Genomic DNA, 133674 nt, shown 5'->3' with positions numbered 1-133674 from the left:
CTCAAAGTTTGTGTGATGTTGGAATATAGGAAAGTGGGATTTATATATCTGTGGAATGTCCAGGGTGGGAGAAAGAACTTTTGTCTGTTGGAGGCAAGTGTGATAAGTTGGCCACTTTGATGAGCATTGAATAGCCTGGCAGTTTCAAAGCCTGGCTGTTTCCTGCCTGGGGGAATATTTTGTTGGGAGGTGTTAGCTGGCCCTGATTGTTTCATGTCTGAGATCACTTGTTTTCTGAGTGTTGTTTTTTATTTGTATTTATTTTTTAGTACTGGTAGCTAGATTTTGTTCATTTTCATGGTTTCCTCCTTTCTGTTGAAATTGTCCCTATGCTTGTGGATTTCAATAACTTCTCTGTGTAGTCTGACATCATGGTTGTTAGAGCGGTCCAGCATTTCTGTGTTCGCAAATAATATGCTGTGTCCAGGTTGGTTCATCAACAACACTCAGAAGACAAGAGGAATTCTAAACAAGAAACAATCAGGGCCAGTTAACACCTCGCAACAGAAGATTACCCCAGGCAGGAAACAGCCAGGCTTTGAAGCTGCCAGGCTATTCAATGCTAATTAAGGGGTCTAATTGCTACATTCACATCAGCCTCCAACAGACAAGAGTTCTTTCTCCCACCCTGGACATTCCACAGATATAAAAATCCCACTTGCCTAGTTTCCAACATTCTTCACAACCTCCGAGGATGCCTGCCATAGATGTGGGCAAAATATCAGGAGTGAATTCTTCTGGAACATACCCATACAGCCCGAAAACTCACAGGAATACAACGACTGGCGTATTTAGCATACCTGGAAGAGATAAGAGTGGGTACATTTACGGTTAAGACCATTACACACTGCCATATAACCCTCGGCACTTCCAGGGCCCTTCCACACAGCTGAATAAAATCATCTGCTTTGAACTGGGATGATGTGGAAGTGCCGAGGCTTATATGGCTGTGTGTAAGCAGACAATCAGGGATCAGATCTTGGGATATAGAACAGTGTAGATCCAGCCTCTAAGCAGGTATTATAATGGTTCTGCTATAGGCCCCTTCCACACAGCTTAATAAAATCCCACATTATCTGCTTTGAACTGGAATATATGGCAGTGTGGACTCAGATAACCCAGTTCAAAGCAGATATTGTGGGATTTTCTGCCTTGATATTCTGTGGGAAGGGCCCACAGACAAGCCCTATATCCCAGGATCTGATTCCAGGTTTTCTATTAATCCCAGATTATCTAGCAGTGCGGACTCATAATCCAGTTCAAAGCAGAAAACCTAGGATATAGGGCCTTTCTCTGGGCCCTTCCCGCAGAATATCAAAGTGGAAAATCCCACAATATCTGCTTTGAACTGGTTTATCTGAGTCCACACTGCCATATAATCCAGTTCAATGGGGATTTTATACAGCTGTGTGGAAGGGGCCCAAGGCCCTATCTACACTGCCATACAAAATCCAGATTATCTTTTTGAACTGGATTATATGGCATTGTAGACTCTGCCCTTGGAATAATAATACTAATAATAATAATAATAATAATAATAATAATAATAATAATAATAGCAGCTTTGGAAATCGTGAAAGAACAAATTACAGCAACAGCCAGAAAAATTGAAAGGTATGAAGCCAGAATCATCCAGTACAGACAAAATCAACTGTTTCAATCAGACCAAAGACGGTTCTATCAGAGTCTGAACCAAAGAACAGACACAGTAACCATAAAGCCAGAGAAAACTGCAACAACAAATTTCTGGAAAGAACTTTGGGAAAATAATCAAAACTACAACAAAAACGCTGGGTGGATAAAGGAGTTTGAAGGAAAATTCTCACAGAACAAAATGGAACTGATGGAAATAACAACTGAAATGATCAGCAAACGAGTGCAAAAAGTCAAGAACTGGACATCGCCTGGTAGTGATCAACTTCATGGATTTTGGCTCAAACATCTGATTAGTTTACATGGAAAAATGGCCCAACAATTCAATGAGATGCTGCAGAAAGGAAGTATCAGTGAATGGCTAACAACTGGAAGAACATACCTGATACAAAAGGATCCAGCAAAAGGAGCAGCACCAGGAAACTACAGGCCAATAACGTGTCTGCCCACTATGTTTAAACTACTGACTGGCATCATAGCTGACAGAATTCAAGACTATCTTGAAGAAAAAAACATCTTGCCAGATGAACAGAAAGGCAACAAACGGAAAAGCAGGGGCACAAAAGACCAGTTATTGATTGACAAAATGATTCTGGAGAACTGTAAGAGCCGAAAAGCTAATCTTCACATGACGTGGATTGACTACAAAAAGGCCTTTGACTCACTCCCACACAGCTGGATCATCAAGTGCCTGGACGCCATCGGGATTTGTAAAACAGTTGGCACCTTCATTGAAAACATGATGGAGCACTGGAAAACTGAACTGTTTGTTGGAAATGAAAGCTATGGACTTGTCAACATCAGGAGAGGAATTTTCCAGGGAGATTCATTGTCCCCTCTGCTTTTCATTATTGCCATGATCCCTCTGTCAACAATCTTACAAAAAACAAATCTCGGCTATCAAATATCTAAGAATTCTCACAAAATTTCACATTTGATGTACATGGATGACCTGAAGCTATATGGGAAAACGGAAACTGAAATCCAGTCTCTGACCAACACTGTCCGAATTTTTAGCACTGATATCAACATGGAGTTTGGTTTGGACAAATGTTCGACAGTGGCATTGAAGAAGGGAAAAATCATTGAAAGTGAGGGCATAAATATGCCCAATGGCCAAACAATAAAGTGTCACCAGCCAGAGGCCTATAAATATCTGGGCATACTACAGCTGGACAACATCAAGCATTAACATGTGAAAACTGTGGTCAGCAAAGAATACACACAAAGGGTCAGAAAAATTCTCAAAAGCAAGCTCAATGGAGGCAACACCATCAAGGTCATAAACACCTGGGGCATACCTGTCATAAGATATACTGCTGGCATTATAAATTGGACACAGGTGGAACTGGACAATTTGGACAGAAAAACAAGAAAACTCATGACCATTCATCATTCACTGCACCCTCGCAGTGATGTTGACCGGCTATATCTGCCTAGAAGATCAGGGGGCAGAGGACTCTTACAAGTAAAGCAAGCAGTCAAAGAAGAAGAACATGCCCTGGCAGAATATGTCAAGCAAAGTGAAGAACCTGCTTTGATTGAAGTCAAAAATCAGAAACTCCTCAAAACACAGCAGACAAAAAACCAGTACAAGAAAACCGCACTACAAACTAGAGCTGACAGCTGGCACAACAAAACACTGCATGGAAAGTTCCTTGACAAAATTGAAGGAAAAGCTGATAAGGAGAAGACCTGGCTCTGGCTCACGAATGGGACCCTGAAGAAGGAGGCAGAAGGCCTGATCCTTGCAGCCCAGGAGCAAGCCATCAGAACAAATGCAATTAAGGCCAAGATTGAAAAATCAGCTGATGACCCAAAATGCAGACTGTGCAAGGAAACCGACGAAACCATTGATCATATCCTCAGCTGCTGTAAGAAAATCGCACAGACAGACTACAAACAGAGGCACAACTATGTGGCCCAAATGATTCATTGGAACTTATGCCTCAAGTACCACCTCCCAGCAGCAAAGAACTGGTGGGATCACAAACCTGCAAAAGTATTGGAAAATGAGCACGCAAAGATACTGTGGGACTTCCAAATCCAGACTGACAAAGTTCTGGAACACAACACACCAGACATCACAGTTGTGGAAAAGAACAAGGTTTGGATCATTGATGTTGCCATCCCAGGTGACAGTCGCATAGATGAAAAACAACAGGAAAAACTCAGCCGCTATCAGGACCTCAAGACTGAACTTCAAAGACTCTGGTAGAAACCAGTACAGGTGGTCCCGGTGGTGATGGGCACACTGGGTGCTGTGCCAAAAGATCTCAGCCGGCATTTGGAAACAATAGACATTGACAAAATCACCATCTGCCAACTGCAAAAGGCCACCCTACTGGGATCTGCACACATCAGCAGAAAATACATCACACAGTCCTAGACACTTGGGAAGTGTTCGACTTGTGGTTTTGCGAAACGAAATCCAGCATATCTATCTTGTTTGCTGTGCCATACAACGTCGTTGTGTTGATAATAATAATAATAATAATAATTAAAAAACTTTATTTATACCCCGCCACCATCTCCCCGCGGGAACTCGGGGCGGCTTACATGGGGCAGAGGCCCAAACAATATAGGACAAAATATAGGCAACATAATACAAATCACACTATAAAAAGATAAAACAGTAATACAATATATCAATTAAAACAAAAATACAGGATAAAAAATTGCATTTAAAACACATAAATGGTAAAATTGTAATAAATACAGGATATATTATTAAAAACCCTCTGGGGCTGATTAATTAATGACTGTATCTCCAAAGGCCTGCCGAAACATCCAAGTCTTCAGTTGTTTCCTGAAGGAAGGTAGAGAGGGAGCCAACCTAATCTCCCGCCCCCACAACTAAAGCACTTTAGGAAAGAGTTTAAAGATATTTATTTTTGTCTCTTTGTGAACTGTAAACCCTTTGGGAGGTTTACTGTGGCTCAATAACAGAGCTATACGCGTAAATGGCACAGATTGGAGCAGTGGCCAAGTATATTCCTTCTGAGGCTTGCCTGGCCCTTGTGGGGAGATGAAAAGAAGCAGGTGGCAAAACCCAATACTCACCAGAGAACTGAAAGAGATTTTTAAATTAGATAGCAGATGTGTCGGCCCAATTCTCCTTGTTCAAAGGGAGACTAAGATAGACTAAGACTATTATTTTCAATATAATCTTTATTTGATTTATTTGAATTATTTGAAGACATAGATTACAGTGGGCCTGTTGTATTTGCTGGGATTTGATTCCAGGACCCATCTACCCCATGGATATCAATATCTATGGATTCTCAAGTCTCATTAAATATAACAGTGTCTCTTATATAAAATGGCAAACTCAACGTCTGCTTTGGGGATTTTAAACATATTTTCTAACTGTGGGTTACTGAATCTATCAAGACAAAATCTGTGGATACGGAGGGCCAACTGGAATATTGTTTCCACGCATATCATTTCTGTCCCACTGCCAGCTGTTATCAAATAAGAGCTAAAAACTTTTGAAACCAGCAGTTTCTCAAGTTGCTCCTGACACGAAAAAAAAATTGGTTGAGCCATGTCTGAAGACCTGGTTAAGCCTGGGAGCTTTTGATACTGTTTACATTTCTGTTCAGGCTTGAGCTGCTGGAAGAAATTCATCCATATGGACAAAGGAAAGACTATTTTAGATCTCTCATGAAAGGACATTATTTATGTGAGTTGGTGCAACTGATCACATTGTACATATGTTGTTCTGGATTTAAGAAGAATAAACTACTTGTTCCTTATTGTTCACCTGCATAACACATTATCTTCTTTCTCTGGCAAGGCAGTGCGTGGACTACACAATTTTGATTTTTTTTTTTCCCCATTACGTTACACAGGTCCCATTTAAATCTGAAAATCAGCCAAGGAATCAACTTCAATCTCGTGTAAAAAGGCAATATGTCTAGTTGTGCATTTTTATTCCATTCTCTAGTGATTTTATTGCACAGATTGTTTATGCCTACAGGATCTCCTGGAATAATAACTGTGTACGTGTGTGTGGGAGGGAAGGATTTTTACTAAGATAATAGGTTTAAACTATACATCTCTATCCCAATGCCTCATATTTAATTTAAAACCACTACTGACATGATTAGCATCACATGTGTTAAGGTTTGCTGAAAACTGAGTGAGTTTTGCAAGGTTGGAGTAGATATATGTGTTATGGAAAAAACCTCATTCTCGTGGTCATTATATGCAGGTGCTCATTAAGCCCAGTAAGTTTGGGCCACACCTGGTGGGCTATAACTAGGTAGGTTTTGGGATACATGGTGCATTCTTCCTTGCTCACTCTCTGGGGACAATGGAAGTTGGAGAAGCCATGTTCTCTACGTTTACGTGATGCATACAAGGAGTATAGTTTTGCTACTCTGAAGGATTTATTTTGATGCAATACCACAAGTTCATGTTTTTGAGTCTGCTAAATTTACAAGGGTTGAATGAAAAGTAATGCCTCCATCTTCGTAACTCCTCAACAGATGGCAGTACAGTAGAGTCTCACTTATCCAAGCTAAACGGGCTGGCAGAAGCTTGGATAAGCGAATATCTTGGATAATAAGGAGGGATTAAGGAAAAGCCTATTAAACATCAAATTAGGTTATGATTTTACAAATTAAGCACCAAAACTTCATGTTATACAACAAATTTGACAGAAAAAGTAGTTCAGTACGCAGTAATGTTATGTTGTAATTACTGTATTTACGAATTTAGCACCAAAATAGCATGATATATTGAAAACATTGACTACAAAAAAGGCTTGGATTATCCAGAGGCCTGGATAAGCGAGACTTGGATAAGTGAGACTCTACTGTACTGGTATGCAGCAGGTTGAGGTGGGAACATCTGACTTGCATGAAAAAGAGTTGGACGTCCTGTGACAGCAACCATGGAGTTTCACAAGCAAAAGGTTGACAGACTGATTCAGGACGATCGTCATATCAGAGAAATTTCAAGCATAATCAGCATTTCACAAGAACGTGTGGGTCACATTATTGCTTTGCTATTGGAAGATCTGTGCACGATGGGTACTGTGAGACACTGGTTGCTGAAACTTGTTCATCGTTCAGAAAACTTGTTCATCGTTGGCAAAAATGTATCCAATTGTCTGGTGATTATGTGCAAAAGTGAATAGTGGTAGTTAAAGAGCACATTCTAAGGATTATTTCTGTGTTTGATATATTAAAATATTCCCATCCAAACCCAAGTAACGAAGGTGGAGGCTTTACTTTTCATTCAACCCTCGTATGTTTCCTCTTTCATCTGTGTGAAGCTACTGTGTCTTCAATGGACTATAGTCCGTATAATCCGCAACAACATGTAGTTACCCCACTGAAAGACTGGCAAGGAACTGTAGAGTCCTGGGTATTTAATCAGTTTCTTAAAGTCTTGGAAGTCGATCAGGCCAAGTTTGCGATGAGATCTTCTTCCTCATGAAATCTACAGTCTCTTCCCACTTAGGTAAGGTTGAGATTCCCCTCACTGTGGTACCTTCTATACCAAGGGTCCCCAAACTAAGGCCCGTGGGTCAGATGTGGCCCTCCTAGGCCCCCGCCCTCAGTTTTAGACATAGGCTCACCCAAAGTCTGAAATGACTTGAAGGCACACAACAACAACAATCCTAATTACCTTGACTATCTCATTGGTCAGAAGCAGGCCCACACTTCCCATTGAAATCCTGATAGGTTTATGTTGGTTAAAATTATTCTTATTTTTAAATATAGTATTGTTCTTTCATTGTTGTTGTTGTTGTTTTTGCACTACAAATAAGACATGTGCAGTGTGCATAGGGATTTGTTCTCTTTTTTTTCAAATGCTAATTCATCCCCTCAACAGTCTGCAGGATTGTGGACTGGCCCTCTGCTGAAAAAGTTTGAGGACCCCTGTTCTACACAGGCAAATAAAATCCAGATTATCTGCTTTGAACTGAATTATATGGCAGTGTAGACTTGGGGCCCCTTCCACACAGCTGTATAAAATCCATATCAAACTAGATTATATGACAGTGTGGACTCAGATAGCCCAGTTCAAAGTAGATATTATGGATTATCTGCCTTGATATTCTGTGGGCCCTTCCAGGCAGGCCCTATATCCCAGGATCTGATCCTAGGTTTTCAGTTTATCCCAGATTATCTGGCAGTGCAGACTCATATAATCCAGTTTATAGCAGAAAACCTGGGATCAGATACTGGGATAGAGGGCCTGTCTGGAAGGGCCCTGGGTTATATGGTTGAGTGGAAGGGCCCTCATATAATCCAAAGCGGATAATGTGGATTATCTGCTTTGAAAATCTTGATTATATGGTAGTGTAGAAGGGGCTTGTGCTTTGTGCATCAGTATTTCTAGTTTTTCCTCAAAACATCTTGAATATATATATATATATATATATATATATATATATATATATTTGTTACCATACATATGCCAGCTTTGCTTCAATAATACATTTGTTTACATGTATTTATTAATCAAAGAACTGTGGGATACATATCTTGTGCAGCAGGTTATGAATTATACGGAAGTAACTACTGGGCAGAGTCACCTGTATATGAAATAATTGTCATGACAAGGTATGTGTATAATTGCTATTTCACTGTGCATGAATTACATTCTTACTGATTAGATCTTACCTGGATCATAGCACATGAGGAACTGAATCAGTTCCCAACACCTAAGGAGGTGTGAATAACAAAATGCAAAAATGTGTATATTGCATATTTTATACACACCAGAGTGGTGCTAGTCCTTAAAACTATGAACATTATGTCTCTTTAAAGTCCACCCTTCAAAAAAAGTAAGAAATATGATGACCTTTATGGAAAGGAATTTAAAGGACCCAATATACCCCAATTGGTGTGAAGGCTTCAAAAAAAAAACCCCAACAGTCAAGGAGAATGATACAAGTTGATAAACAGACCCTCAAAAACTTTGCTTTGGACTGAGTTCCAAACAATAGATGGCTCTGTCGAACAGAGAAAGGGGATTTTCAACAAGCAAGCATCCTTAATATAATGATAGAAACAGTGAGAAGTGAAAGCCAGTGATTTGAGAAGTCTACCTCTGAAGAAAGATCAAGTAAGAAAAACAAAGAGGCAGAAAATTTACTTGGGCCCATTGGATCTTATCATTTCTCAGAGACATATAATGTCTTGAGAAGCCAAATCCTGCTTCCAGAGGCCCTACCTGTGTGGTACTTATCCAATCTTTTGACCAATTCCCGTGATCCCTGGCCACTGGCTATGCTAATTGCTTTTCTAACATGTCTTTTAGCCCAGTGCCTCTGCCTGCAAACAAGTACAAGATCTTTTCAACCCTGTAATTCATTTTACCCCCAAGAGCTCTCTAAGGGCGCTTCCAGACAGCATCAAAATGCGGGACAAATAAATGGGGCAAAAAAATTGCAGGACCTGACAACAACTCCAAACAGACCTGTCAGTCCCAGTAAATAGTCCCCTGCCATCCTGACACCTTTGTTTGTGATGGGTTTTAGATATCTACGAGATGGATCTGGTATATCTGGTGGAAGTTTACTTTTTTTTAATTGACTCTCCAAGATGTGCTGGACATCATATGTGCTCATGCGGACATTTCAATTTGTTATTACCTCTCCTCAAGCTACTGTTAATGCAAGCTGTATTTAATTTCATAACAATCAGAACAAATAAAGGGTTGCAGAAAGTTCTCACTGTAATTGCTTTCCATTTGTGCTTCCATTTAGCCATCTGTATGGCCATGGCTCCATTTGCTTACAGCCCAGCTAAACTGTTTCAGGATTTTAAAATGTGTATGTATGCTGGAGCAGTCCACACCAGGGTATATGAACGAAATCACATTTTCCTTTACTGTAGGGATATAAGTCAAGTGAATATGTACAATTTTTGGCTAAAATTGGGTTTTAAACACATGCTTTTCAGCTGTTAATCTGAATCGGTGCACATTTTTGTGAAATATTATTTAGCCACCCCTTTTATCCCAGTTTCTTTTGTGTTTTAGGACCCTTCCACACAGCCATATAACTCAGAATATCAAGGCAGAAAATCTCACAATACCTGCTTTGAACAGGGTTATCTGGGTCCGCACTGCCATATATTCCAGTTCAAAGCAGATAATGTGGGATTTTATACAGCTATGTGGAGGGGGCCTAAAGCAGAATGATTATAATGGCTGATTAGAGGCTGGATCTATACTGTCCTATATCCCAAGATCTGATCCCAGATTGTCTGCTTATTCCAGACTATCTGGCAGTGTTTGTTGTTTATTCATTCAATTGCTTCCGATTCTTCGTGATCTCATGGACCAGTCCATGCCAGAACACCCTGTCAGCCATCGTCACCTTCAAGGTCAAAGCAGACACTTCAAGAATACTATCCATCCATCTTGCCCTTGGTCGGCTCCTTTTCCTTCCATTTTCCCCAGCATCATCTTCTCCAAGCTTTTCTGTCTTCTCATTATGTGGTCAAAGTACTTCATCTTTATCTCCAATATCCTTCCCACCAGCAAGCAGTTGGGCACTATCTCCAGGGGTATGAACTGGTTGGATCTTCTTGCGGTCCAAGGTACTCTCAGAATTTTCCTCCAACACCACAGTTCAAAAGTGGTGTAGACTCATATAATCCAACTCAAAGCAGATAATCTAGGATCAGATCCTGGGATATAGGGCAGTGTAGATCCAGCCTGAGGGTCCTTCCACACAGCCATATAACCCAGACTATCAAGGCAGAAAATCCCACAATATCTGTTTTGAACTTGTTATCTGAGTCCACACTGCCATATATTCCAGTTTAAAACAGATAATGTGGGATTTTATTCAGCTGTGTGGAAGGAGCCTGAGATTATCCTATTCAAGACAGAACAAAAGACATTTGATAGCTGCTAACATATTGGTGATATATTACAACAGAGGAGGCATAATACTAATAATGATAAACTTTATTTGTATTCCGCCCTATCTCCCCAAGGAGACTCAAGCCAGATTCCAACCAAAAGAAATGGCAAATATTCAATGCCATAGTAAATTCATAAATACAAGTACAAATAATAAACCAACCAGATCCCAAAATAAACCAACATCAAAGACAAAATTATAACCAAAAATTAAATAACATGACCTAGGAGATGGATGGACATAATTACTAAATCACCATACATTTCTTAGTGTTTTGAAGTGGAAGCGACATGTGAAAGTGTGCAGTTTTCTAAGTCCTACTGAATACACGCAAAGAACCAGGGGCAAAGAACCAGGAAACTCTCACGTGGCTGTGGACACACCAATCCATGGATGCCCAGGTCTCAAATGATGTTTCTTGTATGAAAATGGCAAAATCTAGGTTTGCTGTTTGGATTTTTTTATTTATATTTTCAACCGGTGGATGGTGGGATCCATGGATACAGAACTCATGGATATGGAGGGTAGCTGTATTTTTTAGTCATATTAAAATATGAAAGGGATGTATTAATATACAAATGATATGCTTTGTTATTGGCAGGTGTTTTCAAATTTGGAAAAAGTACTAAAACTAATTGTCTTAAAGCAATTTAATAAAAATTAAATATATTTAGATTATGCTTTTGCATTTGCTGGGAAAAAATAATTCTTACATTATAATGGAAATTTAAAAATTAAGTTTCTTATATTTGGATTTTGGTAAAAGCTGTATCCACATAGCATAGTAAGAATTGCTGACCCATTTACATGCTAATTGTATCTTTAAATTTAAATCTTGTTTTTCCATTACTGGGTATTACAAGTCACCACAGGACATTTAATTGTCTATGTCTGGCAGTTGCTTCAGCATAAACAAATGAACCAAAAGCAAAATAAGAACTAGAGACACAATGATTAAAAGATAATAATATAAAATTCAGCTTCCATTTCTCTTTACTTTGTTGTTTAAATAATTACTTGGTCCATCGAAGAGCATATTACAACATAAAAGACTTCAGAGGAAATAGGGGAGATGAAACAAAGTCCATTAGTAACCCTTTGTTTCAGGGCTTTTTCCCCAGGTACCATTACCTACGATATAAAGAAACACAAGCTATAAAATGCATAAAAGCAATGAGGAAAGTGTATTTAGTTGTCTTGATTTTGTTTTTAGGAGAGACTTCAGAGAGATTCAATGCTCATCCATTATAGGCTTAGGAGTCAAACTCATTTAGAGTCCTAACTTCTATGGTACAGATACTTTGGAGTCTGTCCTCCCACCCCTCTGTTATAGGGTCTAACTTGCAATGCCATGAAGCCAGAAAGATTGGCTATAGTCTAGCCTGCTACTAGGCAGCCTCATTGACAAGCCCAACATTCTGCTTAATATGTTTGAAGTTCTACATAAATTGATCTCTGAAGGCAAGTTTCCTCCATATTCACTGAGGTTCTGCAGTCCAAAACTCCCCATCTACTGAGGTTGACAGATGATATCATCTTCAGTCCCCTCCCTTTTTTAAGGTTGCTGTGTTTTCATTTATAGCGCCAACCCTGCTGAACTCTGTCCAGAGATGTCTATCTGCCTATAGCTTTGTGTTCTTCTCATTCTAAGAATTGTGCTGTTTGTGAGGGCTTTGCCTAGGATCCTGTATGTTAAACTATTTCTCTTCTTCTTGCATTTATCTATCATTCTTCAGCCCCCAAGGGCCCCCAAGGCAATGTACACCACATGTTTCCTTCACTGTTTTTTCCCTCAATGGTTTTCAATTTTTAATGCAAATCATCTGGAGATGGCTTCAAGTACAGTGCAGGACTGGTGGGGTATGGTGGGGCTTTTAACTGATTGACTTGCCAAGTAATTATAATCCTTTCTGGCTTTTCCACGTCTGAGGCAAAAAAAAAATACATGAAGACATCTCTATATTTTTCCTCCTGATGAGAGAAACAATTAAAAACAATATTCTGCAGCACATTTTGCTTTAGTTTTTCAATGAATATGTCATCAAGTCTCAATCAAAAACGTTTCTGGAGAAGAACAATTACTTTCAAAGAACGTACCACACAATGAAACAGGGACTAACACTTTCACATCAGGAACAGATCCCCCCCCCCAAATGTTGTTAAATAGTTTGACTAGTTCCAGTTTGGACAGGACAGAATAATGTACTTGTCATCCTATCCTATTTACATTTGAATCTCCTCCCTCAGTAAATCTACACTGGAATATATATCAGTAGGTGCCATATCACCTATATAGGCAGGTATTACTCAGATATTAGGCTTGCCACTCTAATTCATATTTGACCTATCATTTAACCTAAGTTATAAGCTTCTATTTGTTTAAAACGAAATACCTAAGTCTGGCCCTTTTAGAAACTGGAGGCCCTTCCAGACAGGCCCTATATACCAGGATCTGATCCCAGGTTTTCTGTTTATTCCAGATTATCTGGCAATGGGGTCTCAGATAATTCAGTTTAATGCAAAAAAAAAAAAACAACAACCCAAAAACAAAAACAAAAAAAACCCTGTGATCAGATCCTAGGATATAGAGCCTGTTTGGAAGAGCCCTGAGATATGGAGCAAAATGTGGAGGCATTCTTGTCATATTTGTCTGCACAGAACAAGAAAAAGCAAGCAAAAAGGCATAAGAATCCAATGCCTCTGTGTTTTAGGCCCTGTCCACACAACTGAATAAAATCCCACATTTTCTGCTTTGAACTGGAATGTATGGCAGTATGAACTCAGATAACCCAGTTCAAAGCAGATAGTGTGGGATTTTCTGCTTTGATATTCTAAGGGCCCTTCCACACAGTCCTATGTCCTCTGGGTTTCCTCTTGTTACATTTTGGTATGAGCCATATACACAGTATACACATATGGGGATATATATTATACAAAAAGATACAATGTAGGCAGAAAGTTGAAATAGAAGGATACATTTTATTAAAGGGTTGAAACAATATAGCCTTTGTGGAAGAGTTGCTGCCGCTGGTCTGTTCCTGATATATTTATTCTCTGTAATTGCAGAAGTCTGGAAAATAATTAAAAAAGAGTACAAAATTATATTTCGTAGTCCTGCACCCTTGGGAAAACTATAAATTGCTGAGGGGGGTATTGTGTTCAATAACAATGGTGCTATTCTGGTGAATGAAGAAGCTGGTGAAAGTCAAGACAAAAGGGCAGATAGAAGGTTATTAAAGTAGGTGCTTAGTGTGAATCTTCAGATTTTTGGGGAAAGTTTTGTTTGATGGACTAATTCTGCACTTATTTGTCTTGGGAATATGGTTGAATGGTTCACTCACAGATATGTCCTAGTAACCTAGCTTTGCCTAACTGGGGAATACGACTTACTTCTGCAATGGAAACTCTTATCAGGCAAACAAAACAACAGCTCAAGGGTGAGGATGTGGAAATAATTTATGATGAGGAGGGCTCCAAGGATGGTGTTAGGGAAGGAACATATCTGCCTCATTGGCTTGGCAATTATTTTGACTTTATTTGGAATACATTTTAGTTTTCAAAGGGATAATTTTATTAGTCTTTTACAGTGAAAGAAGAAGGAGGTTCTACCCTTATCTAACCAATAGTATCTAACATGCAATAAATTTATTGATTAGCCCTTAGGCCATATCACAGTACCAAACCAAACAAAAAGGCTTGATAAAACATGATTACACACCATATAGTAAGTTAAATAAAACACATAACAATACAGCAAATAAATATGATAAAACTGAATATATACACATCACGTTTCTGTATCACCCCTACAATTTACCCTACAATTTACCCCGATCAGCCTCACATATGTGATTCTTAGACGTATTGCTTTGCTTAAAAACAGAGCTGTTTTATATGTTATTTTTGGGTCTTGACCACACATAAAATATGTTCTGATGTGAGATTCCCAAAGAATTGTCCATTTGATATATGAATCAAAGTACAAGTCTCTCGCCTTCTGGTACAATTTACAATCAAATAATATGTGTACTATGTCCTCAATTTCAATCTGCTCCACAGATACAAATTATTTCATTATAAGGGCTACAGTTAAATCTCCCATACCATTGTCCCAAGCTGATCAAATCTAGCTCAAGTTAATACCTCCCTAAAATGTTTTGCCATTTGGATTTTTAGATAATTGGCAATTTGAAAAGGACTTTTATATTGACTCAGCCATTTTAGGATGGCAACCTTACTGAAGGTGCCTATATCATTTTGTGCTTCAATGTCCAAAATTATTTGTATAACACTCTTTTTTACTTGATCACTTAAGGCGCAGGAGACAGGGAGCCCACAACTTCTAATGTAATTTGTCAATTGCATAATCCAAGAAGTCTGGAGTTGAGAATTTATCTGTTCTAATAGGCACAATTTTAGGAGTCTACCAGGCTCCATTACATTGATTTTACACCAGTAATTATATGCTCTAAGTTTAGACGGTGCATGGATTGTGTAAATTTCTAGTTCAGCTCTCATTGCAGCAGCTGAGGTTCTTTTATCTACTCCCAGTATGCTTCTCAAGTGCTGAGATTGTGCTTGTTCTACTACTGAGACATAACTTAAACCATTGGTAACTGTTTTATTCTGAATTGCTAAATACACCTGTAAGGGGAGACACTTGTATGTTGCCTTTATTGACCTCTCTGCAGCATTTGATATGGTGAACAGAGAAGTGTTACGGAATAAGTTGTTTGCACTTAAAATTGAACCTAGACTGTGGCTACTGATCAAAGCCTTATATACAAACACCTGTTTGAGAGTACGGTTTGGGGTAAATGGACTATGACAAGCAGGCTCAATACAGGTGAAAGCTGCCAGGTTCGAATCCCACCCGGGGAGAGTGCAGATAAGCTCCCTCTAACAGCTCCAGCTCCTTGCAGGGACATGAGAGAAGCCTCCCACAAGGATGGTAAAAACACCAAAACATCCGGCCGTCCCCTGGGCAACGTCCTTGCAGACGGCCAATTCACTCACCCCAGAAGCGACTCAAGTTGCTCCTGACACAAAAAAATCACAAATTTGACAGGAAAGTAGTTCAATACGCAGTAATGCTAAGTAGTAATTACTGTATACGAGTTTAGTACCAAAACATCACAATGTATTGAAAACATTGACTACAAAAACATTGACTACTAAAAGGCAGACTGCATTGGATAATCCAGAATGCTGGATAAGCGAATGTTGGATAAGTGAGACTCTACTGTATATACAATGAAAACTTTGAAAAATATTTTCAAGCCATTCCTAGTTGAATCTGTGGATGCAGAATTCATGAATACCGACAGCTGCCTGCATATGTTTGGGGTGGAAGGATGAAATTATTGAGTTGTAAGGGAAAGGAAATGTAAACATTATAAGCATTTATCGTCACCCTAATTGGAATGAATATATAATAATTGGGTGGGAACACATAAGTCCTAGCATAGTTTTGCTGCTTTGCTAATACATTTGGAGGAAAATAATATAGGCAAAAATCAGTTAAAGTAGATTGTTTTCTACTTGTACTTAAATATTTAATTTAAATGGTACATTTGACTCTTTACAGTTTTTCTAAATTAATTGTAGCTGTAAAATTTTATTTAGTTTGAAACATTTATGATGTAAGAGCAACAACTATTTGTCCTATCTACATACTTATAATGCAAATTAGAGTTATTTGAATAATTAGGGTGATTTGCATAATATTAAAATGGAATGTCTAGATTTGTGAAAGTGGGATATGGCAACCTGATATTGGAACAACCATCATTTAATGATATCGTTTTACTATCAAACTAATAGTTATACAAATACCCCTTTCCATCTTGCTCTTGTTATTATAATCATCATCATTATGATTATGTTTTGATTGCAATGGAAGGGAAGTAACTTAAAACAGCTCAGTTTGGGGTGTATATTTTCCCATTCTGGGGGCAGAGAAGCGGATTCCTGATCTACCCATGCAAAGAACAGTGTTTTGGCACCTGCTGATGGAGTTATGATCTTTATGTAGGCAAGAGCAAAGAGAAATTTTATCCTGTGATTAAGGCCCTTTCTACACTGCCATATACGCCATATTATCATAGCAGATAATCCACATTATCTGCTTTGAACCGGATCATCTGTGTCTACACTGCCATATAATCCAGTTCAAAGCAAATAATCTGGATTTGATACAGCAGTGTAGAAGGTGTCTCAGGGTTGTCACAAGTTAGAAACAACCTGAAGGCACACAACAACATATGGGATCAATTTCTCCTGTATAATATACCCCATATACTCAGGTCCTCTGGGGTACATTTACTAGGCTGGCAATGTCATCCAAAGGACTTTCTCTTCAGCCACTTCTAGATTGTGGAATGACCGACTGGAAAAGATTTGACACTCTGAATTTAAAACATCATTAAAGATCAGTCTCTGCTAGCAGGCCTAACCAGATTAATTTCAAATTTTTATTTTTGAGTTATGTATTGGATGTTTGAATATGTATTGTGGTTGTATATGTTATTTTAAACTGACTTTTAAACTGGTTTATGTGTTTTAATTCATTGTATATGTTGTATTTTGATATGTTGTTGTTGATCCATGGATAGAGGCAAAGAAGAAACAACAATTATATTCATAACATTCGTCTACTTCAGAGCACAGAGTACACTTCAAAATTTTAGCTATAATTTACAAAGTTGTGTATAGTTCGGGAACAATCTGCTTGAAAGACTGCACTTTCCAAATATGTACCAGTTGCAAGAGACACTTCCCTCTGCCACCCCTCTCCACTGCTCCATCCAGTTTCTGTGCTATTAGTATTCAAGGGCTAAAATAGAGAAAATGTTCAAGGCAGCTACTCCCAAGCTTTGGAACTGTCAGCGGGGATGATGGGTAGCAGAGTGAAATCCAAAAAATTCACCATCCCGGTTCACCTCCTTCTCTCCAGACTGTTTCCCCGTGTGGAAAACAGCACTGGACAAACTCACTCCAGTAGATGTGGGTTCAGTTGGTAGTCCAACGGCAAACAACTTTATTTACATGATCTATTTACAAATAGAGTCAATTCAGTCCTTTCCTCCATGAGTGCTTGCCGAAAGCACCCATGCACACACACAGCACATTGCTCATCGCTGTTCTCCGCTCTACACAGGAAACTAACACTCCCTCGCATTCCACAGGAACCAAGATAGTAAGTCCCGGTCAAAACACACTTGACCCCATTGGTCCTGTGATACATCAATCATAGCAGACTCTCATTAACTCCATAATTGCTGTATCCAGATTGATTTTAACATTTCACAATACACAATACCCTGACAGGAACTCCCTGCTAGGGAATAGTTGATTAATGTCATCTGAACACACACACACACAATTAAAATAGGCTTTTGGCATTTAAGTTGATTTAGTTAAGTGAGTTTCTAATATGTTGGATGTTTTTCTTTTATCGTTTTTTTGTGGTCTGACACTGAGTTAGGTGTTTTAATACTTTAATTCTGTTAATTATGCAATATTAGTTAATTATCACATAGCACGTCCGCAGTAATGTGCCTGTTAATTATGTGCATATTTGTTAATTATCACATAATTTGCCCATAACAATTACAACATAACATGTAAAATATAGCATTATACATAACGTTGTTGTTGCTGTTGCTATTGTTGTTGTATGCCTTGTATGTGACTTAATCCAGGTCATCCAATGGATTTCCATAGCTAAGCAAGAAATCTTAGCTCAATACTCTGCTACGTCATGCTGGCTTTCCCATAACATGAATAGAATCAGAGAGCTGGAAGAGACCTTAAGGACTATCTAGTCCAACCCCCTGTCATGTACAAATACATAATGAAAGCACCCCCAGCAGATGGACAGACAGCCTCTGCATAAAAACCTCCAGAGGAGATGTTTCCATATTCTGAGGCAGTATATTCAACTTGCCATCAGGAAGTTCTTACTAATGTTTAGGTGGAATGTCTTATCCTGTAATTTGAATCAATTGCCTCATCTTCTGGACTCCAGAACAGAGAAACAAGCCCCCCGCCCTCAATGTGACACTCTTTCAAACATTTAAACTTAAGGGCCTTCCACACTGCCCTATATCCCAGGATCTGATCCCAGATTATCTGCTTTAAACTGGAATATATAAGTCTCCACTGTTAGATATTCTGGGATAAGCAGGTCCTGGGATATAGGAGCTATCATGTCCCCTTCTTTTCTTCTAGCTAAAACGTACTCAGCTCCCCAAGATGCTCCCTATAGGGCTTGGCTCCCAGACTTTTGACCATTTTGGTCACATATCTCTGGACACATTCCAGTTTGTCAATCTCATTCTTGAACTGTGGTGTCTGGAACTGGACATAGTACAGTACTCCAGGTGAGATCTGACGAAAGCAGACTAGAGTGGAACTATTACTTTCCCCAATCGAAAAAGTATACCTCTGCTATATATAAAAATTTGGTATAATATAAATTTTACTGTTTTAATTAAATTTAATAATGTAATTCTAAGTGTGTTCAAATGGCTAGCCTCTGGTGGAGATACATAATACTACACATTTTTTAAAAGTTTAGTAAGACTAATGCTCTTTGGTAGTAATCTTCCTGTGTTATTTGATAATAATAGCAGACCCATTTCCCTCTTGCTCTAGTAGTTCAGGTTATGTATCCCTTATTTTAAATCCTTGGAACCAGAAGTTTTTGGGATTATGGATTCCTCCCCCTCCAAAATTTTGAAATTTTTGCATATTCTCAGTCAGGTATTTGGAGATAAGACCCAAATTTTAACATAAAATTTATTTATGTTTCATACCCACTTTATACATACACTCTGCAGGCCATTGTTTTTCAATATTTTAAATAAAATTGTGCATTAAACAAGGTATGTGTACATTGGGTTGTTGTGTGTTTTCCAGGCTGTATGGCCATGTTCCAGAAGCATTCTCTCCTGATGTTTCACCCACATCTATGGCAAGAATATCTTACAACCTCTGAGGATGCCTGCCATAGATGTCGGTGAAACGTCAGGAGAGAATACTTCTGGAACATGGCCATATTGGCCAGAAAACACACAACAACCCTGTGATCCCGGCCATGAAAGCCTTCAACAACACTCTGTGTACATTGTCCCATCAGAAAGCAAAGATGTCACTGTCTCAGCCATCCATGTGGATAATTTTGGGAGAATTCTGAATTCTGGACAAAGAAAGTTCATCCTGAATAGTGGGCATGGACCACTTCTTCTCCTGTGCCCATGCATAGAGATCAAGTTTCCCTTATCAGAAATGACTGGGCCAGACAAGTTTTTAATTTCTGGTTTTGAATATCTGTATTTGCCTATGCATATGCATAATACGGTAAACAAAGTTTGTGTATATTGGACCATCAGAAAGGAAAGTGTAACTAACTCAGCGACCCTTACGGACAATTTTGGAGTTCTGGATAAGGGTGTTCAACCTGTACAGTATAATAGAGAACAAGACATAACGAAGGAATAACACCTCCTCATACTCTTTATAGCTGTGGAATGACCTGCTGGAGGAGATTCCACAGCTAAATGAGCTGTCAGCATTCAAGACAGAACTGAAGACCTATCTCTACTGGCAGGCTTACCCAGTCAATTTTAAATTGTAAATTTTAAATATGTATTCCATTTGTATTCTATATGTAATTGTATTGGTTTTTTAAGCTTTCCACTATTTTAATATATGTATTTTGTGGTGGTTTGTTTTAATGTATGTATTTTATGGTGATGTATTTCAAATGTGTTGTGCTGCTAGGAGAGGTGGGTAACAACATTTATTTCACTAATCAACATACATTTTGGTGCTTCAAATGTTAGCCCTGTTTCTGGGTATATTTGATCTGCTGATTCCAAAAATGGCACCAGTTTCCCCCATCAAATCTAGTTTTTCAGATATAGAACATATATCATCTACTAGTCATAATTTGCTTGCCCATAAGAAATCATGATAACCATATCTAAGAAACTTGAGCGGATGTGGCCTTTCCAATGCAACACTCCAAAATAACCCCAGGAAGAGACCCAAAACCCAAGAGACCAAGAAATGTTTGTCATTGTTGTGTTGTTGTTGTTGTTGTTGTTCTGTGTGAAACATTTAAATGACAGGTGAGTACTACAAGCCTACTGGGAACAGTAGTAGTAGTGAGCCTTGGATATCTGCTGGGGTTTGGTTCCAGGATCCCTATAAGTACATAATAGCATGGTAGAATAGTAATATTCCGTATATAAAATGGCAAAATCAAGATGGGGGAAGCTTCGAAAATTTCCAAACTATGGATGGTTGAATCTGTAGATATGGAGGACCAATTGTACTGCCAGGGCTTAGCCTATCTCAGAGCCTTTAGTTTGATGTACATCTACACTGTGGAAGGAATGAAGTTTGACACCACTTTAGCTGCCATGGCTCAATAATAATAATAATAATAATAATAATAATAATAATAATAATAATAATAATTTTATTCTTATACCCCACCCCATCTCCCCGAAGGGACTTGGGGCGGCTTACATGGGGCCAAGCCCGAACAGAACAATAAAAACAAGACAAGAAAACCAATGAAACCAATAATCAAACCATAAAAACAAGTCATAAAAACCACATACAAGATCAAATGTTAAAATCAATGGTGTGGGAGCCTGAGAACTGTAGTGTGGTGAGGCAGATCCACTGATGTTTCACCTACACCATTATACACGCAGCTTGAAGGTGGGTTTCTTAGGCAGAGAAGGCTGGATTACCTATAAAGCTCTAAACGGTTAGGGACCTACCTATCTTCGTGACCACCTCCTCCCCTATGAACCTACGCGATCTCTAAGATTTTCCGGGGAGGCCCTCCTCTCGCTTCCATCTTCCTCATAGTTACGTCTGGCGGGGACAAGAGAGACGACCTTCTTGGCTGTGGCCCCCCGGCTCTGGAACTCCCTCCCCAGGGAGATTAGGTTAGCTCCCTCCCTATCCTTCTTCAGGAAACAACTAAAGACCTGGATGTTCCAGTTGTTTTTTGGTGAGATAGTCATTAGATAACCAGCTCCAGATGGTATTAATATATCCTGTATTTTATTAGGTCCTTACCTTCTATGCACTTTAATCATCATTTTATTTTGCACTGCTGCCTTAGTTTCCCCACCCATGGAGATGATAGAACAGTGCCTGGTGGTTGACTGATATTAACTATTGTTATAATATCCTTGTTTTGTATTGTATTACTGTTTTTATCTTTTATACTGTAAATTGCGTTTATGTTGTTTTTTATTCTATTTAATTATGGTTTCAGGCTTTGCCCCATATAAGCTGCCCCAAGTCCCCGTGGGGAGATGGTGGCGGGATATAAGTTATTATTATTATTATTATTATTATTATTATTATTATTATTATTATTATTATTATTATTAAGCCATGGCACTTCAAGTGGTGCCAAACGGCATCCATTCCACAGTGTAGATTAGTGGTTCCCAACCTTTTTGTGACCTCTCTATGATCCTGATCCCGCCCTCCCTGTGAAATATAATTTTTATTATTCAAAAAGTTTAACTCCTATTCCCATCGAGGAATAGCAATGTTAGCATGTCATTTGCTGATGGTTAATGATGTGTTGATGCATGTTCTTTCTATGCTTCTTACACTACGTTTCTGGGTTATAAATGTCATTTCCTACTTAGTTCTATGATAAAAACAAGGAAAAAGCTTATTACACTGCAAAAACTTTGTTTTGGCAGGACATCCTCCAGCACATTTTGATATAGTTTTTAATGAATATCTCATTGAGTCTCAACCAATTTCATATAGTTTGTGGCAGCCACAAAAATGAAGTTTCTGGAGTGTAACAACTACTTTCAAACCAGAAACAGAACAATTTTCAAATTTTGTTAAATAATAGTATTATCTACCTTGTAAAACTACAACTCCTAGGATCCCATACCATTGAGCCGTGGCACTTCAAACGGTGTCAAATGGCATCCATGCCACAGTGTACCAAGTTACAAATAATATTTGATGTGTTTATAATTAGCTTGTTTCCATTAGAAATTCCATGTGCTTGTTATTAGAAGTAACAGGACACAAAGTGGAATGTAACGTAATAAATTACAATAGCGTTAAAATGTGAGCTTAGTAAGGACAGTGTTTAAAAGATGCATGAAGTTTAGTCACCTGGGCATGCTAGATGTATCATTGTTATGGTTAAACACAAGACAGGAAGGGCATCTCATGAAATGTGTCTGAGAGATTAAGCAGGAAAGATGCTAATGATATCCAAACTACTGTGTGGTGAAAACAAAATTAAGCATGGTTGGAAGAGAGAGCACAGAAACTGCACTCTGGGATAGGAGGAAACTGTGCAGATGCAAGGAAAAATGCATTACTTTTCTGAAAACGTTTTTTCCTATTTATTTATGATGCCACAACAAACATTGAGTGTAATCACATATCACAGGAGGCCAGAGATTCATGGAAATGCTGGCTTATTTCAGCAGAATGCTGCTGTATACAGGCAGTCCCCAAGTTAGGAACAAGATAGGTTCTGTAGGTTTGTCCTTGAGTTGAATTTGTACGTAAGTCGGAACAGGTACATTTTTTGAGTGTAAATCCAGACAAATATATATAGAGAGGGGTGTGTGCTTTGGATAGCATAGGGAAGGGTAAACACCCCGGTGGGGTTTGTTTTGCTGCCTGTGTCCCTGTTCAGAAGGTTTCCCCTCACTTTCTGTCCCTGTGATCATTGGATTTTGAACAAATTGACTTGTTGTGAAAAAACAGAATGGTGAGAAAGCTCAAGTGGAAACCCTTTTTCACTATGATAATAACTATTTCAGAAGTGAATTTCCCTTCCTAGGGGTAGATTTCTCTCACTTCCTGTTGTCTCACCCCCATCCTTAAGTAAGAGTTTTTTGTAAGTCTGATGTTTGTAACTCGGGAACTGCCAGTATCAGTCCTACTTTCACTGTTATGACGGAGTTGCCTAATGCATTTTGGCAGTTTGTAATTATCTATTGTTTCTTGTAAAGTGTTTCACCATTCAATCAGTGGAGATGGTTTCTAAGCCACATTAAGAAGATTTTGTTTGACAAAAAATAACATTAATTCTTGAGTATTGATTTTTCCCCTCATGCAACACTCTTGAGCTCTGAGCAAGAGGAAATGAAGTCCCCATTCAGCAGGGACATTGGCATTCTAATCCTTATAGTTCGAAAGCAGCTTTTCCACATTCTGATTTAACACGTGTCGTCTTAATTCATTACAGGTAATCCCCAAGTTACAAACAAGATAAATTCTGCAGGTTTTTTCTTAAATTGAATGTGTATGTAAGTCACAACAGGAGGTAATGGGCTGGATGAGTTAAAACAAACAAACTGAATCCAGACAAAACAGAGGTGCTTGCCATAAAGGGTCCTTATCTGGGGCTGTGAGTGTGTCCATCAGTTCTGGATGGGATTCCATTCCACCTGAAAGACTGTGTTTGTAGTTTGGGAGTGCTCCTGGATCCGTCCCTCCAAATGTCAGCCCAGGTAGATGTGACAATCAGGAGTGCTTACTTCCAGCTTTGGCTGATACACCAGCTGTGTCCTTTCCTGGATTTGGAGGATCTAAAGATGGTAGTGCACACACTGGTAACCTCAAGGTTCGACTTCTGCAAAGCGCTTTACATTGGGATACCCTTTTATCAAGTTTGAAAACTCCAGGTGGTTCAAAATACATCAGCCAGATTGGTTACGGGAACATCTAGTAGTGAGCATATTACAACTATCCTAAAGTCTGACTGCCAATTAGTTTCCAGGCAGAGTACATGGTGTTGGTTTTGACCTTTAAAGCCCTACATGGTGTGGGTCCATGTTACCTACATAATCACCTTCTCCCATACAAGCTACCCCAAACACTGAGGTCCTCTGGGGAGCAGTTACTCCAACCAGCCAGAACCTGACTGGTGACTGTCACCCAGAGGACTTTTTCATTGGCTGCCCCACGACTGTGAAATAAAATTATCATTACTCTCACTTTCTGTCCCTGTGATCAAATCCGTAGCCAAGGGGGTGGTTTAGGGGTTCGAACCATCCTCGAAATTTTTCAGGTAAAAAAAAAAGCCCTGGTTTACTCATTAATTTTAACTGGTTAACCAAATCCCCACGCCAAATATATGAGAAGCAAAAATTAGAGCCCCTCCAGAATGGCAAGCACTATCTTCAACCAAATTTTAATTATTCATACTATCATTACCTACCTTTCTGTGATGACTCATGGGCCATGTAGTCCCGTTCCTAGTACTATTGAGGCAGATGAAGAGGAAAACTTGGGTTTCCCACCGTTTCTGCCAGATTTGGAGCCCTTGCACCTGCAAGATGTTTGCCCACAAGAAGTCAGCCAAACAAGCCTTGAGCAGAAATCTCCCCCATTTTCTCGCCGGGATTATTATAATCAAGATAGGGGCGCTCGAGAGGAGACTCGCCGGAGCGCCAGGATAGCTGCCAGACAATTAGCTGATTAAGTCTGTTTCCCTTGGGAAACTTTAAGGAGTCATGCATCTGGACACAGTATAGGTTTCGTTTCTTGTTCCCCAGAGAAAGTGTTCCTTGGCGGGAAAACAAGATCCTATATAGGTCTTTGCCCGCACAGGAATCCTTGCGGAGTCAATTCGTCGGCTTGAGGAGTGAGATCGTGTGTAGACTTCGTACTCCAGTTCCCAGATCCCGGATCAAGTTTCCAGCCCAGCCTTGTACCATGGACTTCTATGGACTCAGTTCTTGATTCATGTTTGCCTTGCTTCAAGTTTGATCTTGCCAAGTTTCAAGTCTTGCCTTGCCTTGCGTTTTAAACCACGGACCTTGCTTCTCAGATTCAAGCCTTGTTTTCCAGTTTCCTTCGGATTTACCTTAAGCCTCAAAGACTATGGACAGTTCCCCACACTATTGCTTGCCAAATAGTGTGTGTTTCGGTGAAGTGGATTATAACTTTGGACTTTAATATCACATATTGGACATTGTTTTCCTGGACTATATTTGACCTTTCCTGAAAGGTCTACTCCTGAACTATATTCTACACTTGTTTTTACTGACTTTATATATTCCTTTAATAAAGATGTTAGATAGATTCTGGCCGCTGCGCATGGTTATTGGTGCTCTGCAGCCTGGGTCCTGACAGTTTGACTCCGCCACCTTAAGCACCAATTAACCTAGGCCAGAATGTCTACTGGAACCGGGGCGGAAGCCCAACCACTCAGCTACACCATCTCCAAGGATGAAGTGGACAGAATCCGAGATACACTCCATACGCAGGAGGGAGAAATACGGGGCTTGAAAGAACGCGGAGCCCGTCTCCCTGGCCTGGCGCTACCAACCAAGTTTTCTGGAGAAGCTTCCAAGGTTCATGTTTTCCGTCGCCAATGCCAGGCATACCTAGAAGCCCGTCATGCCGAGTTTCCCCAAGAAGACATCAAGGTGGCGTGGATTTACAGTCTCCTAGACGGGCCAGCGGCCAATTGGGCGACGGCGCTGTTTGATGAAGCCTCCCCACACCTAAGTTCCGCGCAAAACTTCCTGAATCACCTTAAGGCAACTTGGGGGATCGAGGACAATTTAGAGGCGGCCGGCCATAAACTCCGGCGCCTTTTCCAAGGGGACAGGCCCTTGTCCCAGTACATAGCCGAGTTCCGAGTGCTGGCCCAAAACACCGGTTGGAATGACGTAGCCCTCAGAGGACAGTTTCGGGAGGGTCTCAACATCGAGATGTTGGAAGAAATCTCCAAGGTGGATCCTCCAAACTCTCTTGAAAGACTTATTGACCAATGTTTACGAGCCGAAGTCATGCTTGCCAACAGAAAACAGTGGCTCCGAGGCCAGAGTGGAAGAGCAGGAGTAAAACCTCCCGCTCCCGCCGGCATCCAGCCACGTCCAATGTGGAGACCCCCGCCACCAGCCCCATACCCCAGAGAAAGCGAGGAGGTGCCGATGCAGTTGGGCAATGTGCGTCCCAGATTAGATGTTGCCGAGAAGGCCCGCCGCCAACGTTTAAATCTCTGTTGGTACTGCGGAAACGGGGGCCACTTTGCCAGAGAGTGTCCAGCCAAAAGAAAGCCCGCCGCTCGTTTGGCGGCGTCGTCGTCCTCCGTGGAGACGGAGACGGCCGAGGCGGCTGGCGCAAAGCCGGCGGGGGAAGCCAGCGACCGGGCGTAGAGAGGCTCACCAACCCGGTCAGAAACCCCACTCAAGAGCCGCCAACCGGGGTCCTATTTCTCCTAGTGGTCACGTTGTGGTCAGCGAAAAAAGGACCCGTCATGATCCATGCCATGATAGACTCAGGAGCAACAAACAATTTCATCGATAGAGAGTATGCCGACTCTCTGGGATTACAATATCACGATTTCAAGAACGCCCGGGTGGTGCAAGCCATAGATGGCCGCCCCCTAAAGACAGGTCCAGTAAGCCAATGGTCTGAACCCACCAGAATGTGGATAAGGGAACACATGGAAGAGATTTCCTTTTTTGTTACCGAGGTTCCTCACTTCCCTGTGATTTTGGGAATTCCATGGCTGACACTCCACGACCCCAGCATCTCTTGGACCAACAGAGAACTGCAGTTTGCTTCTAAATATTGCCAAAACCATTGTCTTGTAGCCAAGGTCTGCCATGCCACAGACGCTGAACCCATCATCACCTTGCCCAAGAAATACTCAGACTTTTGGGATGTTTTCAATGAAAAGGAAGCCGAGAAACTACCCCCGCATAGGCCCTATGATTGTGCCATTGACTTGGTGGAGGGGGCCCCGATCCCGCGAGGACACCTCTACTCCCTGACTGAACCAGAGCAAGAAGCTCTCAGGGAGTTCATAGAGTCAAACCTCCGCAAGGGGTTCATCAGACCCTCTCAATCCCCAGCCGCTTCCCCAGTGATGTTTGTGAAAAAGAAGTCAGGGGACGTACGCTTGGTTGTGGACTATAGAGCATTGAACAATATCACTAAACGGAACCGCTACCCCCTGCCTTTGATCTCGGACCTATTAGACCGGCTTCGAGGGGCCAAGGTTTACACCAAGCTGGATCTTCGGGGGGCTTACAATCTAGTTCGCATCAGAGAGGGGGACGAGTGGAAAACCGCCTTCCAGACTAAATTCGGATTATTCGAGTCCCTAGTCATGAATTACGGGTTATGTGGAGCTCCCGCAACATTCCAGCACTTTGTCAATGATATTTTTCAGGATTATCTAGATCGGTTCTTGATCATATACCTGGACGATTTTTTGGTGTTCTCTAGATCACAATCAGAACGTGAGAAACACGTCAGAATGGTGTTACAACGATTGCGGGATCATGGACTATATGCCAAGTTGGAAAAATGCGCTTTTTATCTACAAGAGGTAGATTTCCTGGGTTACCGTGTCTCGCCACTAGGGCTCTCCATGGACCCGGCAAAGGTTTCAGCAGTATTGGAATGGCGAGCGCCAACCAACAAGAAAGAGGTGCAGCGCTTCTTGGGGTTTGCGAACTACTACAGCAAGTTCATTCCAGACTTTGCCCGCTGGTCTGACCCAATCACCAGCTGCATCCGTGGAAAACAGCCTTTCCGCTGGACGGAGCAAGCAGAGAAAGGGTTCCAGCAACTAAAGAAGTTATTCACGTCCCAGCCAATTCTACAGCACCCTGATCCTAAAACCCCTTTTGTTGTGCAGGCTGACGCCTCCGATGTGGCAATTGGGGCTGTACTCATGCAACCAGTGGGAGAACATCTTCATCCTTGCGCCTTTTACTCCCGTCAACTAACAGCCCCAGAGAGAAATTACACTATTTGGGAGAAGGAACTTTTGGCCATAAAGGCAGCCTTTGAAAATTGGAGACATTGCTTAGAAGGGGCCAAATTTCCCATTGAGGTCCATACTGACCATCGTAATTTGGAACATCTAAGAACTGCCCGCAAGTTAAATCAGAGGCAGCAGCGCTGGGCTTTATTTTTTGAGCGCTTTGACTTCCAGATCCATTATGTAACCCCAGCTCAGACCAAGCAAGCAGATGCTCTATCACGGAAACCAGAGTATGCTGCAGGGCGCAAAGAGACTTTCGAATCCCAATTGCTGCAGCCCGAGAACTTTGCCACGCTCACAGTGGGAAACACCAAATCCACTGCAGTTGAACCAACTCCCTCTACTCCAGGACCCCTTTGTGCTCAAGAAATCAGAGCCAGTCAACAGGCGGATGCCTGGGCTCAGGACCAAATTCGCCAAGGACTACGTTTTCCTTTCTCACTTAAGGATGGGTTACTTTGCTACAGAAATCACGTCTACATCCCTCCAGGACCAGGCAGAGAAAAGGCACTTCGTCTGTGTCATGACTGCAAGCCAGCAGGGCATTTTGGACTATTTAAAACCATGCATTTGATCCTACGAGATTTTTGGTGGCCCAAGATCCGCAAGGATGTAGAAAAATATGTCAATACCTGCCCGGTATGCCAGCGTTCCAAGACAAGAAGGGAGAAGCCCTCAGGGCTACTGCATCCCCTTCCTACTCCATCTCGTCCATGGGAAATAATTTCTGCGGATTTTATCACTGACCTACCACCTTCCCTTGGATTCACCACGATCCTAGTGGTGGTGGACCTTTTTACCAAATTGGCCCATTTCATTCCCTGCGATGGCTTCCCCACGGCCAAAGAGACTGCAGATTTATTCCTTCAGCATGTTTTCAGACTACATGGATTGCCCAAGAGTTTAGTCACAGACCGTGGATCTCAATTCACCTCTCTTTTCTGGAAGGCACTAGAAAAACTATTGGGCATAGACTCTCGTTTATCTTCAGCTCACCATCCCCAAACGGATGGGCAAACTGAGCGCACCAATGCCACTTTGGAACAATACCTTCGCTGTTATGTAAACTACCAGCAGGACAATTGGGCTTCCCTGTTACCTCTGTCAGAGTTTGCCTACAACAGTGGTGTCCAGGCTTCAACTAAGGAAACCCCGTTCTTTGCAAACTACGGCTTCCATCCACGTTTCTTTCCTCCTGTCATTGAAACCTCAGAAGTCCCCGTAGCGGAGGACTGGCTGCAAGAACTCACAGCGGTGCAACAACTATTGCTCCAGCAACTGGACCAAGCCAAGGAGGACTATAAACGCCACGCTGACAGTCATCGCCAGCCGGGCCCCGAAATCAAGGTAGGAGATCGGGTTCTTCTGTCCACTCGCTTTTTGCCCTCCCACCGTCCCTGCCGGAAGCTAGATGCCCGTTTCATTGGTCCTTATCCAGTGGTGGCGCAACTTAACCCCGTGACTTTCAAACTTCAACTTCCGCGCTCTATGCGCATTCATCCAGTGTTTCATCGCTCCCTGCTCCTTCCGGCGGATGGTGTGCGCCCTGATGCAGACCGGCCGGCCCCCACTCCTGTTTTGGTGGATGGGGAGGAGGAATTCGAGGTTCAGGACATTTTGGATTCTCGCTTCCACCGCCGCCGCCTTCAGTATCTCATTGACTGGGTGGGTTTTGGCCCCGAAGAACGCTCTTGGGAAGACGCTTCCACAGTCCATGCCCCCGATTTAGTCCGCCGCTTCCATCAGGCCTACCCTGCCAAGCCGCGGCCCTGCACCTCGGGGAGAGGGCCCATTTTTGAGGGGGGCCTTGAGGAGGGGGATAGTGTGATGACTCATGGGCCATGTAGTCCCGTTCCTAGTACTATTGAGGCAGATGAAGAGGAAAACTTGGGTTTCCCACCGTTTCTGCCAGATTTGGAGCCCTTGCACCTGCAAGATGTTTGCCCACAAGAAGTCAGCCAAACAAGCCTTGAGCAGAAATCTCCCCCATTTTCTCGCCGGGATTATTATAATCAAGATAGGGGCGCTCGAGAGGCGACTCGCCAGAGCGCCAGGATAGCTGCCAGACAATTAGCTGATTAAGTCTGTTTCCCTTGGGAAACTTTAAGGAGTCATGCATCTGGACACAGTATAGGTTTCGTTTCTTGTTCCCCAGAGAAAGTGTTCCTTGGCGGGAAAACAAGATCCTATATAGGTCTTTGCCCGCACAGGAATCCTTGCGGAGTCAATTCGTCGGCTTGAGGAGTGAGATCGTGTGTAGACTTTGTACTCCAGTTCCCAGATCCCGGATCAAGTTTCCAGCCCAGCCTTGTACCATGGACTTCTATGGACTCAGTTCTTGATTCATGTTTGCCTTGCTTCAAGTTTGATCTTGCCAAGTTTCAAGTCTTGCCTTGCCTTGCGTTTTAAACCACGGACCTTGCTTCTCAGATTCAAGCCTTGTTTTCCAGTTTCCTTCGGATTTACCTTAAGCCTCAAAGACTATGGACAGTTCCCCACACTATTGCTTGCCAAATAGTGTGTGTTTCGGTGAAGTGGATTATAACTTTGGACTTTAATATTGTAGCGGAACCTTCGTGCTACGGTTCTTGTTGGCGCAGTGGAGGAATTTTGAAGACGGACAACTGAAGGAATTTCCAAGAAAACAGTTTTATTTCGCTAATGGCCACTAGGGGTCCCCCTAGCACAAAGTAAGTGCTTCTCCAGGGGAACCCTCAGTGGCATGCTGAGCAAACATTTATACACACTACAGGGTTCGGGTTATGCCCGCCCACAAGCAAATTCATTGGCTTAGAGTTGTGACGCTGCCCAATCAATGCTGACCAGCAGGCCGGCTGCACCCTTTTGTGCCGTGCTCACAAATCATTTCAGAGCGCCTGCGTACGCATGCTCTGTTTGTTTATCCTTAGCTTTCATTTCTTCAGAAACACATGATTTCCCAGAAGTCACATGTTTCTGTGAGTTTATGCACCCGGGTCGCTAGCTGTCGCCATCTCTGCCCATATATGGTATTTCCTGGGGTTCCTTAACCTCCCGCCTCACTCCCCCATTTTCTTTTTGCGAAGCGCATGTACAAAAGCTGAAGCAAAGCATTATGGTTCCATCCAATCCCGCTTGGCTTGGAGTATGGCTATCTTTTTTTCAGGTAAAGATTGTGTGACACACCTAGTACACATTTGCATCATTATTGGAGTGCAACACATAACTATGAGAACAATGAACAATCCTAAAATCCCTACCAACAATATGTTCTTCAACCATTCTATTGAGGGTAACCAGCTAGTCACCCAGGAGAAGGGAGACCAACCTTCTATCTCCTGGACATTATTGTAAATTAACTTTTGTAATGACTCGATGTCATCTTCAATAGTATTATTCAAGTTATGAAATTTCACTACACAACGTCCTCTAACCATGGCGCATAACCCCCCCCTGGCCGCCAATAGGTAGTCAAGGGCCAACTTATGCTGTAGGGCCATCTGGCTGATTTCTTCTACTTCAGACTGGATTTCCCGGAAAATTTTACCAGTGGCATTTATGGACTTTTCAAGGCGGCAAGTCAGGCCTAGAACACTTCTACGGTTTGCTTGAGCTACAATCCCTGGGTAAGCACCCAGTGTCAACAAGCCTGTGATCAGGCCTCCTCCTACACGGGAGGCTTCTGAACCTGACAGGGCCTTGTTGATAATGACCTCATCCGAGCATTCTGGTCCTAGAGGGCCTGTTTGCACAATGTCCCGTTTCAGGCGCTGATGCCTTTTGTGTAAGACCTGAACTGGGAATGTCAAATAACCCACACCGACACACTGGTAGTTGCCGGGGTGATAATTTGTGGCCCATTTATCAAAGAAAAACCATAGATTTGGATCCCTAATTTGCCATAACGGACAGAGGCTTTTACCTAGGCTCAGTTGGGTTAATTGTTGCAGTATGTTCATATAAGATTTTAGGCCCTCAATAGAATCATTCACACTAAATGTAGGATAATCTGGATACATGCTAGCCCACTCGGTTGCGGTTAGATTTAATCGTGAGACATAAGATGTATTAAATCGTCCATGTAGATAGAACCGGTCTCGACAATGGGAATAATTGCCTAATCGGGAAAAGAACGCCTGCCTAGTTCCCCAGTGTTTCCACTTAGAATTCCACATTCCCGATCCTCCACAACAGAAGCACAAACCCCTGGTGGAGGTATGGTATCTAAACCGTCGAAACCGAGTTTTATTTATCTTTTGCGGTATGCTAGAAAACACGGTAGGTGGACCCTCCTGAGCCTTGGACAATCCCTCCAACACAATCTGTGGTTCATCAATTAAATCGGGAAGAAATGAAAAATCTCCTACGGTGAGGGGGTGTTCATATATTAATGCTACCTCTTTCCCGTGCTGCTCAAACATATAATTGGCATGTTCTTTTATCCAATTCCCATGTGCTCTTTTTCCAAAAGAGAAAATAAAACTCAGCACAAATAATATACCAAACACAGTGCGCTTTCCTCCCCTCCTCATAACTTGTCTCCCACTTTTTCCTCTCAAAATGTCTAGCCACCATCTCCCGGAGAGCGCCTTTGTTGGGCCATGCTGCGACATACTTGACCACCGACGCTCCGTTGCACCCGAAGGGATCAGCTTCATGGCCTTGTTGACCCCTTAGGGAGTTGCCGGATGATCCTGAGTCTCAGGTCCTCACCAGGAACTTGCTCCGTCCGCCACTCCTCAGGTGCTAGTTTTACACGGGTGTAATGTATCCACGGCTTAATCTCCTTCACCTTCACTGCAGTGGGGGTAGACAGGAGCACAACATAGGGTCCTCGCCACTTGGGTCCCAATGGCTCAATCTTCCAATCCTTGACCAGAACCTCGTCACCTGGTGAAAAACAATGTAGAGGTGTGGTAGGGAATGGTGGGTTCAATTCAGAAATGTATTTTTCTAACTGCTGCATTTGTCTGCCCAAAGCCTGAACCTGGGCCAATGTCTGTTTCTCTCCTATGAGGTGCTGCTCAGCTCCTGTCTCTAAGGCTCCCTTCAAGTTCAAAGGGGGTCGTCCATAGAGTCTTTCAAAAGGGGAGAGTCCTGTCCGTTTGTGTGGTGTACATCTGATTCCTAATAATGCCATGGGCAAAACCACCGTCCACGGCAATCCTGTCTCTTGGCAAAGTTTCCCAAGCTGAGCCTTTAATGTCCTATTCATTCTTTCCACTTTTCCAGAAGATTGGGGTCTATATGCACAATGTAACTTCCATTTTATGCCCAAAATTCTACATAATCCTTGCACAGCCTGTTGAATATATGCGGGGCCATTATCTGATCCAATTTCTAAGGGTATGCCAAATCTGGGAATAACATCTTTCATTAGAGCTCTTGACACCTCTACAGCCTTCTCAGTTCTTGTAGGGTAAGCTTCCACCCATCCTGTGTATGTGTCCACGAACACCAGTAAATATTTGTATCCTTTGTATGGGGGCATTTCTGTAAAGTCAGTGACTAAAGCTTCAAAGGGTACCCCACCCACATGTTGGACTCCTGGTGGCTTGAGGGGTCCTTCTCTGGGGTTATTTTTGATACATGTCCAGCATCTTCGGGCTGCTGCTGCCGTTAGGCTATGTAATCCATCGATATACAACTGTCGTCCTAGCAGATTTGCCAATGCCATCTTTCCTAAATGTGTGTTTTGGTGCATGTGTTGGACTAAGTGCCATGCCAAGTCCTTAGGGACGTAGACACGGGCGTCTGGCATCACTATGAGTTCTCCTGACCACTGACCCTTCTCCTTTAAGGCCCATTCTTCTTCCTCTGGTGTATATGTAATGTTATGTTCAGTTAATTCTACCTGTAGGGCCATTACCTGATGTTCAATATAGGGCAGCCTAGCTGCCTCTTTGGCTGCCAGATCAGCCTGCCTATTTCCTTGCACTACGGGATCGTCTCCACGTTGGTGCCCTTTACAATGCATCACAGCCACCTGCCTTGGCTTCCAAACCGCCTCCAGGAGATCCACAATCTCTCCAGCATGTTTCACGCACTTTCCTCCAGACGTGAGGAGCCCGCGCTCCTTGTACAGTGCTCCATGTGCGTGGAGGGTGGTGAAGGCATATTTTGAGTCTGTGTAGACGTTAACCCGCTTTCCGCTTGACAATTCCAACGCTCGGGTCAGGGCAATCAATTCGGCCTTCTGGGCAGAAGTCCCCGGGGGCAGTGACTCTGCTTCCAGCGTCTCTCCCCCCCACCGAACAACCGCATAACCTGAGTGTCTTTGATTATTTTCCATAAAGGAGCTTCCATCTGTGAACAGAGTGTCGTCCACCTTAGTTAGTGGCACATCCTTCAAATCCGGTCGACTGGAGAATACCTCATCCATCACCTGGGCACACTGATGGATCGTGGTGTCTCCTGGAGTCGGGAGCAAGGTGGCCGGATTCAGAGTGGAGCAAGTCTCCAGGGTCACCAGTGGGTTGTCGCACAACAATCCCTCATATTTCATTAACCTCTCACTTGTGAGCCAGCGCGGTCCCTTAATGTCTAACAGTGCCTTAACGCTATGGGGCACCTTAACTGTCAGTGGCTGTCCTAGGGTCAATTTATTCGCTTCTTTGATTAAATCTACTGATGCTGCCACAGCCCTCAGGCAAGGTGGCAATCCACGAGCCACTGTGTCCAATTGCTTTGACAAGTAGGCAATCGGCCTTTGCCATGAACCTAGTGGTTGGGTCAATACTCCAACCGCTGTTCCTTCCCGCTCTGCAGCGAACAGAGTGAATGGTTTTTCCAAATCGGGCAGTCCTAATGCTGGAGATGACATCAATGCTTCTTTTAATGCCTTAAATGCCTGTTGACATTCTTCTGTCCACTCAAATGGATCTTCTCTTCCACCTCTCGTAGCCTGGTACAGTGGCTTAGCCAACACGGCGTAGTTGGGGATCCACTGTCTACAATATCCTGCTGATCCCAAAAATTCCCGCACCTGTCGCCGGGTGCTGGGAGTGGGGATGGCACAAACAACTTCCTTTCTTTCAGCCCCTAACATCTTCTTTCCTTTGGTCAGATGGAACCCCAAATATTTCACCGTGGGACAGCACAACTGGGCCTTTTTCTTTGACACTTTGTAACCCTTTTCTTCCAATGTCTTGAGAAATCTCAAAGTATGCTCTTTACAGCCCCCTAGTGTCCGGCAAGCGATAAGCAGGTCATCTGCATATTGAAGCCAAATTCCCTCTTCCTTAGGTATTACAAAATCCTGTAAGTCTTTGGCCAGGGCTTGACCAAAAATGGTCGGGCTGTCCCGGAACCCCTGAGGAAGGCGTGTCCAAACATACTGGGTCCTTTGCCCTGACTGCTGAGATTCCCACTGGAAAGCAAAGATCGGTTGGGATACAGGGGCCAATCGAATGCAAAAGAATGCATCCTTTAAATCCAATACAGTAAACCATTTGGCAAATGCTGGTACTAGACTCATCATGATGTATGGATTTGGCACTACCGGGGTTAGGGGAACGGTGACTTGATTTACAGCCCGCAAATCTTGAACTGGGCGATATTCTCCTTGTCCTCCTGGTTTCTTGACTGGGAGCAGGGGCGTGTTCCATGGGGAACTGCATGGTATCAATATCCCATGCTGCAGAAGTCGCTCTAGATGCTTTCTGATCCCCTGCACTGCCTCTCGACTGACGGGATACTGTGGCTTACATATGGGTCCCATTCCTCTTTTCACTTCCACCACCACCGGTGGAACATATTTAGCTAATCCTGGAGGATTATCTTCTGCCCACACTAAAGGAGTCTCATGCCATGGCCATTGTATTTCTTCAGTAAAAATCCTAACTTGAAACAGTCTCCATTCCTCTTCCATGGGAAATGATAGCTCCACTTGTCCATTCTTCATGAACTGGAGTTGTGCTTGTAATTTTGATAAAATGTCCCTTCCCAATAAAGGGACTGGGCAGTCTGGGAGATATAACATCTTATGCTTGACCTGATGTCCGGCCAGATTGCAGGTGCGTTCCTTAAGGAAGGGGCACTTCTGGGTCTTCCCAGACACCCCTATTACTTTCGTAGTTTCCCGAGTTGGTGGACTAATTTTTGTATTTACTACTGATTTTTCGGCACCTGTGTCCACTAAAAAGTCCAATTGTTGGTCCCCGATTTCAAGTGTGACCATCGGCTCCCCGGGGTCCAACAAAACAAGAGCCTGGCTTCCTCATTCCTCTCCTCCATCCATATCTTCCCATTCTTCTTCCATCACAGCTGCTGCAGCTATCACCTCTCTTGCAGGAAAAGGTACGTAGTTCCCACGCCCTCTTCCCCTTCCTGGGTTTCTTCCTCTCTCAGGCCTTCCTCTTTCTCTCGGTCCTTCCTGACTTCCTTCTCTTCCTTCTGGGCATTCACCTTTCCAGTGTCCAAACTTCTTACATTTAGCACATTGGTCTCGACCTAACCTCCGAGGGGGGCCCCTTCTTCCTCCTTGTCCCCCTCTGGCATATCCTCCTCTTCCTCTCTGTCCACTTGCACTTTGTTCCATCATGGTAACTAATGCTTGGTATTCCTGCTTCTTCTTCCTGTCCTTCTTCTCTTCTTCTACCTGGTCCCTCGCCATATAAACTTGATCTGCGAGTGCCAACAATTCATTCATAGTCTTTCCTAGAAATCCTGGTTGCTTTTGAATCTTTCTCCGGATGTCAGGAGCCGCTTGACTGATAAAAGACTGTTGAATCGCCCTCCTACCGTTTTCATCCTCCAAATTATACGGGCTATACTTTCTATATGCTGCCTCCAGCCTTTCCAAAAAGGCTGTTGGTGACTCAGATTTTTCCTGTACCACTCCCTGAATTTTTACAATGTTGACGGGTCGCGGCGGGCCCCTCTTTACCGCTTCTACCAATATACGCTGGAATCCTTTCAGTCTCTGCAAATGTCCTTCTTCTGCGGTGTCCCATTGGGGATCTATTTCCACAGGAAACCTCTGTGCTCCCCACTCGGCTGCATCACCATCTTGTGGGGCACCAACCTGGGCTATGGCTACCCCATTATTCAACACTGCTCTTCTCTCCTCTGATGTGAACAACATATTCAACAATTGTCTGCAATCTTGCCAGGTGGGATTATGGGTTGCCATAATCCCTTCCAATAGCCTAGCCATAGCTTGGGGTTCTTCACTATAAGGTGGAGTATTATTTTTCCAATTCAAAATGTCACTACTACTGAAAGGCACTACCTGGTATGCTTGAACTATCTCATTCCTGTTGTTTATCACAGGCACCGTTCTCAAGGGCATCTGGAGGGCCGGTCCGGTCGGTGAATCACCAGACCACACCGGAGCTCCATGTCTCCGAGTTTGTGCCGGAGAAGCATCACTGGGCATCCGTTGTGACTTCTTCTTTTCCTTTGTTTCCTCCTGATATTTTTCTAGGCTAGGATAGTGTTTCTTGGCCGCTTCGGTTGACTCCGAAGAGTAGGGTGGGGGTCTCGTTCCTAGTGTAGGTGCACCGGGGGCTGTTCCCTGGGGTGGGGGGGGCGGTGGCAAGGGTGGCGGCAATAATTCCTGTTGTCTAGCCTGTACACTCAACTGTAAATCTGGGTAGTCCTCCTCATTGGATTGGAAAACTTCCTTCTTTTTCCCCTCCTTCTTCACCACCATACATTTGCCATTCCTGCACTGTCGAACCCAACCTGGATCTTCTCTAACTACCCGTTCCCACGTAGCAATATAGACCCACTGGTTCGGATGATTCACAGCACAATATTCTTCCACTGTTCGGATCAGTTTCAGATCCCACGTTCCTTCTACTTGCCAACCTAAACCAAAATCTGGCCATTCTCCCTGACACAAATTTCTCAGCCTATAATCTCTTAGGTCCCTTGGATTCCCTGCTACGGCTCTGCTAGCAAAAGAGCCAAAATTATCTAAGATACATTGTAAGGGAGTGGAGCTCTTTGAATTTTTCCCTCCCATCCTGCCTAATAGAGGGGACTGTCCTGGCCTGGGCACCCGGCCACTCACGGCATGCGTCAGGAAACACAAGACAGAACCCCTTTCTACCTCCCTGGGAACTTTTTTTTTTTTTTTTCCTCCCAGCGCTGGTGTTCCCTTAATATCTCATGCAAACCCCTATACTTGCCAGATTTCTGTAGACGTCGGACCAACCTTCGCCCCTGGGCTTTTTCCCTGGATCCTAGCTGGTTTCTTATGGAACCTTGCTGGTGTTGCAGCTTCCACCGTCAGTCGGCGTTGGCATCAGAGGCAAGCACCGCAGCCGGTAATATTCAGGGGCCCCTTCTCGTCTCACGGTAGTTGCCTCAGGCCCCCACCGCTGAGTTGAGGCCGTCCCGCCAACGGGATCCGTCTCCAAATCTCCTGGCCCGTCTTATAGGAAAAAATCACGTCGGGGTCACCAGAAAATGTAGCGGAACCTTCGTGCTACGGTTCTTGTTGGCGCAGTGGAGGAATTTTGAAGACGGACAACTGAAGGAATTTCCAAGAAAACAGTTTTATTTCGCTAATGGCCACTAGGGGTCCCCCTAGCACAAAGTAAGTGCTTCTCCAGGGGAACCCTCAGTGGCATGCTGAGCAAACATTTATACACACTACAGGGTTCGGGTTATGCCCGCCCACAAGCAAATTCATTGGCTTAGAGTTGTGACGCTGCCCAATCAATGCTGACCAGCAGGCCGGCTGCACCCTTTTGTGCCGTGCTCACAAATCATTTCAGAGCGCCTGCGTACGCATGCTCTGTTTGTTTATCCTTAGCTTTCATTTCTTCAGAAACACATGATTTCCCAGAAGTCACATGTTTCTGTGAGTTTATGCACCCGGGTCGCTAGCTGTCGCCATCTCTGCCCATATATGGTATTTCCTGGGGTTCCTTAACCTCCCGCCTCAATATCACATATTGGACATTGTTTTCCTGGACTATATTTGACCTTTCCTGAAAGGTCTACTCCTGAACTATATTCTACACTTGTTTTTACTGACTTTATATATTCCTTTAATAAAGATATTAGATAGATTCTGGCCTCTGTGCATGGTTATTGGTGCTCTGCAGCCTGGGTCCTGACACTTTCTACCAATTTACATTGCAATAGCTAACATAGTGGAAGCGACCAAGTTGGTCTATCCGGTTGTTTGATGTTTTACCACCCTGTGGGAGGCTTCTCTCATGTCCCCACATGGGAGCTAGAGCTGACAGATGGGAGCTCACCCCATTCCCCGGATTCAAACCACCAAACTTTTGGTCAGCAGCTCAGCCGGCACAAGGGTTTAACCCATTGTGCCACTGTGGGCTCTGGATTACAGGAGAAAACTGAGAAAACTGTGTTGTCTACTACTGATTGGTTCATCTAACCCAGTGGTTCTCAACCTTTGGGCCTCCAGGTGTTTTGGACTTCAACTCCCAGAAATCCCAGCCAGCTTACCAGCTGTTCGGAACTGTGGAAGCTGAAGTCCAAAACACCTGGAGGCTCAAAGGTTGGGAACCACTGATCTAATCCAAGCCCTGCCAAAGAAGCCATGGAACAGGAGCAAAGACAAGGAGGGGTGTGATTGTTAGACCTTGGACTTTATATGAACAAGACTGTTTCTGATGAACAGTTAAAAACTCAATTAGTGAAAAATCCACAGACTCCATTGTCAGGATATGTATTTCCTGTGGATAAGAAGAGGTGTCTAAGTTTTCAACCCAAATGGTTCAGCAAATTTCCCTGGTTGGCCTACTCCTTTCATGTACAAGGTGCATTCTGTAAGTATGGTGTTGTGTTTGGAGAAGTTGGGGGCAAAGGTGGTCATCAGAAGCTTGTGCATTGTACTTGTGAAAAGGATCTTGGAGTCCTCGTGGACAACAAGTTAAACATGAGCCAACAATGTGATGCGGTGGCTAAAAAAGCCTGTGGGATTTTGGCCTGCATAAATAGGAGTATAGTGTCTAGGTTTAGGGAAGTCATGCTACCCCTCTATTCCACCTTGATCAGACCACACTTAGAATACTGTGTCCAATTCTGGGCACCGCAACTGAAGGGAGATGTTGACAAGCTGGAAGGTGTCCAGAGGAAGGCGACTAGAATAATCAAGAGTCTGGAGAACAAACCCTATGAGGAGTGGCTGAAAGAGCTGGGTATGTTTAGCCTGCAGAAGAGAAGGCAGAGAGGAGACATGATAGCCATGTATAAATATGTGAGGGGAAGTCATAGGGAGGAGGGAGCAAGCTTGTTTTTTTGCTGCCGTGGAGATTAGGATGCGGAACAATGGCTTCAAACGATAGGAAAGGAGATTCCACCTGAACATTAGGAAGAACTTCCTCACTGTGAGAGCTGTTCGGCAGTGGAACTCTTTGCCCCAGACTGTGGTGGAGGCTCCTTCTTTGCAGGATTTTAAGCAGAAGCTGATGAAAACGTAATGAAAACACATAATCATTTAAAAATACTCCATAGAATGCACATATTAATATTGAAACATATTCCCCCAAAATACACAAAACAAAAGGCCATCTGTGTTGTCACAGAACAACACAGAAGGCCATCTGTCAGGGGTACTTTGAATAGGATTTCCTGCTTCTCTGCAGGGGGTTGGACTGGATGACCCATGAGGTCTCTTCCAACTCTGTGATTCTATGCTCAATCAATTGTGCAATGGAAAGATGCAACAGAAGTCTTCAATAGACACCAAAAAACAGAGTGCCATCATAACAACTTGTGCTTGGCTGAAAACTTCCTTCACAGTGGAAAATGCCCTGATGTAACCCATCATCATGATAACGGCAATAAGAAGAAAGCAGAAGAAATCAGAAAGAAACTTCTGCCAGTTGTGGAAACTATTGTCCTTTGTGGCTGACAAGAACTGGTTTACGCAGGGATCAATGACTCAGGACCTTTTTTTTTTTTACTTCACTCAGGCCTTTGGATAAAGATTGTTCATCCCCATAACAATATTGTATCTGTGACCATTCTTGTACCGGTTTGCATTTTTTACCTTTGTCAACTTGATATAGACACAGGGTCTATTTCCATCCCAATTTGCACTTCCAAGAATTTGCAGCACTTTATCAGTCACCTCATGTTTACAATATTTATATGGTGCACCTTACCCAGTCTACTTTTACAACCTCTCCGTTTAATCCATGTTTTGATTAGTTCTTGCCATTTGTTATTATTGGCTAATGTTTAAATATTTATAATTGTGCGTCTCTTGTCTATTGTTGGCCAAAAGGCCTTCAAGGATTAATCGTTGTAGGTTCGATTTATCTGCCTACTTAACAATAGACTCACCAGTTATGCCTTCTCAGTATTATATTAGTACTTTATTGACTATGTTAGCTGTGAAACTACCTCTCCCCGACTCTGAAATATTCTGCACTTTGGCCCAGATCCGTGTATTCATCTCCTGTTTTTTAACATTTTATTTTGTATGTTGACCTTTTATGACTGTTTTATTGATGCTGATGTGTTATTGTTGAGTAATTTGTTTTATTGTTTTGCTGTTGTTATTATACTGTTGTGTTTGGGCATGGCCCCATGTAAGCCGCCCCGAGTCCCTTTGTGGAGATGAGGCGGGGTATAAGAATAAAGTTACAGTAGAGTCTCACTTATCCAACATAAACGGGCCGGCAGAACGTTGGATAAGTGAAAATGTTCGATAATAAGGAGAGATTAAGGAAAAGCCTATTAAAAATCAAATTAGATTATGATTTTACAAATTAAGTACCAAAACATCATGTTATACAACAAATTTGATAGAAAAAGTACAGTAGAGTCTCACTTATCCAACACTCGCTTATCCAACGTTCTGGATTATCCAACGCATTTTTGTAGTCAATGCTTTCAATACATTGTGATATTTTGGTGCTAAATTCGTAAATATAGTAATTACTACATAGCATTACTGCGTATTGAACTACATTTTCTATCATATTTGTTTTCTAACATGATGTTAGACAATCTCTCCTTATTATCAAACATTTTCACTTATTCAACGTTCTGCCGGCCCGTTTATGTTGGATAAGTGAGACACTACTGTAGTTCAATACGCAGTAATGCTATGTAGTAATTACTATATTTACGAATTTAGCACCAAAATATCACAATTGAAAGCATTGACTACAAAAATGCGTTGGATAATCCAGAATGTTGGATAAGCGAGTGTTGGATAAGTGAGACTCTACTGTATTATTATTATTATTATTATTATTATTATTGTGTTTTATATTGCTACTAGCTGTGCCCGGCCACGCGTTGCTGTGGCGTTGTCTGGTGGTGTCGGTGAGAACTTGTTGAGGTAGTGGTGGTATTGAATGTCTGTTGTGTGGTTGTCCTTATGTTTAGTATGCATTTGGTTATTTGTGTACTGTGAAAGTGGTGAGGGTAGAGAGGGTCTATGTCCCTGTGTAGTATTGTATAGCATTTATACGTTGTCCATGTGTTGTGAATGCTTGGATTGTGTCCTGCTGCATAGTAGAAAGGGTTGGGCTGGATGGCCCTTAGGGGTCTCTCCAAACTCTTGGATTCTATGCCTCTATTATTATTATCATCATCATCATCATCATCATCATCATCATTATGTAGAGGCTGGATGGCCATCTGTCAGGAGTGCTTAGATTGTGTCCTCCTGCATGGTAGAAGGAAGTTGATCTGGATGATCCTTAGGGGTCACTCCAAACCTTAGGATTGTATGTTATTGTATGTTATTGTTGTTGTTATTATTATTATTATTAGTATTAGTATTGAGAGGCTGGGTGGCCATCTGTTGGGAGTGCTTGGCTTGTGTCCTGCATGGCAGAATTGGGTTGGGCTGGATGGTCTTTAGGGGTGTTTCCTAACTGTCTGATGCTATGATTCGATGTGTATTATTATTGTGCAGATATTGGATGGCCATCTGTGAGGCCCCTTTTTCACAGCTGTATAAAATGAACACTGAAGTGGATTATATGGCAGTGTGCAGTCCAGATAATCCAGTGCCAAGCAGATAATATAAGATTATAAATGGGTTATATAGCTGTCTGGAAGGGCCTTGAGTCTGCACTGCCATATAATCCAGTTAAAATCAGATAATCTGTGGAAGAGGCCTAAGTGAGGCCTAAGTCTGCCTGTCCCCTGGGCTGAGTAGGTTGCTAGGAGACCAAGTGGGCAGAAGCCTTGTAACTGGCAGCAATTGGATAAAAACAATTATTGCTCTCCCTCTAATTAGGACTTTATTTTTCTTTTCTTTTCGTTGTATCAACCTAGAGGCATGGATGATGGGTTGTGTTGTCAAATTTCGAGGTTGGGGGCCTGTACTTTTGTTGTTTTGTCCGCTGCCCTGATGCCATCACTCTTTTATATATATAGATTGTTTTTATTCGGGCTTGGCCACATGTAAGCCGCCCTGAGTCCCCTTTGGGGAGATAGAGGCGGAGTATAAAAATAAAATTATTATTATTACTGTATTATTATTATTATTTTACCTGTGAAGAATCTGCACAATGGTGGTGATTTCAGGGCCTTGTTGAGATCTGGTGCCAGATCAGGAGACGCTGGCCTCAAAAGTCATCTGGGGGGGGGGGGGGGGAGGTTTCAACTTCTCCCGATTTTTTTTCTGGCTACGTGCCTGGGGATGTTTGTAACCCTGGGACCAGGCCTGGGCAAACTTCGGCGCTTCAGGGGTTTTGGACTTCAACTCCCACAATTCCTAACGGCCCGTAGGGCTGTTAGGAATTGTGGGAGTTGAAGTCCAAAACCCCTGAAGCGCCGAAGTTTGCCCAGGCCTGCTGCAGGCGCTGTTCCCTGAGGTGAGAAAGAGGCGCGCTGCTTCCTGAGGCGCAGGCTGAGGGCGCGGCCTCCCATTGGGCGACGAAGAGAGGCGAGGGAAGAAAATGGCGCCTGGGAGGAGGAGGAGCGGCTGAGGGCGGGGCGGGCCCAAGTAGGCCGGGCTTGGGCGCCGGCGGTAGTAAGTAAGCAGGCAGGCAGGGCCGAGAGATATGCGGCAAGGGCTCTCCCGGCTTCTCTGCGTCTCCTCAGCCAGGCTCCGCTGCCCTCTCCCTCCTCCGAAGTCTCCCTCAGGCCTTTCCTCCTTCGTCCCTTCGCGGTGCCTCAGCAACAGCAGCAACAAACAGCCTTCCTTCCTGACTGGGTAGAGTCGCGGCGGGCCGAGATGGGATTGGGGTGTGTGTACCGTGTATGCCTCTCTGTGTGTTGTATTTCCTTCGTCGTTGTGTAACAGGGTTGTTTTCGGGACTGGTGAATCAGCACTAGCTGCTATGAAGGCGAAAGGGTTGGAGGGTGAAGTGGCCTCTCCTTCTTCTCTGCAGGAAGAATTGGGCGAAGGAAAGGGGTCTCCTCAATCTCCTTATGGCCCTTCCACATAGCTGTATAAAATCCCAATTGAACTGGATTATATGGCAGTGCGGACTCAGATAATCCAGTTCGAAGCGGATATTGTGGATAATCTGCCTTGATATTCAGGGTTCTGTGGCTGTGTGGCCCTGTCTCTGGGCATAAACCATGCGGTTGTGCCAGGACTGAATAAGTTGTAGAGCTGCAAAGAAGGAGGAAGTCAGTGATCACTCTTGGAGGCGAATGAGTACGTTGTCGCCTCCGCCTCCCTTTCTGACGCGTGTTTTTTTTCCTGCGAGTCATGTTTTCTGAGGAGAAGCCGATCTCAAGCAGAATAACTTGGTAACTAAGGCCCCATCCACACAGTTGTATAAATCCATATGGAACTGGATTATATGGCAATGTGGACTCAGGGCCCTTCCACACAGTTGAATAAAATCCAACGTTTTCTGCTTTGAACTGGAATATATGGCAGTGTGGATTCAGAGAACCCAGTTCAAAGCAGATATTGTAGGATTTTCAGCCTTGATAATTTTGGGTTATATGGCTGTGTGGAAGGGCCCCTAGAATATCAAGGCAGAAAATCCCACAATATCTGCTTTGAACTGGAATACAGTATATGGCAGTGTGGACTCAGATAACCCAGGCTTGTTCCAGGCAGTCCTGTATCAAGTCTGAAAATATCTGCTTTGAACTGGGTTATCTGAATCCACACTGCCATGTATTCCAGTTCAAAGCAGAAAATGTGGAATTTTATTCAGCTGTGTGGAAGAGGCCTCAGATAATCCAGTTCAAAACACGTATTGTGGATTATCTGCCTTGATATTCTGGGTTATATTCTGTGTGAAAGGGCCCTCAGAGGCAACTGTTCCAAATCCATTGGGGCCTTGGGATCCACAAGACCTAAAATCTATGGATGTTCGAGGCTTATTTATTTAAAATGTTGTCCTTTACATCAAATAGTTGAATCAACATTTGCTTTGGGGATTAAAAAAAATTCTTGTTATGGGTGCCTAATCTGTGAATGTGGAACTGTTTGATATTATGATGTTATGTGATTTGTATTGGGCTTGTCCCCGAGTGAGCCTCTCCGAGTCCCCGTTGTGGAGATGGAGGCGGCATACAAAAATAAAATAATTATTATAATATGTGGAAGGCCGACTGTGAATCCTGGGACTGAAGGTGGTGCATCTATGGGCCCTTCCAGACAGGCTCTGTATCCCAGGATTTGATCCCAGGTTTTCTACTTTAAACTGGATTATACAAGTCTTCACTGCCAAATAATCTGGGATAAATAGAAAATATGGGATCAGATCCTGGGATATAGGGTCTGTTTGGAAGGGCCCTACACCAGGCATTGGCAAACTTTGGCCCTCCAGGTGTTTTGGACTTCAATCCCCACAATTCTTAAAAGCAAGTAAACTTACTAGGATTTCTGGGAGTTGAAGTCCAAAACACCTGGAGGGCCGAAGTTTGCCCATGCCTGATCTACACTGTGGTTTTTTTAGTTTGAGTATTTATTTGTTTATTTATTTTAACTGATTTTTTAAAATACCCATGGTACTTTATTCTGTTTTTAATGTTTATATATTTGTAGATTTTGAATTATTCTGAAATTCTTTTAATGTAAGCTGCTTTGAGTCTCCTTGCAGAGAGAATAAGCGGGGTATAATTTAATAATAATAATAATAATAATAATAATAATAATAATGTCAAGCAACTCTGGGAGTTCTGAATTCAGACAGACAGAGTTTTGGAGCACAATACTCCTGACCTCACTATTGTGTTAAAAAACAAAGTGTGGATTGTCAATGTTGCAATCCCAGGGGACAGCAGGATTGAAGAAAAACAGCTGGAAAAGCTGACATGATATGAGGACTTAAAGATCGAATTGCAAAGACTCTGGCACAAGCCATTCAAGATGGCCCCAGTGGTGATCGGCACACTGGGTGCAGTGCCTAAAGACCTTGGCCTGCACTTAGACACAATCGGTGCTGACAAAATTACCACCTGCCAGCTGCAGAACGCCACCTTACTGGGATCTGTACACATTATTTGCCGATACACCACATAGTCCTAGACACTTGGGAAGTGTCCAACATGTGAGCCAATACAGCAGCCAGCAGAGTGTCTGCTGTGGACTCATCTTGTTGTGTTTCAAATAATAATAATAATAATAATAATAATAATAATAATAATAATGTGATATGAAATCCAGCATATCTATCTTGTTTGCTGTGTCATACAACGTCGTTGTGACAATAATAATAATAATAATAATAATAATAATAACAATGTGTTGCTGTGAGTGCAGATAATTTGGATTTTACATGCCAGTGTAGAAGGGGCCCCAGTGATTCAGGCCATGAAAGCTTTCGACAACACAATAATAATAATAATAAACACAGTTTCACACTATTTTAAGTGCCAGGACTCAATGCGATGTACTCATGAGAGTTGTAGTTTTCCAAGTTCCTCAGCTTTCCCTGCCCAACTGTGCTGGAGCCTTACCAACTCTACAACTCTCAGGAGTCCATAGCATTGAGCCATGTCAGTTCAAGTGGTGTCAAATTGGATTGATTCCTCAGTGTAGATGCACCCTTAGTGGATGCTGAAGTCCCATTTTATACAACAGTGCAGTAAAATGGCATCCCTTATAGAAAATGACAAAATCAATTGTTGCTTTTTGGAAAACATTTTTTGAAAATATTTTCAAGCAGTGGTTGGTGAAATCAATGAAGGCAGAATCTGTGGCTATGGAGGCACATTACATTTTCATTTTTTTTCTTTAGAGTGTGATGAGTCTGTATGTGTTGGCAGTATTCGCTTTCCTGTGGGGTTATGGGAAAGTACTTTCTTGCAGTACATAACAAGCTTATCAGATACTGTTTTTCTTATAATGAATTACTTCATGCTTCTATGTCTGTCATGTAGACTTAAGTGCACCATTAATGAAGCTTAACGGGTAGTCCAACATCATATATAAGGAAAATGAACTAAACATCTTTTACAGTACTCCGGTTCCTTTCAACAAATGTGGGTTTGACATGCCAAATGTTGTTTTCCTTATAGATATCTGGTTGCATGTCTTTTTGGGACATGTGTTTGGGGAGTTTGCAAACCTTCACCTGTTTATCTGGGAGTAAGCACCAGTGAACTCACCAAGGCTGCAAATCTGATGTGTTTAGGGCAGTGCCACTAATGGTTGAAAATATGCATGTCAAACTCAGTAGGATTTAGCCTTTACTCAAAATTCACACTTGAATACAGGTGAAGCAACAATTGATATAGACATATTACGAATAATAGAAGAACCTGGACATATAAGGAACTTGTTTGCTACTATGTTACTCAAAACACAAACAAAAATTAGGTGAAAAATGAAGCATACCTGGCTTTCAAATTGAAGATACATGTGTCAGTGTAGTTAAAAGATATGTAAACCATGCCATGTACACTTGGACTTGCAAATGCAGTGGAGTCTCACTTATCCAAGCCTCGCTTATCCAAGCCTCTGGATAATCCAAGCCATTTTTGTAGTCAATGTTTTCAATATATCATGATATTTTGGTGCTAAACTCGTAAATACAGTAATTACAACATAACATTACTCCGTATTGAACTACTTTTTCTGTCAAATTTGTTGTATAACATGAAGTTTTGGTGCTTCATTTGTAAAATCATAACCTAATTTGATGTTTAATAGGCTTTTCCTTAATCCCTCCTTATTATCCAAGATATTCGCTTATCCAAGCTTCTGCTGGCCCATTTAGCTTGGATAAGTGAGACTCTACTGTAAACATACATGGGATCAGGTTGCATAAGTTTCCACTACTGTGTGGTGGCAAGATTTTTAAAGTTTAGATTGGTTTTCAGTAGTGAGTAGCAAAAATGGCCAGGTGTGGTAGTTAGCTAAGAAAGTGTTAACTATTTGGAATAAATGACTGCAGAAGATTTCCTATGGGACTATGATAAATGGGGATTCAATAAAGGCAAACAATTAGTCTAATCTAGTACAGACAGTCCCCAAGTTACAAACATCCGATTTGCAAATGACTCGTAGTTAAGAACGAGGCTGAGACAATAGGAAGTGAGAGAAATCTACATCTTGGAAGGGAAATTCACTCCTGAAAGGTGCCTCCATTGAAGCTTTACCACCAATCCTTGTTCCTACAACAGGCCAAATTTTTCAAAATGCAATTATCACAGGAACAGAATAGGAGCACAGACAGGAAAAGAAACACCACAGGGGTGTTAACTCATCCCTGTGCTATCCAAAGCTTTAAAATATATATCTTTGGCTGGAGTTACACTTAAGACATGTACCTGTTCCGACTTACATACAAATTCAATTTAAGAACAAACCTACAGAACCTACCATGTTCGTAACTTGGGGACTGCCTGAATATAGAATTAGAAACACCCTTTGATGCATTTAAGTTTTGTTCTGCTATAGCACACTCTAGAATCTAGTTCCACAGGATCTTTTGCACAGAATCTAAAGCAGCATTTTTCTGAAAGTGACAAGGATCTCAAGTGCTTTTCATTATTATTCTGTTTCAGCCAGTGGAGAATCTTTTGAGAGCTTTCTTTACAGTTGGAATATTGTGGGCCTCAGGTAATGACAAACATCTGCTGAGCTAACTGAAAACTTTTCACAATGTGAAAATGTGAGAGTGGAGTAAGTTGGGAGATTAAAACAGTGGTTCTGTTTCTCCATTTTGGCAGGAGAGAAGGACTTGTATTTGATGCTAAACATGGGACATGACTGAATGGGGAGAAGAAACAATCATAGTGTTTTCAAACTTGGTGACATGTGGAAATGTTTCTAATATAATTGTCCTTTTTGGTTTTGCTCCTTTTCTGAACTAGAAAATATTCTTTAAAACGTCAGCACCTTTATCTTAATATATTCTGTGTGTATATAGACACAGTATCAAGTGCAGAGGCATCATTGTTTTTAATTTTGAGATTCTACATCAATTTATACCTTAGAAGAAATAGCCTATTGAAAAAAGAAGCACACACTTTCTTTGTTTTTCAGGCAACTAGTTTGTGTCACTCTGTGATCCCTCGTACACTAGAGGGATTGCTATTTATAAAATAAAAATAATCAGATTCATCTTTTTAGTTGGGCAATATGGGATGTTGAACCTCCATCAAGAAAATATCTGGTTTTTGTTAGAGGACTAGTTCATGGGTGGATCTGTGCAGCCTCCCACCCTTCTTTGGCATGTTCTATATGCCTTTATTTATTTGTTTTTTGCTGATTATATAGTCAAGATTATTATCTCTAGGACCCGTTTCCTTGTCTCATCGTAAAATCACTGGTTGTGCATTACCAGTCAGTGGGTGAGTTTACAGTGCACCTCCATTATTCCCTCTTTCTCCTCATTCCCTTTTCAGCCCATTAGAGGAGATTATCAGCTAGCAAATGTTAAAAATAGTCAGAATTATTTTCTGAATCTTTATGACTCTGTATGCATAGATGTGTACCTAGGCTGCTCTTAAATATAGCACACCCTTTCTTGTACCCTGGCTTGATTCCTGTGTGTTAAATTACAAACTAGCTGGATTTTCTCTAACCCCCCTCCCCATTGCCCATTTGTTATGAACCATAGTCAGACATCAGTTATAGAAATTTTGTAAGAAAATGCTTTATTTTAAAAATAATTGAATTCATTAATAGTTAAAATGGTCCTCTTTAGACCTGAAAGGTAACATTCAGGTGATGAATGGAACAATTAAAATCTTTATAGTTACTCCTTTCATATCTTAGATGCATCATACTGTGTTTTATATTTGAGGATTTATTTGTCTGACAGTAGTTATTAGCTAATCACAGTTAAGAAAGGCAAAACAATTAAGAGTACAAGTTGAGTATCTCTTATTTAAAATTCTTGGAACTGGAAGTGTTTTGGATTTTAGATTATTATTTTTTTTTTTTGCATTTTGGGCCATGGTCCCTTTCATGCTCCCTTGGCAATACAGTTGGCTCTTAATCTACGGATTCTACATCCCTCAATCCTATCATCCATGGCTTCAAAAATATTCCCCCCAAAATCGAAAATGATCTTAATTTCACCATTTTATTGAAGGGAGAACATTTTATCATGCTGTTGTATGTAATGGGACTTGAAAAGCCACAGATTTTGATTTCCACTGGACCTCCTGGAACCAAATCCCAGGGAATACCAATGTCTCATTGAACATAATGAAATAACTTGGAGATGGGATCAAAGTCTAAACACAAAATTTATTTATGTTTCAAATACTGAAGGTGTCGCTATCTCAGCCACCCTCTGAAATGTTTGGATTTTGGAGAATTTGAGGGTAAGGATGCCAACACTATTTAAAGCAGTTGATAGACAGAGTACAGTCATTCAGACCATATTACTGCATGGTCTGTTGAAAAATAGTAATATGTTTACAGAATGGAAACACGGGCCAATATATTTTATGTTCCTGTTGATAAATATCCTACTACTATACCAGAGGTGATCTCTTGTGGCTGAGTATGGTTGTCTTCTAAGGGTAGAGTCTTGGCAGTTGGTCTGTGACACCTATTCTGGAGCCACATAATCTATTACAATGAGGGCATAGGTTTTCAGGTGGAAGGTGGTCACGACAAGGGTTTGATTGATGCGCCTTCCTCTTGGCACATTTCTCCCTTTCGTCTTATATTCATTCCTCCTTAAAATCCACATTGCTGTTGGTAACAGCTGACCTCCAGTTAGAAGGCTTGAGTTCTAGGGATTTTCAGTTCCCTGTGTTTATGCCAATTTTTTAAAAGTTAGCTTTAAGCCCATCTTAAAATCTCTTTTGTTGCCCACTGACATTCCGTTTTCCATTCTTGAGCTGAGAATCATGCAGCTGCTTTGCTTTGATAAATATCCACTAATGTGAGTCGTGGAAACTCTTGTTAGTGACAAGTTCATTAAAGAATCAGAATTGTGATGACAAGTACTTCTAAATGATGTCGCTATGTTTAGTTTTTGTCTACAGTATTTCCCGCTTCTGTCATTGAAATCCTCTAGTAGCTTGCCCCATATCAGAATAAATAAGACTGTAAAAATGAATCAGAAGTAAATAGGACCAGAAATTCTGAAGAAATACAAGCTCAGAATATAAATGATATTACAGGAAAAGCAGAAGCAAGATAAATGTATAAGAAAGTCAAAGCTCATTTTATGATTTTCCTTTCTTTAGTAAAAATTCTATAGAAAAAGAAGATAAATGCTAGTGATATAGACCAGAAGAAGAAAAAAAGGGGGAGGGTGTTCCTGTTTACATATTAAATGTGGCAGGATAGCAATTGCTAAGGTTGCTGTAGCGTCTCCTTTGTTTATATCTTCGGAATATATCCAAGATTGAAGTGATTTACAAAATAGTCAACATGCTTTGGCAAGATGCGAAACTTCTATTTCTTCAGTATCAGGGAAAGTATTATGGTTTCTGCTGCTGGCAGATGGAATTCATCATAACATAGAGAAAAGTGTTGACCTCTGAATGACATTTGACAGTCAACAAGGGATGTAGCTAAGTCATTTTGTGTTGATATGAGATTGCAATCTCAGGTTCTTCATTTGCAAATAAAGCCCCCATGTGACACAGTAAATCTGCCTTGTTAGTCCAGCATTTGCAAACACCTGCATATCTGCGTTATATTTGTCCATAAAGGGGTTGTTTGAGAACATTGGGCTTTGTCAGTGGGTGAATTCACATGACATGACAACCCAAGGGATCTGCGGAAATGTGGCCTGTCATGAGCAAGCATCAGGCTGGTGTACAATGCTTCATTGCTCCTATGATTTTTTAACAATTTAATTTTGTGACTTGGTTGTCATGTCATACAAAACACGGTAGCTAGCTACCTTTTTTGAGTTTATTTCAGCTGTTAAAGAGAGAATTTAGGGTTTATTCTTTGCATGCTACAAATTGGAGCCGTTTAGCAATAATGGGCAGTCTCCGAGTTACAAACCTCTGACTTACAAACGATCATAGTTAAGACAACAGGAAGTGAGAGAAATCTACCTGTAAGAAGGGAAATTCACTCCTGGAAGAGTTATCATGAGGAAAAGGGTTTTTCAAAATCCAATTGTCACAGGGACAGAAAGTGAGGTACAATCTTCTGAACAGGGGCACAGACAGGTACTGCAAAACAGACACCACAGGGGTGTTAAGACTTCCCTATGCTATCTAACACACACACAAACATTTGGTTGGAGTTACACTTAAAAATGTACCTATTCCTACTTAAAAATAAATTCAACTTAAGAACAAATCCGCAGAACTTATCTTGTTTGTAACTTGGGGACTGCCTGTATAAAGCAGCACTCTGCTGAAATAAGCCAGCATTTCTATGAATCTCTGGCCTGTTGTGATATGTGATTACACCCAATGTTTGTTGCAGTATCATGAATAAATAACAGGGAAAAACATATTTTCAGAATTGTCATGCAGTTTTCCTTTGCATTTGCACAGTTTCCTCCTATCCCAGAGTGCAGTTTCTGTGATCTTTCCTTCAACCATGCTTAATTTTGCTTTTACCATTCAGTAGTTTGGATATCATTAGCATCTTTCCTGTTTAATCTTTCAGACAAGTTTCATGAGATGCACTTCCTGTTTTGTGTTTAACCATAGCAATGATACATCTAGCATGCCCAGGTGACTAAACTTCATGCATCTTTTAAGCATTGTCATGACTAAGCTTACATTTTAACGCTATTGTGATTTATTATATTCCGTACCACTTTGTGTCCTGTTACTTCTAATAACAAGCACATGGAATTGCTAATGGAAACAAGCTCTTATGACATTAGTCTTTCTTCAAATTATTTTAAAAGCCGTAAGGAACAGTTTAGCAGTATGCATTTAATTTTTAGATACAGTCAAATCTATAATTCCTTCCCACATTGTTGTTATTTAGTTCAGAACGAGTTGCATGGGCCACATGTGTTATGTGGGAAACAGCTGAAACCTCCATCCCCAGAGTATGCCTCATCATAAACATTTCCTGTGTAACGGCACTAACTAATCCACAGTTAGCTAATATTATTTATTGAGCAGCCCCAGAATATATGAAGATATCTTTTGTTTATGTACCATGGTTCAACCGAAATACGTTTTGGGATTCGTTGATGAAAGCCAGTTCCTTGTGACATTTGTGTGGCATGCCACCAGGTTGTGGTAAGTAGTTTCCTTCTTGGTTAAGCAACCTTAAGAGACAGGATTGGGAGGAAAGGTTTTACAGTGCCAAGTCATAACTCCACAGGAAAGGCAGTTTCCACTGAACTGGAAATTAATTGATCTCATTATCTGGATCACAGCAGGTGGGTGTTTAGTTGCTATAAATACAAGATGATCCTGACTGTTCCACGCTTGTACAGTATTTGGTCCTAGAGGAATGAATAGGTCCACGGTTCCCAAGTGTGTTCATGAACACAAAAGTAAATTGCTATAAAACAGATTCTGGGGCTTTCTTGGCTGTATAAGTGGTAGTAGTATAACATATGGAGTTGATTCAATACGAGGTCTCCATTTTTGGAAAACTTACATGTTTAATTTCTTTCTGCTGGAGAACTTCCAGCAAAACAGTCTCTTTGCCACCAAAGGTGGGAACTGGAATGCTTTAAAAGCCTGTTTATGTATAAATTAGATGAAAGGAAAGCAGAAATGTGGTTGAGTCATGGCTTTGTTATAACATGCTAAAGATGACACAAAGATTTTAATTTTAGTAAAATTATCCCACTTTTAAGAGTTCTTTCCCTACTTTAACATGATATTTAAATTAGAACTGAATTGGAGATTCTAAAATTGAGCAAAACCAAATTGTTGGATTACTGTGGTTTTTTTAAAAAAAGAATTTATTACTTTAGTGGAAAGAATAACACACTAAGCGTTTGAAAGCATTTTTGCAAGTTTCCCATCATGTCTAGGCCCAAAAACAGATAAAAGACCTTCCCTCATTCCAGCTGCCACTGCCTTGATTTAGGAGAGAAAAAGAGGTAGTATCTGCTGAACTTAATCCCTTCCCACACTGTCATCCCCCTTTCCTTGTCTGTCATGTCCTATTTAGATTGTAAGCCTTGAGGGCATAGACCTGTCAAATTAACAATATGTAAGCTGCTCTAAGACCTTTGTAGCTAAGGAGTTAAGCATAAATACTCTGAATAAAAATGACATAAATAATTTTACTAGAGTCTGTAAAGGAACTTCAATCTTACAAATATTATAGATTTCAAACTGTAATACTTAAAGCAAGTAATTTCTACGAAGATTCTTTCACTCTACTTTTCTATATGGTATTACTATAGTCAGGGACTTCCAGGCAATACATTTAATGCAATTCACACTGTAATTTTCCAACTGCAGAGATTTTTAAATGTTAGAGACATAAATGATGCTTCAGTCTAAGGTAAATATTCCTTCTCAAACTGGAGGATTAATGCCGGAGGTGTTTTCCAAGTATAATGAGCTTTTGTATTCTATCATGAATAATATAAAAGTGAATAATGTAAAAAGTACAAAAACAAAATACGGTTGTTTTTAGCAGCTCTGTATGTAGTTGAAATTACTCTCAGTACTGAAAAAGAAAGTGCCTATTATTGGCTGGTGTGCTTTAAATGTCACTCTCACTTTAAGAAATATGTCATAATCTCAACCCTCATCTTCACTCTCTGTTCAAGGGTCTTTTTCAAGATGAACAGGGAATATGCAGAGGAAGGATTAGAACAAAAACTAGGTTAAGGAATGGCCTCAGACTTAATATCTTACCTTTATCAGAGAGTAGTAAGATCAATGAAACCCCCTACAGATCTCAGTTTTATCTTCATTATAGAAGAGGTGAGATGTTGTACCATGATGATTTCTATATGATGGGAATTATGCATCTGATAGTATGTTATGGGGCACAGAGGATTCAGTAGGAATACTGTATCTGTTTTTATCAAGTATGGGTATTGTATTTCTGACCAACAATATTAGATCTTCTGCTTATACTATAGTTTGCCACATACTTTTCATTACAGGTGTTATTATTTTTACTCTATAGGGATGAGTTTCAGCTATGAGTTAAAATTGTCATCATGATGCTCTGGCTAAATTTACTGTAGCAGTTTAGAGGCCAAATCAGACAAAGATACTCTGCCTGTTAACTTCAGTATGAATGAACGAGTCCTGTAATTTTTTAATTTGTTTTTTTGTGTCTAGATTTTTCTTAACAACTAAAGGAATAACATTCTAGCTGCTATGCTTTGGCTTTCTTGTCTTTGGGCTCTTCTCTCAATTGTCTCTTGTTTCAGCACAATTGCTGTTCACTTTTGTATATTACTTATATATCCCACAATTTCGTTTGGGTTATTTTTGACATTTTCTAAACTCATTGTGGCTTATAGTAAACATATAAGTTAGAACACAATAGCTCTGAATTCAGCAAACCCCCATAGTCTAATAATGGAATCACAATCCCTGCACAACAAATTATCTCCTGCCCACACACTACAGTATATAAAATAACGATGCAGTTCTTCCAGATTGCCATTATACATACACATTTGTGATCTTGTGGGAAGTGATTCCTGAACTTCAGTATGATAACACTGCATGTAACCCATTAGCTTCTGTTACTTTCATTTCCTTCAGTGAGGAAATAAGGAACTGGAAATACTAGGTACTATGTGGGTCATACAGAGAGGAGACTCCTAAAGAGATAATGTTGGACACAAGCTACGAGGGGCTTAAAATAAATTATCCTTGAATTTAATTGTGTCTAGACACTTACCTGTTATCATCTCTCCACAGGAAGTAAGCAATGATGTCCCTACTTTAGCTATAGTTAGGCTTAGTAGCAGTGTCACGTGGAAGACCATTAATTACTTGATCCTCAGAGTTATAAAAGTATGAATCAATCTAGTGAGACTCCTTGATCTTTTTTTGGGGTCCCTAATAGCAGAGGGAAAAGAGCCAGGACTTGCCTTCTAAACAGGACATAATCATCATCATACTGTGTACTTTGTTTCCTGCTCTCTTATTGCCTCTGATTCCTGCGGACTCTCCAGCATTCTTATTCGGATTTGGCATAATATTTTTGTTACTTGCATTTAACCCATTTTCTTTCCCAGAGCTTCCTAGTACAACAATAACAATTTATTGATTAGCAGGTTGGCCTTATCAAGAACAGATAGTACAAACACAACATACAACATACATCTATGTATTTGCTTTTATGATTGCACTTTTGGGCATTAAATTTTGCCAATTTCTGTAGCCACCCTGAGTCCCCTCGGGTGAGAAGGGCGGGGTATAAATGTTGCAAATAAATAAATAAATAAATAAATAAATAAATAAAATCTAGTTCACTTAAAATAAAATACAGATCAGAACTTCCTAGTAACTTACTTTAGAACTATATGAGACTATAGAACTATACTGGAGATTGATTCTGTCAATCATTCTATGCAGCTATGCATTGTCTAAGGAATCTGTCGTGCTTTATTAAACAATATACATTTCCTGGTACTGATTGTTCTAATGGCCTTCTGTTGTGTCACTTAAATCTGTATGTGCCAAATTATCAGATCACCAGAAAATCCTTAGTAGTGCAAAACATAAAGCCGAAAAAGTAACCCTCCAAAATAAACTGGGAGAGACTCATATTTGCTGTAGAAGCCATGAAGCTCTGAGTTGCTTGAGTCAAGATAGTCCTAACAGGAGTTCTAAAATTGTTCATGACCACAAATCGCCAATATCAGTTCTTAGTCATCTTGTTGAATTTACTGGGAAGCAGTACACCAGTGAGAGTCCCAACTTAGGAATCTCCAGCCTAAGGTCAACACAGTCATGGCTATCTGTTTCTAGGTGTCTATTTTCATCTCTCCTTAAAACTATGGTGAGCTGTGGCAATGACCCTTCTGTGACTTTGGTGTAGACCTTTTAAGAATACATATATCCTACTTTTAGGTAGCACACAAACCTCCTATCTTTTCACCACTAATCTCTTCGTAATAATCTTTCTGGCAGTCGTTGTCATTTTCTATTTGTAATGGCAGCCTAACTCTGCCTCATTTTGTCTTGTAATGGTTTTTTTTTTTACTATGGTGTATTTTAAGTAAATGTTTTTATAAAATATTTGGGAAAGTTAATACTAGTGCAAACCGTTTAGCAAATTCTAAAGTGTAAATAGAGAGCATTGATTCACTATAGGTGTCAGATCTATGGCTGCTAGGAAATTGATTAGAGAATATAAATTTTTTTTGGTAGGTTATTTTTTCAGCGTAGAAACTGAATTGGCTCTTGTCTGAACGGATGGGTCTCTTCTGCCATAGTTATATGGAAACTGTCAAAACTGGAAACCTTATGTGTCACAATATATGCAGGTTAAGAAGTGTTCTTTATAGTATACTTAGAAAGTAATTGTCAATTTTGGGCATTGAAATGTGAAAACAGAATACAGTTCTGAATATGTCCTGGGCTGTCCACCTTTGCAGGCTTGACTTTTGAAGATGTGATTAAAATGATCTAGGAACAACTATGTCCTCTGGTGCAACTATATGATCGATTTCCATTGGAAGTTGACCATAGAGTTACGCAGGAGAAACTAGAGATTCCAAGAAAGGTAAATAGTGTTTTTATTCATGATTTTTGTACATCCACAGGGCTCTGTACCCCTAACCCAGTGATTGTGAAAGACTGACTGTAGTTTTCATTTGCTATGTAGCTTGGTTTTGAAATAGAAGCACAGCCACACAAAAACATACACAAAGCACATGATTTTTGGTATGTTTTTGCTTTCTCTTAAAATATTTGTTGGTTGTCTGTCTTTCACTTAAGTTTTTTTGATAAATAGAATCATTCCAAATATTCTGTGCTGATATTTATCTTGATATATCTATGCTTATTTTTTCATTGACTTTAGTGTTGTGACAGTAATGGTGATGACAGAGAGCTGTTATTGTTGTTTTTAATTGAATAATTTAGGGCAGTTATAATATGATGCTGTTCTGCTCCAAATAGCTAATGCACTTTTTATTTGTCTCAGTGTTTCAGCCTTGTATTATCGCTGCCAGGAAGTGGACAAGAACTGAGAACAAATAATTCAGCACTTTGCAAATTAAAGTACAAGGGACTTGGGTGAAAGAGAGTGGTGTAGAAAACAAAAGGGCAATGTGTTAAAAATATTTTTAATTGACAGGTTGAAGAAGACACACTTTTCATTTAGAAATGAACATTTCTAATTATTTTGTTCAAAAGATTTCACATGATGTGGAAGAAAATGTCTGTGTGGAAGGCATAACCGAACAAAAGGCTCTCAGCATGCCTGTAATTTACCTTTTGCAGAGATTTTACTCTTTTTATTTCCCCCAATCTTGTGTCTAGATCAGTCATCAGTCCAAAATAAGATGTAGGAAGAACAAATATCGAAGACTTTATTGTAATAATTTTTATTCTGCAGAAAGGTATACTGTAATCAGTTAGTTAGCCCTAGCAAGAATGACCAGCATTCATGTGTGGCTGCATTAATTCGCACAAGGACAGGTGTTGACGTAAACTGTTTTCTGCTTCGTCTTTTGAGAATAGCTTTGATTCTACAACCATCTGAACCTACTTCCTCATCTCACTGTGGCTTTTCTGCAATCCCTGTTTCTTGTAAATCAGTTAATCCTCATAGCTTCAAAGAGCCATAGAAATGCAATGTTGCTGTGTCACAATGGCATTGTACTTGGCTTTATTTATAACTTATCCCATGTAATGCTTTCATTTAATTAATAAAACATGTATTGGTATTATGGTGTTTTTTTCCATTTGTCTGACGGCTATGAGTGTAGGCTACAAGGGAAAATAAATCAGTCTCCATCAGTAAGAGTGGTGTTAGCTTGTTCCAGTTCTGCTACCTGTTATAGTATCTTTGCTAAAATGTAAGCTATGTATAGATTAAAAATGCATCAGAAATACTATATTATTTTAAATACAGGAATAAAGCAATCTGTAGGACATTAGGAGTCTGTTCTTTGGGGGAGGGGGCTAATCACATGCCTTGCTGTGTTGAAATATATTTTAGAGCTGGATATTCTACACCTAAAGAAGTACAATATATTGATCATGTTTTTCTCCTGTATTATTTGTACTGAAAATTTAACCTTTACTGTGTTTTTTAGACTTCAACAAGACATGGACAACAAAGTGAATGATCCTGCTCTTAAAAGAGTGGCACTTGATGTTATCAAGTCACCCGAGGATAAACGAGAGTATCGTGGGCTAGAATTGGCAAATGGCATTAAGGCAATGCTTATTAGTGACCCCACAACAGACAAATCTTCAGCTGCACTTGATGTACACATAGGTATTGGATCAGTATTTTTTAAACTTGGTAAACTAACTAAAAATAATAATTTGCAATGGTTTCACTGCTTACAAGTGAGGCTGTAGTCCCAACCTTGCTTACAGTTTCACTGACATTTCTGTGACATAAGGGTCATGTTACTTTTGGTAAGATCATGTGCATCTAATTATTATTAGCATAACCAAATTTTATTGAATTACTGTATAAAGGCCTAAAGATGGACATATTAAAACTAATGAATTAAACAATGCTTAATAGCAGCACACTAACCTTATAATTTTAGGAGTCAGTTTTTATGTATTTGTATAAATGCAGGTAGATAATTGCTGCTTGAAAGGACTATAATGAACTGATTTTTCTGAATGCCTTCTATGTTTTCAGGGCAGATCTTAGATATATGCCACATTGAACATATGCCAGTAAGAGTATGGCATTATACAGTATACACTTTTATTCCCATAAGAGTATGGGACTAAGGATTGTGAGGCTAGCTTCACAATCTTTAGCGAGCTAGCCTCAGTAGTATAAAAGTTGCTATATGAATTACTTGTTGTTAAAAAGTTTCATATTTTATGATGGCAAGTTATTTTATGTGTCACCTTCTACACATAGATAACATGGAAAGGAAATAGTGTAACATCAGGATGGGAAGAATTATTAATGATCTATGAAAAGTTAGCAGCAGGTAACTTACGTAAAATGCTTATGGTAGTTGGATGGTATGCCAGAAGATGGTGCATTGGTATGTGTTATACACATAGAATAAGAAGATGACTGAATGTTTTCTTTGCCTTTGGTCAGAATTATTTATTATTTAAAATGTCTTATTTAATCTTTTAATGTTTGGAGTATTTACACAAGCATCAACCTCTTCATAATACTGTATTTATTATAACTGCAGTTCACATAGGTTCAAATAAAAGAGAAGATGAATCAGTTATTTACCAGCAAATGACTTCAAGCATAGTTTATCTACAGAGAAAAGTAGATTGACCTTATTCGCTAAATTTTGGCAGACCAGAGTCACAACAGTGATTTCTTCCCTGAACTAGAAAAAAGAACAACAAAACGTTGCTTTTGCTGAGCTGTTTTGATTTATGTGGCTTTCCTTACACTAAAGATTATGGGCTCTTACATAAATTGTAGTCTGTAATTGTTTAGAAACAGAATACTATTAAAGCGAAACTTTTCTATAATGGGGTGACATTTTCCATATTTTCCCCTCTTCCATTAGGTTCATTGTCTGATCCCCCTAATATTGCTGGGTTAAGCCATTTTTGTGAACATATGCTGTTCTTGGGAACTGAAAAATACCCCAAAGAAAATGAATACAGCCAGTTTCTCAGTGAACACGCAGGGAGTTCAAATGCTTTTACAAGTGGAGAGCACACCAATTATTACTTTGATGTATCACATGAACATTTAGAAGGTGCCCTGGATAGGTAAGGATATCTATTAACAATTCAGTATATGTATTAATTTGTATCCTTGACTGAGTACCATTATCATTTAGCAGTATAATTCCTATATAGAGTATTAATCATCTATGGTTCCATAGCATGTCATTTGTAATCACTTTAAAATGCAACATATTATGAAATGAACTTTTTCAGTGCTGTTAAAAAGGTTTTTTAGTGAGAACAGATTCAAGAGTAGAATGATGTGTGCTTAAAGACTTAATATGCTTTGTTTAACAATTCACTGTTATAGCGTAAGCTTTTGCTTAGATGTTCAACTTTCAGCTATTCTTAAAAGGCTTATTTCTTTTGTATAGTTGTTGAAAACAAGGCATACTCATGCTAGTGCTGCAGTTTAGTGCAAATGGGTTCATTGCTGAGTTAAACATATTTAGTACATTGCTGAACAATCCCTTGGCACTTTAGGAGCTCCTTTTTTAGTATATAAAGTTGATATTACTTTTTTAAAATACAAACTAAAATCCTAGATTTTTAGAATCAATGAAATGAATTTATCAGGGGGCTAATATGAAGGCCTCTTTTGATCAAACGTCTGGACAGTTGGGGGGGGGGGAAGGACCACTGTAGTCATGCGGTCAGCCCCTAGTTGCTATTCAGTTGCCATCAGCCTTGGGAGATTTTTAGTGGGAATTCATTAAATGATATGGGAAGGGGTTGATTTGCCTCTCATTTGTGCCCACTAGCTTTTGTCATAGTGTGAGTGAGAAGCTTGATGCATGGGAGGGGCTATTTCTGAGCATTCATATCCAAATTTTAGGAGATTTACCAAGGATAAGGAAAAAAGGAGGTTAAACCTGTGGTAAGAAGATAGATAAGAATTCAGGCTAGATGTGTCACAATTTAATAAGTTCTTAACTAGCCTACTCGCTACATTCTCTTACAGTCCGATTTGAAATATCAGTATTTGCATCTTAGTAAGCCTTAGGTGTTCAGGGAAGCTAGGACTTTCTCTAAGAAAACACTTTCTAATTTGAACTGTGGAGACAAGAGACTGGATATAATAAGAGACTGTGATTCCATCTTACTTAAGGAAGCTGGGAAGAAGCTGTGAGTTCCTCAGCAGTAGACAAGGTCCTTTGGGGGACAAATTTTGATACTTGAGATATTAACTATTCCTGACATATTATTTGCACATTAGAATTTAAACATTACTACCTGCTTATGAGCAACAACAACAAAAATTACATATGGGATGATACTCATGTCTCTGTCTAAAAGACAGATTCATTAAACATTTCTATGTGGTTGAGTGTCTTGAAGTCATTTCCAATTTATGATGATTCTAAAGTGAATCCTATCACAAGGTTGTTTTGGTAAGATTTGTTTAGAGAGGTTTCTCTGAGGCTGAGAGACTGACATTTGCTCAGGGTCACTCACTGGATTTTCATTGCCAAGTGGAACTTTGACCTCTGGTCTCCAAATTCTTAATTCAACAGTCAAACCAATAAACTGTCATGTCCCAAAGCAAAACTGGAAGAGCTGGTAGAAGAAACAGGATTTTTCCACACAAAGGTTTTCGGATCATAACCAAAGGAGTAAGTTAGTAAATATAAGTCAAAGGGTTAAGACTAAAGTGTCTTCTGGGAGTGTCCTAAAGTCATATTTATAGGATTAGTCTCAGTATTTGTTATATCAGATACCACCTGATATGTAGTAGGCATCTTCCAAAGAGACTTGGAATGACAACATTCAGCCAGAAGTAATACATTCTTTGTAATAGATAAGGATCTAATCCCATAGGGCAAAAGTTTGTGCGATTGTTTGTATTCAGTACAACAGATTGCATGTTTGCCGCCACTTAAGGGTGGTTGGCTGTCTTTTCTAACACTCAGGCTCTAAGTGAACAAATTTAATACAGAAGTGGGTATCTATTCCTTGGGTGAACAAAGAATTGTGTGCTACACCATGCAGTTAATGCTTCATAATGAGTGTAATGTTTTAAGCTTTGAAAAATATAGTTGTATGTTCAATGCATACATTTGAAAAAATATCAAAATTTTATTTTGTGTAGATTTGCCCAGTTTTTCTTGTGTCCTCTGTTTGATGAAAGCTGCAAAGACAGAGAGGTTAATGCTGTTGATTCTGAGCACGAGAAGAATTTAATGAACGATGCTTGGAGGTTGTTTCAGCTAGAAAAGGCAACTGGAAATCCCAATCATCCTTTCAGCAAATTTGGCACAGGTGTGTAAAAGTGTGTGTGTTAAACTTGGAAATGTTGGACTCTCAAGGAGTACAGTATGATATTGCATCTCATTATTTTATATTAGTAGAAAAATTGTTTTAATAAAAAAATCATAATATGAGGTGTGGAATTTGTTTTGATGATTCACCTTATATGGTTATGATTGTAGCCCTTAATTCACATTTAAAATCCAGTAGACTGACTGTAGGTCTTTGTGTAAGATGGCCAAACTGAATGAAGTTTATGTTAAACCTTTGAATTGATATAGTAATTAGAATGAGCTAAAATATTTTAAATAAATCATACACTTGATTTAAGGCCATAATCAAGGCAAAAATGAGGCTCCTAAATACACTGGAACAAATGTGCAGATGCCTAATAATATAACAATTATTTTCTGAATACAATTTTGCTCTTTAGAACCATTTACAAAATAAGATGATTGATAAAGTAAGAGATGTCCAGAGATAATACTGCCCTAACAGAGTGAATGAAGAAGAGAATTAGAATTAGGTGCCACTACATCGTGGTGAGTTATTTCACAAATATAATGGGCCTGCTTTATCCATGGGCTCATGATTCCTAGATTCAACCTACTTTGGATTCAATGCTTTACGTTTGAATCTGAGGTGAGGAACATGCTAACCACCTGTTTCTGCTCCATTTTTAATGAGGACCTGACCATGCACAAGAGGTCCCACAGATACCAAGGGCTTCCTGTATATTAAAAAGCCTTAGAAAGAAAAATAAGCTTTAGGAGTTACAAGGAGAACAATAATCTCCTTGCACTATCATCTAATACTTGCATCATCATCTAAGCAATACAGTCACTTCATTTCCTGAGATATGATGCAAGAGTATTCTGTGTATTTATTTATTAACTTTATAACCAGTCTTTCTCCCTATGAGGGCTCAAGGCGACTAACCCTCCACACTAAACAAGTTTAAAAGGTGCAATACAAAAGTTAAAAAACAATTAAATAACAATGTGGTAGAAACAGAATTAAAATACAGTAAATATTCTAAAATGGCCTTTAAAATGCATTTTCCTCCCAATTCGATTTGTCAGTTGATACTGAAAGCCACTGAGAGAGAATCGGCAGAAGATATGAAGGTTCTGGGAGAATAACAGTGGCCCCTTTCCATATTTTTCTCCAGTGTAGGTCACCTATGTTATTATAATCACGATATACTTAGAACCAGTGACGTCTGTTGCTTTGAACCAAACTGTGTAAAACAGTTGCTCTCAACCTGTGGGTCCCCAGATGTTTTGGCCTTCAACTCCCAGAAATCCTAACAGCTAGCAAACTGGCTGGGATTTCTGGGAGTTGTAGGCCAAAACACCTGGGGACTCACAGGTTTAGAACCACTGGTGTAGAAGTAGGATTACAAACAATTGCAGCAGCTCAGCAGGACCACTGTAGATTGTGTGCATACCTGTGGTATTTTTCTTCTAGTCTCTTTTCACTAGAGAAGTGGGTTCCCTGATGAATGGATTTGGTTTTAAATTGAGGAAGCAATGTTTCTGTAGTAAGAATCAAGGCCAAAAACCAATCAGATGTGTTTTTAAACCATGAATCTGAGCATGGAAACTACCAAAAGATTAAGTGGATAACAGTCTCCGTTAAACTAGACATTAACTGGATCATATAATCATAAGAGTTAGAAGAGACCACATGGGCCATGAAGTCCAACCCCTGGCATGCAGGAAAAGCACAATCAAAGCACCCCCGACAAATGGACATCCAGCCTTTGTTTAAAAGCCCCCAAAGAAGAAGCTTCCACCACACACTGAAACAGAGAGTTCCACTGTTGAACAGCTCTCACAGTCAGGAAGTTCTTGCCTTACATATTTAATAGATTGCTCTTTTTATTTGTTGTGCATTTTTGTTTTTGTAAAGAGCTTAGCAGTTCTAGCCCCCTGCATTTTGTATAAGGTGTTATGGTGGTGGTTTGTGATGAAAATGTTTGGAGACTTGTCAAATTGTGTGTTCTCAGTGATTGACTTGACAAGCTGTTCATTCTCAACAGTTGGCTCTTACTGATTTCTTATTTGTCTGTAATGATTTTTTTTGCTCTTGCTTCTCAGTGTTTATTGCTACTGATTGTAAAATAAGTTGATTATTCTGTATATTCTTGTTCTTATGTACATTGTTTTCACCTCATTTACTTTATGTTTCTTTGCCTTAAGCTTTCTCTCATTACTACATTCTCTTAGCTCAGAATACTGAATCTTAGCTTCGCTTTGCATAGCAGTAGTGTTTGAGTCATCATGTTGGAAATAAAAACTCTAGCCTTGAATTTTCTTTTTTAACAGCAAGCAGAAAAAATTATTAGCAATAATTTTGGTTGAAACGCTGATGAGACCAATTTTTAACTTCAAAAAATGAAATACAGAGTGGTTCTCATTCCACTAATATGATAGTATTAACATTTCAGAACTCTGCATAAGTTATATCTAAAGCTATGTCCTGATCTAGATATAATATTCTCAGCCAGAATCACACTACATTCCAATATCTTCCTTTACCATTCATATGCTTATTTACTACTGACCTTCACTTTAGGCTATACCTTTCCTCTCACTTCCTCCAACAACCATCGCTATCAGTAAAACAGAACTTATCACCTCATCACCATACCAGCAATGTTTGCATTTCTGTTGCTCTTCACACATACAGCCTGTTCATTTGTGTAAATGTCTATCCATAGACAGGGTGGTTGTATGTTTTCTGGGCTGTATGGCCATGTTCCAGAAGTATTCTCTCCTGACGTTTCACCCACATCTATGGCAGGCATCCTCAGAGGTTGCGAGGTAACCTCTGAGGATGCCTGCCATAGATGTGGGCGAAACGGCAGGAGAGAATATTTCTGGAACATGGCCACACAGCCCAGAAAACATACAACCACCCTGTAATTCCGGCCATGAAAGTCTTCGACAACATATCCATAGACAGCTCACTACCTGGATCTGATGCTATAAGCTGAATCTGTGAACATTTATGCTACCAACCACTTCCTCTCAGTCACAAACTTGTTACAGATTCTTGGGCATACCAAATTTTCCTAGAGGGCTTGCTCAAATGTTTCATTTGAAAGAATAGAGCTTCCCTATAGAAACAGAACTGGGAAACTATGATATGAATGTTGTCACAGCACCCATGGTAGTAAAACATTTGTTGGTCCTTAAACCAGTTTTCTGTCACTATGAGGAAGCTGTCATAACATACCAAAAGGTCTTCTCAGAAGGAGGTGTTAAGCAGATTGCTCCTTTGTGCTCTAGCAATGAAACATGACTAAATTTGATCAAGAAATGGTACCTTAGATCAGTAATGTTGAAACCATGTGAGATTCAGTTTTACTTTCCCCATATCACATTCCTGCAAATCTATTGTGTTTTTTCTATACCTGCATGTATATGACATAGCCTGGGAGATAGTGGGGGTAATCAAGGTTCACATATAAGTAGCATATTCAGAATTATATGTGTTGTTTTTATTCTGTGAAATGTCATATTATGAAGGCCAGAATAGGATTTTGCAGGCAAATCTTTTTGAGGATTACTTATGTACACAGTTCAAGATTTCAAAAGGAATTCTAGGCTACTTGGACTAAACCAAAAAAGATCTTACTGAGATTGCGAAATCTAGAAATAGAATAAACTTATATCAACCAAAAGAAACATCATCTCATAAAACACAAAAATGGGAATGAATGTCCATTTGTCACAATCAATACCTTTTAATCCTCATGCTGTGATATGGTTGAGAAATGTGTGTACTTGTCTTGCTTGTGATTACAAGTATCATCAACCTTTGTGAAATTGATTTCACATTCATGTCTGTTTGTTATGCATCTTTTATTTGACTTTGTGTTACAGGAAACAAAATCACTTTGGAAACTAGACCAAATCAAGAAGGAATAGATGTAAGGCAAGAACTGCTGAAGTTTCATTCAACTTATTATTCATCAAATTTAATGGCTGTCTGTGTTCTAGGACGAGGTGAGATTGATAAATTTATGGGAGTTTATTTTATAAATATTTAAAATTTTGACACAGCATTGGAATCAGCCAATTCCTTACATAATTAATTCTAATGCTGTTACATTGTAATTCAGTTAAATTATATTGTCACATAAAGAAGTATAAAGTTTCAGCCACCTATTGAAGAAACACCTTACACATAGCAGTAGAGTTTCATCTGATAAAAACGTTAGAACAGGGATTTGAAAGACTGTAAGGAGTATTCATTCAAGAAGGCTTTCAGCCCTTCTTTTCTGTGCTGCTTAGAAACCTCTTCTGCCCAAAGTTGAAAAACCCATCTGTGAGGTTGCCAACTTTCTCTCTGCCCATCTGTACACATGTAGAAATACTTGGTAAGGTTGATAGTGTTCTGTCAAAATATTTAGGCCAGTTATATATTTATGGCTTGTGATTTTGAACTTAACTTGATAATTGATGCATTTATAGAGTTTTCCATTTCCCACAGTAGTGTAATATGCCTGTGGATTTATACATTGATTCTAATCAAGCCTGTTTCTTATTGTCTTATGAGACTGTGCAAAAAATCAATGTTGAATAATATGATTTTAAAAATCCAGTTCACCTACATACAATGTTTGTTGTCTTTGTGCCTTTTATTTTAAGTATTTTGAGGAACTTTAATAGCATAATTTATAAAGTTAAAATCATGCCTACATTTCAGGATTCTAAACAGCAAAGGTGATTGCAAGCATATTGTAATGCTCTTTATTGATCTGAAATAAATCACAAAAGCTATCTTTCTTTGCTTCGTGGACATCTTCCTTCATTACTCTTTACCCTGGCTCATTTTGTAGGTTTCAGTGTTGCATATCTTAGTTGAGGGCACAAAGAACTAGGGATAGGATTGGAGGAGGAATTCAGATGTGGGTAAGAAGGAGAAAGGAATATACAGTCCGTGAAAATGAACAAAATCTGGCTACCAGTATTAAAAAACTCTAAAATCAAACAGTAGATGGGAACCAACACCCTGAGGGCAGAGGAAAGCTAATGACTGAACAAAGGATGCCCCCAGGCAAGAGACAAAACCTTTCCAATGCTAATTAGGGTGATTAACTGAAACTAATGCTGGCTTCCCAGTGACAAAGGACTCTTGCCACACCCTGGACTCTCCACAGATATATATTCTTTCCTTTCCTTACTTAGTTTATCCATACCTCACAACCTCTGAGGATGCCTGCCATAGATGTGGGCGAAACATCAGGAGAAAATACTTCTGGAACATGGCCACACAGCCCGAAAGATATACAACAACCCAATATACAGTCTCCTTATAAACTCTTACATTTAGGTTAGGCTTTGATGTCTGTCTGCCAGCACTCACATTTGCACATGTAAATTGATAAGATTATTTTAATATTCTGTAACAGCAGGGCTCTATGTGGACTGGAGGTTTGTGCTGAGAGTGAAATATTTTGTGCCTCTGAAATTTGGCATTAGGAAAATGTCATCTTTTATATAAAATATAGTTTGTAGCTCCTTTAAATGTATATTGATATGTACAAGGATCAATGCTTAACAAAACCTAGTTGAGCATGTCTTTAATAAGCAACAGTTCCCTAGCACCCCCTCAATCTTCATATGTTCTCTGCTTTCCAGTCTAGACCCAATATTTCAATATCTTCAGAGCATATGTGTTGTAGGCAGAATGCACTGTAATATGCACTGTAAAAATTGCATAATTATAAGGATAGAACTTTTATTTTTGAAGCATGCATTAAACTGCATTAATTTTTGGTTGTGTAGCCTATATATTCATTTATATGTTTAGAAATTTTAATTAAAAAATCAGCCCAAAAACCTGGGTTGACTTATCCATGGTCAATGTGGGTACTGTATCTTCATGCTTATTACACCCTGAGGCGGCATTGGTCCTTTCCCTTATCTGGAGAATGATCCTCGACTTATCCACGGGTCATATCAAAATCCATAATTTTGCCCCAAACTCTGCTCTCAACTTATACATGGTCAGCTTATATTTAGTATATGCAGTAGCTTTTCTTGGAAGGCCTGTTCAATGAGCTTTTTAAAATAGAAAGTGTAAAGCAAATTGACCAAACATCATGACTGTAAGCAACTTGATTTTTTTTTTTTACGTACAGAATCTCTAGATGAGCTAACCAGTTTGATAGTAAAGCTATTTTCTGAAGTAGAGAACAAAAATGTTCCATTACCAGATTTCCCTGAACATCCTTTCCAGGAGGAACATCTTCGGGTAGGTTTGAAGTGGTAACTTTTCATTTGCATTTGATTCTTCATTTGACTCTTACAGCACACAACCTGGCAATGCAGATGATTTATTGCAAGTAAAAAATGTAGGTTGTTACGTGAAGCTGTATTTTCATGTCTGGAAACTTTAGTAATAATTTTGATGGGAAATATTTTGTTCATATTATGTTATGGATGATAACATGACATAGTTGTGTGCCTATTGAATTGTGTCTCCTGCTAGTGGAAGGAGAAATACTCCTCTGTAAAAAGTAAACTCTTGGTTTAATCTTAATTGGTTTTTTTTTACAGCAACTGTACAAAGTGGTACCTATTAAAGATATTAGAAATCTTTATGTCACATTTCCAATACCAGACCTTCAGAAGTACTATAAATCTAACCCTGGCCATTATCTTGGGCATCTTATTGGGCATGAAGGTCCAGGAAGTCTTTTATCAGAACTGAAAGCTAAAGGTGAGATTTGCAATAAATTAATATTTAAGCATTATGCATAGATTTGCCATAAGAACTTCTACAATGATGGTGCATATTTTGGAAGGCTTATGTGGAAAGGAGGAGAGCCCAAAGCAGAACTAGACTACCAAGAGAAGAAAGTCTGAAGGGTTTAAGTAAAGGGAAGTGGAGTTCACAGAGTGAGGAGTTAAAGGAAATAATATGAAGGATGCAGGAAAAGAGGGTCTGGATGAAAGAGGAAGAATCTACACATAAGCAAAATAAGAATTAGAGAGAAAAGGGGCCCATGGGTAGAATGTGGCCCCACCTGCAGTGAGATGCAGAAGATAGATATGCAATTTGTGCCATGCTTGTATTGCAACTGATTGCATCATCCAGAATGTACCATAGTGTGGAAAGAGTTGACTGCACATCTCTCAGATAAGAAAGATTGTTCGTAATATGGTGAATTGCACCTGAGTCCAGCACCCACTTGTTGGTTTGGCTACTGTCCATATCTTCGTTTGCTGCCATCATCACTGTAGGCCCAGAGAAGTTGTTAGATGCACCTCTGCTCCTGTAGAAGCCCCTGGAACGACTTCCCCGTCCTCTGGCCTGTTGACTCTTACTTCGGCAATCCCTGGCTAGATGCCCTGGCTTGTTGCAAACAAAACACTTTCTCACAGCCGACACACGCACATCTGCAGACACGGTCTCCTCCTCCTTCGGCTCAAATTGTCCACGTTTGTGGAGTTCAATGGCTTCTCTGTGTAGTCTGACATGATAGCTGTTATAGTGGTCCAGCATTTCAGTGTTCTCAAATAATATACTGTGTCCAGGTTGGTTCATCAAGTGCTCTGCTATGGCTGACTTCTCAGGTTGAGTTAGTCTACAGCACCTTTCATGTCTTTGCTGCCTTAGTCTCTGGGACACTTTCCATATTATTTCCTTTGCATCAGGCCCTATTTCAGAATCTAAACCTCTACTCTGGAGCCTCCTGAAGAACTTTTCACATGGCTAGGCAACAACAGATATTTAAACACTATCAATACACAAATTCCACATTAACAAATTTCAACAGAAAGGAGGAAACCATGAAAATCAACAAAATCTAGCTATCAGTATTTAAAAAACTCTAAAATCAGAACAGTAAATGAAGAAAAACAAAGGAATTACAGGCATGAATCGATCAGGGGCAGTTAACACCTCAGAACAAAGGATTCCCCCAGGCCGAACTGAAGCTTGCAATGTTAATCAAGGTGATTAATTACAATATTCACATCTTCATCCAACAGACAAGAGTTCTTTCTCCCACCCTGGACCTTCCATAGATATATAAACCTCACTCGCTTAGTTTTCCAATATACTTCACAACCTCTGCGGATGCTTGCCATAGATGTGGGCGAAACATCAGGAGAGAATGCTTCTGGAATATGGCCATACAGCCCGGAAAATGCGCAACAATCCTGCCATAGTTCTGTTCTGTGGAATCCTGGGATTTGTATACTGGATATTTGTTCAACAATTTTCTGTTAAGAGTGCTCAGTAGGATGGAGTTATGACAGTTACAGTAAATAGTAGTACTCTCTAGGTTGGTATAGCCTTCTGTTGAACTTTATGATATCAAGTAGCCTCATGTGAGGACAGAATTAATAGAGATCCTTCTCCCTGTGCCTTCTATAAGGGAATTATGTTACATATCTACCAACAAGCATTTTTTCTGTAGTTGCATCACAACTTCGGAACACTATGCAAAAGAGGCGTTGTTAGCACTTTTTATTTTCAAACCCATTTTAAATAGTAGCATTGCCTTTACCTGCTTTGTGGTTTTATAATTTTTTTATCTTTCTGTTTGATCAGTTGTTGTGATTTACTATATTATATTTAAGTGCCATGACTTTGTGTATAACCCTGAAATCCATCTGATGAAATGTTATTTTAAAAATATTTTAGTAAGTAAAATAAAGCTACATTTCTGTAGTTATTTTCTTTAAAAAAAACTTTTCATAGTACTAGAACTCTGGTTTGTTAATCAGTGGTTCAGCTGTTAATCACTGACTCATTGTATACCTAAAGAAGTATTCCTTGCCCTTAGAACTATGATGCAAGGGCAGTTCTCTTTTCTGATTATGTATATTGCTTGGTCTTTGCCACATGGAGTCACATGATGGATTCTCATGTCGTTAGGTTACTAGCTTTCAGATTTTGACAGCTCATCACCTAATTGGTTTTGCATGCCAAATCATATTTGATGACTTGAAACCACCCATAGCAGGCCTTGTATTCCCTTCTGTCAAACTAAGCTGTTGCAGTTACAGCCTCTTTGCTCAGTGTTTTTTTACTGGGTCCACATAGCCATAGATCTTTGTGGCTTAGAAGCATCTCTGCCTGTCGGATGGGATTGAGGAAAGAGGCCAAAAAAAGAACCAGTGCTGATTAGTTGTTTGAGTATGAGACTACCTCTCTGGAGACCAGGTTTTAAGTTTCCAGTCCCCTTTGAAAACCTATTAGATAACTCTGGGCAAGTCATACTCTCAGTTTTAAAGAAAGGCAGTAGCAAACCTCTCTGAACAAGTCTAACCAAATAGACTCCATGATAGGTCTGAACTGATGTGAAGATAATAGCAGCAAAAGTCCAATCCGGATTAGCTATAATACAAGCCAAGCCATTTCTCAATTTTCGGAGGAGGTGGCCTGATTTATCATTTGTTAATAAATCTTATGTGAGGCTTATTTCTAATCAAAGTAAATATCTAAGTATTCATAAATGCTGAAAGAAGCTACAACTGTATCCCTTTTATTTGAAATATTTTGCACTGCAGAATTACAATAAGAACTATAGTAATTTTATTCTGAGACTTCTTTGAGTTGTGCAGTAAAATTCTATGGATACTTAGAGATAATCACATTATGTTCAATAGCTTACATCTAGGTATGTATAACAGGATTTGTCTAAGATGCTGCAAAAGGTTATGTAAAAATATAAAAGATGGTGTGAGGTGATCTAACTAGTGTATATAGAAAAAATGGTGGCATGAGGAAATAACTAACTATAACTTTGCATGGTAACTTTGCATGGTGCTAAAGTTTCAGTTGAGACACCTTTTCCTCATGATAACTCTTTTAAGAGTGGATTTCCCTTCAGGGGGAAGATTTCTCTCATTTCCTGTTGTCTCACACCCTTTCTTAACTATGAGCCATTTGTAAGTCAGATGTTTGTAACTTGGGGACTGCCTGTATGTGCAAATTTGTCCCATTTTATCCCATAGGGTGCCACACTAACTTAATGCCATTAATTAATTTCTAATTTTCTTTAAAACGGTGTATACATTCAGTCCAACTTTTGCATATTTAATATGCAGTTTGTATTTTTCTTTCTTTGTTACAGATTAAAAACTATGTTTAAATGCTACAGTAGATCAATAATCAAGAAGGAGAATTTCTCAACATCTTGATTTTTTCTGTTTTCCTTTAGAGCCTTATGTTGCACAAACTACTCTTGCAAGTTTCCACTCTGGTAGTTCCACATGTACCCTCTCGTCTGCATCATATGTTAACAAAGATCCAAATTTGTTCTTTGCAGACATATATGAAGACATGCACACACATTATTCTAATCATCCTATTGCAATTACTCCTCTCCTAAGCATGGTGCTTTGCTTCATTGCAAGTTACTCCAGCCTTTGTACTGCCTCCTTAGGTTATCACCCCAAAATATCCAGTTATTCACGTTTTTACTTTGAAAAATATATCAAGAAATTCTTATATGATTTCCAAGTTATCTAATAGTAATAATACCATCATAATTTTTCCCAAGGATAAAAATACTCAAATAGCCTAGTCCAGAGGCTTCTTGTATGGTCAGGAAGTCCCTTGGACTTGATCATAGTCAGTCTGTACAGGCATGCATTTTTTTGTAATAGGAAAGAAGTACTAGAGCAGATTAGCCCAATTCAGTAGTCTTCCCTGAACTCCTCTCTCTGTTTTCTGTGAGTACCTGATGCATGAATAAGCAAGCTGTGGTTACTGCTTGAACTAGAAGCAGAAGCCTTTTTAAACAAGGCCTAAAACTGAAAATAAGTGGGACATGGGAGCTACTTGTAAAGGAGGGTCATTTGAATGAAAACTGTAAATCTGTAATATATTCTGTGTTTAAACCTGTTGTTTAATATACTCTTATGCTTAATTGCTATCTGCATTTACTCTCGATCTGTAAACTCCATCTGTTTCCTTCATAATATTATTTTATAGATATAGAAAAAAACCACATACATTTGTCCTTAGAATGTGTGTACACAATAACAAGCTCGTGAAAATAAAGTCAGGTATTGTGCCTAAATGTTGAATGCACCTTTTTTCACAGGCTGGGTAAATACATTGGTTGGAGGTCAAAAAGAAGGTGCTAGAGGCTTCATGTTTTTCATCATTAATGTTGATCTTACCGAAGAAGGACTTTGTAAGTCAAGCTCTTCTTTTTTGTTTTGTTTTAAATGACCTTAATTTAAATATGATATTCAAAGAAGGCATTTGTGTGTTTAGAATGAGAAATAATCCATTCTAGATAAAAGCCCATACTGAACTAGCGTGTTGAAGATGAATTAATATTTTCAGAGAAATTTTCTCTTGCAGTCTTGCTTTGGAGGTGAGGTTATTTTTAAAGTGCTCTTTGGAAATTGTTGGTCAAGCAACCCAGTTGGTGGCTGTCCTGTAGACTTGATAAATATTCCCCTGCTTCTGAATCCTGCTGACATCCCCCCACAATAGTTCCTGGCACATTTTATTCTGCTGAAAATAGAAGAAATCCACATGCAGTATGCCTCTATTTTCTCAATTGGCCAGCGGTACCTTATTCTGAAGGTCTTAAGTAATTGATGTACAACCTGCTATCTCTGAGATTCTTTGTATATCAAAGCTATTAGTTTATGGCATTTGCTTCTTAGACTGTAAATTTGTTCTGCAGTTTGTATACGAATGTATCTGATTATGTGTACATATTTTTCAAGAATGCTTGTACTTTTAGAGTGCATCTACACTGAAAAATTAATGCAGTTTGACACCATGCTTCACCAAACTACAAATCTCATGATTCCATAACACTGAGCCATGGCAGTTAAAGTGGTGTCAGACTGCATTCATTCTACACTGTAGAGGCACCCATAGTTTCTGCTAGTTTAGTCTCCATCAAAAAAATGAGTTGCTTTTTTATTTATAAGGGCCAAATTAGATAGGATACTAATTTGGCTCTGATTTAGTTTTTTATCAGTATTTCTCAAGCTATCTTATGTGGTAGAGGAACGTATCAGTTAGGAAAGTACAGAAAAAGTAAAAGTGATAAATCACTTTCCCAGTTTCTAGTTACATAGGACTAGTCACACATTGTTTTTACTCCTCACACAGGCGATATTAATACCAGATTTCTTGTATCATTTATGTTTTGGCCCTAAGACTTGTGTGTTTCCTAAGAAATTGCTTATGCAAGCAATCTTTCTTTCTTTAAGTACACGTGGAAGATATCATTTTGCACATGTTTCAGTATATACAAAAGCTACGTACGGAAGGACCTCAAGAATGGGTTTTTCAAGAATGCAAGGTATGGCCTTTTTACACAAGTATTGCCTGCTTAGTCTGTTGTATTCAAAACAATATCTTACAAACTTATCAGTATTGTGGTAAGTTTAGCACTTTAGTAGTTACCCGCATTGGATTTTTTAATAGTAAAATTATATATATAGGGTTTTTTAAAAAAAGTTCCCAAGCATGTATCTCAAATTATACATTATACAATAATTTACAACTTGTTAACACCTTAAATTTATCATAATAGTTACAGACCACACAATTTTATCAGAAGTGTAACAGTAAAGTTTTTAGGCTTCTTCCTCATTACCTCCGTCTTTCTCACTCCTATCTTAGTTCTTTTCATTAATCTTTCTCTTGCCCCTTGCTTCCAACATGTACCTCATTCTTTTCATTGCCACATATTCTTAAATTAGGATGCGATGGAGACACAGAAAGAGACATAATCTCTTAGCAATAACCATATAGCAAATTTAATAGAGGATGGAAGGATGCGTAAATGATAGATCTGTGCTTTGTCATTTTTGGTCCTCCATCCACCATATCCAGGGGAGAACTTACTTCTGTATTCAAGCCACCACAAAAGAAGGAGCATCTTATATGTTATCACTCATTAAGATGTAATATATGAGTTAGGGCTGTTATTGTCGCACACTAGGTCAGGAACACCTTTACACCCGGCATCAAACAGAGGCCAGTAGCTGCTATCTACAAACATTTATTTACAAAAGGCAATACAAAAGGGAAAAAGGCATTTCCCAAAAGGCAGTAGAAAGAGGTGCTGTAAAATAGCAATAGTCCAGAATACAAAAATCAATAGTCAAAAATGGTAATGTCCATGAAAATCCAAGATTTCCAGATATAGGAAATCCAAGAACAAGGTACAGTAGAGTCTCACTTATCCAAGCCTCACTTATCCAAGCTTCTGGATAATCCAAGCCATTTTTGTAGTCAATGTTTTCAATATATCATGATATTTTGATGCTAAATTCGTAAATACAGTAATTACAACATAACATGACTGCGTATTGAACTACTTTTTCTGTCAAATTTGTTGTATAACATGATGTTTTGGCGCTTAATTTGTAAAATCATAACCTAATTTGATGTTTAATAGGCTTTTCCTTAATCCCTCCTTATTATCCAAGATATTCACTTATCCAAGCTTCTGCCGGCCCGTTTAGCTTGAATAAGTGAGACTCTACTGTACATGAAAGCCAAAATAACAAGGCAATGAAAATCCAAGGAGTTTAAGCATTGTCAATAATTCATAGCATCAAAACAAGAACTTAAACAAGGCAAAATCCACACAGAAACACAGGCAAACTTGAGAACTGGTCATGAACATTAATGTGGTGTTGTCTGCTTTAAGATCCTCATGGATCCACCAGCTGATTTAAGCTCAAACCTGGCCCAACAAACATGAGATCATCTTTTCTTGCACCTGTGTTTCAAGAACTGTAAGGACTGTTTCTCACAATTTTTTTCTGACCTTCTCATTAAACTTTCTTTGTCCCTCTCTGCCTGAAGACCTAATCTCTTATCACAAAGTAACTCCCCATCTAATGAAGGCTGGGAAAGCCCAAGAAACTGATTCTCAAGAGAAACATCATCTGTTTCTTTTGCAGCTGTCGGCCCTGGCCTGTCTCTGTGATCTATGGCCTGTATTTCTGTCTGTGGTTCAACCTGAAACAGACACAATCTCAGTGAAAGTCTCATTCTCTGAATCAGAATCCCCAACATTTTCAGCATCTTGCTGCTGAGCCCCAACAGTTGTATGTTATTGAACTAATCCGTGAAATAATTTTGTTTACCACATGTTAAAAACTGTTGTAATCCTTTAAAAGTACTATCTTGTTTTAGTTGAGACTAATTTAATGGTTAGACTCTGATGATTATATCAAGAAACTTTGCTTACCTGCCCTTTGTTTACTTTTCATTATATTTAATTATGTTTTCTGTATACCACATTTTGATCCTATTGAATGCAACCAATCATGTTTGTTTACTGTTTTGTGTAATTTCTTCTTAGTAACTTAACTGTAATGTTTACTTTTTTACAATATTTTATTCAGAAAACTAATTAAATTTATGTCTTATAATCCAGATAAATTTGTACTGCTATGATAGAAAAAAATGCAGTTGTATTTGCTTTCTATTTTTAGGACCTAAATGCTGTCGCCTTCAGGTTTAAAGATAAGGAAAGACCGCGAGGTTATACATCAAAACTTGCAGGGATGCTGCATGTAAGTGATATGTTTTTATTTTGAGCCGTCTATGAGATTTCATATATGATATCAGATTGCATTTAATAGTAGATTATTTGTTAGTGCTTACAAATGCATTACAATGCATGTGTGCTTTCAACACATTACAGTTGGTCTCTGTGTCTATGGATTCGACTAGCCCCAAAAACAAAGCTTGATTTTGCAATTTTACAAAAGGGACATAATTTTATTATGCCACTGTATATAATAGAACTTGAGGATCCATGGGGTTTGGTATCTATTGTGTGTGTATGAATATGTTCTGGAACTAAACTCCAGCAGATACAAAGGATCCACTGTATTTTAATTATTGAGCTTTTCTATATCAAACATAACAGGAAAGGGAGCCAAAAACATCTTCTTACTCAGCCATAGTTTTTTTAAAATGATATATTAGCTTTTAATGTTTTCAAATTTGGAAATTAACATCTGAACATCTAGAGGTGGGATACTCCTCAAGATGAGAATGAATGTGTAATACATTTAGAACTTGTCATCATCTAGATGTAATACACTATTATTGCCAGTATCTCTCCGCGTTGACCTATTGGCTGAGGCTGATGAAAACCCATGTTTTACGATGTGTGGAGGACCCCAGATTTTCTAGTTCTTCTCTAGAGATAGTTTTTAAATTATTATTAATGTCTCATGTAGACATAACAGAATAGAATAGCTTTATTGTCATTGTGCTATTTCACAACAAAATTACCTTCCCTAGCACACAACATACCCATCCCTCCACATCCCAAACATCACCACACAGCTCCCATGGAATTCAACATAGCCATAGCTCTAAAAGCTATCTCTCAGTCTGTCTGTTTGTACTTGTCAACGAGGTGGGCCCTTCTCTCAGTCCCATCTCTATCTCAAGCTTGGTTTGTGGGAACAAGAGAGCAGGCCTTCTCCGTGGCTGCCTTATGAAGCTGGATCTCCCTGGCCAGGGAAGCCATAATGGCCTCCTCCCTACTGTCCTTCCGGTGGCAAGTTAAAACCATTTTATTCAGGCAGTCTTTTAAGATGAAGGTGTTTAAGATCATCAAGGGCTGCTGTGATTTTGTGATGTGATTTTATATGCTTTTATGGTTTTAAGGAGCCCCTGGTGGCGCAGCGTGTTAAAGCGCTGAGCTGCTGAACTTGCGGACCGAAAGGTCGCAGGTTCGAATCCAGGGAGCGGAATGAGCACCTGCTGTTAGCCCCAACTTCTGCCAACCTAGCAGTTTGAAAACATGCAAATGTGAGTAGATCAATAGGTACCGCTCCGGTGGGAAGGTAACGGCGCTCCATGCAGTCATGCCAGCCACATGACTTTGGAGGTGTCTACGGACAACGCCAGCTCTTTAGCTTAGAAATGGAGATGAGCACCAATCCCTACATGACTGGACTTAATGTCATTGGAAAACCTTTACCTTTACCTATGGTTTGAACCTGGATTGTTTTAATACTAATGTTGTTTAATACTGTTTTAATATTTGTATATGTGTATATTTTAAGTTGTATTGAAATGTTTTTAGTTGTGAGCCACTTTGAGTCTCTGTATGGAGAGAAAAAGCAGGATATAAATAAACATAATAATAATAATAATAATAATAATAATAATAATAATAATAATAATCCTGTACTGTCTGCCAGATGATAATAATTCAAAAAAAGAATATGCCGAGTGGGATGGATCCCCAAGAATGCTCTGAGCTTTCTTAAGGCTGCAGGATCTATAAAGTTCTTCCAAAGAGGGGAGAGGGCAACCAATGATTCTTTGTGCAGAAGTGGTGACCCTTTGAAGTGCCTTCCTGTTTACCACCGTGCAGTTACCAAGCCACATGCAGTTGTAGTAGGTTAGGCTACTCTCTATAGCACAGCAGTAGAAAGTCACCAGCAGTTTTTCATTCAGTTGTTGGTTCCTTAGAAATCTCAGGTAGTACAGTCTCTACTGGGCCCTCTTAACTGACGCTGCCGTATGGGGGCTCCAGATCAGATCCTCAACAGTGACACCCAGGAACTTAAAACTGGCCACCAGTTCCACTTGGTTTCCATTTATTACTAAGGGCTGGATTTCTAGTCTGTTCTTTCTGTAGTCCACTTTAAGATCCTTGGTCTTACTGATGTTAACAACCAGATTATTGCCGCTGCACCCGAGCAGACGATCCATTTTGCAAATTGGCCTTGGCGACAGACTTTCCCAAACTGAGTTCATAAATGCTTGTTTATTTTGTGTCTTTAGAGAAAGTGGATAATGTATCTAAGAATCCTGTAACAATTACCGAAATCAGGTTTCTTCAGTTACTTCTTTATTATGTTTACTGAATGATTGCTTTTGCACTACAAAAATATCCTCCAGGGGTCAGCATTTACTGCTTTTTACCTTCTACTTTTATTTTAGCATACTTAAGTGATGGTCTTTGTTCTGAACCATTTATAGCATACCAAAATGACAACAATTGCCTTCCACATAATCTTAGTGACTATATTATTATCTGTCTTAACGCCTGTGCAGAAAACCTGTGATTTTTAAAAATGTCTTTAGACTAAAAGGAGAAAATTTCATTTATTTTAGTATTATCCCATTGAAGAAGTTCTTGCAGCTGAATATTTACTTGAAGAATTTAGGCCTGACCTAATAGAAATGGTATTGGATAAACTGAGACCTGAAAATGTCCGGTAAGCCTCATTGTCATATCCACATGTAAAGTACAGCAATAGAGATGAAAGTATGTGCTGCTTAATACTGTTAGTCAATCAAAACTATTTCAAATAAAAAACAACAAAGGCTACTGAATGCAGAGCTGTTTGAAAGAACTATAGAAATACACTCCTTTTTTTCAAACAAAAATGCCCAAAACACCTTATCTGTGCAGAGAAGAGGGCAGAGAATACTTTAAGTTAATAATATTTGCCTTTTAGTGGCTTGTCTTTCCCTCTTCCTGGATCTCTCTGTTGCCCTTTGTTGTAAAATATGTATTTTCTGCCCAAGTTGATTTTTCTTCCACTCTTATCATGGTTGCTATTCCCTATCCCAGGCAAACCTTTGGGGGAAAAATGAAAAAACAAAGGTATTGCATTGTCATTCCTGGTTCTGATTTTCCCCTTATTTTCAAAGCATTTTTGATTGGCCATTTTGGGCCTGGAGTGGTCTGTGGTAGATGTTGATTCCCGCCACTGTTACAGTTGTCCATCTCTCACTTGGTTATTAAACTGAGTTTTCATTTGTTTGAGTTATCACCCAGTTTTCATGGATGTTATCTAAGTTTTACATCTTGTCACTGTCAAGGACAGAACGCCACAAGATTCAAAGTAACAGAGTTTATTAGATTACAGAACTCAAAAATGCCCGTAAAACACAAGGGCCAGGCAGTTTTTGCCTTTAGGAGCAAAAAGGGGCAAAAGTAAATGTTCAAAAGATAAACCGGATTAAACCGGAGTTTAATCCGGGTAAAAACAAACTGCTTGCTTCAGCCTGGGTATAAACGAAACGAAAGCCAAGGAACAAAAGATACAAAGAATGCAACTAATTGGCAGCAGATTCCTCTCTGCTGCCAACACTGTGCTTAGAGTAACTTGCGTCGCTCCCCCACACACACAGCAGACAGGATCTCCAACACGAGTAAAACAGCCAAGGATTGTAGCAGTTGAGTAGACCAGTTCCGTTCCGTAGATCAAAGCCAGAAGCAGACGTTTGTAGTTTTTCCAAGTCCAAGAAGGGGGGAAGACAAGCCGTGGTCAGTTCAGTCCGAGTTCTCAAAGCAGGAGATGGCGTCCGTCAAGAAGACGACGGAGGGTCAAGCTAATAAGAGTAAGCACAGGTTTGCACAAACAAATGCCCACACAATCCCTCCCGCCGTCTGACCCTGGATTCCAATCAACTTACGTCACAGCACAGGAAAGCACACAAGTCTTCAGGGAAGCGTCCCACACACACACGGATCCCAAGCGTTTGCCCAGATTACCTTGCCCAACGCAATTTGCAATTGCTCCCAAGCCCCATTTTATGCCAGTTACAAATCTTCATCACTGTCAGCTGTCCTCCTTAACCCGGGCGTTTCCTCATCACTTTCCTCGTCAGAGCTGGAACACCTCTGACTACGCCCAACAGCATCTCCAGCTGTGGATCCCGTCCCATCCCTCCAGCTAAACCATGGGTCTAATCCTGAAGGTCCCCATTCATCTTCTGTCCCATCATGGCCAGTGGCACCCACTTCCTCCCTTACCCGAGTCCAATCCATCTCATCCTCCTCTGAGCTAACCAGCCCCTCCTCCATTCTCTCCGTAAACCCTTCGAAAGACTCCTCGTCAGATGGTGCTGCAAATATGTCTCGCAGTCTTTTTCTCTCTCGCTCCTCGAGAGTATCTGACTCTCGAGGAGTCTTACGCCCACGTCTGTCAGTAACAGAGCCATGAGGCTCAATCATAACACTATCCCCTCTCACAAAGGCCTCCTCCCCCGATGGCGGAGAAGTGGCAGTGATACCCTCCGCTATAGCACCACGACGACTAGAGGTATCAAGTTTCAACAGCGAACGATGAAAGACTGGATGGACCTTTAAACTAGACGGTAAACGCAAACGAAACGCAACAGAAGAAATCTTTTTAACGATAGGAAAGGGACCCAAATACCGAGGCGCAAACTTTCCCCCAGCCTGTTTAATATGTTTGGAAGATAACCACACCAAATCCCCTTCTTCCAACTCCTCCCCTGCCTGCCTGTGGCGGTCAGCCTGAGTCTTTTGCGTTGCCTTAGCTTCCAACAGTAAGCGACGGGCAACATCATGCAATGCAGCCATTTCCGAAGAGCGGTACACAGGGTCCGAAGAGACCACATTGGTCGACGGCGCCACACCTCCCCGTGGGTGAAAACCATAAGTTAGCTCAAATGGCGTATGCTGACTAGACGTGTGCACCGCATTGTTGTAAGCAAATTCCGCCACCGGTAACCACTTTACCCAAGCCGTGGGTTGATCTAAACAAAAACAACGCAGATACTGCTCTAAGAGCCCATTAACCCGTTCCGACTGTCCATCCGTTTGCGGATGGAAAGCTGAAGACACGTTTAACTTAGTCCCCAAACACTCATGGAAGTGTTTCCAAAAGCGTGACACAAATTGCGGAGCCCTATCTGAAATAATCACCTCGGGTGCTCCGTGCAAACGATAGATGTGCTTTGTAAATAGTAAGGCCAACGTAGGGGCCGCCGGAATGGTTGAACAAGGAATAAAATGAGCCAGTTTACTAAATAAATCCACCACCACCCAAATACAAGTATAACCCCCAGACTTAGGCAAATCTGAAATAAAATCCATGGAAATGATTTGCCATGGCCTCTCCGGAACAGGTAAAGACGATAACAACCCTCTAGGGCGCCCAACAGGCGTCTTACTCTGCTGACAAACGGCGCAGCTGTCACAAAAGCGCAGAATGTCTTGCCGCATCTTTGGCCACCAGTAGCTCCTGGTGATAAGCTGTACGGTCTTGAACCTGCCAAAGTGCCCAGCCATGGGTTCGTCATGGTGGGCTCTAATCACCTCCAACCTGAGGGTCCCTACTGGTACGTAAACCTGCCCCCTACGCACCAATACCCCGTCTTGATCCTGGAGATGCGGCAGTATGGTACGGTTACCTGCAGAGAGCAGCATCAGTTGCTCCTGAGTCCACACATCATCCTTCTGAGCCTCAAGGATCTGGTCATGTAACCCAAGCTCATTATCTACAACACACAGAGAGGCAGTAGGCAAGATGGTCTGACATACTACCTGCTCATTGGTCTTAAATTCCGGCTTGCGGGATAAAGCATCGGCCCGCAAGTTTGCCTTCCCCTCCACGAACTGCACCTTGAAGTTAAACCTGGAGAAAAACAAAGCCCAGCGGATTTGACGCTGGTTTAACTTCTTTGCTGTTTGCAAGTGCTCTAAGTTCTTGTGATCAGATCTGACCACGATCTGGTGCCGTGCCCCTTCAAGCCAGTGCCGCCACACCTCAAACGCCACCTTAATCGCCAACAACTCCTTCTCCCATATGGTATAGTTCTGCTCGAAGGGTGTTAGTTGCCGCGAGTAAAATCCACAGGGACGCAAGGTCCCTGAGGAATCCTTCTGAGACAATACAGCCCCCAACGCGTAGCTAGAAGCGTCCGCTTCTACCACGAACGGTCTGTCAACATCAGGATGGGTTAGTATGTTGTCCGATTGAAAACTAGACTTTAGTTGTAGAAACGCCTCGTGAGCTTCCCGCCCCCACACAAATGGCTGTTTCTTGCGCAGAAGCTGCGTCAAAGGTACCGTGAGCTTTGCAAAATTCGGAATAAACTCCCGGTAGTAATTAGCGAAACCCAAGAACCTTTGTACATCCTTCTTAGTCTTCAGCTCCTGCCATGAGTTGACGGCGTCAACCTTATGTGGGTCCATTTTAAGTTCCCTACCTGACACTACATGACCTAGGAACTCCACTTCAGGCACATGAAAGACGCACTTGGAAGCCTTGGCGAAAAGCCCATTAGCCCGCAGTCGGTGCAGAACCTGCTTGACATGTTGACGATGTTCTTTCTCGTCCTTAGAAAAAATCAAGATATCATCCAAATAAATCACTAAAAATTGGTCAATTAGGTCCCTGAACACATCGTTCATGAACCTCTGGAATACCGCAGGAGCATTACAAAGCCCAAAAGGCATGACTCGGAACTCGTGGCATCCGAAACACGTGTTAAATGCCGTCTTCCATTCATCCCCTTCCCGTATACGGATTAAGTTATAGGCCCCCCGCAGGTCAAGCTTGGTAAAGACCTTAGCCCCTTGCACCCTTGATAACAGTTCCGAGATTAAAGGCAGCGGGTACCTATCCCGAATGGTGTATTTGTTTAGGATCCGATAATCGCAGACCAACCTAAGTTCCCCAGTCTTTTTGGCTACAAAGAATACCGGTGCCGCAGTTGGAGAACTAGATGGGCGAATAAACCCCTTGGCTAAATTTTCATCTAGAAACTCCCGCAAAGCTTGCCTTTCCGGTACAGTCAAGGCATACAGCCTCCCTGCTGGCAGTTTCGCACCTTCTGCCAACTTGATGGCGCAATCATATGGTCTGTGCGGTGGTAATTTGTCCGCTTCTTTTTTACAAAATACATCAGAGAACTCCCCATACTCAGCAGGCACTCCCTCCATATCAGAATGAGTAACATTTAGAGTGCAACAATCCTGCCTCTTTAAGATCACTTTACGTGTTGCCCAATCTACTTGTGGGTTTACTACAGCTAGCCAATCCATCCCCAGGATCACATCATATCTAGGCAAGCTCGTAATATCCCACACAAACGTTCCCGTTACTCCCTGCACCTCCCACGTTACTGCTGAGGTTTCATGGTTAACCACCCCAGTCTCCAGCAGTCTCCCATCTGCTCCTTCCACCCACACGTCGCATGCCTTGCGCACTCTAGGAATGCCATGCTTCTTAGCAAACTCAATATCTACATAGGAGACCGTAGCCCCTGAGTCCAGCAGTGCCAAAGTAGAAACAAGTTCCCTTCCCCCAACAGATAATGTAATGGGTACGAAAACATGCTTCCTCCCCTCAGTTGACTGCTTGAGGAGCCCTAGTGCGTTGGACTCACGTCGCACTAGGGCTGGCCTTTTCCCGAAAGCTGGGAAGGTTTCACATTACAATTTTTGGCAAAATGCCCAGCATTCCCACAGTACAAACACAAGCCCAGCTGCCTCCTACGGCTCTTTTCCTCTGTAGACAGCTTTTTAAAGACCCCAAGCTCCATGGGCTCTTCCCCCATCACCACAGGTGCCCTGGTTACATGCATGGGTGGCGCACACATTGCTTTTGAGTGTTTACAAGCCTCGAACCTTGCGTCTAAACGCAGCACCTTAGCTACTAAGGCGTCCCAGCTTTCAGCCGGCTCCAAGCGTGCTAATTCATCCTGGAGCATATCACTTAACCCGGCAGTAAATAAAAGCATGAATGCATTTTCCCCCCAATCCAGCTGGTGGCGATACAGGTTAAACTTATTTAAGTAATCCAAAACAGTCCCCTTTCCCTGTTTCAACCGATACAGAGCCCACCCAGCGTTCTCCGTGCGGAGAGGATCCCCAAAAGTATCAGTTAACAACTTTTTGAAATTATTCAAATTGTCCTTGACTGGGTCATTTCCCAAAATTAAATTAGTGGCCCATTGTCCTGCGGGACCGGTCAACAAACTCAAAATAAAGGCCACCTTGCTAGTGTCTGTAGGAAAAGCATGAGCACTGAGCTGAGAAAAATAAAGCTCCACTTGTGCCAAAAAGGTTGGCAACTTGCACCTGGTTCCGTCAAAGCGTTCAGGAGTCAAAACATGTCCTTTCACAGCCTGAGCTGTTTGGATAACGGTAAAAGCCGTTTGCAATTGGTCTACTTTGGCCCTTAACTCATCCATCGTCTTCCTGACGGGTTTATTGCTGCAATAAACTTTTTATGGGCGTTGGGCAATCTGTCAAGGACAGAACGCCACAAGATTCAAAGTAACAGAGTTTATTAGATTACAGAACTCAAAAATGCCCGTAAAACACAAGGGCCAGGCAGTTTTTGCCTTTAGGAGCAAAAAGGGGCAAAAGTAAATGTTCAAAAGATAAACCGGATTAAACCGGAGTTTAATCCGGGTAAAAACAAACTGCTTGCTTCAGCCTGGGTATAAACGAAACGAAAGCCAAGGAACAAAAGATACAAAGAATGCAACTAATTGGCAGCAGATTCCTCTCTGCTGCCAACACTGTGCTTAGAGTAACTTGCGTCGCTCCCCCACACACACAGCAGACAGGATCTCCAACACGAGTAAAACAGCCAAGGATTGTAGCAGTTGAGTAGACCAGTTCCGTTCCGTAGATCAAAGCCAGAAGCAGACGTTTGTAGTTTTTCCAAGTCCAAGAAGGGGGGAAGACAAGCCGTGGTCAGTTCAGTCCGAGTTCTCAAAGCAGGAGATGGCGTCCGTCAAGAAGACGACGGAGGGTCAAGCTAATAAGAGTAAGCACAGGTTTGCACAAACAAATGCCCACACAATCCCTCCCGCCGTCTGACCCTGGATTCCAATCAACTTACGTCACAGCACAGGAAAGCACACAAGTCTTCAGGGAAGCGTCCCACACACACACGGATCCCAAGCGTTTGCCCAGATTACCTTGCCCAACGCAATTTGCAATTGCTCCCAAGCCCCATTTTATGCCAGTTACAAATCTTCATCACTGTCAGCTGTCCTCCTTAACCCGGGCGTTTCCTCATCACTTTCCTCGTCAGAGCTGGAACACCTCTGACTACGCCCAACAGCATCTCCAGCTGTGGATCCCGTCCCATCCCTCCAGCTAAACCATGGGTCTAATCCTGAAGGTCCCCATTCATCTTCTGTCCCATCATGGCCAGTGGCACCCACTTCCTCCCTTACCCGAGTCCAATCCATCTCATCCTCCTCTGAGCTAACCAGCCCCTCCTCCATTCTCTCCGTAAACCCTTCGAAAGACTCCTCGTCAGATGGTGCTGCAAATATGTCTCGCAGTCTTTTTCTCTCTCGCTCCTCGAGAGTATCTGACTCTCGAGGAGTCTTACGCCCACGTCTGTCAGTAACAGAGCCATGAGGCTCAATCATAACAGTCACTGACTCTTTTGGATAGTTATTCTCTGACTATAGAGAAGAAAATTTGCTTTGATTTGGGTTTTTGATCTTGATTTCAAGAGTACAATTTGCTGTTTTTGGGAATCTCGAAGAGCTGAAGTTAGATACTAAATAAAAAAACTATAGGAAAGCTTTATGTTGTCACCTTGGATCACTACCTAGATTTTGAGATCAACCTATGCTGATGGGCCCAAAGATCGAGTGCCATAGGTTTTGATCACAAGATCTCCTACCCTTTTATTAAGGGATAAGGGTTCTTCAGACTCCAGGCCAATATAAATTCAATATAATTTATCATCTAACTTATCTTTGTTTCCAGCTGTCCCTACAGTTCTGTCACTTACCACCAGCTCCAGTTCCACTGCTGTTTTCTATACCTGCATATTAAGGTGCACCCTTACCTCAGGCTGTACCACCATCAAATTCGATATCCATTCCATCTGATTAATCAGTGGTGTCACTTTTGCTTTCACTTGACATCTTATTAAGCCAGACAACTTCACAGGCTTTCAGTAATGTTGATGAATCAAATTCTGCTTCGGCCTCTTACAGTCCATTTATAACTACACTAGATCATGTAGTGAGTCATCAACTTTGTCCTTCTGGTAAGGTATGTGTAACATGGAACAAGTGATGGGCATCAAATGGGTTGAATCATAAAGCATACATCCAGCTCCAATGTTACCTTCACTATGGATGTTTGCCCCACCCCATGCCAAATACCCTCTTCTAGTCTGTAATCATCTTTAGAAATGTAAAGCTTTTATAGAGTGCAAGGGAAAAAGGTTTTATTCAGGTGCATGCAGCCCAGTTCAATTTTGATGAGGGCCACACAATCAAAATCCACTCAGACTTGCACATTCCACTCCTACAGACAAAGGACTTAATCACATGAAATAACCCCATCACACAACGCAAGCTCGTACTGTGAGTTTCAACTATTTTGCCATTTCTAAAGTGTGGTTTTTCCCTAAGTCGATTGGCAATCAACTTCATTTTAAATTCCCTGTGTGAAGATGGGTAAAAATGTCAAATTTCACCTTTGATGGGACGCCTCCATTTCCACTTGTAAACGTAACAATGATGTCATTCTGAATGGAGGAGCCAAGATGGGCAATATAGATTCCTTTCTTCCACTATTTTTTTTTGGGGACCAGGGAAGAAGGAATGGTAATTCATATCTTTTTTTAAAAAAGATAAAAAATACTTCTGCAAAAAAACAAAGAGGATTTTTTTTCTATCAAAAGAAAACTGGGAAGGAGAAATATGTCTCCCGTGTGATGGGAGGGCAAACACATAATTTAAAAGAAAGTGGAACAAGGGAAAACATGTGATGGGGATAGGAAAATCATTTGTTTCATTTGCAAACGGGGCGTTGCGAAGCTTAAGGGAAAAACAGCGATCTCTAATGCTTTACTTATCACCTGAGATGAAGTCTACAGAATGGTATAAAATTTATTCTGAAACATGGAAAGTCACCCTCCAAGCTCATATATTACTACATTAGTAATTATTAAGCATTCATGAGACCTAATTTCCTCCATGTACTGTTGATTGTTCCCATTGTGCCACTAGTTACAGGAGATCCTTAGCTTTCTACATTTCTAGATTTTGGTTTTTGTAAAGCAGTTCATCACATATGCTGAACCTAAGAAAGGCAGAACATGCAAAGTTATGAACAGGGTTGACTTCTCTTACCAATTGACTCATCATCCTCTGCCAAAGGCATTGAAAAGTCATTCAGGAAGGGCCATAGCTGCTGCTTAGGCATTTTTCAGAGGCATATGTCTGCAGGGCTGCTTCATCAGCATTATGCAAGACCTAGAGTTCATGTAGCATTTGAAAGAGCAGTGCTCACTTCGCTCTTGGCATGACAACTCTCCTGTGTGGTGACTCAGCTTTTAAATCGCCTGGATGTGAGAATCACAAATAATGAAGAAGTGGCTTCCTTGCTTGTAACTCTGGTTTTTCATACAATCCTCTGTGAATTTGCACAACCCTCCATCTCTCCCCCTTCTCCCTTTGTATTTTGCTGTTTACTTCTTTGCAACGGACTTGGAACCACTTGGGAAAGATAGTTTAGTATAGAGGGGGAAGGGGCAGCATTTATCTGTGGAAGGAGGAAGAGAGCTACTCTAAAACAGACGCAGTAGGAGATTTTGAGAATTTCTGCAACCACAGTGATCCATATGTGTGTGTCTGAAGATGACAATTTAAAGAACTACAGTTGCAAACAAATCACCTGTTCATATGTGTGAATTCACTGTTCATTGTGTTGAAAAAGGAGGGTTAAAATAGAGAAAATGATGCACTTTAGTTTGTATCTCTGATTGTTCTTCCCACTCGGCGTGCCCCAAACTAGAAGTGGATGTGAGTGTCTATTTCACCATTTGTTATCCTCAGTTGCCTCATTCTTACCAGTGTAGTAACTTACCCTCTTCTGTGTCTTATTATTTGTTTCAAGGGAAAAAACACTGTTGTTCACTTGAGAAGCCATTTCTATTAGAACCCATTTTTAGCTATCAAGGTTAATATAATACTCATGCAATGTTAAATTATTGTTCTAACTACACAAGGATAGATTTTCAGCTGTTCTGTGCATAATTGGCTTTTTGTTTTGCTGAAGCCATGATTTTGTGGGAGTACACACAAGAAACACTTAGGTAAGCAGTGTTTCTCAATGTCAATGACGGAACTGTTACCATAGAAACTAATTTCAAAGGGAAATAAAGCTTTCCTCACGCTATTGTATTGTATCTTGTATTCATGCATAATTTGAATGAAAGCTATTGGCATACTTCATTTATAACACAGACTCTTCCATCTTGGGATATTATTTAGCAGCCAGTTACAAGGTTAACATGAGTAATTACTCTCACTTATTAAGCTCTATTCATTGTTTTAAGGTTTTGTTTGTGCTAAATGTTTAAATTGATAGGTGTTCCATCCCTCCTACTGTTCTGTATTCAGAATAACTATCAGTTGGCTCTGAGATGCAGGAGAAATTTCTAGTAAATGTTTTCTCTTACGTGTAATTGCCTATAGAGATAGTAATTGCGCTTGCTATTTCATGTTTAATTTTTTTCCCTTTCAGCTGGAGAAATCAATAGGACTTCCTTGCCAAAAACATTCTCTTTAAAATGTATCCAGTGGATAATTTGCATGACATTTCAAGCCATTGGGATCCTTAGTTTGTCATGTACATAGAGTGCACTTGCATATGCTACTTGCTTGTTTCTGCTTGCATTGTGGGTGGCTGCACAAACTACAGCATTTGTTCCATAGTTGGTTCATCCTGTCATCTTGTAGTAGGCAGCTTCCTGTCTTTGGTGTACTCCAGATCAGAAAAAGGTTCCAGAGTTTGTTCTTGGCTTCTTTCTCTGGTTCGCTGGGATGTAATAAGTCAAAGGAAGAGAAATCACCCACTACCAGATGACATAATAAGCCAACCATGGAACAACCGCTATATCGTTTTTTAAATGATTCTTTTTACAACTGAGAATTACTGAGCTACATGCCACATACTGCTGTTCATTCATGACAAACTAGGGTGGCTTGCTGTGTCAAGAAAAGTCATCCAGTACTGAAAACTTAAATGTGATTTTAAAAAATCACTTGAAAATGTAATGCAGAAAGCATAATCAAAAAAGCACGTTCTGTTTCACATTCCAGCATGGAAAGACTTCAGGGTTTGATCTTTTTCTTTTTTCTTTAACTGACTCTTCAGAAAGTCTGGAAAGCAACTTCAGGAGAAGTTTGAATGTATTACATAATGTTACAGATGGAAGAAAATGTTTTAAAATGTCAAAACTATTTTAAAAGAGTTGTCGAAACCCTTAAGTATTAAGTGCTCTTTTTCAGGGTTCACTTTGCATTTGATTTTAATTCCTGAGGCTTTTTCTATTTTGCAGACAACTCAATAATGTTTCTAGAGGAGTAGCCATGTTAGTCCTTTGCAGCAAAACGAGCAGAATCCCTAGACAATAGACAAAGAAGTCTACCACAAACTTTTAATTAAACCCATTTATTCATGTTTCTCCTCTTTTACCTGTGCCTGGTGCAATGATTGGACATAGATACTCTTTGCTGCCCGAAACATGTAAATACAAGAGCCCTAGCTCTTGCCTCTAGTGAAGAAAGTGCTACAAAGTGTTTCACTGCTGTATGTGTACTGTTTCTCTCCTCTGACTCCAGCAGGCTTTCAGAAGCCATACTAGGAAGCTAGGAAGGATAATTTAGGATGATATATTTTTTCCTGAATTTTATTTTAGAAGTGAAATAAATATGTTGATATAGGACTTACAACAATATATAGTTCTGAAAATATAGCAGAAAGGCAAATTAAGCGGATAACTGTAGAGATATTTAATCTCTTATACCAGTGATTCTCAATCTGTGGGTACCCAGGTGTTTTGACCTACAACTCCAAGAAATCACAGCCAATTTACCACCTGTTAGGATATCTGAGAGTTGAAGGCAAAGACATCTGGGGGACCCACAGGTTGAGAACCACTGTATTCTACTTTCTAGATATATTGACTCCCTTAGTTTTGAAGTGTTATACATCTAGGCTTCTGAAATCAATGTAGAGGCTGTGGTCAGTATTGTTCAGTTACTTCATTCATGATTATGTTATAACTGTTCCAATATATATCTTGAAGTCTTATGTTTGGGAGTGAATATGACATGATTAATGGCATCTAGATTGATGCACCTTAATCTCCCGTTAGAAATAATCAAAGAAGCAAGCTTAACGTATTCTGTCTAAATTGGCGAGCCCTCACACTTAAAATTCATCGAGCTTTTCCCAACAGTTTGCTCCTTCTTGACTATAGAAGGACCAGAAGAGTTGGGAACAGTTGTGGGAAAATGATACAGGCTTTTTTTTTTTTGCAGTATTCTCCAGCACTTACTGCCGTCTTTTCCTGCTCTGGACCAGTACATGCCAAGCAATCTGATGTTATAGACTGGAAATTGTTTTCCTAGGGAATAGGAGCTTATTTCTGCCATATTACTGTTTTTGCATAGTTTCCTGGAACTTCACCAAAAGTTAGCACTATTCCAAAGATAAGCCCTTTCAGTAGAACTGCTCTGTAGATCATATCTATTAGTTTTTTAAAAGGAGGATCTTCACCACATTCTCTCTGTAGGAATAGTTATAATGTTGTTTCTGTTAATCTGTAGGTCTAAACAATGTGTACACAGGAGATTGATAGTGTTGTAGGACTGTTTTTTGAGGGTTACAGTATTTATATTTTATTTATAGTGTAGCATTAGTATTTATCATTAAAAATATACAGTTAATTATTTATCAAAGATTATCCCCCCCCTCCTCGTGTATCATTGGCCTTAATAGCAAAAAGTCCCCTATATTAAACTCTGCAAATTTCTTTCTTAATAGTGTTATGAGTTACATGTGCTTGTTCATAAATTGCTAAGAAATGTTGCATGTACCCGAATCCCTTTAACACAATCCTTTAAAGATGAATAAATGTCGACTGACTTGACTTCTCATTGTTAAAAGGAGTGTGCAGATGTAGAAAAGGATTGATAAAAATGGCACTGTCAATAAAGTGTCCTTATTAACCTTGTCATTATTATCACTATGCAAGATTGTTTATAGTTATCTTCAAAAGGAAAATCTTAATTGCTGACTGCCTTATAATTTTATTTTTAGGGTTGCAATAGTCTCTAAGACTTTTGAAGGAAAAACCGATAAAACAGAGCAATGGTATGGAACCCAGTACAAACAAGAAGCAATTTCTGATGAAGTCGTTAAGGTGTGCTAAGAAAATTGGTAGTGTTTAATTCTTTAATCCAATCCTGAATACAGAACTGTTTTTAGTGCTGCTAAGAAAGTGGTTATTTATTATTTTATTTAGTCTTTCAGTATCACCTCTGAACCCACAAGGGCTCCTGAGGGTGATGAACAAATAGAAACTACAGTAAAACCCCATTCGTTCGAGCCCCGCTCGTCCGAGCCTCCATGCAATCCGAGCAGGTGAACGGGGAGGGCCACAAAGGCCCTCCCCGTTCACCTGGTCGCTGGTGTGTGTGTTGCTAGGTAGATAGCGAGCTACCTAGCAACACGCACAGGGCGCTCGCCCCTTGGGAGGTGCCCCCTGCGTGTTGCTAGGTAGATAGCAAGCTACCTAGCAACACGCAGGGGGCACCTCCCAAGGGGCGAGCGCCCTGTGTGTGTTGCTAGGTAGCTTGCTATCTACCTAGCAACATGCACGGCTGGCTCCTTCGCCACGCTGGGCGCCGGTGTTGCCAGCCCCCGGCGTGACGAAGGAGCCGAGGCACGTGCGGGCGGGTAGGTGAATGGGGAGGGCTTTTGCGGCCCTCTCCCCTCACCCACTCAATGGCTGGCCCAAACGCCCACCGAACGGAGAGGTTTCCTCTCCGTTCGGCGGGCGCTTGGAGCCAGGGAAGCGGGAAGCGTGTCGCTTCCCTGGCTCCAAGTGGCCACCAAAGTGGCCTCTTCGTTCGGCGGGTGCTTCCTTCCAAGCAAAGGCTCTCTCTCCCTTTGGCAGAGGCCTGGAGCCAGGGAAGCGACTCCCGCTACCCTGGCTCCAACCCTCCGCCAAAGGGAGAAAGAGCCCCTTCGTTCGGCGGGTGCTTTCTCCCTTTGGTGGAGGGTTGGAGCCAGGGAAACGGGAGTCGCTTCCCTGGCTCCAGGCCTCTGCCAAAGGGAGAGAGAGCCTTTGCTTGGAAGGAAGCACCCGCCGAACGAAGAGGTTTCCTCCCTTTGGTGGCCACTTGGAGCCAGGGAAGCGACACCCGCTTCCCTGGCTCCAAGCCGCCGCCAAAGGGAGAGCACGGAACCTGGTAATCCGAGTGATCCGGGTTGACCAAGCTGACGTCCGCCCGCTTAACTCGGACTCCCGAGGTTCTACTGTAATTAAAACAATACAGAAGTAAAAACATGTTTAAAATACATTAAAATTCTCTTTAAAATGAATAACCCCTAAAAGCAATATAGAAACAATTCTAAAATCCAGTTTTGAAACAATTAAAAAAGCAAACACCAAGTGCCATGTGGAACAGCACTGTTTTGAATGTTTAAAAGAGATGAGCCAGGTTAACTTCCTTGGGTAGGGAATTTCATAATCAAAGCGCTGCCATAGAGAAAGCCCATTATTCAATAATGTCCATTAATATATTCTATTTCCCTAAACTAGATGTTCAGTAAGAGGACCACAACAAATCGAAAGGAACCCTGAATTCCTGAGCAAACCCTTTACAATAGGAATTGCACCACTGTGTTTGAATATGAACTTTAATACTTGGTTGTTTTTCAAAAACTATTGTCTTGCTGGTGCTGTTCATATGGAGCATTTTCATGGGTAATCTCTGGGTGATAATCTGTTTGGAGAATCAAAGGAAATTGGATTCAACCCCCCCAAATTTTGTGTGTGGAAGAGGTAGTTGTTGGGACTCAAAGGACTGTGTATATACTCAAGTCTGGGAGGAAAATCAGTGTAAAATATTTAGCTAGCTTTGGGAAAAATCCCGTATGTGGCAAACATTTTCATTGTAGTTGACATGATAGCTGTAGCATATCAGCTGATCCTCTGTCAGATAGCATGTGCAGTAACATAGTTAAAATAAAACATGCAATTATATGTGGACCATGAAATATATTACTTGCAAATTGTTTATAAAGAATTTGGGAGAAATGTGTTCAGTCCCCCCCCCCCCCCAAATATCATGTGTAGTAGAGATATTTATGGCAAGTAAGAATTGAACCACTGGCTTTTGTTATACTCACTTGAATAAGAGCAAAAACATTATTCTTATTTGCACTTTACACCCAGAAATGGCAAAATGCTGACCTTAATGGAAAATTCAAGCTCCCAATGAAGAATGAATTTATTCCTACTAACTTTGAAATAATACCTTTAGAGAAGGATGCACCACAGTACCCTACTCTTATTAAGGTAAGAACTTTTTAAATATCAAGTAGAAATGGTTAAAAATATTAATGTTTGGGAAATTATTTGAAAAGTAATATCTAATGGTTGTCCAGTTTTGGTTTTTAGTTGCTATTATAGTTGAGATATATAATGGTGATGGATTATGTTCCCATTTCTCAAAGGTAACTTAAACAGATAAAGGTTGAGTATCTCTTATCCAAAGCATTAGAGAACAGAAATGTTTTGGAATTTGGATTATTTCAGATTTGGAAAGCCTGTATTTGCATCTATATACATAATGAAATGCCTTGGAAATGAAACCCAGGTACCCAAACACTACAATCTGTATATGTTCCATATACATTTTATACACATAGCCTGAAAGTAATTTTATACACAATATTTTATTTTATTTTGTGCCTGAAACAATGTTAGTATACGTTGAATTATCAGAAAGCAAAGGTGTCACTGTCTCAGCAACCTGTGTAGAGAGTTATCACTATAAAATTTTAATAAGTACACCACAAAAACAGTGGAATTATCTCTCATATTCTAATATTTTTTTTACATAATTAATAAACTATAACATTATGTAACAAAATTAGAAAACTTCTGTTTCTGGTTTGAAAATGTTATTTCCTGTTTAATTGTGCAATACTTATTTTGAAAGTAGTTGTTATACTCTAGAAACTTCGTTTTTGTGTCTGCCACAAACTATGTTGAATTAGATGAGACTCATTATTTATTTTTAAAAAACCTATAGCAAAATGTTCTGCAGGATGTCCCGCAAAAACAAAGTTTTTGAAGTTTAGGAAACTTTCCATGTTTTTATGATAGAACCAATTAGAAAATGACATTTATAACCCAGGAACAAAAATTGTGTTACATAGTGTAGTATATTACTTCCGAATCATAAAATTTGTGGACATTCCTCTTCCCATTAACTGTGCAAGATCAATACTTTTGTAATACAACTTGAACAGTGTTGTATCCTGGGGGAGAAGAGCAGTATATAAATGAAATAAATAAATAAATAAACAATGTTAAGTTTAGATGGTAAATGTGAATGTAATCCGTTTAGCTCTAATGTTAAAGGTAATTTTACCTTACATATCAAAGTTCGACTAGTTTACTGTATTCAGATATGTAAAGCTTTCATTTTAAGTAACAATGGAGACAGTGCCCTTATGTGCAGGGATTAAATACGAACTCCCATAGAATACGTCATCACAAAATGAAGCAAGATCAGCCTGTTGCAAATTTGGACATAGATTTGGACAAGGATTTGGAGTCCATCATCACTTTTGCTGTTGACAACTAGTCTTCCATTCTTAAGCTTAGATTATAGGGGATGCATGATTTTAGAGAAATAGTACCACAGTGGCCCCATATATGAATAGGAGTTCCAAACATCCCTTTATATCTGTTCTTCAGGTGTCTACACTTGAGTTGTAAGAGAAGGAAAAAGGCCTCTGTTGAGCTTTTGGGTATTCCACCTGTGTAGATGTTGTACCTTTGTCATTAAGAAGAATATTAAAATATGATTAAAAATACAGTGTTTAATGTAGAAATATGTGTTATTTTTAAATGCAGGACACTGCTATGAGCAAACTGTGGTTCAAGCAAGATGATAAATTTTTCTTACCCAAAGCTTGTCTCAACTTTGAATTTTTCAGGTATGCAAACATTATCTTTACAATTTATCATACTAAGCAGAGTGTATATTTGTAAAAACAGCTGGCTTTTTTGTAGTCATTTTCTCCAGATTGGAAGACAAAATTGAAGAACTGCTTTGGTATGGAGGACAGTTCCTCTGCCTCAAATCCGATAATCTGTGATACAGCCAAGGTAGAATTTTTCAGCTTACAGATCACAGAATAAGCAGCTGAGAGTAAATAAGCTTAAACATACTTCTATACATAAATAGCTGTACCTGGATCCAAGCACTTGTCTTTAGTTTTTTCATACATGTTGAAATTCTGACAGTCGCCTTCTTTTTGGTAAATATTTTTTTATATGCAATTTGTTTAGTGGACCTCAACTTTGGGATGAAAAGAGTGTCTTCTTTTATGCAAGTGTGATTAGATCAGCTACATGTGTCTGCAAATATACATATTTGATACTCTTAATTTCTTTAGATGGTTATGCATTTTTATGTGATGCTGCCTTTAAAAAAATATATTTAATATGTAAATGTGGCTACTCTGCCAAAAACTGAAAATGACCTCTTGCAGTTGGTATGTTGCTCCTTGTTTTATAGCAAATGGCTTTTTAGACAGGAGATATTTTAATATTCTTATTTTCTTACTGAACTAATGCATTTGTGTTAGTGTGTTGGTATGTCATGTATCCACAAAAAAAGGTCAAAATTAAACCCTCAATTTTTAATTAGCACTTATACAAAAACAGGAGAACAGGGTATGAGTAACTCAAGCAGTATTTTCTGTTGTAATTGCAATTGTGCATTCCTAAAACATCTGCCATTGCCTGCCTTGCAACATTTTATATGGGAAAGTTGGAGTCGGTGAGGCATGGTCCCAGTCATTCTCTCCACTCAATCCCAGCTGCGTGAAAAAGGCAGACTGAAAAAGGGTTTCATCTGTTCTCTGTGCAATGTCCACTGAAGCTTAGGAACTGCCTATACTTTTCTTTTTAAAAGTATTTAGCACACAGAGAATGATGTTTATTTGTAGAAAGTTCCAAATTGTGTGATGCAATTTGGGAAGAAAAAAATGCCTCATGAAGAAAAAAATGGTATGGTTCCACAATAGTCCATTGTGTATTTTTATATTACATTGCCTCCTTACTTATCCTCTGCCAGAGCAGGTAATTCTGTGGCATCTCTGGATTTGATATGTTAGAATCATTCATCCACTCCCAATGTAGATATTCTCTTCAAATAATTATGCATTTCATATAAATCTTTGTTGTTTCCAGTGAACAGGATGTTCAGTTCAGAACTGTGATTGACTAAAATGGGCTAGTCAAAAGAGAGAGGCGATGAGGACCTATGAGAAAAGTCAGAATAAATAAGGATACTAAGTTTTATATCCTCATTTATTTGTTTTAAATAAATTATTTGTTTTAAATTCCTGCCACTATTAGAGTTGGCCTTCCTCAGGGGCTACACTAAAAATATAAATTTAATTCTATTCGGTACATTAACAAGTAAAATACAACATTAATTACATTATTTAAAAACATACAGATTATATTATTCTACATAATATTGCATATTATCCCTTTACACAATTTTTGAAGCTATATAATACAGTCTCCAAAACAATCGACCATTAAGCAAAGAGAACTACAGACTAGAGAGTTCTCTTTCTTAATGGTCCATTTAATTATATTAAATGGGATTATATTTGTATTTTTTTAGTGAAGATCTGAGGACAAAATGCATTGCATCTTTAAAAACAAATAAAGCAAGTAACCATCTATCAGCTTGTGGAGTTTTGTCTTTTGGTTTGCTTTAATACTGGCCATTCCTTCTGTCCCATTTAAAGGGAAATCACTTTTTTTTCAAGCTGAGTTCCATTGCACTCCCAATTGGATCTGATCAGCAGTTCATTTTTTCATGAACTGTCCCCTCTCAAGACATTTCTCTTCCTTGTCCCATCTCAACCTTTTGTTGGGATTCAACACCACACTGTTGAGGTGAAACAACACCTTTGTGATGGACCAGTGGTTCTCAACCTGTGGGTCCCCAGGTGTTTTGGCCTACAACTTCCAGCATCCCATGCAGTTTTCCAGCTGTTGGGCCTGGGCTGTGGCGCAGGCTGGTGAGCAGCCAGCTGCCAGCTGCCACAAATCACTCTGACCAAGAGTTAATGAGTTTGAGGCCAGCTCGGAGCCTGCGTTTGTCTTACAATAAACAACAAGCAGAGAACCTTTCTATAACCCTTCTGCCCTCAGTGGTACTTTGATTGCAGAATAAGAAGTGTACCAGTGACATGGACTCTGAGATCTGAAGTTTTCCAAGATAGCTTAGTATTCAGAAGGGATATCAGATTCCTTGGAAACTATATGCTAGAGCTTCTTGTTGAGCGGCATATTCTTGGTAGTCTGAATCACATTCTAAAATAAAACATTTCTTATGGAAATCTCCCACAAGGATGGTAAAACATCAAACACCTGGGCGTCCCCTGGGCAACATCCTTGCAGACGGCCAATTTTCTCACATTAGAAGCGACTTGCAGTTTCTCAAGTCACTCCTGAGAAGAAAAAAAGTCCTCTCATCATGAAAGAACTGATGAAATTTTTCTTACAAGGGAGGAAACACAAACTTTAATGTTATCATTATATGTTATAGCCAAAGTTCAAGTTCAAATAAGAGTTCTGTACCAATACATATTTTATAATGAATTAAACATAAATTATTAAAAATCAGTGTTCCTAAACTAGCAAATTTTGTACCAGTCCTCATTCTTTCTGTAAAAATCCATCTAGAAAGGAGATAACTATTTGGTAAGCAAGTTTGATTTTGTTAGACTTAATTGTTTTTAAAGCAATATGTTTTAGAGATAAAATTGTTAAATAGCTTCATGTTATTGTTTTAGAAAGGAAACTACACCTCATTGACTTTCTGACAAGACTGTATAAATCTTGTCACTGTCACTGTAAGCAAAGCAGTTGTAAGAAAGATAGATATTATTATAGGAAAGGCAAACAGTGGAATAGGTGTAAGATTGCTAAAGAAGGAAAAATGGTGCTAGAATGAGGAATGTGATCCTATGAGTCTAGCCAGAAAATGTGTTTTTCAATGCTGATATCTCAACTACCTCTGGTAGAACACACAGTTCTTAACATAAAATATTGCTTCCCCTGCCCAAAAGAAAGACTTGAATTGCAGCTATGGTTGATTGATATAGGACATGCTAGAGCAGAGATGGAAAATACATAGCTCTCCAAAAATTGCTAGACCTCAATTTTCTTTTTTAATTCTTTACAATTGGCTATGGCAGTTATCACTGATGCAAGTTGTTACTCAACATCTGGAAGAGCATCTGTTCCCTGTGGTTTTGCTAGGCAAACAATAGAATTGTCGCACATTTAACAGGGAGATGGGAAATTATTTACATAGAATACATGTGGGCATTTGGATCCAGCAATTAACACATGACCGCATAGCCTCAAGAGGCAATTGCATATTCAGTTTGTCAAATTGCTTCCAGTTCTCTACCATGCTGTGAGATACAGTTGCTGAATGTGCAGAAATACTGTAGCTTTATTTCTATGGTTTGCCCTTTCAGCATATCCTGTTTTGCAGTGGCCTGGAAGGGCATAACTTGTATGCAAGAGACAGCTGGGACAGTAGCTACCTGGGCAATAGCTTTCTATAGAAAATCTTACTGTTCACTTATGTCACAACAATGCTAAGAGTGTACACTATGTCACAACAATGCTAGGAGTGTACACTATGTGAATGTATCATAATTTAAAATACTGCAAATATAACATAACATTGTCATGGCATACCTGATATACATACTTTTGTTGCCAGGTAATTGACTGGGGTACCGTTGATATCTCTTCCTGGTCTATCACGTCCTTTTGCACATGTTCAACCTCCTCCTTATATATGATTATTCCTTTCCAGAAAAAGTAATTTATATAGTCTTTTAAAATTTATCAGACAAATTAATACAAAACTGTAATGACACATTAAATGGGAAGAAATAAGACATTTGATTTAGACTGGCAGAACATGGATTCTGAGGCCAAGATAGTTTAAGCCAGTTGGTGAGATACCAAAAAGCAGTAGCTGAGGAGAAAAGTCTTGGCAGGTAGATATACTGATCATTCCATTATAATTAGTTATGGTAGTTTGCATGATTCTATTTTGGATTTATCACAGCTCACACAAATGTCAGTGTATTTTTATGCATTTTCATTCACAAGCAGGTACCAAAGTTTTTAGTAAATGCATCAAGAAGTACTGTTTTAGATAACATGTACAAGTTGATCTGTCTCTAGAAAAGGTTTTTGCAAAACATGTCAACAGATATGCAGTTATGTCATTGACGTTTTATGATAACAGGATAACACAAAGGTAAAAACTAAATGAAACAGTACTACAGCAGTGTCATATAAGTAATAAAGATATACTGAGCCTACAAGAGGCCATACATTTTCTTAGTAGTGAGTCTTTTGAACACTGTTTGTTTGCAACTTAAATCTAGTTAAAATGTATAGGATGGCTTTGCAGATCAAAAATGTTGGTGTGACAGCCTGTTTCACCTACTATTTAAAGCAGTCTAGTTTTTCCTTTAAAAACCAAACTTAGACATTTATTCAATTGCAATATTTGTGTGTGAACAGCTTATTTTTATTGCAGGTTTGTATTTCTGAAAATGCTACATATCTATATATATTTTATATAGTTGATTTTGGGCCATGCTATACCCATTTTGTTTCTACTCTTAACTCTGTGTAGTCATTCTTAATATGCTGGTATTAAGCAGTATTGTTGAAACATGACTTGAGTCTTTGAGTTGTTTTTGCCTTTATAAGTCTGTGCAGGCTCTTGTACGTCCTTGGGATCTACAGAATTCTATCACGCTGTCTTGTGTGTTAGAGTCAAACATGAAACCTGGTTTGATATTTGTGTGCTTAATTTAGAAATAACAACTTGGTAGTAAAAATGAACTCACAGCTGTAGTACTTTTCTTGTTCTATGAAACTAGCAGATGTGTTCAGTGATATTTCATTCTGATACAAATTAACTTTGGTATCATACTGTCTTGTATGGACTACTTTATGAGTTTTCAGTTGTGATAGTTTTTAATTCCCTTATAGAATTGTTCTCATTCTAAATTCTTCATACCAAACTCAAAATGTAGTGAGTGAGTTAACAATCTGTACTGTTAATAATGTTAGTCAAATCATTAAATAGTTATGTTTTAGCTCTCTGTAGTTATCTTTTCCCCATTTACTTGTGTGTTTGTGTTTGTCTCAATATCCACCTGTTCTTACCTGTATCCTTGAGGCCCAGTATGGGGGATCTACAGAATTGGGAAGTAATTGTATTAGATATTTTACTTTCAACATTTTCTTCCAGCCCATTTGCTTACGTGGATCCCTTACATTGTAACATGGCCTATTTGTACCTTGAGCTACTCAAAGACTCCCTCAACGAGTATGCATATGCAGCAGAACTAGCTGGCTTGAACTATGATCTCCAAAATACCATCTATGGGATGTATGTAAGTACCCAAATCAAGGAGACTTCTTAAAAGCCTGAAATTTACTTCCATGAATCAAACAGCTACAGCAAAATTTGATTTGTTGAAGCATATTTAAAATCTTTTTCCCAATTGAAAATCTAATTTTTGTTCCTTTTTCAACCTTGGTTTCTGACTATACTTTCTCATAATTTGAGTTTTCACTTAAATCTTTTCTTAAGTCTTCAACACTTCCATTCACATTCAGGACCTTTGGCTTCGTTTTGCATCATTTGTCAGATTAGTTGTAAGATTTCCTTTCACTTAAAATTATACTCTGAACTGGAGCTAAGATTCTACTCCATTTTTCCAGTTTTATTAAAGGGCATCCAATGAAGAAAATTCTTTAGTATGATTTCATTTCTTCATTCCCAAGAATATTGGTTATGAGGCTGCATATACATACTCTTCAGTCATGTTTCTTCACCCATTACCATGTCGCTGCTTGAAGTATCAAAGCATCCTTTTTTTTTCTTTTTGTTAGTCGCTACCTTTATGCTGACCCTCTCCATTGCAACATGACATACCTGTTAATCAGGTTATTGAAGGATGATTTAAAAGAGTATACATATGCAGCACGCCTCTCAGGTTTGGTCTATGCCATTGCATCAGGAATGAATGCAATACTTGTAAGTAAGCTGGGGGGAAACCAGGAAGGAATGAGATGGCTTGAGCATTAAATGCCGTTTGGAAAAATGTAGGCTGCTTCATTCTTCAAAATGGCTACTTGTTATGTGTTTCCTTGCATTTTTGTCGCAACAAAGAGTAAAGATCTTGTGTAACATCGTAACAATTTATTGAATGGTTTGGTTGTGATTGGCTTGTGTTTTTTGTGAGTATTTTTGTAGTGTGCTTTATACAGAATTATTAATTTGCATGGTTAGTCATTTGCATAGGAGCTTTGAAAAAATAACTTTTAAAATAATAATGGAACCTTCTAATCTTTCAGTCTTTTGAATTTTGAGGCGTACTAAAGAAAACCATGCATCCACCCAAATGTTATATGGCAATAAGGATTAAAATACATCTATAGGAACATAAATATTTGTAGAAACTGCCCTCCTCAACATTGGCTTTACTAAATATTACTAAACGTTTAACTGACTATGATAAAAATAGCACGTTAGTGTCAAATAAATTTGAGTTCATTTTTTCTGCATTAGAAAAAAATGATCTTATACATGACTACTTTTTAGCTTTTCTTCATCAATATTACAATTTCATATATCTACTTAAGGCCAAAAAGAAGATCTACTGTTGTCTTATTGAACATTGTTTGATGGTGTTTAGGATGACATAGAGTTTTCTATAGTAAAATTGATTTGAAAATACAAACACAGGGTTTTTTATATTCTAAAACGCTACTAGCCTTTTGTTTGTTACTATCAAAATTTATGTTCTTCCGTTCTTCCATCTTGGAACTCAAGTTGGTGAAGCTAGTGTTCTCAGAGAGCCTCCCATCAAATTGCTGACCCAGATATACATAGCTTCAACAAGATTGCTGTATCATCTGTCTTCAGACTACGGCCTGGGATCTAGTCAGCATAACCTGAAGCCATTCTAATTTCTTCGATCATCTACCATGGTCATTCCCATTTTGTATAAAGTACTTCAAATTTTCCCCCTGTTCATTACCCAGATGCTGTGGCTCAGTTCTGTTGAAACGTTGTTTATAGAGTTTTGTGTCTTTGTCGGGGGCTGATAATGCCTTCAACAATGCTATACAATTTCTGACTCACAGGATGAGATAAACAGTGTTTTCTTAAATAAAAGCAAATGCATGCAAATACACATGGGTGAAAAAGACAGAAGGATGCAGTAAAGCAGGGTTCATGGAATATTAAATTGGTATGCATTACGCAGAAGCAGTACTTCAGAGTGAGTGCATGAGATGGTTAATCCAGTTATGCAATAACTTTAGGAAGCTGTCATCTTGATGTCCCAACAGTTTTGTGATATCCTACTTCTCTTCATAAAAATATTATAAACTCTTTTGCTTTAGAAACTGGAATGGAAATGTTTCTTACTATATTTGCTCTAGATTTTGAAATCTAAGGATACCCTTATTTTTTATTTGGAACAATAATTACAATATTTCTGGGTTATCTTTTTTTAAATTCTAATGAGGACTTGCCTTATTGCCTTATGTGATGAACAGTGCTTTCTTTGCTTTGCAGTGTAGAATGATGCTTGCTCTGTACTATAATTTCACTTCCACAGTGGTTACGTTTGGTACCAGTTTAGCCCCATGAGTAAGTAAGAATATTAGTGAAACTTCAGGAATTTAATGCAACTGATGGAAAACATTAAGATTTCTGTTAAAGTGGAGGAAAACCTTTCCTGATGTTAGGAAATGGCTTTTCACTGCCCGGAGATCTGTAATTTATTTGAAAGGAATGTTTCAAGTATATAGAACAACTTACTTATTCTCTTCATTTAGCTATCTGTGAAGGGTTACAATGACAAGCAGCATATCCTACTGAAGAAGATTGTTGAGAAAATGGCCACCTTTGAGATTGATGAAAAAAGATTTGAAATTATCAAGGAGGCGGTAAGCCATCAAACACTTTGCTTTGAAACTAAAATCAAACCAGAAAGCATACTGTTCTGTTCAAATTAGGGAAGACACTATACATGAGTTTAAACTTCTCAGTGAGTTTTTGTTGTCCTGCTCGGTGACTGTTGACTGGTCACACCGATTGTACTACTGGAAATTGGTTTGTTGAGTATTGTTTTGATTGAGTTTTTGCTACTATTTTATATTCTACTGTTTTATCTAATTGTGTTTTATCTCAATTGTTATATTTTACCGTGTTCTTATTTTAATTCTGTTTTTGCTCTAATTGATTGCTTGTATTGTTTTTAGTGTTTTGTGGGCAATTTGCCCCAAATATAAGGCACCCCGAGTCCCTTCAGGGAGATGGTACCAGGATATAAGAATAAAGTTATTATATTAATATTATCATTGATCTCTTTATGAATCAAATTATTTGAAATGAAGTTGTCTCCATGAGATAAATAGATTTAACTTGTAGAAACATCAGTTTCAGTTTATTTACTCATTATAAACAGGTTGTTTTGGATCCTGACATTGCTATTCTCTATAGAGGTGGGGCAAGCAATTTGATTTTTCTCTGAAGCCTTTTTTGCTCACCCCAGAAATCTGTCTGAGAAGCTATGGGACGGGGATCCCATAATTTTGCCAGTGAGATTATTATGCTGAGCTCTTCTGCAAATGGAAAGGACCCTCCGAATCTTAACATACAACATTATGTGAACATGAAATATCCTCTCATGTTGGTAGCAGCTTTTCTATCTGCAGCTCTGACCTTCTGAAATCATCTGTTCAGTCTTTGCAGATGTATTCCTCCCTAGCCCTTCAGACATTTGGGAACAGAATGCAAGATCATACATTTGACTTTGCTTCTCATTCATATTTTTACTGTTTTATCTGTGCTAGCACTAACCACAGCTCTTAGTTAGCAACAGCTTTTAGTTAGCTATGCTAACTAATTTCAAATCCTGGTTTCAGAAATCAACTACAAGGAGCCTGGTCACCTGTTTTAATATCTTTTTGCTTTTATTTGTGTTTGTCTTTTGAATTTAAAAGTGAAGAATGTGAAGGGAATCAGCACTTTGCACAAGTTCAGTTTTTAACTATTTTTTATTTTTGTTCTAACATTGATAGTATATGCGATCACTTAACAACTTCCGAGCTGAACAGCCCCACCAGCATGCCATGTATTACCTTCGGCTATTAATGACAGAAGTTGCCTGGACCAAAGATGAACTAAAAGAAGCCTTAGATGGTAAGCTTTTACTGAGTGTGAGCATCTTTTATTTCTAATTGCTATCTCCAAGCAGAGCTAGAAAACCTGCCTTAAACCCCAGAGAATTGCTGATGGTTAGTGTAGCAATTTTGAATTGATGGTCCAACTTATTATAGTGCAAATTATGAAGGTCCTAGAGCAATCCTTCATCAATAACGATACCAGAGCTCAGCTAAATGCCTTTTAACTTGCTGGCGTCATATAAATTATTATGCAGCCTTGCATTTCATCCCATGCCCTCGTCCCATGGTTATAGCCTTGCACTTATTCCCATCCCCTTGCCCTATTGTTTACAGCCTGGCCATGTTTACATTAACCACCATTAATAGGTGAGCTCTGTTTTAATCTGAGTTTTAATCTGAGTTTTAACTTGTTGTTTACATGCTTATATGTTTTATTCAATTGTATTTTATATTGTGTTTATTTTATGTTCTGCTTTTAGGCACCTTGTGCCTAGTGTAAGCCACCTTGAGTCCCTTTGGGGAAATGGTGGCAGGATACAAGAACAAAGTTGTTGTTGTTTGTGTTGTTGTTGTTGTTGTTGTTATTGTTATAGAGGTTTATTTCTTTTCAGCCATGAGTACAATTGGCTTAGTGTTACCATTTCATAGAGGGCTTGAAACTTTTCAATAATTGACTTGCTGATGGTTGGAAAAGCTGCCAGAATTCGTTTCTCTGTACTAGAGATTTATCCTCCAGATTTAGGCTATAGATAATCCTTAATGATGATTTTTAAGGAAAGATAAGAGTAACTAAACATTAAACATTTAAAACAAGCCATTGAATAAGTTTAGCGAATTCATCAAAATAAGATACCTAAATGACAGATGCGAAAATAGTTTAGTCCCAAAAACTTTAATTAACATCAGCAGAAGCTAGGATGTCTAAGATCCTGTGCTTTCCAAAGGATTCTCAGATGGGAACTTTGATTAAAGCCCCAAATGTATGTAGCTAAAACTGGGGCAGGGATGTATGTGACTCAAAAAACTTGCTACTAGAGTCCCTCACCAACCAGGTGTAAGTTAGGCTCTTGTGGATTTCCATTCAGCCAACTTTGTAATGGCATTCATCCATGATCTAACTCATTTGTGGCTGCTTGGGAACTTTAGGACAAGTTTGACAGAGGTGTCAAACTTGTGGCCCTCTGCTGTTTGGACCTCCAACTCCCAGAAGCCCTAGCCAGCTTGTTCAGTGGCTAGGAAACAAAGTCCAAAACACAAGCTTGACACCGCGGCTCTAAGAGAAAGGGATTTCCTAGTTTTGGAGTTGCCGTTTTCAAAGAACAGTTTTCCATCAGCTTGTGTTCGTGTGGGATACTCTCCTTCCTGCATACACCATGGTCAGTCCCTTCAACAGGGTGCCTAAGCTCTCTGTATAGTACAGTAGAGTCTCACTTATCCAATGTTCTGTATTATCCAATGCAGTCTGCCTTTTAGTAGTTAGTGTTTTTGTAGTCAATTTTTCAATACATTGTAAAGTTTTAGTGCTAAATTCGTAAATATAGCTATTACTACGTAATGTTACTGTCATGCCACGAGGAGGCAAAACATTACCTGCTGCCCTATCCCTTTAAGATTCTAAAGGGGCGGAGCTTAGTCTTGGCTCCTGCCAGCCTGAAATGGCAGTTATTTTTTGTTAGTCAGATTTTGTCAGTTGGTGAAGCACTGGAAGGAAGTATAGGAAGCGAAAGGAGCACAAAAATTCACGTCACGTCGGAACTGTACCCAGATTAGATTAAAAAGCCATACACTACAGCAATAGAGAAAGTCATGACAACATTGTATTAGTCACCTCAAAGCTACAAAGAATCCAGTCATGACAAGATTTCTTTCCTCACAATAGACTTCATAGTGGCAACAAGAGGAAAAGACATCCATTTTGTCTATTAATAAAATATTTTGTTTCACCAACTACAGTCTCCGATCTGTCCTTCATGCTATGGTTCCTTTCCAGTTCATTTAGTTAAGCATGGAGGCAGAACAGTTACCGTGTATTGAACTACTTTTTCTGTCGATTGGTTATAAAACATGTTTTGGTGCTTAATTTGTAAAATCATAATGTAATTTGATGTTTAATAGGCGTCTCCTGAATCCCTCATTATCCAACATTTTTGCTTATCCAATGTTCTGCCAGCCCGTTTATGTTGGATGAGTGAGACGCTACTGTACTTTCATAAGATTAGAGGGCTACTCAGGGACCCTATATTTGATGCTGCTGGTATTTTCAGGATGAAACAAGTTCTAGTGGGATGGCCTTAGAATGAGACAATAGACAAATGTGGGTGCCGATCCCTGATGTTTCTCCCCAATCTCTGATATTTTCCCCAATCAGTTCTAAAATTGAAGATGCATTTGTCTTTTGACTCATCTTTGTTGCTCTCCCTGACACCAACACAATAATAAATGCGTAGGCAAATCACACATAGGTTAGGGTATACAGATATTCCTGAATTGGAAGGTGAAAGATAGGACTGTAAAGTACAGGGGCAGATGTCTTATCTCTACCCCTCCTCCTCTTCTCATTTGTTTTATATGCACATTGTTCTACTTGGAAGCCAGAAAAAAAACCAAGCAAACCCACACAAGCAGTGCATGTCGAGTTAAGCCGGTGTAGAATAAGGGACTTGATCAGTGTTTTTCAGGGACAGGTATAGGGTACAAAGTTGGGTGAATCAGACCAAACATAAGCCTGATTTTGCATTTGGTTTACAAAGGTGGCCATCCAGTCACCTCTGGATTACAATGCACATCTCATTGAAAGGAGTATAGTGCAAATAGTGACTAAACTGCAAGAGAGGATTTGGTAACTGCTAAGATGTAACTGGACATAAAAGATGGTAGCTCTAGCTAGCACACAGAAAGGCACGCACACAGAGTTTAATTCCAAAATGACCACTTGCCTTTAAGTCTGCCTTTAGAAATAATTGCTGCCAAGATGATTGACATAGCTTCCCAGAGAAAGATAAATCCCATGTTCTTTATGTAGTTAACAGCTTAAGCTTTATCTTCAGCCACCACCTGAATGACTGTTACTATTTTTGAAAGTGGATGTGTCTTTAGCTTGATTGCAGCACAGGGTAGTCTTTACTTTCCTTTCTTTTCCTTTTTTATATGTTGGAATCTGGGTCAAACGACATATGAATTCTAAGCAAGGCAAACTGTGCAGTGAGCACAGCAATTTAGATCTTGAAACTTTTCCAAACATGAGTATTTGTGAAGAAAACACCCACTCTCTTTTGGTGATGGTTATGATTTTTTTCTGCTTAAGAAATGTGTTTCATTTTAGAATAATATACATTTTTTTAAATGGAAAACATGATTGATTTTAAATGTCAAAATATCTGTTGTAGATGTCACTCTTCCCCGCCTCAAGGCCTTTATTTCTCAGCTGTTGTCACGGTTACATATTGAAGCACTTCTCCATGGCAATATAACAAAACAGGTTAGTTTTGATGTGTTTTTCAGCTGAAACAGATTTATAATAGATACATGAACTTAAAACCAAATATTTTAGTTTCTGTATAGGCTGAGTTGCTTTTTAAATTTTCATATATTTTCAGTGGGATTTTAAAGGTTGTCTTAGATGTTTCTTCATTCTCTGTTTCTCTTTTAATATATCTCTCTAGAGAAAAATGTATAAAAATAACATGAGAAGCCCATATAGGAAAAATGGAATGTTGTCTTCTTGAACTGTAATTGGTATAGATTATATGTATCCAAAGTGGGCCTGTATTAGGGGTGCTAGAAGTGTTTTATTGCATTTTACACTCAGTTTATTTCACAGTGTCATTTTGCCTCTGATAAGTCGCCATACAAAAACCACTTCTATCACACCTCAGAATAGTTCACCTTGCTATAGACCAGGGGTCCCCAAACTAAGGCCCGGGGGCCAGATGCGGCCCTCCAAGGTAATTTACCTGGCCCCCGTCCTCATTTATAATATAATATTTTTATATCAGTTTTAATAATATAATATATTGTATATACATATAATATTGAAAAGAATATTATCATTTTATACAATATAATACTAACAATAATACCATATAATAATATTAATTATATGTTATATATTGCATATAATATTACAGTATAGTGGTATAGTTCAATATAGTATAATGCTAATATTGTGCTATGCTAATAATATAATATATTGTATGTACATACAGCTGCTCTGAGTTCCCTTCGGGTTGAGAAGGGTGGGATATAAATGTAGTAAATAAATGTAGTAAATCAATAAATAAATAATTTTCGACTTAGGCTCGCCCAAAGTCTGAAATCACTTGAAGACACACAACAACAACAACAATCCTAATTAACCTGACTATCTCATTGGCCAGAAGCAGGCCCACACTTCTTATTGAAATCCTGATAGGTTTATGTTGGTTAAAATTATTTTCATTTTTAAATATTGTATTGTTCTTTCATTGTTATTGTTTTGCACTACAAATAAGATATGTGCAGTGTGCATAGGAATTTGTTCGGTTTTTTTCCCCAAATGATAATTTGGCCCCTCAACAGTCTGAAGGATTGTGGACCGGCCCTCTGCTTTAAAAGTTTGAGGACCCCAGCTATAGACACTCAGTCAAACACAGAAGAAAGTCTTTTGAAGTTTTATTGAGCAAATGCAAATATATATCAAAGCAGGCAGTTGAAAGGTTTTTCAAAGTTGCAATAAAAGAGTCAATAGGAATCTAATTAGTTCATAAGCCATAAAAATCCATTAGTCCATAAGTCATAGCAATCCAATAATCCGTAGGTCAAAACAGTAGACAATAGATCCCAAAGAACAAATGCCCAAAGGTTACATAGATCCAGAAAACTTCTCTTAGGCATGAAGCATGAACATCCACACAGGGGAAGTGAGAATTTGCTTTGACGAAGATCTATCTGCAAACACACACTTTTAAAAGCACCCCAGAAAAGCATTTCGTTTCCCTGAAGAGGCCTCTCTCTTTCCCGCCAGCCTCACACTCCTATGGAGCTGAACTCCTTTCCATAACAACCGGTCCGCCCTAGATAATTCAAGGTCTTCGTTATCTTGCACCTGAACCGGGATTTGAGACATCTCTTGCTCGTTAATTCCCATGGGAATGTCATCCTGGCTGTTATCTGGCTTCTGGGGTCAACAGTTCATTCTGCTCAAACTGCAATTCTCGAGCCTCTGAATCAGCCTGTATTCCCATGCCATCTTCCTGCAGCCCATCTTCTGACTCAACTGGCTCTTGTATCTGAAACCCAGAATCCCCTTCTTCATCCTCACTCTGGCTATGCTGTGGCTGAGTCACAACAACTTCTTATTGATTAAAAAACCATTTAACATAGCAGGCTTTTGACTTGGGCTGGGTCTACACTGCCAAATAATGCAGTTTTGGAATGCAGTTTTACTGCATTGAACTGAATTATATGAATCTACCGTGTTTCCCTGAAAATAAGAAGTGTCTATTAATTTCTGCTTCCAAAGATACACTAGATCTTATTTTCAGGGGATGTCTTATTTTGCTCCCCTCTGCTCCACTGAGGAAGGCGCCTGCAGCGCAAAGGAGAAGGAGGGAGGGCCTGTGCCTTTCCCTCCTCCTTCCTCAGTGGAGGGGAAGGGAGCCGTCGCCACTGAGGAAGGAGAAGGCGATGGAAGGTGAAGGGGGTCTTTTCCTTTGCCTTCCTGGGCGGAGGAGGGAGCCGTCACCGCTGAAGAAGGCGAAGTTGGTCTTCACCTTCCTGGGCGAAGAAGGGAGCCATTGCCCCCGAGGAAAGCGAAGCCGCACATGCCTTCCTTTGTGGCAGTGGATCCCTCCTCCTAGGTCTTACTTTCGGGGGATGTTTTATTTTTGGGAAAACACGGTATACTGCCATATAATGCAGTCCAACGCAGTTATAGTGTATTATGTAGTAGTGTAGATGAGGTCCTGGAAAAAGTGTGGGGTGGGGGTGCTGATTGGCTACAACTTCCAGAATATTTCTATGAGATATTCATTGAAAAACTATAGCAAATGTGCTGCAGGATTTCCCACAAAAACAATTTTTTGCAGTTTAATGAAAATTTTCCATGTGTTTATGACATAACCATTTAGGAAATGACATTTATAATCCAGGAACAAAAATCAGGTTATATAGTGCAATCCTCATTACCATTATCTTAATCTTCTCCAACCTGTTTATCTCCTTCTTCAAATGAGATGCCCAGAACTCAAGTTGAGGCCTAACCAGCACAAAATATACCAGGATTATTACTTCCCTTGACTTGGAAATAATGCATCTATTACATTAGGCTAAAATAGTATTTGCCTCCTTTCCTGCAGCATCACATTGTTGGTGTGTGTTCTATTTATGATCAACAATAATCTTTTGAGAACCTCAGACAGATGGCTATGTATAAGATTAATAAGATTCTGAGTGATAATAGAATAGCTAGTGAAACCAAGGGAAATGATTACATGCTTGGTCATACTGAGTTTTAAATATTCAATAGTATTCCTGTACCTTCATATTACATAAAGAGAATTCAAGGATGGGGGTTCATGTGTGAGAATGGGAAAGTGGTGGAACTGGGGGGAAATACTTGCATTTTTATTGTGGAATATCAAAAATTGTATGTTTCTGTGTGTGCGTGTGTGTGTATATATATATATTCCACAATAAAGGAAGAAAGAGGGAAAAACAATAATCTCACATATAGTATTTCTATATTTCAGAGAGCACATCAGTATTTTGGGATGCAGTTTGCTTGACTACAGGTTAACTAGGGGATTATTGACTATAAATCCTATTTTGCAATCCATATACTTTACCAAGATTTCTGCTTCCATATGGAAGCTCACAGTTCTCTTTTTTTTGGGGGGGGGGGGGAGTCTGGGCTTTTGGAAGATTTTTTCATAAGTTTCCTGTTGTTGTTCTTCCATGGGGTTCTTTGCGATTCCACTTTCTTCAAGAACTCTCACCCTCGCTGGGTTTCTTTTTCCTATGGCATGTCTTGCCATGGGATCTCACCCAGTAATTCCCTGAACCTGGTTAAAATCAACTTTCCTGAAATCCAAGGTCCATGTCTTCTTATCTCTGTTCCACAGTTGCAACTTACACAGTCACTTCCCCTTAAAGTATGTATTTCTGGTGACCAACTCTTTCATATTAGTTAGAATCATTTCATTATATAATATGCCCATTATCAACTTAACAAAGAAAGACTTTAAAAGATTGCATGTCAGATCCATGCACTTAAATTCTCAAAATAATATATCTTTATACAGATAATGCAACTAGTTGCATTCATATGAACAGGAGTCACCCTATTACCATGTAGAATAAAAACTGTGCCGTATTCTTGCCTGTTACAATTCTATGCATTCCCAAATGGAAAATTATCAGGGGGTGAATAATGTCTGCAACAATTTTTTTTCTTTAGGCTGCGCTAGGAATGATGCAGATGGTTGAAGACACTCTCATTGAGCATGCTCACACAAAACCCCTGCTTCCCAGTCAGCTAGTACGATACAGAGAAGTGCAGCTGCCTGACAGTAAGTTGTCCTTCTAGATGTAAGCTCATTTAAAAGTGAGATTCACGCTGCATGGAACTTGAAAAAAAACCTGAGGACAAATATCCTTTCAATCACCTCTAATTTGTTTTTAGAAACTGTGGCATGGTTTCAGTGGTACACTACAGAACTCTTCAGAATCAATGCCAATGTGATTGGTTTGCAAAACTAACACATCTTTTTGTACCATTAGATCGGGGGGGAAACCCTGGCTTGTTGAATACAATGTGGAATAATTATGCAAATGAAATATTTAATTCTCAGTACTTAACTTTCAAATACATGTTCAGAATTTATTCACAGTTTTGCAGTGTGGGATAGTAAAACCAATAGAAAAGTTGTGAGCTACAGATTGACAGATTGCATACTGCTTTGGGGATATTTACTAATTTACATACTGGAAGCACTGTTTACCCAAACCCTCTTTGGCATTGTTTCAGAACACATACTCACTTGATCTACTGATATAGTTGAAAGGCAATGTCCTCTGCTTATGGAAAATCCACATTGCTAAACTTGGGTCCTCATCCATGACTTGCACATGCCATATATATGTAATGCTCAATTCCAAGATAGAGGCTCTTCAGCTATTTCGGGCTGAAGATTCTGAGCATCTCTGATAGAACCTGTAGCCAATGTCTTTGCCAGTTGGAGTTTCTTGTTGCTAACATTCAGAACATCTGGAGAATTAAACTCTGAGAACCATTCACCTAGAGTGCATTGTTTCACATTCAACTCATATTTTGTTTATTTAACGACTGACTCTTTTGGCTCTCTTCCAAAATGACCTTTTGTATGTTTCCCATGTTTTTGTAGGAGGTTGGTTCGTCTATCAACAGAGGAATGAAGTTCATAATAATTGCGGCATAGAAATATATTATCAAACAGATATGCAAAGCACCTCAGAGAATATGTTTTTGGAACTTTTCTGTCAGATTATCTCAGAGCCTTGCTTCAATACCCTGCGGACTAAGGAGCAGTTAGGTGAGCATTTGGTTCTCTGTCTTTTTGCAATTCAGTATACAGTCAACTGTCTGCTTTTGTGGGATTTAGAGGATGCAGGACCCCCCACCAAAGTCAGAAAACTGTGAATATCCCTAAGCTGTCCAAACACACACAGTAAAGTACCTGTATTTATGGGGTGACTGTACACAGCCACATGTGTGTTACCTGAGCCCTCTCTTGCTTAGGCAGATGGGTGGGAAGGGGATGGCATGGCAGTGTTGTAGCATTGAGAGTTAATAGTGTTAGTCTACTGGGCAAACAGATGAGTACCACCAGTCCCTTCCCATTACCTTATCCTATCTCCCGCTGCCATTCTTCCCACTTCAGCTCTCTCTTCCTTCCTTCCCCCAACCTTCCCAAAAACCTGCCCACCACCTTTTATCCCTTCTCATGCTTCCTTGTCCCATTCTCTTTCCATGCTCGAGCAAATTAATGTATGAAGGAATGCAAATATCTATAATCTATTATCACCCTTCCTGTCCCAATTCCCTTCATCTATCTGCCCACCCAAGTGCACGAGCAAATGCAAATGCTCTTCTACCCTCATGTTCACCTTCTTGTCCCCTCCCCTACCAAGCAAGTGAAGGCAGATGGGAACACACAAAATGTATTTTTCGTTCGTAAACTTTGTTGTGCTAGGCTTGGTCTCAGTTGTAAACCGCCCCCGAGTCCCTTCGGGGAAATGGTGGTGGCATATAAAAATAGTGATTCCCAAAGTAGGCGCTACCTCCCCCTGGTGGGCGCTGCAATGATCCAGGGGGGCGGGTCCAGGGGAGGGGCGGGGAGGGGCTACTTCCCAAGTGCCGGAGAAAGGGCTGAGAATCTATACCTCTTCTGAGGAGCCTGTTAGGACACAGAGGGCGGAGCTAGGGAAGGGGGCAGGGCCTCTTTCCAAGAGCCCGAGACAGGGCTGAGCCTCTCCTGAGAGGCCTTTTAGAACTAAAGGGTGGGGCTAGGGATGGGGCCTCTTCCCAAGAGCCTCTGTATACCTCCCCTGAGGCGTTTGTTAGAACACGGGGCGGGGTATAGAGGTTCAGCCCCATCAGGCACTTGGGAAGAGGCCCCTCCCCTCCTCTAGCCCCACCCCCTCCTCTAGCCCCGCCCCCTGTGTCCTGGCAGGCGCCACAGGACAGGGATAGAAGCTCAGCCCTGCCTCAGAGCTCATAACTCTGCCCATCCCAGTCCTGGCTGCCCATTTGTGGCCCCGCCCACCTCCCCCTCCCAGTCCTGCATCTTGGACTAGGGGAGAGGTTCAGCCCCGTCCTCTTGAGCAGGAGCCATGCCCACCCCTCTAAGCCACACACCCCTTTCCAGGGGGCACTGAGTAATATTTTTTCTGGAAAGGGGGCAGTAGGCCAAATAAGTTTGGGAACCACTGTATTATATTATGAACACACCTTCCCCATGCCATCCCCTTCTCACTTGCCCAAGTGAATGAGCAAGAGAATGCATGCACACACATTTCTCATGCTCCCCTGTCCCCATCTTCATCCTTCTGCCTGCCCAAGTGAGTAAGTGAGGGAATGCAACATACATACCCTCCCTGCTCTCACTCCTATCCCCTTCCCCTCTGAGACATGTGGGAAGGAATGCATGCACACCCACTCTCCTCTCATCTCTTCCCTTCCCATCCACTCCCCCTACTTGAATGAGTGACCACATACACATATCCACCGAACAGCATCCCTGTCCCATCCCTTTATCCCTACCTGAGTGAATGTATGCGCCCACCCTCCCTCCTCATACTCCCTTTTCCCATCTTCTTCCCCTCTACCCAAGCGAGCCAATGTGCGAGAAACATGCGTGCATACCCTCCCTATTCATGCTCCCCTGTTCCGACCCAATAATAATAAATATAATAATAATGTTTATTTGTATCCTGCCCCCTCTCCCCAGAGGACTTGGGGTGGCTTACAACATAATAATACAGTACAATAAGTGCAATACAGAAAAATACATAGGATGGGATAAACAATTAATAACACATCCTTACCACCTGCCTGATCCAGTAAGTGAGTGAACACCAAAGCATGCATGCACCTTCTCTCATCAAGCTATATATCCAAATTCCCTCCACCACATGTGAAGGATTGCACTCATGCACCCTTCTTCCTCATGCTTCTTTGTCCCATTCCCTTCCTCCCCTCCTGAGTATGCACATGAGGGAGTACACCTCTCCTTGCATTTGAGTCCCCTTTTCTCTCTTCTTGTACAAGTGAATGCACAGGAGAACACACATGCACACTTTCTCTCTTTGCACTCACCCATCTCGGCCCCTTTCGCCCTTCTCAAGTAAGTGTATGAGGGAAAGTACATGCACATCTTCCCCCATATGTTTTCCATTCTGTTCCCTTCCCCACCAGTCCAGCTAAGTGAGGGAATGCATGTGTACACCTTTCACAGTCTTTTATTCCCCCCCCCCCGCCTGCCTGAGCAAGCAAGAGAATTACACATGCACCTTCCATTCTCATGCCCCTCTGTCCCAACCCTTCTCCCACCCATCTGTGATTATTTTATTTATTTATTTATTTATTTATTTACAGTATTTATATTCCGCCCTTCTCACCCTGAAGGGGACTCGGGGCGGATCAGATTATATACATATAGAACCGAGACAGAGACAGACACAGAGGCAATTTAACCTTCTCCTGAGGGGATATTCAATTCTGGCCACAGGGGGAGCAGCTGCTTCATAATCCAGTGTGATGGAACTTCCTCATTCCAACATCGTAAATTAGTTAAATTTGCCTCCCCACTTTATAAGTGGTACCTTATTTCCTACTTGATAGATGCAACTATTTTTCTGGTTGCTAGGTCAGCAACGAGCAGGGGCTATTTTTTATTTTTTTAATTGATGGGTGCTCACCCCGCCACTGTCTGGCCTCGAACTCATGGGAGCATGTAAAGTATATGGCTAGTTGCTTTCCTTCCAGTGATCAAAGATTTGAACTCTCACTAAGCCTGGTCTAACTGAACATAGCTCAAAATGGACATCAGTGTTAATCAAAGTCTCAGTTGGCAGACTTTTTGTTTCAGTTTTATAGGCAGAATCGTAGTTGTACTCAATGCTCTGATTCAGGATGACTAAACAATAATGAGATACATCGAGTGTTCCTAATTCCCCATTGCTAACAAGCTGAAACTTAATCCAGACAAGACTGATGTCCTTCGGGTCAGTTGCTGGACCGATCCAGGTATAGGGTGGCTACCTGTGCTCAGTGGGATTACATTCCCCCTGAGGACACATATCTGCAATCTGGGGGTCAGCGTTGACACTTGATGCTCAGGTGTTGGTGGTGGCCAAGAGGGCCTTTCCACAGTTAAAACTTGTGCACCAGCTGCAACTATACCTCGAGAAATCTGACTTGGCCATGGTGGTTCATGCTTTGGTTACATCTAGACTGGATTACTCCAGTGCGCTTTACGTGGGGCTGCCTTTGAAGACAGCCCGGAAACTGCAGTTGGTGCAAAGATCAGTGGCCAGGTTGTTAACAGGAGCTAGCTACAGGGAGCGCACGCCTCTTCTGAAGCAGCTCCACTGGCTGCCGATAATTTTCCGGCCCCAATCAAATCGCAGGTTTGCCCTCAACAGCTCGGGTCCTGCTTATCTTCGCGACTGTATCTCCCCCTACAAACTAGCACGGGTTCTTAGATCTTCTGGGGAGGCCCTTCTCTCGCTCCTGCCTCCGTCACAAACACGATTGGTGGGGACGAACTTCTGCCAACCTAGAAGTTCGAAAACATGCAAATGTGAGTAGATCAATAGGTACCGCTCTGGCAGGAAGGTAACAGTGCTCCATTCAGTCATGCTGGCCACATGACCTTAGAGGTGTCTACAGACAATGCCGGCTCTTCGGCTTAGAAATGGAGATGAGCACTAACCCCCAGAGTTGGACACGACTGGACTTAACGTCAGGGGAAACCTTTACCTTTACCTAATGTATTTTATGATGTTTTATTTTACTGCTCAACTGTTTTAATTGTATTGTTGTTGTGTTTTTAATTTTTATCTCTGACTTCTGCAAATTGATTTGTTGTTTAGATTCCTTTGATGCTTCATACTATATAATTTGAACACACGTCTTATATAATGTTTTGAATACTTAAAGTTATGCAGTTGAAGTGCTTGAATTCTCTGTTTTTCACATTACGTTAGATAAAAATAGCAGCCTCTTTAACAGCATGGCGTAATATTCCTTTGTGTAAATAGTTTAAAAACAAACAAACGAAATAGTCAAATGTTATTTATATGCTACTCACACGTCATTAAAAACAATAATATTAATAATAAGAACCCAGCTTACAGCTCTGCATCAATTATATAGTTATGTAGTTTACTGTAATTGGAAGGAGTGAGACATGTCAAACTATGTCTTTTCTCACCAGTTACTAACATTTTCAGTCAGGATTATTTGAAGAGGCCAGTAATATAAAAGATTTTGACTGCCAGGAGGCTTTAGATGGAAACCCTATGGAGTAATAGGTCAGAAGTGTGATGACTGTGGATTCCCATTACTTATTTTTAGAGCTCTTCCCATACAATAAAAAACAGATTAAAATATTAAAGGGGAAATGTAGCTAGCATAGCAGGTTAGTCTAAATGACCTTCTCCCTACTTCACTCTTAAGTATGTCACAGTGATGGGCCTTACTCTATGTATCTTTCTATCTACCAAGCTCTCTTCTCCTCAGGAGAAATGGGGACCTTGCATTGCTCCTAACATTTTCAGCAGACAATATGTGCGGGCTAGAACTGTACTAGTCATGACAACTATACACCTGGTATAAAACCATTAAAGGATTAATGATCATGTTAGAACTCAATATGAATTTACACAGTTTAAGAAAAGTAATAAAAACATCTTTTTTCCTTCTATTAAAAGCAGATGCTTTTGATGAGAGATAAGTTATGAATTGACTCAATTTGCTTATATTTTTTCAAGGGTACATTGTGTTCAGTGGTCCACGAAGAGCTAATGGTATCCAAGGACTGCGATTTATCATCCAGTCAGAAAAGCCTCCACACTATTTGGAGAGCAGGGTTGAAGCTTTCTTGAAAACCATGGAGAAATGTGTAGGAGAGATGTCAGAAGAAGCATTTCAAAAGCATATCCAGGCTTTAGCAATTCGTCGCCTTGACAAACCAAAGAAACTGTCTGCCGAGTGTGCAAAATACTGGGGAGAAATAATTTCTCAGCAATATAACTTTGACAGAGGTAAGAAGAAGATGACTAAACTCCACCATGACTAGAATAGTAAAATTGTGACAGAGGTAACAATTAGACTCATCTAAAATGGCTATGATAAATAATAAAATAATGCTCAATTTTTCACATCCAAATCTTGAAGAATTTTTATTTTTAGACTACAGCCGAGAGATTCTAAGAGGTATAATCCAAAAAGACATTTCTTCCAAAGTCTGGAAGCTTGGCATGTATTTTTAGAACACATTTTATAATAATTACACTATGTAACAAAATTTGAAAAAAAATCTGTTCCTCATTTGAAAATATTATTTCCTGTTTAATTGTGCAGTATTTACTTTGAAAGCAGTTTTTTATACTCCAGACACTTTTGTTTTTGTGGCTTCCACAAACTAAGTTGAAGTGGTTAGACTATGAGATAATGAATGATAAACTATGGCAAAATGTGCTGTAGGATGTCCCACAAAAACAAAGTTTTTGCAGTTTAATAATTTTTTTCCCATGTTTTTATGATAGAACCAATTAGTAAACGGCATTTATAACCCAGGAACAAAAATCGTGTTACATAGTGTTATCTGGTGCTATAGAAAGAGACAGCATGGTCAATGGTTTAAGTGCTGGAGTAGAACACAGAGACCCGGGTTCAAATCCCTGCTTGGCCATGGAAACCTAGTGGAAGGTTTTGAACAAGTCACATATTCTCAATCTCAGAGGAAGACAATTTCTGCCAAGAACCTGCCCTCCACCTTGGGATTGCCATAAATCAAATGACTTGAAGGCATAAAATAATAAATATAATACAGTACTTCATATTTTTGAAAGAGAGAATTATGCAATTCAGATATCCCAGGGTTGCTTTATCCCTTTCTTTCCACAGGCTATGAAACAGAGGCTTGATGGAAATTTAGCACTACTAATCCCTTAGCCATGGTTAAGGACTGGGTCCAAGAAATACATTTATCATTCAGGATAACAATATTTTCAGTGGCAAACATGTGTTGAGATTTTACAGCTTTTTAAAACTATGAAAGCAATACATAACTATGAATTTTTCACCATTGTTGTCCAGATAACATTGAAGTGGCATTTCTCAAAACTCTTACAAAGGATAACATAATGCACTTTTATAAGGTAAGTTGATCACAGTATTTCCAATTAATTTATTGAGAAATGTCTAGAGATTTTTTTAAGAAAGTTAAGATAAATTACATTATAAAATATACAACAAAACATATCAATTTGGTAAAGTCTTTGATTATTTAAGCTCATCTGGATTTCTGGATGATACTACCCAGTTTCCTCAGCTGTTCCTCCTAGGGCTTGGTTTCCAAACAATTAATCATTTTGGTCCCACTCCTCTGGACACATTCAACTTGTCAATAAATTGTGGTGCCTAGAACTGGACACAGTTTTCCACATGAGGTCTGACCAAACCAGAATAGAGTGGGACTATGACGTCCCTTGATCTTGACACTAATTGATGCAGCCTAGAATCGTATTGGCTTTTTTTAGCTGCTGCATCACTCTGTTAACTCATGTTCAATTTGTGGTCTACTAACGTTTGTATTGCACCTTTAAAACTTGCCTAGTGTAGAGTGTTAGGTGCTTTAAGTCCTCATGGGGGGGAAAGCAGGGTATAAATAAAGATAAAGAAAAATAATAAAAATAAATACTGATACTTCTAGATCCCTTTCATATGTACTATTTTCAAGCCAGATGTCTCCCATCATCTACCTTGGCATTTCATTTTTATTGCCAAAGTGTACTGTCTGTTAAAATTCTGAGTAGTGAAGAGCCAATTGGGATCAGGTGCTATATAATCTACTGGGTGGAAGTCATTAAACTGAAGCTGGATGTTAGTACGTGTCTGTGGATTTATGGTTCTTGGGTCTAGGTACTGGATAAGATGCCTGCCTTTAATGGGGTTGCACTTCTCCTGAAGAAGCAGGTGCATAGTTTGGGAGTGCTCTAGAATCCACCTTTGTTGCTGAAAGTCAACCATGGCTTGAAAGTGCTTGGTGCAAGCGTAAGCTTGTCTACTATGCACTGGTAACTTCTTGATTAAACTACTGCAAGGCATTCTTTGCAGGGCTACCTTTGAAGAGAACTCAGAAAATGCAGTTACTACAAATTATGGCAACTAGACTGCCAACTGGAACACCATAAGGAAATTATATGACACCAGTTTTAAAGAAAATGTACTGACTGCCAGTATGCTTCAACTAGAAATCAAATTGCTGCTGATAACATTTAAAGATCTAAATGGCTTTGGTGCTTGGAAGGAGCATCTCTCCTGGTATATTCCTGTCCTTCTCTGGGTCACACCAGTAGGGAGACTGCATTGTGGCAGGACATGGGAGAAGGCCTTCTCTCCTCTGGCTCCCTGGTTATGGAGTACCTTCCCCTCGGAGGACCAGTCGACAACAGTGCTGGTCTTACTTTGGTGCTAAGACAAAAAGCCTAATCAGTTTTATCCAGTTTGTACATATGCTGTGGTTGGCCTTACTTTTAATTATTTAAACCATTTTAAGTGATAAATAATTTCATATTTCTTTCATATAAAATTATTGCTATTGTTATTTTTATATATTTTTCTACACTATGCTGTGATTCTCAGATATAGCGTGGAATATAAATACTGACATAAATAAATGGTCTCTTGAAGTAATTGGCCATGTTCTTTTCCCCGCAGGATTTGTTGGCAATAGACGCTCCAAGAAGGCATAAAGTATCTGTACATGTATTAGCAAGGGAGATGGATTCATGTAAGTATTTACGGCAATTATTTTCTTTCCAGAAATCTCTGTTCAATTCTATCCAGAAGAGCTGTTTAGAATGTAGAGCAAGCATACTGTCCCACAAAACTAAATTCTGGAAGGATTTTATGACCTCTAGTGGATGGGTAGAAGTATATTTATGCATAGAAGGAGGATAGTTAATGTTTAGAAAAGTTTTGAAGATTTCCAAAAATGCAAAAAGTACCTTCAGTTCTTTACATTGAATGGTCCATGCAGAGTGTGTATGTGTTACTGGAATATTTTATCAGATTTAGATGTGGTTGTTGTTGTTATTGAATAGGTCCTGTTGTGGGAGAATTTCCATGCCAAAACGATGTAAACCTGGCACCAGCACCAGCACTGCCACAGGTAAAAAGAATTTGTTTTTCATAATAATTCATTAAAAATGGTCAATGCCTAAGATACTGTCCGACATGGGTTATGAGCATGTTTGCAGATATAGGGGTTGTGCTTTTAGATGTGTTTATAGAGTTCAGAGTTCATGTCTTAAAGCCAGAAAGGTTGCATAGGCCACAACAGTGGGAACTACCTTGCTTCTGGGACTTTTTGTTGTCAGTCTTTTGCTTTATTTGTGCTGATTTGCCACTATGAGAACCAGCCTTCAGAGGGTCTTGAAATAATTGACTATAATATAAATGCTATTTTCTGATGATTTTTCCAAACATTGAATCTCAGTATAATTAGACGGTTGTGTCTTAGTTTGGTCACTGTCTTTAAACTCCAGCCTTTGTCTGAGAACCAATTTTTACCATTGTATTCTATCACCAAATGGCAGATTTTGTCAAAAAGCTCAAATGTTACTTACTTCTTAGAACTGCTTAGCTGACATACTCCCTTCTAAATACTTGGTGGCTTGATGCAAATTTATCCTCATGAGCTAGTATTATCTCCTGTGAACCATTTGGAAATTATCTAACCGTATGTATTTCATTATACTTGGCCACAGTGGTCCTTGCTCTCGTTACATCCCGTTTAGACTACTGCAACGCACTTTATGTGGGGCTGCCTTTGAAGACTGTTCGGAAGCTTCAGTTAGTCCAACGGGAGGCTGCCAGGTTAATAACTGGAGCGGCGTTCAGGGAGCGTACTACTCCTCTGTTATGCCAGCTCCACTGGCTGCCGATTAGCTACCGAGCACAATTCAAGATGCTGGCTTTCGCCTATAAAGCTCTAAACGGTTCCGGTCCAGCTTATCTGTCCGAACGTGTCTCCCGCTACGACCCACCTCGAAGCTTAAGATAATCAGATGAGGCCCTGCTCACGGTCCCGTCAGCCTCACAGGTGTGGCTGGCAGGGACGAGAAACAGGGCTTTTTCAGTAGTGGCTCCCCGCCTATGGAACGACCTCCCCAGTGAAGTCAGGCAGACTCCCTCCCTCCTATCCTTCCGTAGGAAGGTTAAAACTTGGTTGTGGGGCCACGCTTTTGAATAATAATTGGCAGCATTAATTATTATCATGTACGCTGGAACTCAATCGACAGTTTTTTGAACTGAACACGCCTACCTGTATTTTATAATGTATTTTATGAATACTGATGTAAGATCATAATAATAATTTTTAACTGATTTATATTGCACTGTATAATTTTTATATATGCGTTTTATTGTAAGCTGCCCTGAGTCCCCTGTTGGGTGAGAAGGGCGGGATATAAATATTGTAATAAATAAATAAATATATTGAAGCAGTTTATTGTAGCTTTTCTAAAACAGCTGTTGCTGTAACCGGTTGAAAACTCAGCTTCGTAATTTCTCATCTTTCTCATCACAGGAACATTGACTTTAAAGCAGGGCTGTCTGAAGCAAAGGCCTACAAATATTATTGGACTGCCACTCCCAGCATCCTCCACTCTTAGGATATGATTTATTATTATTATTATTATTATTATTATTATTATTATTATTATTATTATCATCATCATCATCTTTATTTATACCCTGCCACCATGTCCTTGAAGGGACTCAGGGCGGCTCACAAAGCACTCCAAGTGCCGCATATAAACAACAATAGATAAGTATATATACACAGTGACATAACTATAAAAATAACAACACACATAACATCCCAACTAATAAAATTGTAAGAATTGTAAAAATTATAAAATTTCCTAAAATGCAGTAGAACTTGTGAATAATGCTGGCTATCTACAGTAGCAAATCAGAGTATAGAGTGACACAATCAATGGATCATCGAGCTGACCATAGATTACACAGGGTCAAAGGCTAGTGTAAAGAGATCCATGTTTTTAAACTCACCCAAAAGGCTTAAAGAGTGGGGGCGAATCTAATTTCTTTAATGAGGATATTCCAGAGCTGGGGAGCCACTACCAAGAAGGTCCTCCTCTCATCCCCACCAACCATATTTGAGATGGTGATGGGACCAAGAGAAGGGCCTCCCCAGCCGATTCATAGAAGGAAATGTAGTGTCGAAGATAGGCTGGACCCTAGAAGTTGCAATCCAGCAATGGTTAGAGAGCCCGCCTTTGATCAGTCCTGCTTTAAAGTGAGATTTCTTGTTTAGTTTAGATTCACAGCCCACATTTTGATTCTCCAAATTTCAGATATGGTCGCTTTTCATTTGGTTTTAAAAATGAGTGTGCCACTATGCATATTCATGTGTGTGCTGCATTCTCAGTGTATCTTTCTTGAAATGTTTATTTGCAGCCAGACGTGATTCAGAATATGACGGAGTTCAAACGCAGTCTACCCCTCTTCCCTCTGGTGAAACCTCATATCAATTTCATGGCTGCAAAACTGTGAAGACATGCTGGGCGAAGAACTGGAAGTGGATCATTCTTGTGTGACTGCAGTGGGTTTTCATAATGAGCAAGCTTCTTAAATTGTTATTCGGACAAACTGTCCAATATGAGAGTCCCTGATTCCTTCTAAGTTCATTCAGCATAAATGGTGTGATAAGGATCCAGCAAATTAGGCAAATAGGCCGTAGTCATATGTCATGTTTATTGTAGAGCCTCTCTTGGAGACCCAAATCAAATGGTATATTCAAAGGTCTGTGTAGGTATGGTATATTTAACAATAGTGTGGCCCTTCAACAATTTTGTTTGCAAAATGGAAAATGAAGAAGTGTTCTGAACAGGCTGGTTTTACTTTAAAGGCTCTTACTTTTCCTACAAATGGTCATTAAGATTAAACATTTGGGGAGTTTATTTTATTGGATGTGGAAAAACAAAGCATTATTAAAAGACACATAGTGATATTTTTAATGAGAGAGCATGGAATGGAATTTTTATTTTAAAAAAATGATCCTCAGATGCAACCAAGTACTTTGGTTCTGCAAAAAATCTGATGAAATTAGTAAAATGCCAACAGATGTCTTCAATATAAGAGGAATTGATAGGATATACTTCTAATCTTTATACACAATTGAGGATGTTTTATATTCAGACTAGTAAAATGCTGGAAACACTTGGGTAGCCATCTTTTTCTTACTAAGAGTTATCTTCTGTTATAGCCCTTGCATTTTCTCAGGGTTACTCAGATAATCGCGAATAATATTTCTTTTTATTTACATAAATGGATTGTTTTTCTTCCAATTGTTCATGTACTGATTTAGATCTCTTTTGGGCTGATCTCACTTTATTCAGAATGAGTAACCTGCCAAAATGTGGCAGTGGATTTTAAGAGATATTTAAACTGTGGACATGAGACATACTTCCATGCTGGTAGATACAACTGAGATCTTAGCATTTGTCACCAAAACACAGCTATGCCTGAATCCCAGAGCTGCATCATTTCCATGTCCGGCACTAGTTATACTTCTTACAACATCAGAATAATGGTCCCACAAAGTATAGCACCTAAATGCATCATAATCCTCATCTACTGTTCTTTTTAAAATCTTGATGAAAGTTTTCAAGGTATACAGACATCTGTTTCAGCCTTCAGTACTAAAAATGAGGAAGACAATGTACAACTACATTGTTAAATCATGTCAGCAATTACATATTACAATAATGATACAACATGAAATAGAACCATAATTTTTTTTAATCACTGACTTAATGCTTAGCCGTTGTCATCTTCTAAAACTTCATGTATCCAAAATGCCAGTCATAGCACAAAATGGCAGCCGATTCAGGATACAAAACAGCAGACTTAATGGCAATTGTTTTCTTGGAATACAGCACAACTAAAAAAGCTTTGTATGCAAAATTTTAAAAATTAAAATAATAACATAGGTTTCAATCTCTTTTTTTCAGTTTTCAGTCTATATTGAATGACAGCTATGCCACTAAAAGCACATAGAAAATGATCAGGTGCTGACAAGTTCATCAGAATTATTTGGGGGAGAAAAACACTTACTGATGTAGCATTTTTTCCCCAGATATTTACTCTCCTTAAGTTCATTACATATATTCAAAGGTCCAGACATTCAAAACAGGAGGATCCATCAGGAAAAAAAACAAAACATGATGGATTTCTAGACCCAGCTTGCCTTTCTAAGAGAAATTGTGCCTCTTTTGAAGTCTGACCTGTGTAGTACTTACTGTATACAGTGCATTGATTACCACCTTTGTCTAATCTGGCTGTATTATGGTGGTTTTGGTTGTCCCACCCACTCATCTCATCATGCATTGTTTGCCTTGTTAATTCACAGAAGAAGAATGTCATCTTCCTGAAAATAGCAGAGATGTGATGCCCAAGTAGGAAATAAACAGCCACACTTAGGACACAGACTTGACCTGTTTTATCTTGTAGTAGAAAATGTTACATCGCTGCTTGATTTCACCCTGTTAAGTTTGAAAACCTCTCCCAGCTCTTACAGCAAGAAGAGGGCTATTGAAAGACAGAACTAGGCCAAGATTTCTCCAGGGTTTGTCTATGTGTATGTGTGTGTGCTGCTGAAGGTCAGCCTTTCATGCCTCACAAGTTCAGTATTCATTATGGCTGTCTTTATGGTAAAGAGGTTATCTGATGGGTAACAGGCTTTTTTCAACAACAACAAAAATATTTTGACAGTATGCTGAGCAATGGATGGACGTCTTCACCCATTGACAAGTGACATAATGTATTGAAATTGCCACGCACTCCATGGATTTGTACTCTGAATTTGGATGCTGTCGTATGATTACGTTGCGATGTTTAAATAAACATGTAGTTTTATTTATGGGAACGCAAGTCTTGGCAGGAGAATCAGGGATTAATCATGCGAGTATTGTTCACATGTCAAATCAAAGGATTGGTGCTGAGGAGGGAATCTGCTGAAAAATTATACTGCACCAAGCAAGGAAGAGTGATACAGAAGCAGTGCTTAGAAACTGTTGATATGAAGACTGTACCAAGAAACTTTTGATTCATCTCTGAAAGGACAATTTGTCACAAATAGATCCAGTCATTTTTAAAAGTCACTCCAATCTTTCTTTAGTGGAGGTGTGAGAATCGGTGACCTTCCAGAGGTAATAGTTTGGACTCTAGCTGCTGACACGTCCTTCATTCCGCCCTCATGACCAAAAGTCAGGATTGATGGGAATGATATTCTAGTGATTTCTGGAGTTCTGTAGGTTCCTCGCCCCTGTTCAGGAGAACATTCAAAGTCCTGATGCTGTCAGCTTTTGTGAAAATGTTTTTTGTGGAGAAAATGTTTTTTTTTTTCTCAAAACAATGTTCCAAAACAATGATTACAGAATTATTCAGGATCTTTTAATGGAGGACCGGAATAAATTCATTGGAAAACATGTTGTTTTACAATGATGTTACCATCTGTTAGCAAAAAAACCCCAATCACCATGTCTTTACATATGAAATCTTATCAGAGTTAACTTTACAATTGTATTCTCTTTCTCCCAAATGTTCAGCAGATTTTTTTTTATTTTGTGTGTCTCCTTGCTTTGTTCAAAATAACCTTTATAGCTGTTTTTAATGAGAGAACTGGAATGCACATTTCAAAATTTTGAGATTTGATATTTCAGTAAATAGAGTAGTCAAGAACTATGAGCAACTGATAGAGCAAATCAGTTTATGAAATAAAAGATAATTCTTAATTTATTCAAGTAACTCAACACTGAGTTTATATTATAACTTGCACAATCACATCAGATGATTCCAGCGCAGGAGAAAACATTTTATATTGCAAGCATAAACCACATAGCAGGTAACTGGTTTTCAATTAGATTGGCAGACTTTTAAAGTGATTTTTCAATTTGCAGAAAATAAATGTTTGCCAGCCTAATATTAAATATTGGTGCTAGGATTATAAGATAACACAGACAATGCTTCCTTCTTTGTGATGGCACATTCGCATTGTATGCACCGAATAGTCATATTTGTTCTTCTGAAGAAATGATGAGTGTGGAACCTGGGCCCTAGAGATGGCCGTACAGACATGCAAAAAAAAAAAAAAAAAAGCCCTGTGGATGCACACAATGTTTGCTGAAGTGGCAGGCATTTAGTGCTGAATAGGATGCTACTCTGAAAGGCGAGATATCTTTTTGGGAAGGACCAGGAGGAGGAGCGCTGAAGAGGTCCCAATATGCTGACATCACTTTCCCTGTGATCTCTTTCCTCCCACATTTTTACTGCCTGTATTCCATACGTTAATGGAGTGCCCTTGATAAACCATCAATAATACGATAAGCCTTATTTAAAAAATACCATGAATTCAGCATGTCCATGTGCTAGGAACATTATGTGTCTATTAGCAATATTCAGTTTCTTTTTTTTAAGTGTTCTCCAGCATTTTATAGTTTGAGTTTGGTAGAACAATGCAGTTTGATAACTCAGGCATATCAGTGGATTCTCTTCAGTAGATCCAAAGCTGCAGTGTCAACAAGCAATAATAGACTACCTAGAGTACACTGTAATTCCATTTTAGTGCTTGTTAACAACGTTTGTGTAACCAACCATCAATTATGACTAGATTACTGTAATTTTTGCAAGTGCTATTTTGAGCAGTTGATGTGGAATTGGGTGCATGTTGACATAGTATGGCGGGGTGTTTGTCATACTCTTGACAATAAACAATCTGAATACAACCTTTGGGGTCTTTCCCATTGATTCGAGTTTTTCCCGTGTTAAACTGTAGTAGTCATGACTGCCAGGCTCCAGATGTCTATAGAAGATGATGATTTTAAATGATGCTGCTGACACATTTGATATGTCCATGGATCCTAGGGGGCTGAATTGTCCTTACAGGAAATAGAGGAAGACTTGAATAAAAGTTACAGACTTTTACATTAAAAGAAATAAGAAGAAAGGGGGAAACATCATGTTCAAAGCAAAATGCCTTTTTCAAAAGTAAGGAGCAAAAGTTTTAGGAAAATAAAAGTTTTTAAAAAACCACACACGAAAACGTAGTTAGAACATTATTTGAAGTTTTTCAACTTACAGCAAAACCCAAAAAATCACACACAATAGCTGGAGAACTTGTATTACCTGTTTTAAAAAAACATGGTTTCTACATTAACAGGAAAACTGCCAAGGACCTTTACTTAATACTTTTGTCAAAAGAAGAGAATTGATAGTTTGGCAGCCAATTCCAAGACACAATTATTAGAAACAATTTGTCTCCCTATTTTGCTCTCCAACTAGATGAAAGTACAGGGATAACAAATAGTGACATTAGATTCAAAGCAGTGTGTTCCATAAATGTTTCCTTGTTCCTGATGTAAGCAAAAACTGGATTAGTGATCCATTTTCACTTAATGTGTATGAACTAGAGTGGCTTACAGCAGCGAAGGAAAACAAGCTCATAAAAGTATACACAGATGGTGCTCTGAAACTGTCGTTCAAAGGGATAGTCTCTCAAATTTCTGGGCTCGCAAGCAGATTTTCCAGAACCATCGAAGAAGTTTATGAAAGCATTGATGCTTTTTGTAATGACATGATTTTGTGAAAAATCATTCTCTGCTCTTGTTTATCTCTAAAATAAGAATAGAAACAGTTTGAAACACAAGAGTCAGAAAAGAGTACAAGTTTCAGCTATTAATCCAGATATAAGAAAGCTTTATTGCACAAAGAAAGCAAATCAGCATTGAAGCAAGACTGTTACCATCCCATTCCCAGTCTGCCTCTTGTTACATACTCATTCCCTACTACTGACGGGAAAACCCACTGATAACTGCACCATGTTCCCATCACCAACCTGTTGCCATGCGTCTTTTCACTTTAGTGCCAGCATCCCAGACTTACTTACTTAGGCGATCACTCGTAGTTTGAGGATGATGGTTCTCCATTTCTGTTATCTTGGGGATGGATCCGTAGATGGCTGAAGAGACCTATTCTTGATCTGCATGTTCTCCCACAGTGAGGACATCGGTTTCCAGGTGGAAGGCGGTCTCGGTCAGGGTTGGCTTGACGGGCCTTCCTCTTGGCACGTTTCTCCCTTAAGCCCTCCATTCATGCCTCTTCGAACTCCGCAGCACTGCTGGTCACAGCTGACTTCCAATTAGAGCGCTCAAGGGCCAGAGCTTCCCAGTTCTCAGTGTCTATGCCACAGTTTTTAAGGTTGGCTTTAAGCCCATCTTTAAATTTCTTTTCCTGCCCACCAACATTACGTTTCCCATTCTGGAGTTCGGAGTAGAGTAGCTGCTTTGGGAGACGGTGATTGGGCATTCAGACAACGTGGGCAGTCCAGCGGAGTTGATGATAAAAGTCCTTGAAAGTAAAATGCAGCATCTGCTTTCTCATTAACCCATTAAGAGTAACAAGTAATATTAGGCCATGATTTGATGTTCAGGTATCATTATCAATAGTAGTAGTAGTAGTAGTAGTAGTAGTAGTAGTAGCAGCAGCAGTATATTTTATGGAATATTTTGAATGAAACACTATAATAGACATACATATGTTTACTTACTTCTACTTCTTTCCGAATATGAAGACCTTGGTGAGCAACTTTAAATAAATATTTGACACACTTTAAAGTTTAAATCTTGAGACAAATGTAGGTAATCCTCAACGACAAAAACTATTTAAAGAAAAGGTTAAAATTTCTTCTTTATAGTGGTGTGCTAAGAGTATGCTCATGTTTTCATGTTAAACCACTTTGAGTCTCCTGCGGGAACAATAAAGCAATGTATAAATATAATATTAATGACAATAATAATAGAGACCAGGATTTTAACCCCCACTTCACTGCAGAAATCCATGGGATGACATTGGACAAGTCATATTATCTCAGCCTTTTAGAGGAAGGCAATGGTATTTATTTGTTATTTATTTATTTACAGTATTTATATTCTGCCCTTCTCACCCTGAAGGGGACTCAGGGCGGATCACAGAACATACATATGCGGCAAATATTCAGTTTGTTTATACACTGACAAGACAGACAATTGAACATAGATATGGGTATATATATACTTTTCCCATCTTTGGCATCTTGGAGGGTTCTGGCCACAGGAGGGTGCTGTCGCTCCATCTCCCTGCCAAAGAGCTTTGTTTGTAAACTTCCTCCTTGATCAAATCAGCAGCAATTTTTTCTGGCATTTCCTTCTGGGTGCCTTAAAATACTTCCCTGCTTTTAAGTGGTACCTATTTATCTACTCACTGTTAGGTAGGCGGAAGCTGGGCTAAAGGCCAGGAGGTCACCCTGACCTGGGCTTTGAACTGTCAACTTCAGCAGATGGTGGTTTAACCTGTTGTACTAAAGCCCGGCCCTAATGGTAAACCTACTCTAATCACATCCTGCCAAAAAAAATCCCTTGTTAGGGCTGCCTTAGGGTCACTGTAAGCTGGATATGATTTGGAGATACCAAACAACAGCTTAGTCACTTGAAGCCAGTAGGAATTAGCTGGCGGCTGCATTACTCCGTACTGCTTTAAACTTTCCAAAACGTAAACCATGGAATCATTACTTAAAATGAAGTCTTTTCCCCCTAATTTTGCTCAACTAATAAAATGGCTCATATGGAGTGCTAGTGCAGCCTTACACAAGAATATTGTAATTAACAAAGCTCTTGTGTTCCTGAATTTTTAGCAGAAACATTTGTGCCAGAGGTAGAAATAATATGAAAATAATAGAGATAGGTCTCTTTACCATGAAAAATAAAAGGAGTTTAATACGTTCCTGAAAGCATTGTATTCAAAAATCACTATATGTGCATGTGAAATGAAACCACTAGGGCAGGTAAGCCTTGCCTAAATAAAAGCATTTTGAATAAAGGTCACACTTGGAAGCTTCGTCCAAAATGCATCCCAGGAAGGTTTTTTTTTTTCTTTCAACATCCTCCACTTTTCCTGTTTCCATTTGGTGATCAAACTCCTTTGAATTTGCCAAAGGAGCTAGTGATGCAAGCTAATCTGCTTCCCCATTTCTTTTGTACATAGGCACACACAGCTAAAGTAGGACCCCATTCCTTCCGAAATTGATTTTCCTTGCATTATT

General features: G+C 39.8%; 1 protein-coding gene and 2 long non-coding RNA genes across 6 annotated transcripts; 1 reads left to right on the top strand and 2 right to left on the bottom strand.

Annotated features, from left to right (window-relative positions):
• Positions 1-13508: 13508 nt before the first annotated feature.
• Positions 13509-43957, bottom strand: LOC134297734 (uncharacterized). Its single transcript, XR_010004596.1, has 3 exons — positions 43790-43957; positions 40631-40735; positions 13509-13619 (listed from the first exon to the last, which is right to left on the bottom strand). It is a non-coding gene; the product is annotated as an uncharacterized LOC134297734 (long non-coding RNA).
• Positions 43958-44206: 249 nt separating this feature from the next.
• Positions 44207-130324, top strand: ide (insulin degrading enzyme). Of its 4 annotated transcripts, none has more exons than XM_062976148.1 (25): positions 44207-44454; positions 59813-59997; positions 61232-61439; positions 63487-63656; positions 67538-67660; positions 69802-69914; positions 70220-70382; positions 74725-74817; positions 75860-75951; positions 78104-78184; positions 80757-80860; positions 93505-93607; positions 95648-95770; positions 97340-97422; positions 103457-103601; positions 105413-105523; positions 106661-106781; positions 110152-110243; positions 114201-114312; positions 115147-115314; positions 120278-120550; positions 121608-121669; positions 123231-123303; positions 123617-123684; positions 125997-130324. In XM_062976148.1, the coding sequence occupies exons 1-25, from the start codon at positions 44303-44305 to the stop codon at positions 126090-126092; spliced, it is 3114 nt and encodes a 1037-aa protein (XP_062832218.1). In that variant the 5' UTR covers positions 44207-44302; the 3' UTR covers positions 126093-130324. The 4 variants fall into 4 exon arrangements, with proteins under 4 accessions (XP_062832218.1, XP_062832217.1, XP_062832219.1 ...); XM_062976147.1 differs by lacking the exon at positions 103457-103601 and adding an exon at positions 102810-102954 and having other exon boundaries at positions 44211-44454; XM_062976149.1 differs by lacking the exon at positions 103457-103601 and adding an exon at positions 102810-102954 and having other exon boundaries at positions 44312-44486.
• LOC134297733 (uncharacterized) lies at positions 96132-102810 on the bottom strand. Its single transcript, XR_010004595.1, has 2 exons — positions 101228-102810; positions 96132-98754 (listed from the first exon to the last, which is right to left on the bottom strand). It is a non-coding gene; the product is annotated as an uncharacterized LOC134297733 (long non-coding RNA).
• Positions 130325-133674: the final 3350 nt, after the last annotated feature.

Source organism: Anolis carolinensis, chromosome 3 (genome assembly GCF_035594765.1).
Source record: "Anolis carolinensis isolate JA03-04 chromosome 3, rAnoCar3.1.pri, whole genome shotgun sequence".
Taxonomy (NCBI): Eukaryota; Metazoa; Chordata; class Lepidosauria; order Squamata; family Dactyloidae; genus Anolis; species Anolis carolinensis.
The sequence above is the reverse complement of the archived record's forward strand: the minus strand, read 5'-3'. Positions and strand labels throughout refer to the sequence as shown.

Bases quoted from the DNA above. Each gene is read 5' to 3' on its own strand.
- ide (XM_062976148.1), top strand. From the start codon at position 44,303: ATGCGGCAAGGGCTCTCCCGGCTTCTCTGCGTCTCCTCAGCCAGGCTC. The intron at 63,657-67,537 runs GTGTGTAAAAGT...TTTGTGTTACAG, and splicing joins TTTCAGCAAATTTGGCACAG to GAAACAAAATCACTTTGGAA. The intron at 106,782-110,151 runs GTAAGCTTTTAC...TATCTGTTGTAG, and splicing joins ACTAAAAGAAGCCTTAGATG to ATGTCACTCTTCCCCGCCTC.